Source organism: Lemur catta, chromosome 15 (assembly GCF_020740605.2).
Source record: "Lemur catta isolate mLemCat1 chromosome 15, mLemCat1.pri, whole genome shotgun sequence".
NCBI lineage: Eukaryota > Metazoa > Chordata > Mammalia > Primates > Lemuridae > Lemur > Lemur catta.
In genome coordinates this window covers 21,261,750-21,405,317 of record NC_059142.1, presented here as the reverse complement: position 1 = coordinate 21,405,317, position 143,568 = coordinate 21,261,750, and the positions used below count along the sequence as shown (strand labels likewise).

General features: G+C 43.7%; 4 protein-coding genes and 1 pseudogene across 15 annotated transcripts in view; 1 reads left to right on the top strand and 4 right to left on the bottom strand.

Annotated features, from left to right (window-relative positions):
- PSMD11 (proteasome 26S subunit, non-ATPase 11) overlaps positions 1-19,328 on the bottom strand; it is a 26,784-nt gene extending 7,456 nt beyond the window's left edge. Inside the window, exons 1-6 of one of the 2 annotated variants that reach the window (XM_045525465.1) lie at positions 18,973-19,328; positions 16,507-16,608; positions 10,863-10,987; positions 4,761-4,832; positions 4,324-4,381; positions 3,297-3,491 (exon numbers count right to left, since the gene is read on the bottom strand). In XM_045525465.1, the coding sequence (XP_045381421.1) occupies positions 3,297-3,491; positions 4,324-4,381; positions 4,761-4,832; positions 10,863-10,987; positions 16,507-16,608; positions 18,973-19,063 (643 nt within the window). In that variant the 5' untranslated portion in view covers positions 19,064-19,328. The remainder of the gene's footprint in view (positions 1-3,296; positions 3,492-4,323; positions 4,382-4,760; positions 4,833-10,862; positions 10,988-16,506; positions 16,609-18,972) is intronic. The other variant, XM_045525464.1, reaches the window with a different exon arrangement.
- A 16,794-nt stretch (positions 19,329-36,122) lies between these two features.
- On the bottom strand, positions 36,123-75,813 carry ZNF207 (zinc finger protein 207). 10 transcript variants are annotated; one of them, XR_006728805.1, is made up of 18 exons: positions 75,602-75,813; positions 74,198-74,324; positions 69,496-69,634; positions 66,933-67,103; positions 66,741-66,816; positions 66,196-66,243; positions 65,081-65,151; positions 63,975-64,132; positions 62,719-62,811; positions 61,055-61,297; positions 60,216-60,375; positions 59,881-60,064; positions 59,580-59,662; positions 56,774-56,828; positions 52,640-52,705; positions 49,745-49,771; positions 37,858-37,935; positions 36,123-36,457 (listed from the first exon to the last, which is right to left on the bottom strand). XR_006728805.1 is itself a non-coding variant. In XM_045525456.1 (13 exons), exons 1-12 carry the CDS (start codon positions 75,640-75,642, stop codon positions 59,904-59,906), a joined length of 1,488 nt encoding a protein of 495 aa, XP_045381412.1. In that variant the 5' UTR covers positions 75,643-75,813; the 3' UTR covers positions 59,203-59,662; positions 59,881-59,903. The 10 variants fall into 10 exon arrangements, 8 of the variants coding, with proteins under 8 accessions (XP_045381412.1, XP_045381411.1, XP_045381413.1 ...); XR_006728804.1 differs by lacking the exons at positions 36,123-36,457; positions 37,858-37,935; positions 49,745-49,771 and adding an exon at positions 51,184-51,473 and having other exon boundaries at positions 52,640-52,702; XM_045525456.1 differs by lacking the exons at positions 36,123-36,457; positions 37,858-37,935; positions 49,745-49,771; positions 52,640-52,705; positions 56,774-56,828 and having other exon boundaries at positions 59,203-59,662.
- Positions 75,814-79,060: 3,247 nt separating this feature from the next.
- On the top strand, positions 79,061-89,536 carry C15H17orf75 (chromosome 15 C17orf75 homolog). The gene is made up of 10 exons (XM_045525466.1): positions 79,061-79,247; positions 79,939-80,022; positions 83,267-83,392; positions 84,677-84,820; positions 85,077-85,134; positions 86,421-86,540; positions 87,048-87,112; positions 87,269-87,405; positions 88,309-88,412; positions 88,943-89,536. The coding sequence occupies exons 1-10, from the start codon at positions 79,108-79,110 to the stop codon at positions 89,156-89,158; spliced, it is 1,194 nt and encodes a 397-aa protein (XP_045381422.1). The 5' UTR covers positions 79,061-79,107; the 3' UTR covers positions 89,159-89,536.
- An 8,022-nt stretch (positions 89,537-97,558) lies between these two features.
- On the bottom strand, positions 97,559-138,120 carry RHBDL3 (rhomboid like 3). Of its 2 annotated transcripts, XM_045525453.1 has the most exons (9): positions 138,002-138,120; positions 136,401-136,424; positions 122,144-122,302; positions 119,893-120,117; positions 115,843-115,991; positions 112,948-113,060; positions 107,802-107,902; positions 100,395-100,455; positions 97,559-98,011 (listed from the first exon to the last, which is right to left on the bottom strand). In XM_045525453.1, the coding sequence occupies exons 1-9, from the start codon at positions 138,110-138,112 to the stop codon at positions 97,740-97,742; spliced, it is 1,215 nt and encodes a 404-aa protein (XP_045381409.1). In that variant the 5' UTR covers positions 138,113-138,120; the 3' UTR covers positions 97,559-97,739. The 2 variants fall into 2 exon arrangements, with proteins under 2 accessions (XP_045381409.1, XP_045381410.1); XM_045525454.1 differs by lacking the exon at positions 136,401-136,424 and having other exon boundaries at positions 97,566-98,011; positions 138,002-138,119.
- On the bottom strand, positions 116,703-116,787 carry LOC123621417 (annotated as a pseudogene).
- Positions 138,121-143,568: the final 5,448 nt, after the last annotated feature.

The following is a 143,568-nucleotide window of genomic DNA, read 5'->3' as shown; positions in this document are numbered from 1 at the left end:
AGTACAGAGCTAGTAGAGACTAGGCCAGACCCAAAATAAGTATGGGTTTAAAAAAAAGGTAAAATAAGGCTTAAGAACTGGTATACTGCTTTTCTAAACACATTTGTAATAGGGGCTATATAAGCACTATGAGTCTCGGGATTGGCATATGAGGTTTATTACTAAAAACAAAAACCAAAAATTAGACTGTCACTCATTCAACATAAACATTAATGAGGGCCAACCATGTGCCAGGCACTGATATAACTACTAAAGCAGAAAGAAATATGAACAAGATCCTCAAGGAGGTTCACAGTCTGGTGGGAAATACGGTCACCAAAACAGAAACAAGATTAGTATAATAATAGGTCACAAAGGAATATACCTTTGGTGGGGAAGTCCAAAAGAAAGAAGAAAGTACAGAAGAGGGTTTTCAGAGGAGACATCTGAGCTGTATCTAGAAGGATGCGTAGGAGTTTGCCATGGGGACAGGTGAAAGGGGAATTCCAAGAAGAGAAGACAAAATAAATATACAAAGGCAAAGAAGCAGGAAATAATATGGAGTACTCAGAGAATACGAAGTCATGTGGTGACTATGACTAAAAACCACAAATGAGGATGAAAACCAAAGAATGCCTTCCTTTTGAATGCCATATTAGAGTAAAATTTAAGCTGATGTTAATGCAGAACCACTGGAGAATTTTAAACAAAGGAGTTACACAATCAGATTTGTGTTTCAGAAAAATGACATTGGGGCCAGTAAGGAAGATGGATTGGGAAAAGTGACTAGGGACAAATTAGACGAGACCAATAAAAGATGACTACAGTAGTCTAGGCCTTAATTAGAACACTAGCTTAGAAAGATGGAAAAGACATATTTGGAGACAGACTGAACATGATCTGGTAATAACTGGATATGAGGGATGAAGGAGAGGAAGGAGTTAAAATTACTCCAAAGACCATAGTTTGAGCAGCTAAATCAATAACGATACCATTAACTAAGAGGACATGAAGAAAGGAACATTAGGAATAAATTTGATTTTTGACGTGTTGAGACTAAGATAGATACCTATGGAATATTTAGGCATATATGCCCATTAAGCAGCTAGAAATCGAGATCTAGAATTTAGGAAAGAGGGAAGCTATTGGAGATCTAGATGAGGAGACCATTAGTGTTATGTGGCAGCTAGAGCAATAGGAGAGTACGGGATTAGACAGAAAATGGAGAGAACAGGAAGGGAAAAGAACTAAGAAAGCAACACTGAGGAACACCCACACTTAAGGGGCGGTCAGAAGGAAAAGGAAACAGCAAAGCATGGCTGCTAATTATTAGTCAAGGGAGAACCAAGAAGACAATGACAAGGAAGCCTAGGGTGTCTAACAAGGTTGAACTGCCCCCAAAAATCAGAGATTTTAAGGGAGTTATTGACTTCTTTCTAGGAGTAAATAAAGACAACAGAGTAAGGATATTCTTTCAATTTTTTCCAGAAGCATGACAGAAAGGGGAAGATAGTAATTTAAAAAGTAAAAAGGGGGCTGGGCGCGGTGGCTCACGCCTATAATCTTAGCACTCTGGGAGGCCGAGGCAGGTGGATCGTTTGAGCTCAGGAGTTCAAGACCAGCCTGAGCAAGAGCGAGAACCCGTCTCTACTAAAAATAGAAAGACATTATATGGACAACTAAAAATATATATAGAAAAAAAAATTAGCTGGGCATGGTGGCGCACCCCTGTAGTCCCAGCTACTCGGGAGGCTGAGGCAGGAGGATTGCTTGAGCCCAGGAGTTTGAGGTTGCTGTGAGCAAGGCTAACACCATGGCACTGTAGCCTGGGCAACAGAGTGAGACTCTGTCTCAAAAAAAAAAAAGTAAAAAGGTTGTGAGTTTTCAGCTGAGGCAGCTCAAAGACTAAGAAGATATGAGAGGAGAAGAAACACTAAAGACCAAGAATGAAACAAAAAGGTGGAAAGATCACCCTTGATTAAGGGTAAAAACAGATAGTGATATAAATTCTGTAGAGGAAAGAGAAGTAAAGAGGGCTCAATATAAGAATGGCTTCTATTTCCTCTGAAAAATAGGATGCAAGTTCTTCTCTTGACCACAAACGAAGAGAATAGATTTAATAGAGCAGTGGCTTAAACGAAGGGCCAACAATGGGTTAAAGCTAAGTACTTTGATAAAAGCTTTACTTACATTCATCATCTCATTTAATCCTCACCACAATCCTATGAGGCAATACAATTATTACCAACATTTTATAGATGAGCTAGGAATAAGGCTAAAGATAAATTAAGTAACTTGCCCAAAGTCACACACTTAGAAATCAGCAAAACAAAACGTCAACCTAGGAAAGCCTGATCCTAGTACCCCTGAGAGGCAAGTCTGGCAGCTATTGTATTATCTTTTAAGGATGAGAGAGGTAACACAAGAGCTTAAACTAGTCTTCTGCCTCCAATCCCAATGCCTCTTCAATAATGATGCCTCTAGTAAAAAAGCTGCTGAATACAAAAAAAAAAAAAGTATTCTACCTGCCAATCTATGGCCTCCTAGCTCCAACATTCACTCACTCCATCAGAAAGCTGAACACTACACTCAGCTGAAATTAGGGTATCTTCCCTAAACCATGATCTGAGGCCCTTTGGAAAAGTCCAATCAACTGTACAAAGGTCTCCAAGAGTCAACAGAGTTGTGTTAGGCCAATACTGAAGAGAAATGCTACCATTCTAAGTAGCTAAGAGGAATGTCAAGGGAGTCTTTTAAGCCTAAGTGAGAACTTTCTAGGGTTTGGCTCTAACAGATTGCCTGATCAAGCACTGATAAGCATGTTAAGATATTTTAGGCAGTTAATAGGAGCAGGGCAGCTGGTTAGAAGGGTAGCTTTCTGGGCCAGGCATAGTGACTGATGCCTGTAATCCCAGCATTTTGGGAGGCTGAGACGGGAAGATTGCTTGATGCCAGGAGTTCAAGACCAGCCTGAGCAAGAACAAGACCTCGTCTCTACAAAAAAACAGAAAAGTTAGCCAGGCATGGTGCCACATGCCTACAGTCCCAGCTACTAGGGAGGCTGAGGCAGGGGGGAATAGCTCGAGCCCAAGAGTTTGAGGTTGCAGCGAGCTATGACAGCACCACTGCACCCTAGCCTGGGCAACAAAGCAAGACCTATCTCAAAAAAAAAAAAAGTAAGCTTTCTAATTGGTTTCTTTGAAGAAACTTGAGCCAAATCAACCAGTTTTATTCTCCAGCCCCAACCCCTATTCTTTCCACCTATAAGATAAGATGCGCTCTAAGAAACACATCCCAGGAGTAGCTACAGGTGTTACCTGACTGCATGTCCAAGGTGGCCTGCAATTTAGGGGGGCAGTAGATTGCATTTGCTGTGGTTCGAGCAGAGGTTAAGGCAGCTCGGGCTTTCGGCAAGTTGCTCAGGGCATGGTATGTTTTGCTTTCTAAAAGTTGTACTTCCACCAAAAGGGCTTTGTCATCCATCTTTTTCAACTCCCGAAGCAGCTGAGAACCTGAAAAAGGAAAAGATAAATACTCCTTTGCTAGCCATAATCTTAACACCTTGATACTGTAACATCGCATTCTCCCACCTTCATAACACTCAGGATAAAGAAACCTGTCTAAACTCAAAAAAAGGGCCGAGAGAGGTGGTTCACGCCTATAATCCTAGCACTGTGGGAGGCCGAGGTGGGAGGATTGCTTAATGTCAGGAGTTTGAGACCAGCCTGAGCAAGAGTGAGACCCCCATCTCTACTAAAAATAGAAAAATTAAAATTAGCTGGGCGTCCTGCTGTGCACCTGTAGTCTCAGCTACTCAGGAAGCTGAGGCAAGAGGATCACTTCAGCCCAGGAGTTTGAGGTTGCTGTGAGCTAGGCTGATGCCACGGCACTCTAGCCCAGGCAACAGAGTGAGACTCTTGTCTCAAAAAAAAAAAATATTTTAAGTATAATTATAAATAGACATAGTACATATGACAGTCAGTAAAACACTTGCAATTTAAAAAACTAAATCTGAAATTTAACAGCGTACTACAGGCAAAATGCAGATACACATTAAAAAAAATTTCAGTTATTAAAATGGAATGGATTTTACTACTCTAAAGTCAAGTGAACTTAAAAACTACCCTTTTGCTCTTTAAATTTGACAAACTAACTCTAGCTAGTTTCTTAGAACTGTAAACATCAGTTTCCCACGATAGATGTAGAACTGTAAGCCACCTTAAATCTTTCTTAGAAGAAAGCAGGATCTAAATTATTAATTGATAGTTAATAAGAGTAGCCAAGTTTAGAATACATTCATTTAGCTAGCTGAGATGATTTATTAATTTCTACCAGCTTACTTACCCAAATGCAATGCTTCCTGGTACCTCTTGGTATCAAAGTACAAAGACACCAGTCTTGCCTAGGAAAGAGAAAAGGCATTGATTGAAAAGAGAAAAAAAAAGCCACAGAAAGAAATCAAAGATTAACAGTCACAGAACTGTTACTGTTGAATATACAAGTCCTGAAAATAGCATTAAATTCTGCAAAAGAAATTATCGAGCCCATAGTATTACCTCCTTTTATAGCCAGTAACTGTTAACTTTATGTTGTTGCTGCTTATTTCTGAGTAGCAGATCCGTCTCAAAACTTCAACCAATGAGACTACTATCAATAATCTTTAGATACCAGAGTAATTACAAAGTTGCTGAAACTATTTTTGACCAAGATGGTATTACTTATATTCACAGTCTGTCTAAGTATGCCTAGAGACCTGAAATCAGTGCTAATGTAGAACATACCTCCAAAGCTTGGCGTAAGAAAGTTCTTTTCTCTGATTTGGCCCATTCAATGCACTCTAAACACAGCTCAACCTGCAACGGGGAGAGACAGTACACGCAACATTATGTCCTCATACTCTTTCCACAAACCATGCTTTGGAGAACAGCTTTAATTCCCTCCTTACATATTCCCTGCTCCTGTTTTTGCTCTAGTTAGTGTATGATCTATAGTATCTCAATGTTTAATGGTTATATTGTTATAGAAAATCAATTTGGCTTTTAACACATAAAATATGTTTGTGCTTAATGTTCTTTAGGAAAATAGCTTCACCTTCCAGACTCTTCTTCTACCTACCCAGGAGAGACCCAGAACTTACAGCAACAAATATAGCCCTGGAATATAGATTTCTACAATGGCTTAAGAATTTTTACAGCAGAAATTTCTCCCTGAAATAGTTAGAAATAGTAACAGTAATATGTTATTGTGAATACACAGGTAATAGAGGGGAGAAATTCTCAATCTAAGCACAAATGCCTTGTTTCTAACAGTTGCTTTAAGACTCAAAACGTCCAGTTAGTTCTTTCCTTTTCAAATTCTAGCAGTGCAACTAACCAATTCATCATTGCTCTTACAGCAAACATATATAGTAAGCTTAGCTTGTATTAGAGGGAGTAAAAGGAAATTAGAATTAGCCTAACATTTAAAAAGGATTTTAAGCTTTAATTTAAAGGCACTCTGAAGTCCCAGTTCTATCTGCCACTGAAGCAGTGATGTAACGTGCAAAGTAACTGATTTAAAGCAGTGGTCAATCCTACACAGTCTAAGCATGCCATCAGGTATCCTTGACATATTAGCTTTGACAGAGTATATATTAAATCCTGCAGACCTTATTCTATAACTGCAAGTTTTGTGTTAAGGTTACTAATCAGAGCATAAGACAAAAAGAAATGAAATGAGAAACTGAGCTTTCCAGAGAACTAACTGCTAATACAACATGTATTAAAGTTCTTGTAAGAAATGCTGTAAGGAGGGAAAACTAAAGGGACATAATTCAAATTAACAAGATCTTCTGCCTTTTGATCCTAAATTCAAGCTCACTAGATAAATTGATGGATGACAATTGTATGTTATTTGGAGCATTCACCAGTAAGAAATTCAATGAAACCTTTACAACTCCTCTTTGGAGCCCCCTGGTGGCTACCTAATCTCCAACTCTAAACTCAACTGACCTCATAATTCTACCAAAAATAAGAACCAAAAACTAAAATAAAAGCAAGCCAATTGCAATTTCAGAGTTTTGAGTTTTGTCCTGAAAAGCTAAACTCAAAATTAGATGTCTGATATATATGGAACTGAAAATATTTTGCTGAACAGTTTTAGCACAAAAAATATACGAGCCTTTAGTCCTAGATGACTCAGGGGCTAAGAGACGCCTTCTACAGTTTCACCCAGGGAGCTTTTTCAAACGATTCAAAAATGAATACTTGGGACTTCGGTTTATTTCTCTATAAGTTATACTTCAATAAATAGTTTATACCCTCCCCCTCATAAAAAAGAATGCCTGGGCTCCTAAGTCAGTAGTCTGAAATATAAGCTTGGCTGCTCTGAAGTATATCCCTAATAAAGAAACACCAAATTCTACTCTTACAATTCACCTGCCCCCATTTCCCTGATAGTCTAGATATTAAGTGACTCACCTAAGGTCACACATCAGCTGCTAGGACCAGAACTCATCCCTATCTCCAGTGCTCTCTGTACCTTAACCCAGCCTTAAGGTCAGCACAGACATTTCTCCTAGAGGAAGGATTTTTTACAATGTGAACTAGATATCTGTTATCAATTATAGAGCACATGATTTACATTATCTAGAATTGTAATTGGTGAAACCAGCACCTCAGTTCCAAGAAATTTTAAAAGGCACTGCCATTGCTACACAGCTACTTTGCTTGAAAGGCTTTGTGCTTTGTTAATGCTAACAATGACTGATAAAGGGGATAAAAACATACAAGGAGCCCACGCTTCTGGAGAAAGGCTCTTACTCAAATAAGTACAAAAACTTCATGTGGTCAAAATTAGATATTTAAGTTTTATTTAAAACAATACATTTAATCATTAAAAAAAAAAACCAAGTCTTTAATTAACTAAATTCCTATAGAAGGAAAATAACTATTATTCCAAATCTGAAATTCTCTAGCACAAACCCCATTTTTCCATTGAAACAACTGTTTTGATAACATGATTTCTGATGTAAGAATTCTTAAAATGTGTTGTTGTATTTCTGTTAGGCAAACTACACCAAAAAATGGCTTCCTAGAGGCAACTCCCTAGAGATCCCTTGAAGGTAAGGTTAATTCTAGAAGTTCAGTTCAATATTTGGCAAAGATGTGGTTCAGTCTTCGTTCTCTCCTCTTCACCCTACTTTTCTAATCCTCTCCCCTTGTTAAGCACCCCATCCTGCTACCCCTCCACACATATGCTCTCAGGCTCTAGGCCCCAAACCTTAGCACTGCAAATGACCAGATCCTAATCTGAATTCTATCAACTTTGGGAATATAGCAAGCTGAAAATTGTTCTGTAGATATAGATATATCTGACTTATGGTTAGTCCCCAAACAGAAAAAGGCAAGGAAAATACCCTCCCTCACACTCTTGGTACCAAAGTCCTTAACAGAAAACTCTAGCTTTCTTAACGATATTCTAAAACTTCCTATTTTGCCTCCGGCCTCAATACTACTATGACAGTCCTGCACCTAGGACTTGTTCCTCTATCCTTTCCCATCACCAATCAAAGAATTTTAAAATAACCAAGAATGAAAACTATATCCAATTTCCCCAAGTCAGACTCCTTGAGGCACTCAAACAAATGTAGAAACAACACCCCATGCTTACATCTCAAGTCAATAAACTTAGGTCTTAATTCAACAAAGTATTTTCTAAGCAACTACCACAGGAAAGACCTAGTACATACACTCCCTCAACAAATATTAATAGTACTCATGTACCTCCTCTGAGACAAACTACTCAAAGTGCTAGGGATCCAATAGTGAAAAAGACAGAGTAGCTATCTTATGGAACTGACATTCTAAGGAAGAAACAGACATTAAACTGGTAAAATAAATATGAGGAAAAGTAAGAGGAGATAGGGCATTTTAGATAGGGTGATCAAGGAAGGTCTCTGAGGAAGTAAGATGTGAGCAAAGACTTGAAATGATGTGAAGAAAAAAACCCATGTTAAAATCAGGTTGAGAGCAATCCAGATGTATACAAATGCCAAAGCCAGAAGAGTTTGAAGTGTAGGGCAAAAGGCCAGTATTACAGCTGTAAAGAAAGTAAAAAGGGAGACTAGTATAGTAGATGTGGTCAGAGGTGGCTATCATTAAGGAACTGGAACTGTACTGGGAATAGGGAAGGCCCTGTGAGAAAGGTATATAGTGCTTCACCTGAATAAGATTATATTACAATAAAGAAGATAAGGCAAATGTAATTGTCATACAAGGCATAATAATCAGAAATATAACATGTACAAAATATGTGAGTCACTAAAAGAGTTAAGAGCACATGAAAGTCAATAAGAAAAGATTTCAGAAGAGGTGGAACTTGAGATGGAACAGTGGAAGGGAAAGGTACAGCATGAGGAGCGCACAGGGCTTGTTCGACAAACAGCCATCCATCCAAGGTGGCTGACATGGTCAATAGGCTTAGCAGAGTACCAGCAGATCAGACTACTGTACTAGGTTGTATCATGGAAGACCCTTCATTAAGTTGTGAGAGACAGAGGAGAGGAATAAAATGATGAGAGGGTTACTTGGTAAGATATCTATGACAATGGTGGAATGAAGCTTTTACAGTAGTCCAATCAAGAAATAATTAAGAACCAAACTGGATGGTAATTGTAAAGAGAGAACAAATACAAAAGAGGTAGAGAGGCAGACATGAAGAAAGTTGAACTGACAGAATTTAACAAATGCCTGGATGTTGAGGTTGGTCACATTGAGTTTAAGGTGCAGGTTAAGACAATCTGGATGATTCAAAATTTGTTCCAAAACAAGCAAACAACCTATACTCCACAAAAATTATTAAAAGAAGTCCTAGCTTAGTGATATAAGACTCTGGTTCTTGGCTGGACACAGTGGCTCACACCTGTAATCCTAGCACTCTGAGAGGCCAAGGCAGGAGGATCGCTTGAGGTCATCAGGAGTTTGAAACCACCCTTAGCAAGAGCGAGACCCTGTCTCTACCAAAAATAGAAAAAATTAGCCAGGCATGGTGGTACACGACTGTGGTCCTAGCTGCTCAGCAGGCTGAGGCAGGAGGATCCCTTGAGCCCAGGAGTTTGAGGTTGCAGTGAGCTATGATGACACCACTGCACTCCAGCCCAGGTGACAGAGCCGAACTCTGTCTCAAAAAAAGACTCTGGCTCTTGATTAATGCTAAATCGCTAATCATCAAAACAACAGCCTTTACTTAACACTAGAATGACACTGACAATAAAATGATACAATGCCTAAGAGTGCTTCCTTTCACCCTAGCAAAAGGAAGAAAGGTCTCTAGTTGACAAAAATTTAACGTGCAATGAAAACAGCAATGTACCAACATAGTTAAGGGAGGGCCTAACCAGACAGGGAACCACGTAACAAAGGCCAGTAAATCCCACTAGGCACTTACAGGAGAGCACTAAATTATGACTTGAATAGATTTCCACAATAGATAGGAAAAATGATCATGAAACAAATGCAGTTCTACCCACTGAGTCAGGTCTATGTTATGGGGGGGGACAAATTTCAGAGACTTCAGTGTGCAAAAAAGCAACCTGCATAATTAATTTTTCTGCCTCCAAGTAACATTTATTAGTCAATTTCAAACTAACATTTATTGATCAGTCTATTTTAAGGTATCCTATTTCAAACAAAAGATGGCTTCACTTTCATGAGAACAAAGTACAATTTTAAAAAGTAAAGGTTAGATAAGACTAATACTCCTAATAAAAATCACAGGGCAGCTATCTAAATATTTTTGATCTACTATTATGAAACACAGTTTTGCCAGAAACAAATGAATTTGATGAACACTCTACAAATGAATTTTCTACAAATGAAGTTAGTTTATGGTGTTTAAACTGGGCTTCAAAGAATCATTAAGAAACCAATTTTATAAAAGACATGATTCCAGCATGGGATCCACGTGTCCTAAGTTTCTGAAATTCCTCACTATTTACTCAATATGCTACTATAGCCTTTTTATACCTTTCACCTGTACACCCACATAGGCTACAGCAATCAGACATATAGCCAACTAGCAATTCCAACCTTCACCCTTACATTATCTGACATTTTATATATTTGTTTATTGTCTGCCTTCCCAGTTAAAATATAATCCTCATGACAGCAGTGACAGTGTTTTTACAACTGCATCCCCAGTACCTGTACCAGTGCCTAACACATAGGGAAAACAACTATATTCTTCCTACAAACAAACTCAAGCAACTGTAATATACCCTGCTTGAATCTGCCACTTTTTACAGAATGATTGTTAATTTTGGCATGTGTCTCCTCCTGAATTGAGAAATACAGCTATCTTTGAAAAGGTTGGAAAAGGTTCACTGATTCCAGGGAGGCATTCTTCAGTACAGCTCAGGGTCTATTCTGAACTTGTAGAAAACATGTACAAGAACACCAGAGTCACTTCTGCACATATGAGACACAAACAAATGGATGCTCACCTCTCAATGAAGGCATATACGCAGTACAAAACATGCCAAGAAGGGATGCCACAAGACTTAATCAGTGCTCACAAGGAGCTTTCTGACACAAGATGAAAGGTACCACAGACACAGAAAACATTACAAAGGTGTGGCAATACAATACCTCAAAGACAAGAATCAGTTTGTGACCCTGATGTAATGAGGATTCCAGGGACCACTGACAATCTCCACTTACAAAGCAAAGCATGGAACAGACCCAAAGTATCAAATGCCCTGTAACAAAGAGAAACTGACATGATAAGTCCTGAGCTGTCCTCTGAGCTGTCCCTTCCACATTAGTACCACAGTGCAGGCAGGCTTTTCTTTCATTGAAATAGACTTTTTTCCACATTGTCTACTTTCTGTCATTAACACAGCTTACCTCCTGCCCTGTAGCTGCTTCCATATCAAGAAACAGATCAAGAAGAGATCGGACCAGACGAGCTGCTTTAGCCTTGCTGATGGAATTCAAGAAGGGTCGTACATACTTGAGGAGTCCTCCAAGCTCTGTGTGAAAGGTAATTCAGGAAATGTCAATAGTAGGGACAAAATACCCATTTAAAAAATTGCCCCATGATCATAAAAATCAGTACTTACATCACTGGAATCAGTCTAAATGAAACTTACTAGTTTAAAGCATTCCCAGCAGGTACTACAGTAGCAAAGATAAGTTAACATCATATGCCAAATTTGTATTCTATTCCCCACCCAGCCACTGGACCACTATGAAGGCCCGGGAAAAGCTCTTATCTCTGCTTTATTTATCCATTTTAATGAAGCAAAAACAGCAAAGTACTCATACTCTCAAAAAACAGTTTTCTAGCTAGAATATGAAACATGCTATGCCCCTGCCCACCCTGAAGAAAACTACTTCCTCACAACCAACAATATGATCACGTTATAGGAATAATTTTTTTTTTTTAAGCTTCCAAGTCTACCTTAGCAATGCCCCTTAAACAGACAGAGGTTTTCAATTCCAAGTTCCCTTTTTCCTCTCTTCTTGCAGTACTCCCCAGTTTAGCCTTTCAACATCTCACTTCCCTGGCACTCTTCTGAATAAACTTTTCACATAAGTTTGGGTGTTTTGCCCTACCGTTCTGCGATATCCTTTTAAAATTTCTCATTAATCTTCAAAACCTAAGTCTTAAACCATGACCAAAAAAAGGTAAATAACATAGAGCTTTTCCCCCCTTACAGAAGAGGACAGTACAGGAACTCTAAGGGAGCACCTTTAAAACAATAAACTAGAGATGTGCTTGTCAAACAGCAAAAATTAAAGAATGTTTCAACTAAACTAAGGAAGTATTTTTGGAATGTAGGTTAAAATTACTTTAGTGCCACTGCCTCTTTAATATTCTCCAACTGTAGACTTACCCTCCAGAGAACTCTAATTCAGGACAAGCAAACCTTACCCTCCTGAGAATGCTAATTGAGGGTTCTGAAATTCTCATCTGCCTGAATAGTCTAAATGCATGGGACTGTGTCAGGTACTTAAGGAACTTTATACAGAGTAGAAAAGTTCATTTTCCCTTTATTCCCTGGTACCGCCCTTTGATTCCCAATGTTTAAGACTTTTTCCCATTCTGCCACTGATTCACACCTGCATAGACTATACACCCCTGCTTTCAAACCATACTTATGCCACAATCCCATGTCAAATGTCTTCCCATCTTCTCAACCTATGTAAATCTAAGATATCCTTTCAGGTCCTGCTAAAGTCCTATTGAGTCTTCCATGCTAACTCCAGTATACAGAGATTTCACCCTCTCAACTTCCTTTTGCATTTATTTCAATTATATTATGTAATCATAGCTTTTTAAAAGTAGTCTAGGCTGGGCATGGTGGCTTATGCCTGTAATCCCAGCACTTTGGGAGGCCAAGGTGGGAGGATAGCTTGCGGCCAGGAGTTCAAGACCAGCCTGAGCAACATAGTGAGACCTCATCTCTATATTAAAAAAAAAAAAAAAAAAAAAGCTGAGTGAAGTGGCACGTGTCTGCAGTCCCAGCTTACTCAGGAGGCTGAGGCAAGAGGATCGCTTCAGCCTGGGAATGCAAAGTTGTAGTGAGCTGTGACTGTACCATCCCTCTCCAGCCTGGGTGATAGACGGAGACCCTGACTTTAAAAAAAAAAAAAAAAAATCCCTTCTCCCACAGCATTTCCTACTATGCTTGAACAATTCTGAACAATTTATAGTGACAGAAATATTCAGAAGGCAGCCTATTCCAATGTTGGCCAAACCTCCTTCCACACTGCTTCAAATATTTACACATCATTTATGTCTCCCTAACTTTCCCTTTCTCCAAGCTAAACATTTTTAGCTATTTCAACTGTTCCTCCAATGTCTCTGATTTCTAGATAACTTACCACATTATTTGCTCTCCTCCGAATAAACTCTACTTTGTAAAGATACCACTTGTGATATGTTGTGGTACCAAGAACCAAAAACAAAAAACCAGATAGGGCTTGAAAGTAGAGCAAGAGACTTAACTCTCTTGATCTGGCCAACACGTTTAACACAAGATAGCATGTTTTATTTTTCCAACAGCACTCTTTGTTCAGACAGAGTCTATTAAGGTCTTTTTTGCATAGACCACTGTCAAAACAGGTAATTCTCCAACCTCCTCTGTTTTGAAGAATACTTTATGTAACTTTATACTTATCACAACTGAATTTAATCTTCCTGGCTTTGGCAATAACTGTGAATCTTAACTCTGTCCTCTACTGTACTGAGTCATCTACAAAAATAAGCATGTCTTCTGAAATGGCTTTAACCATGATGCCAGATGCTGACCAGAAAAACAAGGACAAATCCCTATGACATGATGCTAGACTCCTGTCCAGATTGATAAATGATTCATTTACTAACATGTTTTAGATACAGTTATTCAGCCCAATATAAGTTCATAACCTATACCTGTCATATTAATACCATGGCAAATGTTCAAATACCCTGCTTATATCAGATGTGTAGTCTACGTCATTCCTCTAATCCAGGAGCTGGCAAACTTTTTCTGTGAAGGGCCAGACAGTAAATATTTTTGGCTTTTCCGATGATATGGTCTTAGTAGCAGGTATTCACCTCAGCCATTGTAATACAAAAGCAGTCAGAGACAAAATAGAAACAAATAGGCATGGCCATGTTCCAATAAAACTTTTACAAAAACAAGTGGCAGGCACACCAGTGTAAATCTACCAGTCCGATAAGGATAACCAAAAAGAGAGAACTAAGATGAGTTTGGAATAATCTGTTCATAATAAACTCACTGTTTTAAGTGATTTAAAGTGATGTAAATGTGATGATAATATAATCTGTCCCAGAACTTTACCGCTGATTACCATTTATAGTGCCTAGGTCTTACCTTTTCATTACCCTTTTGAAAGGCAGAATAACATTTGCCCATCCTCAGTTTCCTTATACCTCTCCACCCTCCATGATTTTTCTAAGAATAATAAATGCCTCTATAATTATATCTGCTAGAACTTTTTTTTATATTAAGAGACAAAAATTGTCAAAGCCCAGAGACTTGTACTTATTTAAATAGACTATCTGCTCTCTCTTCTCTCACCTACCTTGGCTTTAATTCTCTCTCTCTGGTGTTATTTCTTTTTCAGTTTGAAAATCGTTTTCCTTCATAGAAAAGGCAGAAGCAAAACATGAGCTAAGCAGTCTGCCTTTCTCTCTAGTACCTGCTAGCATTACAATATTTTCTCTAAGCACTGAGTGTTACTCTCATCACAACAGAGAAACAAATGATCTCTTAGTGGCCGTTTTTCAAAAGACTCAGTTCATTTTCTGTTTTAGTCTACTACTATTTTACATTCATTCTTGGTTATATTTCCTGTTACTTTCCATTTTCATACATATTGAGTTCATTTTAATTCCCATAAAATCATACTGACTTCTGCAATTGTATCACTAGAATTTCCTTGTTAGAAGTTCACAGAACTCAGCAGATTCCTTTTAAGAGTTTCAAGCTATGAAGTCTGCAAATGGTGAGCCTAGGCATCATGTCTGATGATGCTAGGAACTACTTTCAATCACTACTCCACATCAGACATTGTTTTATTCCCAAAGTGACTGTTTTTTGGTCAGGGATCCTATCTTAAACTTTTTGAGTAGAATACTTAGCACAGTGCTACACATATATTAAATGCATAATAAAACCAACTGAAGATTAATGGAACGGCCATATTTTCCCATCCTTAGGGAGCTCAAAATCAAACAATACAAACCTATCAATTATTAAAAGCAAAGGTAGGTAAATGAACATAGGCTGCAAGACATTCTTAGGGTTTCTATTGTGTATACCTACATTCATCAAACTTTCTTAGAAGACAATGATAAGTAACATGGAAAACTTTTTGAAAGTCCTTATAATTCACCTATCAAATTCCAACAGGTTTAGCAATATACTTCTAAACTTCTCATGTATTGAGTCACAAGGCAGAGAGGATAAGAAATAAAGGAAGAATAAGCATAAAATAGGACAATAGCATTTCTGGATGAAAATTACTGAAGTATTCCATGCCAGTGAAGGAAAGCAGAGATTTGGATATTTGAACAACAGAAAAATCTTAAATCACTTCACCTGGCTTTATAATTCTTTCAGAAAAATTACCTCATTAATTATATTTTGCATGAACTAATTATCAAAACCGTTTTAGAACTCCTAAGCTCAAATTAACTGACAGGCAAAAGGAATCCATACATATGTTAAATAGTAGGGAAGTCAGCCTATGATGAAAAAGCCATCACCCACCAGTGATAATCTGTAAATAGCTGACTATAGAAAAGCAATAACCATGATGCCATGAGGCTATGAGCTCTGAAGTGGGACTATGTGGGTTCAAATCTTGGTTCTACCAGTTGCTAGTTGAGTGAGCTTGGGTAAGTTTTTTAATTTCTCTGTGCTCTGTTTCCTCATGTGTAAAACGGGTAAGAGTATCTACTTTAAGTTGTTTCAAGGATTTAATAAGCTAAAACCATGTAATGCACTCAAAAGAATAACTACTTCATAGTTAACACTCAAAAACCCTTAGGTATAGTTAATCTTAAGGCTATTTAAAAATGTTACTTTAAATAAGATACAAGATGCACGTAAACAAATCCTCACAATTTTGTACATCTTTACTCAACTTTCTACTGATTGAGCCTAATAATTAATAAATTACTTATCCTTAACTGGAAAAGATCTTTAGTTCCCAAGTTCAAGAAGTTTTGCTAACTAATCCTCATCATTCTCTTGAGTAACAACATAATTTGGGGGAAAGTAATTCATGAGGTTACTTATCAGAGCTTAATGCATTCTAATCAAATAAGCTCCAAATTCACTTTAAAGTTGACAAAAATCACCCATTTTAAGTTTAAGCAGACTTCTCTCTAAATACTATTACCATTTGACTGGTGAAAAGTCCTTCCTGGTCAACAGGACTCCCTCCTAATTCCATGGACACACCCATCACCAGAATATCATCTAGAGCCCAGCCAGTCAATGGTTCAATTACAACTAGAATGTCTGGGGAATGATATGCACAAAGCCCTAGGTAGCAGTGGAGAAGTCTTGGGAAAGCTCCATTTAATGTCTTACTCATTCTGTATCAGAAAAAAAGAACAGTGAGTCACTTGAATGCAAAATCCCTAGTCATTTTCAAATTATGGCCTAAAGTCACTCACTATCTACCTTAAATACAACAAAGCTGCTTAGCAAAATCACTGAAGACTGCTGCTACCTGTACATAAGTGAATACAGTGAAAATTCAAAATCCAGAATCACAGATCACTATACCCCAACAAAAATACAATTTTCCCTCATTTGCAGAACAAAACTCTACCATGAAAGAACTGAGTTTAAAGGTCACTTAACTTCCTGCTAAAAAACTCAAGCTCAACAAGTTGCCAAGAAACTAAAACTGAATTATAACATCAATGAACTGAGTGTGTAGAGGCAGTCCCATGTTCCTTCACTCTAACAAAAAACAGTAACTTCATCCAACATTTCAGGTACAATCCATTTGTAGCACTTACCTGCAGCTTGTCCAGTCTTTGCCAGAAGAGACCCCAGTTCCAGGATGCTCTGCTCTTTGACCTGCACTGCCTCCTCATCATTTTCCTGAATGTCACGCTTCACTGGGAGAGGAAAATGCAAACCCTCTTAAAATTCTGACAAAAAAATGAAGACCGAGGGAAATTTCACTCTTACAAGACCCATTACAAACCCAAACATATGTACCAAAAGACAAAATTCTAAAGAGCTTAAAAAAAAAAATCTCTGAACAAAAATAAAATGGTATATGTAGGACATGTCCCATGTAAATCATAAAATAGATTCCTCTCTTTGATTTCAAATGTGCCTTTTCATTCTACCCATCAGAATTTTGCTTACCCACATATACTGCATTTCTGTTGCGGTCACTTTGTTAAAGCAAAATTAAAACAAAACAGGTCCTTCATACTTACTGCACTAAGACACATGCCAGTCACTATATTACATGAAGATATTAAACATGCCCATGCCTTTACCTGCCACAAACTAAAATCAAATGACCAAGCTCCTCATGACTATGTCAAAACCCTTTCAATAAACTTTAGGTCTGTGCAAAGCCTCAGCACAGAGGGATAAGCAGTTCTATAAAGCCATGCAGGAAAAACAACCCTATCAAAGCCCCAATGTGATCCTGAACAGTTACACTTAAGAGACACTGCTGCTTTAGAATGGATTCAGGTCCTGTTAAAATAACTTTGTGCTATCTGTCCTACTTTCAACTGTTAATAACTATTCTAACATTCGAACATTGAATAGCCTCTCTAAGTTGGTAGTGATAATTTTAGTGATCATCACTAGTTACTACTTCTCTTGCAAAGCATCATGACTTGACAAAAACCAAGATTCTGATACTCCATGATGGACTCCCAAAAAAGTTAAGGCTGTCAACGATCCTGACTCAAGCTTGCTCTAACAGATAAGCTTTCAGGAACTCTCTCCCAGTACAGTGGGCAAGCAAGAAATATTCTAATTGTATTAATGTTTAATGTAATTTCTACTTTATGAAAAACAAAATATTAGGCTCTAGGCACAAAAAAATAAAATTCATGCTTCTCACATTAGTTCTAAATATTAGTGTGTACTCAGAATAAAATATATGTATGTAACAGTGATTGAGATGACTCTGATTCTATAAATGTAACTGACTTAAGATCAGAACTTCAAAATGAAACACCGTTTACCAATTATCATTCATTCAACGATGCATCTTGACCCCTGCCTCCTCTCCTTCCCTAGTACTCCCAATGGTAAAGACACCAATATCTTGTCATTGTCTTTTCTCTGTGCAAACCTGAAGTACCAAAATTCAACAGACTAAGTAAGTCAACATAAATGTCAACATCCTGGAAGTGGATACAGGTGCATTCTCACACTACTTGTTGATACAGTTCAAATCTTCTCAAACTACATTAAAAAGATCACATTACTACATGTGAAGAGTTAGCCCATGGTCTAACTGAATTCTTTATGAATGAACATTAAAAGCCTTCTCTTGTCATCATACATTTATTTCTATTCAAGCCTGAATCCCAAGCAGAAAGCTGTCAGAAGAGACTGGCTGAGACTCCCATTTCTTGTTGTGTGCAGGCGTAAGGCAACCGCACTACAGTGTTAAAAAAATTTCCTTTAATTTTCTTCGGCAATGTGCAGCCAGCTGGTTCCAAAGAGTTCCCAGAACTCCGCGGACTGACAACTAACTCCGTAAACTCACATCCAACACCTCTACAGGGGAGACTGGAATGATTAGTCACCTCCTATAGCCAGGCAGTCCCACCCCAACACCTAACTCTTACACTCTACACGGGGCAGAGGAACGTCTCGGCCACCTTTTCAAACTAAATGCCAATCTGAAGTGTGTGTCACCCCTGAATCTCCCAATTTCAGAAAGCGGCCCTCCTTTAGTGGAGCCTTCCGCTGGGGGCTGGGGAGAAGTAGCAGCTCCCTGCGTCCCGTGGAAGGAAACTCCAGGAGAAGAGCGAGCGCTCGCGCGCCCACCCCAAGCAGGCTGTGCTGATAACAACGGCGGGAAATGCCTATCCTGAGCGGGTTTCGCCAAGGCCGTCCAACTAGAGACTCTCAGACCAGTTTGTATTAAGTCTGCCGGGAGGCACTGCTCTCGGGTCCCGGCCAGCTCCTGCGGGCCGGAGCGAGGAACAAGGCTGGGGAGGGGTGGTGGCCCCGGCTCGGCCCACTCGCCCACCCCACGCCGATCCCACTGTGAGTCAGCAGCCGACGAGTGGACACAGGGGTTGCCTCGGGGCTTCCCATCAGAGGGGGACCCAGGGGGCTCCAGGGAGCTCCCAGCGGCCTGTGCCCCCAGCCCGGCCCCCCTCACACAGTGAGTCAGCAGCACCAGTGCCGGCTAGCCCAGCCCCTCTCTGCTGCCGCTGACCGACATAGGCCGAACTGAGCCAGCAGGGCCAGGAAGGCGGCGCGGCGACCTTTACCGATGGAGTGGAGGATGTCGATGGAGGCCTCCCGGTCAGTGCTGAGTAGAGACTGGGCTCTCTGGAACTCCACCACCGCCGCCGCCGCCATCTTACCGCTCTCACACCGTCCCCGGCCACGGCCGTCGACGCCGGAAACACATACCCGGAAGGCCCGCCCTCGCGTCCCTCCCCTCTGTGGCCCCCGCGCCTCCGTTCCCAGAGCACTCGGGGAGTTGTAGTCTCTCGGCCGGGCGGGGGCGGAGGGGTGACGAGGGAACGGGCGCGCCTCGCGGGTGGGCTGCAGGCGCCCCAGCACCGCCTAGCGGCCCGCCCGCGAGGAAAAGAGGCGGTGCCCAAGTACTGGAGCCCAAGGTTAGTCCCCACCCACCTCAAAAGCGGCTTCTCAATTTCGACTCCCCTTGTTCACCCTTGAAAGGAGTTTTTGAGTACTCGGGCAGGTATTCAATGAAAGCTCTTTGTCAGCTGTAAAATGGGGATAAGGGGGGAAAAGAGAAAAAAAAAAGAAAGCTGTTGGGCTTTCTTTGTAGCTTCCACGTTTAACCATTCATTCAGGGCAATAAGTGAGCTTATAAAGTGCTCGCTATGTAGCTGACAAAGAATGGCACTATTCAAATGCGTTCAAGTCTCTAACAGCGCTTGCGTGACACACGCACAAACACACACTCTTTTCAGGCTTGAATTCTACAGGATGCTAGCCAGCCTGTGATAAAGCTACCAGTATCAGAGAAAACTGTCTTTCCCAAGCAGCCCATTCAATCTTGAGACAACGCGTTGAACGTTATAAAATGAAATATCTTTGTCCCATTCATTGAATAAATACCTCTTGGGAGTCACACAAAAGACTCACCCCAGCTCCCCAGCTCAAAAAAAGAAAAAACCAGATTCCAGTATCTCCAGTTCCTTCAATTAAAATCACAGATATCTGTGAGGATGCCATGTGGAAAGAAAAAAGACATTCTATGTGACCATTTAGGGTTAAACTTAAGGAAGGTGCTAAAACTGTACAGAGACAGGTCAATACAAGGAAGATCTTTCCCTAGGCGAGGACAATTCCAAAAATGAAATATACTATCCCATAAAAGGACCTGTAAAGGGAACCAACACTGCACTCCTCTGTGACTGGATTAGGCAATTTATATATCTATCTCCTTTTATCCTCCCAACAATGTTCTGTAAAGATATTTTTTACTCCTTTTTAATAGGTGAGGAAGCTGAGGGAGTTTAAGAGATTTGGTGAAGCTCAAATAGTGATTGACAGAGCTGAGATCTGAGGGTTACGGAATGCCTTCCTAATTCCTGGTGTGTTCAAATGAAAACTGGATAACATCTCATCAAGTTGTTGTGAACAGAATTCATGACTTTGATGGGGAGTTGGATTAAATGGTTTCTAAACTTCTCCCAACTCTTATTAAGAGTCCATGAATCTCAGTGTAAGACTGAACCTTTCTTTGCTCAAAAAAGGCATTTCTCCCTTCTCAATCTGGTGTGCAATTAATGATATTGTGCCAAAATGTTAATGGGCTATAAAACTCCAAAGCTGAGAACAATAATGCATAATTATCTCCACCTTCTAAAGAAGACTTACCAGTTAACTCTCCAAAGAACTTGCTAAGAAGTGACTAGACCAGTCTTTTAATGTTTCTCTACCTCCGACTTCAGTCAGGGAGACATAAAAATTCAAAAGGAATTCATTAGAAGAAATTATAGAAGATAGAGTGCTCACCTCACTACAAAGAGGGGATACTACAAAAGATTAGGAGTGCCTGCCAGATCTTTCTCCCAAGCTGGTAAGTCTTGCTTCTCTGTGCAACCACCATGGTGAGAGTTTTTTGTTGTCGTTGTTTGTTTGTGACAGGGTCTCACTCTGTCCCCTGGGCTAGAGTGCAGTGGCATCAAGAGATCCTCCTGCCTCAGCCTCCTGACCAGCTAGGACTACAGGCGAGCCACCATGCCCAGCTAATTTTTCTATATTTTTGTAGAGATGGGGTCTCACTCGTGCTCAGGCTATTCTCAAACTCCTGGCCTCAAGCAATCCTCCTGCCTCAGCCTCCCAAAGTGGTAGGATTACAGGCGTGAGCCACTGCACCTGGCCCATAATGAAAGTTTTGAGGTGAACCAGACATATCTCTCCAGGAGTTTGGGTCCTTCATGCACATTTATGAAGATGGTAACCCAATTCTAGCCTGCAGAATTCTGAATTAGGGAAGATGGCTGGCACACTGTCTCTACAATAAGACAATGGGAAAGGGCAGCAATGGGGTAGCCTCCACTACCTGTGTTTGGTATGGCAAGATTCTTATGGGACAAGCAGATCTTGAATAGATAGATTATTCAGGACATTCTTGAAGGGACCTACTCAATGGGGTCACCTGCTAGAGTGAGGAGGTCCAGTAATAAGGGTCTGGAAGTGTGGGCTTCAGGAGGCATTCACTGAAGGGGGATCTTCAGGTCCATAGGTAGAGCCTCTAAAGAACCCATAAATGCTCCCAAAAAGAAAGAACCAGTACCTAGGTCTCTGCCTCTGATGTATCAGTCATGTAAGAGATCTTTACCTCTTTTCTTATAATCCCTCCTACTTCTCTGACCTCCCCCAAACTCCCTCACGCTGAAAGAGACCCAGAAACAGCAGAGTAAAAGGAAAGGAGAACAAAAAGAGCAAAAGAACAGACTAAACACAAATTTTCAACTGCCTGACAGAGAACAGAGAAGCTTTAAATTAGATGTGAAATTGAAGTTTTGGCTTGGGCTGGATGGGACTTTTACTCATTACAAAATAACATAAAAGAGATTCAGGAGATTTACCCAAGGTATCATCCAGGGTAAGGGAAGGAAGATCCAACACATGCTTTCAAATTTCAGGCTAGCCACTTAGTAATTGGTGCCTTTAGCATGTTTCTTAATTTTTCTGATCTTTGATTTTCTCACCTGGAAAAGAGGGATAATAAAACCTAGCCCACAAGGTTATCATAAGAATATAAGATAATACGGTGACATGGTAAATAAATTTTGTTTTCTTTCTGTATAGCATCTTCGTGACATAATACTAAGAAGCTATATCACTGGGATCACAAACTACTGCTTAGTAGTCATTTGTCATTGATTGCATTGATAAGGTAAGCAATGTCCCTAAACTTAAGTAGTACTATAAGTCATTCTCAGGAATGTGACATTCTCAATGACACCCAAAGCTCCCACTCATCCTCTTGCAGTTGTCTTGCCATTCTTCCTCATTTTCAGATTCTTCATACCTTCTCTGTGTGTGCTAATGTTCTGGGCCTTGTGAGAGTCTGGTTAGCATCCCTCTTACTGTGGTCCACAAAGTGTTGCAAAATCTGGCCTACTTCTCCAACTTCAACTCATCACTTTGCCTCTTATTCATTCTGCTCAGCTGGCTCCTTTTTTTTCCCCTCCATCATGCCAAGTTCTTTCCCACCTCAAAGCCTTTATATTCCCCTCACAGGTTTCAGCTCAAAGGGCATTTCCACAGAAAGGCTTCTGTGCCATCCCATTATAAGCAATCTCTCATGCCTTCAATCCAGTAATCATCACATCACTCTATTCATTTCTTTCCTAGTACTTAACATAGTCTGTGATTTTATTATTTTACTTGTTTAAAGCTCATCTCCCTCCAAAAGTTTGCAGGGACCTTGCCAATCTTGTTAATAGTTATAGTCCCTATTCCTACAATAGTGGCTTGCACATGGCAAACACTAAATAGTTGTTGAATGATGGATGCTAGTATCTGTCCTATTACAACCTTATGCCATGATGTCTGCCCTAAATGTACATGTTCTATACTATGTGACTCTGTTCACCTTAGCCATTGCTGATTGGATTGGGGTAGGAGTGGGAGACTGTCACATATTAGCCCAGGACCTAGGTATTATAGGCCCTGGCTTGGAAAAATTAGCCAGGCCAATGCAATTGGGGGATGGAGAGACTGAGCCAGTTAGCCAAGGGAACTGAAATCAAAGTCTGTCACTTGGAACTGACTAGTACCATGTTGGTAGAGAGAAACTCAGTAGATAAGTGGGGAGAAGCAGGAATATCACGGAAGGCAATCCAAATACCTCCAGAGAAGGCCACCTCAGTTCCTAACAACTTTCCATTAACCAGTTCCACTTCCATGAGGCCCACCCATACCATAGTCCCCATTCTTGGAACACTGTGACATGTTCTCTCTCCAAGATCTTCTAACCCTTCTTTCTATGTCAAAAAGAAAGGTTAACTGTACTACATACTGTACTACTGTAATAATTTTGTAGCCACCTCCTGTTGCTGTTTCGATGAGCTCAAGTATTGTGAGTATCCACTTAAAGCACCATCTGATGCTAATCGTCTCTGTGTGAGCAGTTCGTCTCTCCAGAAATTGCATATTACAGTAAAAAGTGATCTTGCATGGTTCTTGTGTATTTTTCATAGTGTTTAGTGCAATACTGTAAATCTTGAATAATGCCAATGGGACCCATATGAAGTGCCACTAGTGATGATGGAAGTGCTCCCAAGAAGCAAAGAAATGTCATGACATTAGAAGAAAAAGTTAAACTGCTTGATAGGTACCATAGATTGAGGTCTGTAGCTGTGGTTGCCTGACATTTTAAGATAAATGAATCCAGCATAAGGACCATTATAAAAAAAAAAGAAAAGGAAATTCTTAAAGCTGTCACTGCAGCTATGCCAACAGGCGTGAAAACCTTGCACTTTTTGTGAAATACCTTTTGAAAATGCAGCTTTTATGTGAGTGCAGGATTGCTATACAAAAGACATACCTATGGACTCTAATATGATTTGAGAAAAAGCAAAGTAATTATATGTCAACTTAAAGTGAAGGGAGGCAAGGTGCGGTGGCTCACGCGTGTAATCCTAGCACTCTGGCAGGCTGAGGCGGGAGGATCGCTTGAGGTCAGTAGTTCAAGACCAGCCTGAGCAAAAGCGAAACCCCCGTCTCTAAAAAAAAAAAAAAAAAATAGAAAGAAATTAGCTGAACAACCAAAAATATATAGAAAAAATTAGCCGGGCATGGTGGCACATGCCTGTAGTCCCAGCCATTCAGGAGGCTGAGGCAGAAGGATTGCTTGAGCCCAGGAGTTTGAGATTGCTGTGAGCTAGGCTGACGCCACGGCACTCTAGCCTGGGCAACAGAGTCAGACTGTCTCAAAAAAAAATCTTTTTTCTTCACTTCCGATTTTGTCTGGTATTAAATTTCTACTCCAGATGTCTTTTGGTTACTGTTTGCTTGATGTTATGTTATTCCTTAATATTTAGGTTTTCTATGTTGTTTGACATGTGTCACTTATAGACATCATATAGCTGAATTTTGGTATATGTGTATAATTTTAATCCAAGCTGAGCCTTTTAAAAATTAGTGGATTTAACTATTTTATGGTAATTTTATACTTTTATTTATTTTGACATTTTGTTTTGGGTTTTCCATTTAATGTATTTTCTTTTTCTTTTTCTTTTTTTTTTTTGAGAGAATCTCACTCTGTTGCCCCAGCTTGAGTGCAGTGGCATCATCATAGTTCACTGCAACCTCCAACTCCTGGGCTCAAGAGATCCTCCTGCCTCAGCGCACCACCCCCCACCACCACCACCCCGACAAGTAGCTGAGACTACAGGCACATGCCATCAGGCAAGGCTTTTTTAAAAAATTTTTGTAGAGATAGGGTCTCACTACCTTGCCCAGGCTGTGTCAAACTGCTGGCCTCAAGCAATCCTCTTACCTAGGCATCCCAAAGTGCTGGGATTACAGAAGTGAGCCACCATGCCTGGCTGATGGTTACTTTTAAATTGTTACACACATAATTAAACTCTTTTCCTAATAATATCTACAATTAACCAATATTTAAATCATCCCCTTGAGGAAAACAAGATCCCACGATCCTTAAGCATGTTTTTACTTCCTTTTCCTAAGTGCTCAACTACCCCAATATAACATATACCTACCATGTTGATATGACTGGAATTTTTGTTCCTAAATACTTTAACACTGTTTAATCCAATTAACATTTAGATAAAATTTGTCCATTATTTCTTCTTGTACCACATTATTTCCTCCTGCTTTCATTCTTCTTGCAGACTGCATCTTCTAACAAAGAAAATTCCTCACAAATGACATACCCGACACTTGCATCCTTTGCACCCGTCAGTTGGAGCACTCCTAGAGTGAGATAGGGTGAGGTAGATGTTTCATTTCTGGGTAAAACTGAGGTTGGGCTCAAGTCCCCAGATATTCTAACTAAAATAATTAAAAGTCATTATTTCAGAGTGATTCTATGCGTGGCAAATTTTCTAAGCCTCTTGTGTGCCTCTAATAATTTATATTTTGTCCCCAAATTTAAGTGGTGGTTTGGCTGGAACAGAATTCTTGGTTGCAACATTTTTTGTCCTTTCAGCTCTTTGAAGATAATTGTTGGTGAACCTGAAAAGTATAATTCCATCTTGAAAAAAATGTAACATAAAAATATATATTTTATTGAAGGAAGCAATCTTGTTGATCTAAAAATATTTTGTTTATACAGGGGATGTAATGCTGTTCTCTATGCTAAGAAATGCAAAGATAAAAAATATTTACAACCCAGAGAACTAAAGAGCCTTGATCAACCAGAGGAAAAACTCTCAAGTTAAATTAGACAGGCTTTGTTTTCTATCCTAAGTTCTCCTCCTCTCTGCTCTGTGCTTCTTGGTAGAGATAACATCTCCTTGAGATGTTAAATAATCTTTTTTTTTTTTTTTTGAGACAGAGTCTCGCTCTTTTGCCCGGGCTAGAGTGCCATGGCATCAGCCTAGCTCACAGCAACCTCAAACTCCTGGGCTTAAGCAATCCTCCTGCCTCAGCCTCCCAAGTAGATGGGACTACAGGCATGTGCCACTATCCCTGGCTAATTTTTTTGTATATATATTTTTAGTCGTCCAGATAATTTCTTTCTATTTTTAGTAGAGTCAGGGTCTTGCTCTTGCTCAGGGTGGTCTCAAACTCCTGACCTCGAGCAATCCTCTCGCCTCGGCCTCCCAGTAGGATTACAGGCGTGAGCCACCGCACCCAGCCAAATAACCTTTTTTAACATATGAAATAAAATCCCTTCACTCCAAGGCTTAGGTTAACTCCAAAGCTCATAAAACATGTTTTAAAGAATTGCATAAAATCAAAACATATCAATTGTAAGAAATATTGGTCCATAACATGTGTCTTATTGTTCACTTATTATACATGGTCTTAATTATTTCATTTGTGCATTTCCTTTGATTTTCCCTCCAAGGTATATATACTTTGTAAAACTTCTAGGTACAGAGAGCAGTTCAATTTTCTTGTCACCCTGCAGCTGCTGCTATCAGGCTTGAGTTAAAGGTGCCTCATGAAGTTTTCTGAAAAAAGAACACACCACGAAGGTCTGTTTCTTCCACGTGGTCCACTGCATTGTTGTTTCTGATGTTGCTGATGAAATGTCAGATGCCAATCCAATTTTTATTCTTTTCTCAGTAATGTTTTTTTCTCTCAGATAAGTTTAAGAATGTTTTTGTTTTTGATGCTCTGAAATGTCAGTATTACATGACTTTTTGGGCTTTATCTTATTCTGCTTAATACTTGTCTTTATGTTTATAAATCCTAAAGTTCAATTTTTAAAAAATAAAACAATACTGCAAAATTTATATGAAGGAAAAAGATACTAAGTGGCTTAGATAACATTTATTTATTTTAGAGACAGGGTCTTGCTCTGTCACCCAAGCTGGAGTGCAGTGGTGTGATCATAGCTCAGTGTAACTGTGAACTCCTGAGCTCAAGCAATCCTCTTCCCTGAGTGACCCAATAGCTAGGGCTACAGGCACACGCCACTACATCTGGCTTTTTTTTTTTTTTTTTTTGAGACACAGTCTTGCTCTGGCACCCTGGGTAGAATGCAGTGGCATCATCATAGCTCACTGCAACCTCAAACTCTTAGGCTCAAGCGATCCTCCTGCCTCAGCCTCCTGAGTAGCCAGGACTACAGGCGTGTGCAGAGATGCCCAGCTAAGTTTTCTATTTTTAGTATAGAGAGGGTCTCACTCTTGCTCAGACTGGAATTGAACTTTTGAGCTCAAGCAATCTTCCTGCCTTTGCCTTCCAGAATGCTAGGATTACAGGCATGAGCCACTGCACCTGGCTGCTACTGTTTTTATTTTTTGTAGAGATAGGGGTCTCCCTATGTTGGTCAGGCTGGTCTCAAACTCCTGACCTCAAGTAATCCTCCCATAGTGCTGGGATGTTGAATAGCAAAGTGGATACACTGAAGATTGAATTAATGAGCTGGAAGAATGGACAGTCTTCCAGAATGCAGTAAGAAAGGAAAACGGAAGTGTGAAAGAAAACGAAGTGTAAATGGGGAAAGGGAGGCTTGCTCTACCCAAGATTAAAACATATTGCTGGCTGGGCGCGGTGGCTCAGGCCTGTAATCCTAGCACTCTGGGAGGCCAAGGCGGGTGGATCGCTCGAGGTCAGGAGTTCGAGACTAACCTGAGAAAGAGCGAGACCCCGTCTCTACTAAAAAAAAAAAAAATAGAAAGAAATTATCTGGCCAACTAAAATATATATAGAAAAAATTAGCTGGGCATGGTGGTGGATGCCTGTAGTCCCAGCTACTCGGGAGGCTGAGGCAGAAGGATTGCTTGAGCCCAGGAGTTTGAGGTTGCTGTGAGCTAGGCTGATGCCATGGCACTCCCTCTAACCCGGGCAACAGAGTGAGACTCTGTCTCAAAAAAAAAAAAAAAATATATTGCTTCCCCAGGTCCTCCTTGAAGGGTTAAAAAAAAAGAGAAAAAGGTATCAAGTGCAAGAGATCAATGGAACAAAGTAGAGAACACTGTGAAGGACCCATTTCTAAATGAGAACTTGATATAAAATAAACATCAAATCAATGGAGAAAAAAGAGATCATTTATTAGGTGAAGTTGGAAAAACTCGTTCACTATATCGAAGAAAATAAAACTGTATCACTACCTAACATCATCTTTAAAGGCAAACTCCAGATGAATTAAGGTGAAAGGAAAATAATAAAGTTAACCAAATAAAATGTAGGATGAACTGTGATTTAGAGACAGGAAAGAACTTTAAAAAACTTCGAAAACACAAGCCGTATAGGAAAACAAATAAGAATTTGATCACATCAAAATTATTAATATTTCTGCCCATGAAAGGCTGCACATTAACAAAGTTAAAAGACAGGTAACAGAGAATGGAAGAAGGTATATGCTATCTCTAAAACATACAGCGGAGTCATATCTAACATATACAAGGACTCAAGAACCATCTTTTGGTTCTGCCTTCTCAGAATTGCTTTTGTCTCTCTCTGGTTGCAAGAAGACCACCACAGCTCTGGACAGCAAATCCAAACACAGGAAAGCAGTTTTTCCTTGTGTATCTCTTGAGTATTGTGGAGAAACACCTTCCATAGAAGTCCCCTAGAAGAACTCTTGTCAGGTCCCATCAATCAGGACTGGGTCACACATCCATGCCCCAGCTGTAAGGGTGATGAGAAAAGCAATTTGTGGGCATTTGCAGCCTCTATAGTGTGAGACAGACTGGCCAGCATGGAAAGGGGGTTAGAGAATGGTAGTTGTAGAAGCAATAAAGAATGTTTGCCATATCTCCCCTCCATTTTCTCCAGTTCTCCTGGCACTCCTGTTAGACTGGTGTCAGCACTTCTGGATCTACCCTCCGTGTCTCCTAAATTTTTTCATGTGTCCACCTATTTTCCTCTCCTCTTCCAATCTGGATCTTCTAGCTCATTAAATCAGTCATCAGTGTACCCACTTTGCCATGCAACATCTACTGAGTGTTTTATTTAAAAAATTTTTTCATTTTTGAGATCTTCAATTTGGTTCCTTCTCACAATGCCTGTTCTTGCTTCATGGATCCAGTATGTGTGCATCTCTTCAACAGTATAATGCTTATGCTAAAGACTTGTTCCAATTCTATTTGCTGTTTCCGCAAGTGAAGTTTTCATTTGTTTGTTTGTTTGTTTACTCTATTTGAAGCAGCTACTCAAGTATCTGAAGATTCTTTACTGCAAGTCCATTTTTCTACTGAGATTCCCATTAGATTGAAACTTTCTTGACTTGGGTGGCTGGCCTTGGAGTGAAGGTGTCCTTGAAGGAAGTACATATTTGATTGTTGGAACTTACGCCACATAAGCATATTAGACTGTTGGAACTTATGCCACAAGTAGTTTCAGTGAAATTGGAAGATGGGTAGAATATGATACAAGGAAAGATGCCTCTGTAGCTAGTTTTCCAGGCTTACCCACTCCCTGCTATTGCCAGCCACTTCAGACACTGCTCCTATCTGGATACAGCAGTTGCAGACACATGACTTACAGCAGGGAGGCCAGGATGGGGTGTAGGGAGAATAGGCCTGGATGCTACCACTGTACTACCCCAGCTCCCATTACGAGGCTTCTTTCTGCTTCCGGCTTCCACCACCAGCAGTCTGTGAATAGAGCTCCCACTTCTTGTGGTAGTACTATAGTATACATTGGATTCCCACATGCACACTGGACTGCCATTACCCTGTTCAGATTCAATCTCATCTGATTTTAGCAGAGAATTTCTCAATGTCTGAAAATACATCTGATTTTTATTTTTTTGTTTTTGTTTTGAAATAGAGTCCCGCTCTGTTGCCCAAGCATCATCATAGCTCACTGCAACCTCAAACTCATAGGCTCAAGCAATTCTCCTGCCTCAGCCTCCCAAGTAGCTGGGACTACAGGTGGGTGCCACCATGGCCAGCTAATTTTTCTATTTTTGTAGAGACGGGTTCTTGCTCTAGCTCAGGCTGGTCTCAAACTCCTGGCCTCAAGCAGTCCTCCAATCTTGGCCTCCCAGAGTGCTAAGATTACAGGCATGAGCCACCGTGCCGGGCCTCATCTTGTTTTTTTAACACATCTATGAATACATTAAATTTTTTTTCCTATCATTTCTAGAGTTTGGGGAAAAAAAGGGAAACTGCAGGATGTGCTTAGTTCATCATTAATAAAATATTATTTTTGTTAAAAATCATCACATGATTTCATTTATGCATATTTTTTTCTATCTTTTCATCCATCTATCCATCTGTCCTATCTGTACAGACACATAGAGGGAGAGATGTCTGGAATTTTTTTGTTGGCATATAATTGTACATATTTTGAGAGGGTACATGTGATATTTTGATATGTATACAAAATGTATATGATCAAAGGGAATGATTAAATCAGGGTGATTGAGATATCTATCACCTCAAATATTTATCTTTTCTCTGTTTTGGGAACATTACAACTCTTCTGGTTATTTTGAATATACAATATATTATTAACTATACAACAAATATACAATAAATTATTATTAACTATAATTTCCCTGCTGTACTGTTTTAATTAATATTAAAGTAGCTATTTCTGGGTAGTAAGATTTAGTGATTTACTTTCTAATTTGTACTTTTCTGCATTTTCTAAACTTACAATAAGTATGTATCATTTTTTACAAATGAATTCATTCTTAAAAACATGTTAAAGTTAAATGTGAGTGTTGGGATTACAGTAATTTTTCATTTTGCCTATCTGTATTTCCCAATTTCAACAATGTACCTGTATTTTTGCTATAATTTTATTAAAAAGTTCAAAAAGTAAATAATTAGGAATTGGGAGCCACAAGGACCAGTAAATAGTTCAATAGTATCACTGAATGTACTAGAAGAGTTGAGAAGTATTCCTATTTTTAAATAGGAATGGTTTGATTTTTCATATTTTGGTTTAGGTAATGGTACAGATTTAACTATGTACACATAGGAAACACACATCAGGACTTCACAGTTGAATTACAAGTTCAGTTAAGTCACTCTTCTAAAAGTCCCTTCTCTGCGAAGACTGAAAGCAAAAGTGAGTTAGGAGGGAACTGCTCCAAATGACCACCAACTTAAGAATGGATACATAAAATATTGTACAGCCATAAAATGGAATATTACTCAGCAATAAAGAATGAACCTGTGATACATGCTAGAATACGGATGAACCTTGAAAACATGCTAAATGAAAGCACCAGTCACCAAAGGCCATATATTGTATGATTCCATTCATATGAAATGTCCAGAGTAAGCAAATCTCTAAAGACAGAAAGTAGATTTATTATTGCCTAGGGCTGGGGGTGTTGGAGGGAAATGGGAAGTGACTGCTAATGGGTACTGGGTTTCTTTTTGGAATGATGAAAATGTTCTAAAATTGATTGTAGTGATAGTTACACAACTACGTAAATATATAAAATATATATTGTATACTTTAAGTGGGAGAATTGTGTAATATCTGAATTATATCTCAATATAGCTGTTTAAAAAAAAACAAGAAGAAACTGGTTGTTTACACATCTGCCTCTTTGTGATGAGGATTCAGGCCTTTGAAATTATACTGTAAACTGGGAGCCTTGTTTGAGAATCTATTCTGTGCAAGAACTGGGACATTATTACTATCATAGCCATTTTTAAAGGGCTTCATGATGTCCATAATTTGCTGTTTGCTCTTCCTTCACTGGGTAGAATTCATATTATTAAAACTAAGGGTGGGGCGCGGTGGCTCACGCCTATAATCCTAGCACTCTGGGAGGCCAAGATGGGGGGGGGGGATCATTTGAGCTCAGGAGTTCAAGACCAGCCTGAGCAAGAACAAGACCCCGTCTCTACTAAAAATAGAAAGAAATGATCTGGACAACTAAAAATATATAGAAAAAATTAGCCGGGCATGGTGGCACATGCCTGTAGTCCCAGCTACTCAGGAGGCTGAGGCAGAAGGATCGCTTAAGCCCAGGAGTTTGAGGTTGCTGTGAGCTAGGCTGACACCACAGCACTTTAGCCCACACAACAGAGTGAGACTCTGTCTCAAAAAAAAAAAAAAAAAAACAACTAAGGATAACAAGTAAGAACAGTACTTGGAAGTACTAGTGTTATTGTAGCTAGAGGCTGGCTGTGAAGTGAGATTATGCTCTGCCTGTCACTTTTAGGGGCTCGTGAGCACAGGGCAGTTTACCAAGTAACTGATAGTAAAACTTTCATATTTATTACTTCACTTGATCCTTAAAACAACCTTTAGTAGCAGGTATTATAGCTCTGTGTTTTACAGAAGAGGAAACTGAGGCTTTAGTTTAGAGAAGCTAAGGAGCTGGCCAAGAATCTGCAATTAGGAAAAAGTGGATTCAGTGTAAAGCACCACGAAATTATACAATTATACAAAGATCAAGAAGAGTGAAAAAGATATAAATTTAACTCACCTGAGGATGACATAAACACTTGCGACTCCAACAAACAAAGCCACTCACTCAAATGTCACCATTCAATGCCTATATTTTGGCAGCTATCTCTCCTACACAGGCATTTGATAGCTTCATCTTCTCCAGAAGTCACCATGTCTTCTTGATTCTTTCTTATTTTTTCCACGGACAATTTTTCCTGACCTTTTTATTACCTGGATTCATCTCAAGAGCATTTCATTGTCTCTTTTTGAAGACTTTTCTCAGTCAAATAATTTACCTATCTTTATGTGATGGTTTGGTGCATGCTAGTAAATTCCAGGGACCTCTTTTCTGCCTTTGCTTCTCAGGGCCTGATGAACGTTTCCTCAAGATAGGTCCACAAAGAACTACCAGCATATTGTTAGATCTGTGAAGTCTGGGCAGGGTCTCATACATCTCAGGGGAAGTCTCTCAAACCCACATTTATTTTTAGGAATTACAGGAAGTCTGGTGTTTTTTACAGATTAGAGGTTACTGCTTCAGCCCACTTTAGCCATCTTTAATAATTCACGTTCCCCTCCTCCACCACACACACACACACACACACACATACACACACACACTAATAAACACAGAGTTGCAAGGTTTCATTGTACACAATGCTTCTGATCAGTCTATGTATTACCATTTTCTTTTCAACAGTAACAAGACCTATATAACAGAGGCCTGTTCTCAGATAATATCAGGGCTTGCATCCAGTTCTTGACACCTACCTCAGGTTCACTTGGCATTAGTCCACACTACCTCTTATGTAGATTGATTCTGACATATTATGTACAAAATCTTGATAGAGCTGCATGGTTACCAGACAGATAAGCAATCTATATCAAGTCAGGTAAATGACAAGCTACATTTTTAGAATTTTCCTCTTCTCACTAGACTAATTCTATAATACCAATATCTGCCCAAATTTTGAATGAGATTTTTGTGTTGTTGGAATAAATTTCTCAGTAGACATTGTTTCTGGTGTAAACAGTAAAGGCATTTCCATTATATAATGTATATTGTAAATCTTATTATAATCTGAATGACTGACAGCTTTTCCTAATACCTTATAGTGTCTCTTTTTTTTTTTTTTGAGACAGAGTCTCGCTCTGTTGCCCAGGCTAGAGTGCCGCGGTGTCAGCCTAGCTCACAGCAACCTCAAACTCCTAAGCTTAAGCAATCCTTCTATTTCAGCCTCTGTAGTGTCTCTTTATTCATCAGTTTAATAAATCAGATTAAAAGACAGAGATCTTGCCAGGCATGATGGCTCATACCTGTAATCCCAGCTACTCAGAAGACTGAGGCAGGAGGATCACTCGAGCCCAGAAATTGGAGGCTGCAGTGAACTATGATTGTGCCATTGAACTCCAGCCTGGGTGACAGAGCAAGACCCTGTATCCAAAAAAAAAAAAAAAAAAAAGACAGAGATCTTGCAAACGACTCCTTATACACTTGGGTTTTGGATTTTATCTGGTATCTATGAATTTCCCTTTCTAAACCACCTCCTTAGAATTCTTATCAGAGGTCAAAGAACAAAAATTCTATACCATTAGGTTGTGACCTTCAGATCAGCAGGTGATAAAAGGTACTTTACACTTATTATTTCATTTAATGCTCCCAACAACACTATGGGAAAAGATATCGTATGACAAAAACATACATTGTTAGAAAAAATCATAGCCAAATCCAGATATTTCCAACCTAAGAATTCACGTTCTTCACACTATACCATGATTTAAGAGACAGACACATTCATTTAACAATACAACACAAACTGTAACATAGCTTATTATAAGAGAAGTATAAATAAAATGCTGTCCCAAACCCACAGTTTCTTTTGTCTAGTATAAAGAGAAAAGGGTTATTACTGGGTAGTAGAAAAACTACGGAAGCCTTCAAGGGAAATGCCAACTGAAAGAGGCCTTGAAGGATAAATAAAAGGTCAACAGGTCCTGAAAATATAGCCATCAAATAAATTCCCCATGTGGACTCATTCACAGGAACTATCCCTCATATTCTTATTTCTTATACTCCTGAAAATTGCTCAGTACTTTAGAACCTTGCTCATCTTCAGAATTCTCTCTATTCCATCTGCAAGTGCTCCCTGACACCTACCCCAAACCAAACTTACCTTTGTAATTTTTTTCCCTAGCCAGTAGACCACCAGAGATTCTCTTTACAATTTTTTTCAGGACACCTAAGGTTATCCTTGCTTAAAAATAGACAATTATCTCTGAGGCATTAGGTTTTTCAATGACACTTTGTATTTTACTCGTCCTCTGTATTCTGACGCATTTATATCTACCTAATATTGCCCAATCTTAGTTTACATTTTATAATATTTTTTTCACAATCCTTATATATATGGCCTGGTCTCTATTCCTCCTGAATAACAATTTCTAGTCTAAAAACTAAAAGCATTAGAAAAAAAGATGCATTTATTTAACCGTAAAACAATATTAACTGAATAAACAACTCTTAACAAAACTAAAAAACAATGTTTATATTTCCTTTGGTGATCAAATATTAACAATACACAATTTCAACAACTTATATAGTAATGTTTTTACCAAAATTTTTCTGTGTTAATGGAAAATTGGCCTGGCACAGTGGCTCACACCTGTAATCCTAGCTCTTTGGTAAGCCAAGGTGGGAGGACTGCTTGAAGCCAGGAATTCAAGACCAGCCTGAGTAACACAGCAAGACCCTGTCTCTGCAAAAAATTTTAAAATTAGCCTGGCATGGTGGTGCACGCCTATAGTCCCAGCTACTCAGGAGGCTGAGGCAGGAGGATTGCTTTGCGCCCAGGAGTTTGAGGTCACAGTGAGCTATGATTGTGCCACTACATTCTAGCCTGGGCAACACAGCAAGACCTTATCTATAAAAAGAAAAAAAAAAGTAAATTAATATTAGAAGGGAATTCATCTTGAGTTTACATACCTTTGAGGTACAAATGAAATGTGCTAAAAATTGCCCAGATGTTTGTATTATTGATAACGGAATAATTATGTTCACTATATGGTAAGCACCATGCTAAGGCTTTATTTTATTTTCACAAGACCCTATAAAGTAATATTAGTATCTTCTTACAAATGAAGAAATTGAGATTCAGAGAGGTTAAATTACTTGCCCAGAGTTACACTGCTTATAGTCAGAGCCAGAGCCAGGATTTGAATCCAAATCACTATGCTGACAAAATTTCTGTTTTTTCAACTATAGAATGCCACTTTCACCAGGTGTGGTGGAGCACACCTATAGTTCCAGCTTACTCAGGAGGTTGAAGTGGGAGGATCACTTGAGCCCAAAAGTTTGAATCCAGCCTGGGCAACACAGCAAGACCCCATCTTGAAAAAAAAAAAAAAAGAATGCCGCTTTCATTCCCAAATCCTGCATAGAAAAGGAGGTCAAATTATCAAACCAATGTGAGATTTTCCAAAATTTAACAATTATCTTACAATGTTCCCACATGTAGGATCACAGTTAGTCACTGATAAAATCAGCATGAGAATTCCACAAAAGCAACTAGAGAAAATCACTAGGCCATTTTAACACATGCCTCCTTCTAGGTATTGTTATATAGCAAATCTCTCATCCAAAGGCCGGGCATGGTGAACAAATCTTGACTTGGCCTTGGTAAGGAGCCAGCAGAGCCTCAGCATCACCTTGGAGGCTAGCTGTCCCTGAGTAGATGGCAGCATTGTTCAAAATCATTCCATTATTACACTGGGTAGAGGCCTTCTGTTAGAATCAATTCTCATATAAAGGAATTCCATTCCAAAAGAAAATCAACCCCTAACAAAGCTTTTGTTATAGTGTTTGCAGGGTCATGTTCATATGAAGTAAGAAATTCCAAACAACTCACAAAAGAATCCACAGTAAATTTGGATACTTTTATTAGGCATACAGAATTGTATCAATGTAATTACTACAAATGGACTGTTTATTCATCACTGATGCTTAACTGAATTTCTGAGTATATAAGAGACATATCCTAAAGCACTGATTTCTCTATTTCTCAAATTTCAAAAATAGAATTCCACTTAATTATGTCATTGACACCCCGATTACTTCAACACCCCTATGAGGCTAATAACACAATAATCACAGATTTTCTGTTCTTCATCTTAAGGGCTTCCATTTTTGTTTATGTTTGATTTGTTTCACATACTTCTAGACTTGTCATGTTTTCTTTCTCTTCATCTTTTTCAGATCTAAAAATAACAGCAAAAACCTACAAAGCTTTAATTATCTAAAATATTTCTAATAAAATCAAATTTTCATATGCACAGGGCCAAATTATACACATAAATTAATCATTCCTTCCACAAACACAATACCAAGGAGGGTGGCCTAGGTTGAATATTCTAACATATCATTCAGATTTTTCTGGAGGAAATAAATTATAATAGCAGAAAATGTAATATAATTTTCAAACATATATCACATCAGTACATTAAGAAATGTAATTCCAAAATGGTCTAAAACACACCAATTCTTCCTTGAAATCAAAAAAATAACTAAGACATACTATGAATGCCATTATGACCTATCATTACCACATCCTAATCATGTGTCTCCCTCCATAATTATTGTTTTCACATCCTGGTTATATGTATATCCCCAATGTTGTCTATGTTACTTAGGGTCAAGGTCCTTGTCTTATCTTTGGTTTCCCAAGGTATAGTACAAAATTTGGCACAGAACCTGCTCGAGCCCGGATTCGGTGACTCATGCCTGTAATCTTAGCACTCTAGGAGGCCGAGGTGGGAGGATTGCTTCAGGTCAGGAGTTAGAGACCAGCCTGCGCAAGAGGGAGACCCTGTCTCTACTGAAATAGAAAAAAAAATTAGCCAGGCATGGTGGCCTGTGCCTGTAGTCCCAGCTACTTGGGAGGCTGAGGCAGAAGGATCACTTAAGCCCAGGAGTTTGAGGTTGCCGTAAGCTAGGCTGATGTCACACAGCACTCTAGCTTGGGCAACAGAGCAAGACACTGTCAAAAGAACCTGCTCAATAAATCATCAATGAACTGAAATAAACCTCGTTTACATACGTTAGAGGTGAAAATGAAATCAGGTATGCAAGAGTACTCTGGAAACTATAAAGTACTATACAAGAGTTGGTTAGTACCAGAATGCTACCAGAGAACAGCACTATTGGCTGACACTTCTGTAAGACCTATTACTGGCATATATAAATCATAGTATCATTAAGGCCCATATTACATATGGCCAAATTTGACTCTGATAATGTTACTCCTCACCTGACATTTCTAAACAACCACTGTTCCAAACAATGAGATGGTCCTAATTTAAAATACTATTTCAATCATGAGGTCAAAATAATTAAATCTAAAGCATCATAACTGTGTAACATGCGAAGAAAAATCATGGACTTCTTTCCCATTGAATAAAAAGCCTTCCTACACTTCAACCCAGTACTACACTTAATACAGAGTAAATTCTTGTTAAAGCTTTGCTAAATTTTAAGCAAATACAAATCTCCACACCTAAATTGTACAAGATAAAATTTGCTTAAGGGTATTAACGTATCTGTAGACAAATGAAACAAATTAGTGAGGTATCTGTGCTGCCCTTGGTCAGGGCCCACCTACCTTGGTCCTTGCAGTTCTGAGTCACCTTCATCTTCAGGTTCAGCCCTTTCCCTTACCCCAGCAGGTCCAAAGTTAATTCTGACCCCAGACAAAAAGTAATATAAGGTCAGTCAGGACCCAGTATTTCCCTGCACTTTGTGTGTCCCCAGGCATTAGTCCATTTGTCCACCTATCAATCCCCCCAGAAAACATTCACTGAGTACTGTCTATGTCAGGCACTATATCAGGCTTGAGAACAACTATGACTTTGTAACTAACTGTGATATCTATGAGGGAACGTCACCCATATTATTAGCATTCTTTAAAGTAGTCTGGGCTGGGTGAGGCGGCTCACACATGTAATCCTAGCATTCTGGGAGGCGGAGGCGGGTGGATCGTTTGAGCTCAGGAGTTTGAGACCAGCCTGAGCAAGAGGGAGACCCCAGCCCTACTAAAAAAAAAAAAAAAAAATAGAAATTCTATGGACAACTAAAAATATATATATAGAAAAAATTAGCCGGGCATGGTGGCGCATGCCTGTAGTCCCAGCTACTCGGGAGGCTGAGGCAGAAGGATTGCTTAAGCCCAGGAGTTTGAGGTTGCTGTGCACTAGGCTGACACCACAGCACTCTAGGCCAGGCAACAAAGCGAGACTCTGTCTCAAAAAAAAACATAATGTTAATATTTATCCATGTTGATATATATCTTAGTTCATTTTAACTATTTTTCATTTGTTTATATATATTTAAATTATCCATTTCTCTACTGACATTTAGGTTTTCAATTTTTCAGTTACAAATAATATTGCAATAAGGATTTTTGTTTATTTCCTTGTGTATATTTCTCATTTTTCTAAGATATATATCTAGAAATGGAATTGGTGAATTTAGGGTAAGTACACCTTCAACTTTACTAACTTTTGCCAATTGCTCTCTAAAGTGGTTGAACTATTAACAGTTTAGTCTTTGTAGTAACTTCTGCTAAGAGTTCCAAAATATTAATTCTACCCTTCTTCTATTGATAATAGTGCCTCCAAATTTGAGGTGGGCACCTAGCCTACTGGAATAAATATTACCATTTCCCATCATCCTTTGCAACTATCTGTGGCCATGTGCCCAAGGTCTGGTCAACGGCATATTTGTAGAGGTTAACTGGGCCACTTCTAGATCATAGCCTTAAAAAGAAGAGATGGACCTTCTCCTTGCTGGCTGGTATACGGATATGATGGTGGTTGCTAGAGTAGCTACAAGGAAACCAAAGAATGAAAATGCCTATTAAAGTTGGCAAATCAGGCCGGGCGCGGTGGCTCACACCTGTAATCCTAGCACTCTGGGAGGCCAAGGTGGGTGGATCCTTTGAGCTCAGGAGTTTGAGACCAGCCTGAGCAAGTGCGAGACCGTGTCTCTACTAAAAATAGGAAGAAATTATATGGACAACTAAAAATATATACAGAAAAAGTTAGCCGGGCATGGTAGCACATGCCTGTAGTCCCAGCTACTCGGGAGACTAAGGCAGGAGGATTGCTTGAGCCCAAGAGTTTGAGGTTGCTGTGAGCTAGGCACTCTAGCCCAGGCAACAGAGTGAGACTCTGTCTCAAAAAATAAATAAATAAATAAAGTTGGCAAATCAACAAATTAAAAGAAACCTGTGTCCCAATCACCATATTAGCCTTATGCTGTCTATTCTAGTACTGTACAAGAGAAAAATAAACTTCCACTTTATTAAACCATATTATAGTTGAATCTGTTGTAACAGCCAGAATGCATACACTAACAAAAGCATATCCCCTTGATGATGCAAAGAGTTGCTGCATATCTTTGCCAACATTTTCATCATCACAGTTTAGTTTTTGTCAAAGTGAGATTTTTGAAATGGTATTACATTGGTGTTTTAACTTGCATTTTCCTGACTAGTGAAGTTCAGTCACCTTTTTACCGTTACTGGCCACTCTAGGCTTCTCTTTTGTGAACTGAGATAAACCGGTTGACATCCGTTGCCCATTTTTCTTTTGGGTGATATATTTCTTGTCAGTTAAAAACATTACATATTATGAAAATTTCTTCCTGCCTTAACTTCACTGTTGGGGGCTAATCTCAGTTTTCTTAACTTTCGAACAAGGAGGATCATATAATTTTGTAGGACCTGTCTTTTAAGAGGTGGTAGGCATAATTTTCAGTTCTGAATGTGGAGACATCTTTCAGCAAGCATTCAGGATTTGCAAACAAACTCCAATAATACTACCTGATGAATTTTTCTTATAAAAGGCACAAAATAAATCAAAAGGAAAATGAGGGATTCCAGAGGTTTTAACACTGTCCTTGAAAAACAGAACTAAAGGGGCCGGGCACGGTGGCTCACGCCTATAACCCTAGCACTCTGGGAGGCCAAGGCGGGAGGAATGCTCGAACTCAGGAGTTCGAGACCAGCCTGAGCAAGAGTGAGACCCCCCCGTCTCTACTAAAAATAGAAAGAAAATTAGCTGGACAACTAAAAATATATACATAAAAAACTAGCCCGGCATGGTGGCACATGCCTGTAGTCCCAGCTACTCGGGAGGCTGAGGCAGAAGGATTGCTTGAGCCCAGGAGTGTGAGGTTGCTGTGAGTTAGGCTGAAGCCACGGCACTCTAGCTCAGGCAACAGAGTGAGACTCTGTATCAAAAACAAAAACACCAGAACTAAAGGATGTAATGATAGTAGACAAAGTGAGAGAGAGTCTGACTCCAGGAAAAAGCAGCTTTACTAGAAAGGAAATGTTATCACATCACTTTTCTTGTCCTTTTGAGTAATATTTACAATCAAAACTAAGAAGCTTTTCTTGATTTCCAATTTAAAAATCAATTTAAAATAAAATACATAAGGCTGAGCGCAGTGGCTCACGCCTGTAATCCTAACACTCTGGGAGGCTGAGGGAGGTGGATCGATTGAGCTGAGGAGTTCGAGACCAGCCTGAGCAAGAGTGAGACCCAATCTCTACTAAAAATAGAAAGAAATGATTTGGACAGCTAAAAAATATATATAGAGAAAAAATTAGCCAGGCATGGTGGCACACGCCTGTAATCCCAGCTACTCGGGAGGCTGAGGTACGCGGATTGCTTGAGCCCAGGAGTTTGAGGTTGCTGTGAGCTAGGCTGATGCCAGGGCACTCTAGCCCAGGCAACAGAGTGAAACTCTGTATCAAAAAATAAATAAATAAATAAATACATGTTTACAGAAAAAAATGTAAATGTCTCAGCCTTCATACTGCAAAATGTATAAATGTTCAAGTCGGAAGTCAAGGGTGAAAAAGAACAAAACAGTAAAGGATGATAGTATCTTTAATTTGTCAAGCTGAGATGTCATCTTTAAATGATGGAACAAGGAATTAAGATGTAACTTACAGGCCGGGCGAGGTGGCTCACGCCTGTAATCCTAGCACATTGGGAAGCCGAGGCGGGTAGATTGTTTGAGCTCAGGAGTTTGAGACCAGCCTGAGCAAGAGCAAGACCCCGTCTCTACTAAAAATAGAAAGGAATTATATGGACAGCTAAAATATATATAGAAAATTTAGCCGGGCATGGTGGCCTGTGCCTGTAGTCCCAGTTACTTGGGAGGCTGAGGCAGAAGGATCCCTTGAGCCCAGGAGTTGGAGGTTGCTGTGAGCTAGGCTGATGCCATGGCACTCTAGCCCGGGCAACAGAGTGAGACTCTGTCTCAAAAAAAAAAAAAAAAGATGTATCTTACAGATGTAACAGCACAACAAATACAAGGATATAATTATATAAAGAGGGATGGTGTGGTAGAGACAGAATAAGTGAGCTAAATCCTTACCTAAGGCAGTGGAAATCAACAGATGCACTCAGTAATGGAAGGACGTTATTTAAATATACTGAGGTGAAGCCAAAACAAATAAGAGTTTAAAGTACAGTCAGCTCTCTGTATGCTGGATTCTGCATCTGTGGATTCATCCAACTATGAATCAAAAATAATTGGGGAAAAAAATGCACCTACAATGAACATGTACTATTTTTCTTGTCACTATTCTCTAATACAGTATAACAACTATTTTCATAACATTGATATTTTATTTGGTATTACAGATAATCTAGAAATGATTTAAAGTATATGGGAGGATGTGTGTAGCTTATATGCAAATACTATGCCATTTTCTAGCATGGGCTTGAGCATTGGTGAATTTTGGTATCTGAGGGAAGTCCTGGAAACAATCCTCTACAGATAACAAAGGACAACTGTTCTTCCTGGGGGCTGTGGCTAGGGTTGGGGCAGAGAACTATTGTTTGATCAACATTAAATTTCTTAAATGATAGGCAATACTTTAAATATTTAAAAAATTACTTTTTAGAAAACAGTATGAAATTTGAACAAATTTCCAGGAAACAGGTTAAAAATTGCATATTCTTGGTAACTACTGGAGTTAAATACTTTGCCTTTTTGTCTCACCATTTAGTAACTGAGAAACTGAGGACTGATATATGCTTTGCCAACACCCTGACAGTTATCACAGCTTTCTTTGATTTAAAGATGACATAGAGATGAACCTACTCAATATAACATTCGTTGCCTAGTAGGTGCCAACTACTATGAATCAGAAGCAGAATAACCTTTTTCAAATTCCACAGTAATAAACTTAGTTACATATTATGCCTATTTCCAAGACATGCTGACCCATCCAAAATTGTTCACTGATTGTTTTGAAAGTTTACTTTTGTGATCTCAATCCTCCTAGGGTACTGCATTGCCCAGAAGTCCTCTAGAAATGAAATTCTGAGGCTGAACACTAATTTCTGTATTTATGCATACCTACAACCTACAGTTGGATCACAGTGGCCAATTACTGATTCAACTGCACCATTCTATTCAGTGTCTTGTTCTCCAACATCATACTCTATCATGGTTAACAGATCATCTGCCTCTTGTCCATTAACAAACCTTCCTCTCTGGGGCCGGGCGCGGTGGCTCACGCCTGTAATCCTAGCACTCTGGGAGGCCGAGGCGGGTGGATCGCTCAAGGTCAGGAGTTCGAGACCAGCCTGAGCAAGAGCGAGACCCTGTCTCTACTAAAAATAGAAACAAATTAGCTGGCCAACTAAAATATATATAGAAAAAATTAGCCAGGCATGGTGTCACATGCCTGTAGTCCCAGCTACTCAGGAGGCTGAGGCAGTAGGATCCCTTAAGCCCAGGAGTTTGAGGTTTCTGTGAGCTAGGCTGACGCCAGGGCACTCACTCTAGCCAGGGCAACAAAGCAACACACTGTCTCAAAAAAATAAAAACAAAAACAAACAAACAAAAAAACCTTCCTCTCTGGGACTATCTGGTTTTCCTCCTGTTGATATAAATTTCCACAAACATCAGCTTTCATCTAAGAAATCCCACAATGGTGACCCACAAGTATAAGTGGCCTACAGATGTGTTTCACCCATACTGCTTAGTATTAATTTTATAAAAATACAAAAATATCTAACTTCTCTAGAAAAATGAAATCTGGCAACCTTGGCCAAACACTGCACATAGCATTACCCTCATCTATTAGGGTCATGAGCTCACCATTCTCCATTTGGTTTGTTTCACTAATCTTCATTACCTGCCCAGTTCTTGTAGACACTTTAATTTGCAATCTTTGGTCTAGCCCTGTGGTCGATCTCCAACACCCACCAGTGTGTGGCCTATTAAGAACAAGGCTGCACAGCAGCAGGTAAGCAGCAGAGGGAGCTAAGAATCATCTGTATTTACAGGTACTCCCCATCACTCACATCACCACCTGAGCTCCACCTATCAGATCAACACCATTAGATGAGCGGTACAATTACATTACAATGTAACAATAAGAATAAAGTGCACAATAAATGTGATGTGTTTGAATCATCCTGGAACTACCCCTTCCTCCCTCCAGTCCGTGGAAAAACTGTCTTCCATGAAACCAATCCCTGGTGCTAAAGAAGTTGGGACCACTGGTCTAGCCTCCATCTATTTGGAACTACAGCTAATCTTTCACAATTAAGGAAATGAAAACTTCTTATTCTTGCAGACATTCCACAGGACAAGTTACTTTTCAAAACTCCTTCCATTCTTCCTGAACAAACACAGATTTCATTGTTTTGTTTTGAGAACAGCTCTGTCCAAAAAGACCTTTGCTATTGCAAAGAGTTACTCTTTAGCACTAGTTACACTAGTTACATGTTCTAGCACTTACTTATACTAAATACATGTTCTAAAGATCATGCTCAAAAGAATAGCATGACTGAGTCAGATTTAAATTGCATAATGTTCAAATAGAGAAAGGCACCTCTCTCAGAAAGCTCTAGTCTGTTTTTGATGAACTCGATTAACCCATCACTGGCAATTTAATTGAAACTAGCAATTACTAAGGCCTATTTTTAAGTGTCATACAGCATGCTAGGTTTTAGGAATGCAAAGAACAAGGCACTCCAGTATAAACAGGCAACATTTATGGTTAAGTACGCAGTGCAATGAAAGCACATAACACTTTTAACTCTGACTCGAGCATTACAAAAGCAATCCGTGTAACCAGAAACATTTGTACCCCATAATATTTTGAAATTAAAAAAAAAAAGCACATATGAAGGTCATCATAGAGGCCCAGGGGTTTATCAGAGGGAATTGTCTCTAAACTAGTATCTGGAAGATGTGGGGAAATAGAAGTTACCCAAGTCAAAGTAGTAAGGGGAGGAGATAAGGTCTTCAGGCAGAAAATTAAGAGTTTAAGCTGAGTACCAAGGGGGAATGGCAAGAAATAAAGTTGGGGTGATAAGCAGGGGTCAGATTATGAAGGGCCTTTAAGCCAAAAGAAGTAAACAAAGTTTCAAGGTAAAACTTCAGTCTCACTCTTGACTCCTATCTCTTACATGTCACTTCCAATCATCCAAATTTTATCCTAGGAAAAAGGAGTCATTAAAAGAGTAAGAAATAGGATAGGAAACTGAAGAAACACAAAAGGAAACAATTATGAGACCACTAACGCAGCAGGAGTTGATGGGATTCCAGAGCATACCAAAAAGCATTACCACATAGGATGATTACCTAGGACCAAGCACAGTAGCTCATGCCTGCAATCCTAGCACTTTAGGAGGCCAAGGCAGGAGGGATCCCTTCAGGCCAAAAGTTTCAGACCTGCCTGAGCAACAAGGCAAGACCCCGTTTCTAGAAAAAAACAAAAAAATTAGCTGGGTGTGGTGGTGTGTGCCTATAGTCCCAGCTACTTGGGAGGCTGGGGCAGGAAAGGAGGATTGCTTAAGCCCAGGGGTTTGAGGTTGCAGTGAGCTATGATGATGGCACTGCACTCCAGCCTGGGCAAGTCAGACCATGTTGAAAAGAAAAAAAAGAAAAGATCTCCAACGTGATAAAAGGGTGCAGATTACTGTAGATACGGTAGGTATCTAAAAAGGCTTGGCTCCTACTCCTTATGAATTAGAAAGTAAAGCCATCAGAAAAGTGTGTGTATGGGGGCAAGGGGTGGTGACGGAAGAGGACAAGAATCTGAAAAGCAGAGATGCAGAACAGCCAGCGAAGTGAAAAAGGTGACTATCTTTACCACAGCATTGTTTCACAGTATCATGGTCCTAGCAAAGGTCGAAATGTATGGTTATACTTTGCACATTTCCGTTATACATCTACAAAGTATGATTATAGATTGAGACATCAATTTGCAAGTTTGACTGTCTTCAGTAGCACAGCTATAAACACTCTTCTTCAGAGAAAGAGTATTAATCATTCACTCGAAGTATATTCATTGAGCACTAGTACAAACATAATGTACAAAACTTCACTGAAGAGGAACTTCCAAGAATCAGATCAAAGCACTGAATCGTAGTGAAATACTTCACGAAGCCAAATGGAAGTTTGTTTATTTACAAATAATGGTCTGAATTACCTTACCTAATGGGCTCACAGATGCTCTCAAACTCCAAGTACAAATAATCTCAAAGAATGAATAGTATTCACTTAAAACAACTGTTAGAAAGTATACTCTATGAGAATTGGGTTTTAGGAAGGTTCTACAAAGAATTCACAGGGAATAGAAATTACGTGGGCATTACAGGTTTTGGGGAGAGGTGAGCAACATCCTGCAATTGAGAGGAAATGGCAGAAAAACTGAGGCACTTAGTTTGGAAAGTGACCAAAGAAAATAATGGTCTTAAGTATAAAGCTAGCCTTGGTGAACACAATGGAAGTCAGGCCCAATCATGTTTGCTGCATCTTACTATTCCACATCACTAGGACAATGGTGATAAGGAAATAGTGGCAGCCTCAGGTGATACAGATTTTGGATGCTTCTGAAGACTTTAAGAGCCCAAAACCACCACTCTAGTCAATGTTATTTCTATAATAAAAATCAAATGCACTCCAAGCCTTAGACAAAATGTGTATCCCTAATGTGGTATAAAGGATGTTTTAACCTCAAATGACCTTGCCACATCCTTTACAACTTTCCTTTACATGCCTCCATTCTGTTGGGTTTTCCAGTTTCTCCTAACACTTTCATCAATTTGTCCAAACCCTAACAGTCCTTGAACATCTACTTCAAAAGTCACTTTCCCTCCTGACACCATGCAAGCGGAATCGCCTTTCTTCAAATTTTACTTCAAAGGGGATTTTCACTTCCTTATCACTGTTGATGTACTTTTCTTTAAGGAGAAAGACTGGTTATTTTTGCCTCTCAATGTCTTACTACATCTTCAATAAACCCCTGCTAAATATAAGTCTTACAAATCAGGTGTGCACTAAATCAGCTGTTTGAAAAACTTAATTTCCAATCTTTCCTTTTTCTTTTTTGTGCTTCTCACATTAAGGAGGGTTGGCATCATCTAATTTCTCCATTTGTCACCCAGAATAATTCATCACACGAGTTACTCTTGAATTGTTTTGGAGCAGGTTCTTACTGCTCCACAGGTCCTTATATTACCCACCAACCCACCTTGCCCCACCAATAACCAACTTTTAATCATAAACTATATATTACTCACCAGCTGCAAATCTTCCAAAGGCTTCATCAGAGTAAAATTCAAACCATGTGGTCCAGTGTGATTTCATCCACCCCTCCAACGCACTCTCATTACATAAACACACCCCTTCCATCCCCCATTCATACCTCATTTTTCATTCCTCCAAGACCTTATGCTGTCCCATTTCATGGTCTCTGCAACTACTCTATCTTCTGCATGAAATACTGTTATCCAACAAGACTTTGCAAAGGCTAGTGTTTTTTTTGGTTTGTTTTGAGACAGTTTTGCTGTTGCTAGAGTACAATGGCACCATCATAGCTCACAGCAACCTCAAACTCCTGGGCTCAAGTGATTCTCCTGCCTCAGCGTCCCAAGCAGCTGGGACTACAAGCACATTGCCACCACATCTGCCTAATTTTTGTATTTTTTGTAGAGACAGAGTCTCACTCTTGCTCAGGCTGGTCTCACACTCCTGAGCTCAAGCGATCCTCCTGCCCTGGGCTCCAAGAGTGGATTATAGGCATTGATCTGTGCCCCAGCCAAGAGAGGCTTCTTAAATCTTCAGTTTGTAAGTTACTCTTCAGAAGTATTTCCTGTCTACCTGTACAAAGGGTAATAGCCAAACACATACTAGACATTCTTCGTATGTATTTACGCAACAAATTTTTTTAGGTTTTCTCTGCCTGCCCCACCAAAGCACTGGTCTGACAATGTTAGTTCCTTCATGTACACATACAAAAAAAGTGAGCACTTATAAAGTGATGGCCCATATTATAAGTTATTTTTACATGTAACAACTTGTTTCTCACAAACCTAAGAAACTTAATGACTATCAGTTGAGAAGTAACATGCTCAAGGTCATATAACCGGTGAATGATGGAAAAGCAAAAATTTGCTCTAATTTTATGGTTACTTTAAACCACTATGCTACTTCTAACTCATCTACCTATCCAGCCTCAAATAACACTGTATCATACCACATACCTCATACTCATATTGGCTAAACCATGCTCTTTTACCCCTTACTTTCTCCCTATAGACATTCTATACTTAATAAAAAAAACTTTCTCATCGTTACCAGGGCATACCGAAAACTGCTCAGGACAGCAGATATATGTCATAATTCATTCTGAATATAAACTTTTCTGGATATAAATCAATAAACGGGCTGAGACAAGTTACATAATAAATATTTTATTTCTCTTTGTAGGTAACAGGCACTCAAAGGTTTGTTAATGAATGAAGCAGACACTCAGCCACCTACTCCTAACAAAAAGAGGCTGACTTTTTTTTTGAAGGCAGGGTCTGTTGCCCAGGCTAGAGTGCAACGGTGTCATCGTAGCCCACTGCAAACTCAAACTCCTGGGCTCAAGCGATCCTCCTGCCTCAGCCTACTGAGTAGCTGGGAATACAGGCACATGCCAACACACCTGGCTAATTTTTCTATTTTTTTTTTGTAGAAACAGGGTCTCCCCATGTTGCTCAGGCTGGTCTCCAGCGAACCTCCCACCAAAGTGCTAGGATTACAGGTGTGAGCCACTCCGCCTGGCCAAGGCTGGCTTTTCATAATGCAGACGCAAAAATCTTTGAATTTTTAGATGAAAGCAAATTAAAAATTGCTTCAGATATGAAAATAAAGCACCATTTTTCAAGTGGTAGTTTGAGCTTATTTAAAGCATAGTAAACACCCTCAGACCACCTGAAAAAGAAACAAAACACTTCAATGCCCTTTGTGATTCCTAGTTATTATATGGTTACACACCCTAAGAAACATCTCCATTTCCAAACTCTACTAGTAGACAAAAATTAAACATGTAAACATGTAATTGTGGTCCTCCATTTCACTTGTTTTGTTTTGCACAAGCTTCTAGCTACGTTTTAACCAGGTAAGAAATCATAGTGACAAGATTAACTAACACAACCCTTATAAAAAATTTGTTTAAAATAAACCCCCACAAAAATCAAAAATATTAATTATAGTTTTAATTATGATAAATAAACCAACATTAAAAGTCAGTATTCAATTACAACCTTTACATTAGTGAGTTCATTTACTTATATAAAAATTCAGCTAATAGACTTTTTTTTTTAGCTAAACCATTTTATGTATACATGGACTAGCCATTTAGCCTCCCTTGTGTGCTTTGTTCAGGCCCTCCTTGGACCTTCTTAAAATCCTATCCCTTATGTGAACTGCTCTTCACTTAACTCCTTGCCAGTACAAACGAAGCCTCAAGATTGACTCGAGACAGGCTTCCTCTTTCCCACCCTTTAGGATCTTGTACCACTTTACAAAATAATGCTAGCCTATAGTTTGGAAAGCAATGGACCTATTTCTCAGAAATAAATCATCTTTTATGGCACAGCAATTAAACACTTTACACCTTAATCTTATTGCCATCTTATTATTAATACAATATCCCACGGAGTGGGGAGACTCTAAATTAAAGGATTTTTTTCTCTTATTTTAAAAAGACTGCTTCTATGCAAACTATGTATTGGCTTAATACCATTTTACTATTATACACTGATTCCTATAATATTCCAGGAAAGCACAAAACTTTTTCCATTTTTGATCAGCTACCTATTCTCAGTTCTAACTGGAGCTGAAAAACAGAAAACTTAATTTATTGAAAAGTCATCACTGAATCTTAAAAAGGGACACTTAGATAATTCTTCTCGAAGATCTTTAACAGCCACTTATTTCTACCCTGAAAAAAGCTTAAAATAAAATTAGTATTTAAAGCACCATACAAAATTAAAAGGAAAAAATGTACATTTCAATTCAATCATTATGTGAAGAAATCTGTAAAAATGGTAGACACATATACATTGTTGCAAAGGAGATTTAAGCATTCTTAATCAGTTATAAATAGTATCTTAAACTATGGAAATTTGGCTACATACTCTCATCACTATTACATGCATTTAAAGTTACATACTTACCAAATTTTGACTGTCTGTTTATCCCTGCTAAAAAAGGACACAGTTCCTTAGAAATTTACTTCACTTTAAATCTTAAAGACACAAAGAGGGTCCATACTTTGTTTAGTGCTTATCTAGAAGAATGTATTACTACATCACATACTCAGATACCCATTTTCAGATTTTAGAAAACTATCACTGCTCACACTAAAAGCCATCAGAGTTGACCACTCATTGTTGGTTCACAAAGACCACAGCAGGAAATACAATGTGAAAACACCCTTAGTATATATTGACATCTAGAATATACCTAAAAACCTACAGGGGAAAAAAAATCCATGTGTTAACACTGAGGCTAAGCACAAAACAGAGCACAAAGTAATTACAAATACACTCAGAGGCAAACTTTAACTGGTATGTACTGTCTCAGAAATCACTATCTGACCTATGTTTTTCAAACAGTATTAGAGTTACTTAACACATTTGAAAATTTCAAGGTTCTCAAAGAAAACCCTGTAAACTGGGCTGCATGACCAATTTCAGTAAGCCCTTCCACCCCAACTCCACTTCAATTACTGCAACAACTGTAAACAAGAACAGAAAGCAGTTCTTGTATTTTAATTTTACATCTATGCAATGTCTCAAAAGCATGAGAAAAATACTTTGCCTGTCAATTAAAAAGAAAACCTAGGCCTGGCGTGGTAGCTCATGCCTATAATCCTAGCACTGCGGAAGGAGTAGGCAGGAGAATCTCTAGAGTCTTGAGCTCAGCTCAAGACCAGCCTCGAGCAAGAGCAAGACCCCCTCTCTCTACTAAAAATAGAAAAAATTAGCCAGTTGTGGTGACACATGCCTGTAGTCCCAGCTACTCAGGAGGCTGAGGCAGGAGGATTGCTTGAGCTTGGGAGTTTTGACATTGCTGTGCGCTAGACTGATGCCACAGCACTCTAGCCTGGGGACAGAAAGAGACTCTCTCTCAAAAAAATAAAAAAAAAAAAAAAGAAAACCTTAAGCGTTTAAAAAAATTTCTTAGAAGTTAGAAAAGTTCTAAGTAAAAACATTTACTCCATATCTTAGTTCAAATAATTTACATGTTAAAAGTTTTTACATTTATAGTCCAGTAAGTGAAGGTCAGAAAAAATGAACTAGCATTAATAGGGAAATGTCAGGCAGTAAAATAATCATCTCCAGCCGGGCGCGGTGGCTCACGCCTATAATCCTAGCACTCTGGGAGGCCAAGGCGGGTGGATTGTTTGAGCGCAGGAGTTCGAGACCAGCCTGAGCAAAAGCGAGACCCAGTCTCTACTAAAAAAAATAGAAAAAAATTCTATGGACAACTAAAAATATATATAGGAAAAATTAGCCGGGCATGGTGGCGCATGCCTGTAGTCCCAGCTACTCGGGAGGCTGAGGCAGGAGGATCACTTGACCCCAGGAGTTTGAGGTTGCTGTGAGCTAGGCTGATGCCATGGCACTCTAGCCCAGGCAACAGAGTGAGACTCTGTCTCAAAAAAATAAATAAATAAATAATCATCTCCTAATATTACCGATTCAAGTAGTATCTAATGAGATGTAGAAATTCAGATTGGTCACCTCTTTGATCAAAGTGTCCCATTTTAGTTAATTTTAAAAAGCAAAATTGTGATGTATAAAAGTATAAAATAGTACTCACCAGAAAGGCTGCTTTAAAAAGATGGTTTTAAGGAAAACCATTTCCACTGTATCTACGCCATTTCATATACAGATTAAACTGTGAAAGGCAATGAAACCAAGCCCCTAGGCAATTTTATATTAAGAAAACAAGTGGATATCTCATAATATATTTTATCATCAGCTGATAAATCTAGGTTTTTAATATTTAATGGAACAAACAATTTCCATATAAAGATGTTTTCATGATGGCTAATAACCATCCAGTTCAATAGGAATACAAGATGAGCTAGTTTTATGGCTAGACAGTCTCAAATTAGACATTATTACACTTAATGGGAAAAGGAGGAAACCACATATCCTAGTGTCAGTGCTACAGATTAGAAGAATGGCTCGGGCTCACAGAAATTAAGTTGTATATTTTACTCATCCCTCCTCAGTGCTTTAAGTTTACATTAACATAAAAGCATAATATTTAAAAGAAATCTCTCAGGCTGGCTCAAACAACAATGAACTCTGATAGAATGAAAAATAACAACATAATAAAAAAAACCCACCTTCCACACCCATTATGTCCCTACTGCCCCACAAAAGGATTACATGAAGAATCTGGCTAGATTGCTTGACGGGTAGTCAGCTTTCATTTGAATATTAAAAATCTTATTCTTAGTTCAAAGTAAAATGAACCCACACTAGTGCACTGACAGGTTATAGTTTACGAAAAAAGATGAACCAAAAAAATGAGTACTGTTTACAACTGTTACTAAAAACATTTAAGAACAAAAAAGTAGTATAAAAAATTTTCTATATTATGATTATATACCATTTATCATTCCTAGAGGTGAGGAAACTTGCCTTTTTTTTTTCTTAGGTTGATTCATACTGTCAAGTTAGAAGGTGAATGAGAACCACCATGGAGTGGCTTAAGTAAAAGACTCTGGACCCAAAGCCCTGGACTCCATCATATACCAACAAAGGTATAACCAATGGAAACTTTCACTATCTTTTCCTTTAATATATAATGTATTTACTTAGGTTCATCCACAACCAGATAATAAAGGAGCAGTTATTATACCTTTATTACAACTCAGGTTAGCAAACCTAGATCTACTTGCTAGGCCCAAGTACTGAGTGTTTAAAGTGTCCACTAGATTCATTATTAGTTATACTCACATTCAAGTAACTGCACAGCTTTCTTCCTTGTGTGAGTTATATGGATATGTTTGAAAAAAATAGGAACATCAGGTACTTACAGATTAAACTAACCTGTACTGGCAGGGCTGTGGGATTTTTCTTCTCTACCAGTAAGTAGCAAATGCTGAAATTCTGCTGCTAGTTAACAAAAACACAAATTGTATTAAACTGAGGAGTTCAATCCATAGTCTAAAAAGTCAATGTGCATTAAATTTCCTCAGAGCCTGATACTAATAATACATTTAAATTTTTTCCCTGAGTTTTCCAAAAGTTACCCTTGCATTGGCTATTAAATTTAAAAGTGAACATATGTTCACTCTAATTAGAATGTACTAATAACAATGAAAATCTTTGGACACGTTTCAAAAGTTAATAAATTATATATTCCAATATGTGAATTGTGAGGTAAATTTGGTTACCCCACAAAAATGGGGTGGACATACATCTTAAATGTGATAATTTCTAAATTTAAACTAATATTTAGACACGTCCCCACAGAGGCAAGCAATTTTTAATAATATTTTATTTAATTTTCACAAAACTTGATTTCATTTTCTTATATTGAGATTCTCAATTTTAAAAACATGGACTCAAAAGCAAATCCCGTTGCTTCTCCTTGAAGTACATAAATAAGCTAATTGGTAAAAGAGGGGCTTTGCTCAATAACTAGATGCCTCTTATTTTTCTAACTCAAACTTATAGTAACTGTAGTTAACTCTTCCCTTCGTCTACTTGGGTAGTTATGCAGCCTTGTTTTATTAACGGAGACTGGGAAACAATGCTGCAAATCTTGTTTATTTTGATCTCTGATTGACTGCTGAACTATTTATGAATAAAATTTAGTAATAGGCTACATTAAAATAAATCACATGGTGAAACCTCAATAACAAATGCAAACCACAAGCAGCAATGTTGTTATTTTAGATTCTTAAGTCAAACACCACTATACAATGGTCTCTCTCTCAAATAATCACTATTGGTCTATGTAATTGGGGAAACATTCTTCATTTTTATCCAATTTGGGCATCAATGAAATTCACTGCTAGTTCCTCAAATTTAACCAAAGGTGAAGGCATACAGATTCTTTAACCATAATAATAGTAAAATACAAACAAACCAACCCAGACATTTTAACGTCAGAGGGCTCAAAAAATACCAATATAGGACTTCACCTTTTTACAAACACAGCATTCCACAAATCCCTGACTAAATACACAGCATATTACTGAAGCTGTATCATATTGAATCCTTACACACCATTATAGCCTTTAGAATTAAAGAGTGAGGTCCAAGTAATCAACTATTAAGACAGTTTATGTGCATGTATCTTCTCTGTAGTTAATGTGATCAAAATTAGAATGTACAAACATATTCTAATAAATTATTTATCATATGCCTCCTAAAGAACCTATCCATCAAAGTTTCCACTAAAGAGCCAATCTTGATTTATAATATAGTGTTCAAGAATTCACTTCAAATAGAAATAGTTCAAATTAGCGTCATTGAAGACCTCCTTTGGGCTGCAAGTTTCTGCCTTAATACGACTTCTGCATTCTGCTTAGTAAAACATTTTCCCCTGAGAATACATGGCATTAATTAAGATTTAATGAGATGGTCCAAATTTTTCAAAGTAATTTAGTTTCAAATAAATTATTTTTCCAGAGTTGGGAAGAAAATGAAAAGCTTTTCCTTTTAAGACTATAATATTATTTAAGAATGTACAGAGACCAGAGCTAGGATAATGTTTATTAACAGCAATTCTCTTTTGAGCCTTACTGTATATTTTTTAAATGCTACTTGGGAAAGTTGGATATATTTAATGCTATTAGGAAGCTCAAATTGAAGTGTCAGTTTCCCCATATCCTCTATGTTACTGGCTTGAATTTGATCCATAATAGGGATGCCTGAGAGCATGCCTAAAAACAATAAAGTATAGTTTCAAAAATTAGCATTAATTACAAAATTATGAATATTCATGACACTATACACAACATCATTAAAGAAAAGTGCTTCTCACTTTGCCAAGAAACATCACACAGAAAAGTCAGATGATTTCTTTGCTATAAAAACAAAAGATTATTTAAATGATTCAGATGAAAGAAAAACAAAATACCGAGAAAGAAGGGTCAAAAAAAAGGAGTAAACTTCACTGTCATGCACCAGCAGAAATGGAATTAGGTGAATGTTTACTTATAAAAATCTGCCCTATGGTCAGTCTTATAACGGAATCCCTCCTCTTAGAGGACATTTCCATAGGAGTTACAATAAGAGAAATCGAGTTTCATTTTGGAATAACATGCAAAGGTTATTCAGTATTAGGTGGGTAAGTACCACCTTTTTTTAAAAAGACATACCTGGCTTATAAAAATTTTAGGGTACATGTTCAATATTTCTTTATCCCTTAACCAAGTGTTATACATGTCTACTTTCACCAGCTGACACAAAATTTTCTCAGTAAAGAAATGACTTCAATATTTTCTTTCATTTACCATGTTTTACCAGAGGATGTAATGGACACCTAAAAATTACATAATTTTCAAAATCTTATTTGAAAGTCACAGAACTACAAAGATATTAAAGGAACTACATCTTAGTTTTCTGTATCCCCTTCAGTGAATTATGCCACCATTAGTAAATCCTTCCCAATCCCAGTACTCAAGCTGGTACGAGCCTACTTCAATTACACTTTTCAATTATCACCATTAGAATTAGGACATGCACCTTCAAGAGATTTCACTATATTGGGGAATGATGGGTACAAAAGAAAACTGATCTCCAATTAAGGAATCTTACAATGTGTGCTGAGGTTATAAAATGTTCCAATGGAATATTCTGTCATGGAAATAACAAAAATTTTAAAAATATTTGCAGGGCACAGTGGCAACTGACCTATAATCTCAACTACTCAGAGGCTGAGACAGTAGGATTGCTTGTGCCCAGGAGTTCAAGGCTATCCATCCTGGGAGACCTAGCCTCTAAAAAATAAAATACCAATGCAAAATACAATATTTTAAATATCAAAACCCTTTTCTGCATTTCAATCATAGTAAAAAGCATTATGTTCTAACTAAGCAAATCAAAATATGGAATTCATTTAATGCATAGGTTTTCTTTATGCTTCCAAGAAGGAAAATCACACAAACAATTCTAGGTTTGCTAAATGCTATATTGTATGTTAATTGTTACTGCTCAAGAGGAAAATGCTCTCTGGATGGAAGGGTGGCTCAAATACACAAAACAAAAGCAACTGAGGTTTACATTTTTGGCCTCTTTTCAAATTCCCTCTTTTATCCTCTACAACACACACACATACATACGACTTTTCTCACCAAATAAGGGTAAGTTTTAGTTGGAAACAAATGTGGATACTTTTCACGTGTGCATCAAACACCGTTAAGTAAGGCTGAAAATGAACCTCAAAATAATTATTCTAAAACCATAGTTTAACATACTAATAACTTTACCACATGATCCAATTTCAGTATGGCTACCTAAAAAGTAGCCATCTATCCATGCCGGACAGGTCTGTAATACTCGAACTCTTATCATATCAACTGTGTGGTGTATATATATACATATATATATATCCACACATACACACAAGCACACACATACACACCACCTTCCCATTCTTCACAGGGCTCTACATTAACATTTGCTCTAATGTGGTGAGGTTTTTTTCACATTAAAAATCACAAGCATTTCCAGATAACCTTTCAACCTTAACATTCAATGCTTAAGTTTGGGAATAAGAATGCAGATTTTAGGTATCCAGTGGCACTTCCAATGATTATACGTACCCTTAAGGTTAAATTGAATAGTGTGAGGAGAAAATAACCAGTAAGATTTTCCTAGAAGTGAAAGCGGAAAACTTGAATAAAACAATTCGTGCCTCCAAATCAAGAAGGGCAAATTTTATAAATTTACTTTAGTTCAATATAGTAATACAAGCTTTAGCTGATGATTATATAACACAAAACAAATTATATAAAACTACATATGAGGTACTTTTTATTTATGTTTGTTAACACCACAGTCAAACGTGAATATTAATATAGAGCCTTCTCTGCCAAAAGAGTATAAAAATCCTAAGTTTAATTAAATTTAGGGGCCTTCACCAAACTTGCTGCAAGTTTGGGGACATAAATATCCAACAGCTACAAAGCTGTGAAAGCCCCTATAAGGAATAAAATAAATCCCACTTGCCTCAGACTGAACAGGGCAACACTGAGACTCAGCCTCAGCCTGTCCTATGGCAGGGCTATAGGAAGAAGAAAATTTTAATTTTAGAAAAACATTACCCAATTAATTTAAAAGACATGCATTAAATTTTTTTAAAAAAAATCCCAATGATCAAGCAAGTAACAGAAAAAGAGTAGCTCTTTTTTGTTTAACTATTGTCCACTACAATTCCATTCCGAGCCCATACTTATTTTGGTTGGGGGTGCCCCCCCCCCAGAATAACTAAGTTTAATTAAGCTGACTTTACGTGGAACATATAACTTGATCAGTGGAATCAGAGTACACTAAGAGTATTTTCCCCATACCTAATGGCAAATGTGTGAGAGATTAAGTATTCAAATAAAATAATTCCACCAACCACTCAAATGTTGGTCCTCATCTGCTGCTCTTGTTACTGTCATATAGTAAAACTTACACAATAGAAACTAGTGCCAGACAAAATGTTTTTGTTTTTCTAAAAAAGGCAGATACAAGCTAGACCCAAAGCTGCCACCCCTATTTATCTTACCACTTCCTTAATTATATATCAATCATAATGCCTGCCTGAATATATCAAGTCCCAAATGTTTTCTGTGAGGGCAATTGAGTTCACTTTGACTCAACTCCATCTATTACTTAAGGAAGCTTAAGTCAAAATAAGAGTTAATTATTTCAACATATTTTCTTCCATCATGATCCAACCACACTATGGACCCCAGAAGCATTTAGGTAAAAGGTATTTTCTAGAAGCTTAATTATTCTTGGATACATGCAAAAATTACACATTAAGTATATTAAATGGGCACCACCTCCAAGCCACATAGCTATAAAGGAACTCATGCACTTAATTTAGTAAGTGCCAATGCATAAATAACCCTTGCAATTACTTTTAAATCAGAGCTCTACCACTTATTTCTAAGTTATAGTTTCTCCCTTCACATCTGAGAGCAAAAAACCTTGCTATAAAATATCAGTCCTCTTTGCATAAAATGCAAACGGAGTTTTGCATAACTTTTGAAACAGGTCTACTAATCCCCTGGCAGTTTATTGGTAAGCCTGGGCATGAAATTCTTAAGAGACATTTGGTTTGTGAAAGCATCTTCTATTTAATCATTCCAAATTTAATCGTGCCATTTTTATCTTAAAGATTTTCAACACAGGTTTTTCTTTGGCAGGATAATGAATGTGCTGCCAAATCTAAGCATATATTAATTCCAAAACCATTTAGGTAGGCAGGCATTCAGTTGGGGAAGTGGTGTGGGACTCAGCTGCTGACAGAAGAAATCCATTCTTGATGATATATGGATGTTTTCTTTTCAAACTATGGAATTTTTTTGCACCTTTATGGTACCACAGCACAGGAACTAAAAAATCATTGGAGCAAAATATCAGATTTAAAATAGCATTCAGCTTTATAATACTTGCAATGTTTTGTTTCAAGGAATGACTTTTACTTGTCACTTCAATACAGACTCTTTTGTGATGGTTAAAACATTTTTCAATACATCTTCCTTCAAATTTAAAGCCCTTTTTCCCTTACAACTTCAGATTTCACATCTTTTATCTATACCTTCACGTAAGTTATAAAATGTTACCACTTTGTTAGAAGTCTTAACTTTATACTGAGAAACTTCAAATTGAGTGCATTATATCAACAATTATTTTGTAAAGGTTATTTGGTATTTAATCATAAAACTAACTTGCAAAAGTAAAGATCAGAAAAACTCGCCAAAAGGTCAAGAGCTACTATTGTAAGAGACTTGTAACACAATATACTGAATAGCAGTCATCTCTCCAGGTAAGTTCTCTGTAAGAACACAGTAACATTCAAAATTTCCAAGGATGAAAAGCTGAACAGTAAAGCCAGAGGCTTAATAACAGAAGGTACTCAATATATAATCAAATGAAAAATGTAATCTTCCAGGAACATAAAGTTAAATTAGCAATCCTTCTGTTAACCATCCTAACAGAGGCACATTTAGATTCTCAGCATTACACTTAGCATAATAATATACCAACTCATTAACAGCACAAGAAGCTATTACTGCATGCACCTAAGCTTCTAGAAGTTTGCACCTGAAAAGCTTCTGAGGTCCATGCAGTACTGAAGTCACAAAAATAATCAAAAGGAAATGAATGGGTCTGGCACTAGGCTCTAAACATCTAAGCAGGAAAGAAAAGGTATTAAGGTTTACATATTAAGTATCTATGACATCTGACACGTACTGACACCAAAGAGGTGTGAAACGTGAAATAATGAAAAGATTCCATACCTATATGATGTAAGACTCATACGGAGCTAAGCTTTTTTGTTAACTGAAGCATTAACATACAATTCTATATATACTGTTAAGTTTAAAATATGCAGGTAAGAAAGGAATAACCTACAACTCAAAGACAAGAATCCAATGATATATCAAAACTGCATTGGTAACTATGAATTTTATTATGTGGACATCTACTATGGCATGCATCTGTACAAACCTTTTGGGCAGTGGTCCACAGCTGGGTTATGAATAAAAAGGCATAAATTTTTCTCTCATTTTATTACAATGAAGTTTAACAGTACAGAAAAGTCACATGACCTTGGTGGGTCAGATTTCTTAAACCCTGCAACATGAGGAACTCTAAATACATTAAATATTGTTACACATTCAGACTTCCAATGTACAGGTACTTGGAAACAGTTACAGCCCTCACCAAGCTATGTTGGGGACATGAAGTCCAACAGCATCTGAAATGCTGTGAAGGCATAACTTTACAAATAGCAATGTAAGCTTACAGAACTTGCCTTTATTAAGGTGGTATGTTCATGTAATTCCAGCGCCTTCACAATTTAACGAACCAAATTTACTATACTTCACTTCTAAAAACCTAGATGAAACATGAAAAAGAAGCCATACAGTATAAATTGCAACTTCAGGAAAAGTTCCTGCTTTTATTATTCCAAATAATTTTTCCCATGTAAAATAAATGTCCAATAGTTCCTGGTATGTGGGAAGATAATGTTTGTTAAAGTCACAATGAAGCCTTATTGACGGAAGCTTGGCTATATAAACAGCACAAGTTGAGAAAAGGTTTAATCTCCAAACCTATTAGACTGGATGAAGTAAGATCAGTAGCGGCCACCTTGCGACATTACAGGAGGTCTCATTCCCATCGGAGGTCGAGGAGGCCCACCTTGGTAAGGGGGCACCATTGGCGGTCCCTGCCCATATGGCGGCATAGCACCAGGAAGATAACCTGGCATGCCTTGATGATGACCACCATACTGACCTAAAAAAACACATTTAAAACACAAAAAGAGATTGAGTTGGTCTATGTATTGTACTTTTAAATGCAAAAATGCATTTTGCAGATAAATTTAACATTCTATGTGTATACTCAGAAAATCCACTAAATATAATAAACATTAAAAGAAGAATACCATGAGGTGGCATTGGGGGTCTCATTCCTTGTTGCTGTGGGATGCCTGGCTGTGGTGGCATCATACCTCCAATTGGTCCAACTGGTGGATTACCAATGGGGGCCTGTCCTGGTCGAGGAAGATTACGTTGATATTTAGGTAACTGTGCCCTTCTCTCTTCCTGGGAATAAAAATAAGCACAATGGTAAAAATGACTAAATGCAATAAGGTTCATGAAGCATAAAGGCATGCATCTAAAATCTTTATTTTTAGAGTCACAAGCAATTTTTAAATATTTACCCTTACTCCCCAAGTAATTACTTTTATCCCACAAACCAGTACCACTATTTAAAATCTCAATGCCTTAAAAAAAAAATTTCACCTATTTTTATACTCCAAGCATGGCTAACAAACTTTCCAGGAATTATAAGTTGCTTAGGCAAGCAACTAGTAAAGTATTATTACCAAAATCCTAAATATTAACTTTATATCAAAATTAATTCCTTTATATGGGCTTTAAGGGATCTGCAGGATTCTACCTCACGATGTTTCTTCAATTAAAATATGCAAATTTATGTCTAATTAAAATGATTTTTAAGAGAGTAAGAACCCAACTTACTGTCTTCTTTTAGAAAGAGTCTGGAGGAAGGAGAGGGAAAGCATCTAAGACCAAAACATGCAATATCCATCCACTTTTAAGTATTTTGTGGTTTCTTAAAATTAAATCAAAATGGTAAAAACCACTTAGCATTAAATCATATCATAGACCACCTGAGTACAAATTAACACTTTCAAACGGACAAATCTGCTTCAACAGTTTCAACTCAAATGCTGCTAGTAAAAAACTGAAAACAACTTACCAGTGATATATCCTCATCTGGATGGATCAACTTACTGGTTGCACTGGTTGTCGTAAGTGTAGCAGGCTTACTTGTTATTGAAGCTGCTGGTTTAGCTGCAGTACTATTCGTTGTACTAGTGGTTGAAGCTGTAGACTGCGTGTAAGCAGGGAATGTAGGCTTTGGGGGTTCTGTAGTTGTTGCAGGGGTACTATTTAAAGGCTTGAAATCTGTACCAACAGGTCCTTGGACAGCTGCCTGAGCCTGAAAAATACAATCCTTCATCAATGAAACTTCAAAACCCCAAATTATGCGTGTATCTATGAACAGTTTAACTTAAAAACAAGACACGAACATTAAATAAAGGATCAAACTTTGAATGAAATTAAAACAAAGTTAATATAAAACACTCCACAAAATTCAAGATAACCCATAAAAATATCAAAAGATGCTAGCTTAAAGTCATGTCCAGTCCAAAACACCATAGTGGAAATAAGAAATAAGACTGCATATGTAACTTCTCAGATGTCTTCTACCTCCTTACCAAAAGTTAAATTTACAATGCTTTGTATTTATTCCAAATTGCTAAAATACAGTGTAATAACAGTATAGCATGTGTTCTATTTTTATTGTTCTAAATTAGTTGTTTAAAGTAATTAATCTGGCCGGGCACAGTGGCTCATGCCTGTAATCCTAGCACTCTGGGAGGCAGAGGTGGGTGGATCGCCCAAGGTCAGGAGTTTGAGACCAGCCTGAGCAAGAGCAAGAAGAAAACAGAAATTATTTGGACAGCTAAAAATATAGAGAAAAATTAGCCAGGCATGGTGGCGCATGCCTGTAGTCCCAGCTACTTGGGAGGCTGAGGCAGAAGGATTGCTTGAGCCCAGGAGTTTGAGGTTGCTGTGAGCTAGGCTGACGCCACGGCACTCTAGCCCGGGCAACAGAGCGAGACTGTCTCAAAAAATAAATAAATAAATAAATAAATAAATAAATAAATAAATAAATAAATAAATAAATAAAATAAATAAATAAAGTAATTAACCTATCAAGTATCCCAAACAACAAAAAACCCTACAGGATATGAGTTTAGATAAGCCCCAGTTACTAAATATAGCATGAACAATTATTATATAAAAATGGTGACACGATATAGACATGTCCTTTAAAAGTATTTCTATATTAATACAATCCCCTTTGAATTAATTAATAATGGCTGGATAATTATCATGGAGAAAAGCATTGATTTAGGAGGATCTTTAAAGTAACAAGTTACCACTAACAAATGTGTTACTTTTTATAACATCAAACACATCTAAAACAAGTAGACTAGGCCAACTTTAGAACCAAATGCAAAACACTACATTTTCTTACATTAGATGTGATGCATTAAACAGCATAAATCAAAATAGCTTAATCATGCATCAGGCTAACCATTGGCCACTATAATGCATTTACTGCTTACATGCTTTTAACCCTTTAGAACCACAAGAGTTAAGGGTACTTTTTGTTGTTAGTATGAATTCAAATTTTCAAATACCGTTTGACTTATATGCCATTAATTTTACTTTTAAAAAATTAAACGTAGCATAGTATATTTTTGGACAAAAATTTAGTTTTTAAGTACGGTCCAAAGGGTTAAGTTATAAAGCCATTTTAACAATTTTAAACTGCAACTTCCTGCGTACTTGTGCTGTGCTAGGAAACAGAGCTTTAGAAGATGCAGACAGACTTTCTGAATTGGATGAAGCTGTACTTGAGCTTGTTACAGGTGTCCCCATCTGTAGCATAAAAGAAAGGAAACAATGAAAAGTCTCCAAACAAATGGGTGAATATGAGCCATGTGGTAGACTTTTTAGTATAGATTGCATTTTTGCAAATGCAAAATTTAATGCAATCGAATATCATTTATTTAGAGGCAGGCAGTTAATGCATTTACAATAAACAAAATGAAAGAATGAGCCTCAAAAAAATTTTTTTCACTTCTACACCAATAAGCCTAGTTAATAGTTAACCACACTTTCTTTTCTAAAACTAATGTTTTGCATCGTGATATGACAAGAATGATATCTTAAACTGACAATAAAGGATGCATGAACACTGACACTCCAATCCAATTCTGTATCAATGATTCTCTACAAAATATTTTTGACCAAAGTTTTACATCTCTCAAACGAAATCCCCATCTACTATAAAACCATAACTTAATGTGCATAAAGGGTATATAAAGGTATGCTTTTAATTTGGCACCCACAAATAAAAAAACTTAAAAAAAAGAAAACATCTAAGGGATAATCGAAAAAAGAAAAATAATGAACATACATCCTGATCTTAATACTGAATGAATTAAATCTGAATCTGTTTAATTCTGAATGAAACTGGAAAAAAAAGCAAAGGTTTTAACCATTATGTGCATACTATATATAACAGAAGCATCATTCACTCAGGTTTTAGAAAAAATTTTGAAAAAAGACAAGACCAGTAGGAAATAAAAGTGTGACGTGGTCAAAAGCTATTAAATCATTCCCTTCTAGCAACAGTGCAGCACTGCAGTTCACTGTTCTAAACTAGTGGAGGAGCCCAACGAATGATTTGCTAAGGTCCTAAGGACCTTCAACTTTAGCCTTGGTCTCATTCCACTCACTCATAGTTTAATAGGTAAAGGAGGACCTCTAAATGCTTCCAAAACTAGATTTCTATTTCTAGCTAAATCTATGAAAAAAAGTCCACAGCTATGAGAAAATAATATTCTATCTCTGGCTCCATTAAACCTTTCATTAGTAGAGAAAATCAATGTGTAAACATGGAAGAGAATAAGCCACCATTTAAAAGTATCATGAACAAAATAATTGACCTATGACAATTTCAAAGACTTCTGTAAACAACTACACTACTACACTTTACCTTTACATATAATTATTCCTTTTTAGGAATTTCACCTTACCTGTCCAGCACTGGGGAAAAGAGGCTTAGTAACTGGAGGCTGTGGCGCAGGTACTGTTGCTGTTGGTGCAGGTGGTCTATTAAGAATACCTGGTGCTGAAACAGCCTGTGCTTGGGTCATTGGAGGGATTCCAGGACGTGGAACGGGGGGAGGCATACCTGCAAGGAAAAAATGTTTGGGGGACTCAGTCACTGAAACATTTAGTTCATAAAAAAATGCTTCTATACTACAAAATTATTAACAACTGACTGCCAAACAACTCAATGAAGTCCAAGAAACTTAGTCATTTTCCCCTGCAACAATCTTGTCTCAAAAATTTCCCCTTCCTTTGTACTGCTTGAGAATTTTACTAAGTAGAAGATACCACTAGACCCTGAATAGAGCAAAACAGTAATTAAGCTTACTGATATTATTGATTTACCAAATTCTTGAAATAAGAGAATTTCAATCATCTATCAAAGTTTAACTGTTCCCTGAACACTAACGCGAATTATAGTCAAAACTTTGATGAATCAAATGATCCATAAAAATTTTGAAGTTATTCCTATAAACACTTTAAACAAATTTTCCTGAAATCCATCACTAGTGAGTGCTTTCTTTAAACTTCCTCAACATAAAATTGTACTCCACATTATCAAATGATCATCAATTATTATTCTATATATAATCTTAGCTTAGAAAAGCTAAGGTTAGCAAAGTAAAAAGTCAAAATAGCAGGGTTCTTTGTATCATTGAGCCATTGAATCTACTGCTTTTGTTTCCATTGAGATAATAAAATGCATAGCTTATTAGGTTTCTCTATTTGCTAAAATATTCTATATTACTTGTTTAAAATATTCCTAACAAATACAAGCACTATTAAGTATATGGGCTTCTGTGTATAGGCTCTGTTACTCATTTTGGCTGCTTTGAAGCCTATTTTTTTACTATTTCAAACCTCAAAAAAAGGTCCCCCATAACACTTCTCACATTAATTTTAGAAGAAACTTACAATCTATAGAAATTTAAAAATTATATTGCACCAATGTCCACAAATCTATTAACTAAAACTCTTAGGAATGAAGCCTACCAGTCATATTAAAAAGGAAACTCTTAACATGCCATACCTGGTGGCATACCAGGCATCAGAGGTGGTATTCCTGGTCCAGGTGGCATCATTCCACCCATTGGCATCATTCTATTAGAAAGCAAAGTTCAAGAAACTGAAGTTAATTAACAGTATAAACCATTAGAAAATATTTTGGCTAAAACCTGAAGCAACACTAGATAAAAGACTTGAATTTGACCTCTAACATTGAAACCAATCAAGCTGAAAGAACACATAACACACTAGAATAATCCTATCAAAATAAATCCTCTAAACCCCAGCAAACTCTTGGGGTTCACCAGTAAAGGCAAAGAAAAAATTAAAAAGTAAAAATTTTTTTAAAAATTTGTCTTTGTTGACAAAACATTTAAAGTCATTGAGAAAAAATATACTCTCCTTAACATGTACAAGAAAGCAAAGTCACCTTTTGTTCAACTTGGAAAATATCCACACAGAATGTAAAAAAGAAATCTCGATTTAGAGTTGTCAGATTTTTCAAAAGGAAAATATTGAACGTACTCACTCTGTGGAATAAGATTTTTTTGAAGAACAAGGAAAAACTACTACCAAAATTAAAGACAGTCAAGTAAACTCAAAATTGAATAATTTGTATTTACAATAGCTACCTAATACTAATCCATGACTTAAAACCCTAACCCATAATTATTTTCCTTCCCCTAAGAGCTCACCTTCAAATATCAGTGTCCAAATCACTTAAAAATAAGTTTGTCAACTCTTGACTTAGACCTTCTATCTGATTAATTTCCCTACATAGATTTCATTAGAAAATTCGATTACACCCTATAATGACAAAGCATGTAATCTGGCAGAAGAATATACACTCTTTCTTAAATACTAACATTTATTACCAGATCCCATTACTTTTAATAGTTTGGGGAAAATAGCTATACACTTAGAATATACCTTATTTATATGGGTCTATTACTATTTCCTCACAGATGTTTTATTTCCCTCCTTTAAGAGATCTGTGTCATTCAGCTTGCAAGTTTTAGACGTTTTAGTGAGGAAGGTTAGAAAATTTCTGAAGTCAACTGACTAGATACCATTAAACACACACAAAAAAATGACATTATGATTATACCTCCTGAATTACATTATGAATGAGATGCTTACATGTTTTCACCGCAAAATGACTGGGTGTATTTTCTCTGATGATGCAATCTGTGAAAATGTATGACAAAATCAAAATCTAACTGTGATTTTCAAAATACAGTGGGAAAGTGTATTGTATACCTCTCACATCCAACAATATTTAAGTAAAAGTGATGGGCACGAGCACCTCATATTCATTTAGTTTTGATGCTTTGACAAACAAATCATTTACAGAGTTTGCTTCTTGTCACAACTACAAAGTGTCACGGATAGTTCGGAATCTCAGAAATTCAAATCTACAACCAACTACTTTAATCACAGCAAATGCAATTGAAGCAGATGGCTGTCTACATATACCCTAAAACCCAAAAATCTACTCTCTTCAGAGGCAAATTTATATTCCTTAAATTTATTGACTGACCCCTTTATTAGACAAGTTTACGATTTATAGAGCCCATACCTTCTAGAAGCAAAAAATACAAAGTAACATTTAACTCACATAACACCCAAAGCGAAAAGAATCATTACTAGGCACAAGCCCACAAGGCAATTAGGAGTTTTCTTACCCAGGTGGCATGCCTGGCATAACTGGTGGCATTCCTGGCATCAGAGGAGGAACACCTGGCATTAATGGAGGTATGCCTACAAGTAAGAATTTCAACATAAAAAAAACCCACAATATTAAAGAGAGAAAGAAAGTACTATTTCAATATAGTATCAATAAAGTCCTAAGAATTTTAAGAAACCTTATGTGCTACCTGGAGGCATTCCTGGGGCTCCTGGAACTGGTGGCAGTCCTGGCTGAGCCATTGGAGGGATATAACCTTGTTGAGGTTGCACAGGCTGTGGTTGAAATGAAGTTGAGGCTGCAGAGTCATCATCATCATATTCATCAGAATCATCTTGCTGCTTCTTTTTTTGACTTTCTGCTAAACAAAGTCTTAATTAATTTTTTCCATAAAGTAAAAAAAGAAAAACTAAAAAATTTCAGGACATGAGCATTAAAAATATATGTATTTCAGGGCCAGGAGTGGTGGCTCACATCTGTAATCCTAGCACTTTGTGAAGCCAAGACAAGAGGATCACTCCAGACCACCCTGAGCAACAGTGACAGTGAGACCCCCATCTCTACAAGAAGTAGAAAAATCAGCCAGGCATGATGGTACATGCTTGTGGTCCCAGCTACTTGGGAGAGGCTGAGGCAGGAGAATTGCTCAAGCCCAGGAGTTGGAGGTTACAGTGAGCTATGATGATGCCACTGTGCTCTAGCCCAGAAGACAGAGTAAGACTGTCTCAAAAACAAAACAAAAAAAACACACCTATTTCAGTACAGTTAGTTCACTGATTTTTCTTCGGAAAAAAATCAATGTTCCCTACTCTTCAAATGTTTTCACTCTATATTAAGCAAGAGTTAATATCCTTTCCGTATCCCTTAAAAGGTAAAATGATTATCCTAAATCAGTTTTTTTTTTTTTTTTTTTTTTGAGACAGAGTCTCACTTTGTTGCCCAGGCTAGAGTGAGTGCCGTGGCGTCAGCCTAGCTCACAGCAACCTCACACTCCTGGGCTTAAGCGATCCTACTGCCTCAGCCTCCCGAGTAGCTGGGACTACAGGCATGTGCCACCATGCCCGGCTAATTTTTTTTTGCTATATATATATTTTTAGTTGGTCAGATAATTTCTTTCTATTTTTAGTAGAGACGGGGTCTCACTCAGGCTGGTCTCGAACTCCTGACCTCGAGCGATCCACCCGCCTCAGCCTCCCAGAATGTTAGGATTACAGGCGTGAGCCACCGCGCCCGGCCTTTTTTTTTTTTTTTTTTTTTTTTAATTTTAAAAGCAGCTTTCTATTACACCCCAAAAGGTAAACTATGACAAAGAAGTCTGACCTCCATAAAGCTTTTCAACACAAAAAAAAATTTGTAGGTAATTAATGACAGCTTCTACCATCTGGATATTACATAGCATTAAATTCCAAGCCAAACAACAGGACTAAAAAACAAAACAAACTATAGTGATTACAGAAATCAAAAGAAGCAATATATAGTTTCACTTTCATAGGCCTCAACACTTGCTGATTCCACTTGGATTCAATTACGAATAAAAATATAAAATGTTTGGAAAGATCCAAATGGTATTGCATATATGCAAATTTCAAATATAAAACAAAGAAAAAAAACAGAACTCAAAATTGAGAATTCTGGGCCAGGCACAGTGGCTCACACCTGCAAAGCCAGCACTTTTCGATGCTGAGGCAGGAGGATCACTCTGAGGCAAGGTGTTCAAGATCAGCATGGGCAACACAGTGAGACCCCATCTCTACAAAAAAATTTTTTTCATAACAAAAATTAGGCAAGTGTGGTGGTCTTAGCTACTCAGGATCCTGAGGATGAGGTTCACTCAAGCCCAGGAATTCAAGGTTACAGTAACCTATGATCTGGCCACTGCACTCCAACTTGAGCGAGACCCTGTCTCTGAAAAAATAAAAATAAAAAATTGAAGGCCAGGCGCGGTGGCTCACGCCTGTAATCCTAGCACTCTGGGAGGCCGAGGCGGGTGGATCGCTCAAGGTCAGGAGTTCGAGACCAGCCTGAGCAAGAGTGAGACCCCCGTCTCTACTAAAAATAGAAACAAATTAGCTGGTCAACTAAAATATACATAGAAAAAATTAGCCGGGCATGGTGGCGCATGCCTGTAGTCCCAGCTACTCGGGAGGCTGAGGCAGTAGGATTGTTTAAGCCCAGGAGTTTGAGGTTGCTGTGAGCTAGGCTGATGCCACGGCACGGCACTCACTCTAGCCAGGGCAACAAAGCGACACTCTGTCTCAAAAAATAAATAAATAAATAAATAAATAAATAAATAAATAAATAATTGAGACGTATGAAAAACTCTATCATCGGCCAGGCGCGGTGGCTCACGCCTGTAATCCTAGCTCTGGGAGGCCGAGGCGGGTGGATCGCTCGAGGTCAGGAGTTCGAGACCAGCCTGAGCAAGAGTGAGACCCCGTCTCTACTAAAAATAGAAAGAAATTATCTGGCCAACTAAAAATGTATATACAAAAAAATTAGCCGGGCATGGTGGCTCATGCCTGTAGTCCCAGCTACTCGGGAGGCTGAGGCAGTAGGATCGCTTAAGCCCAGGAGTCTGAGGTTGCTGTGAGCTAGGCTGATGCCACGGCACTCACTCTAGCCCGGGCCACAAAGTGAGACTCTGTCTAAAAAAAAAAAAAAAAAAAACTCTATCATCCACCATTAAATTTATACTTGAAAATAGCAACGCTCATTAAAGTGAGTCTGAAAAAAAAATACATCTTAATACTTACCTTGTGTTTTCTGTTCAAGAAGTCGCCGTCTTTCATCCATGTCTTTTTCTGGAATACCTTCCATACCATATATTTCCAACTCTATGTCTGTTCTCCCAGGTATTGCATTTGGTACAGCATCTATTGTCTCTTTATGCACCTAACCCACCCCCCCAAAAAACCCCCAAGTTCCATTAGATAAGATAGACAAAAATGCCTCATAAAAGTCTTTGTAACAATAATTTCAGATTACTCAAAAACGACTTAGTGTAATGGTAAAGAATAAATGGTTCTATAGTAGGACTGTCTGGATTCACTTCCCAGTTTTGCCATTTACTAGATTTGTGACACTGAGCAAGTGTCCTCTCTACACCTCACTCTCTCTTCACTTCACCTACATACTAGAGAACATCTACAGAATTAAATAAAATGGTGACTACAAAAGCACATGGCAGGATGTCCAACACACAGTAAGGGCTCAATAAGTATTCTTTCAAGTTTACCATATAATCTCCAGTGCTTGAATTACTAGCAATAACTAGTAGTTCTATCCAAACCAGAGATGTTTCAAGTCTGAATTAAGATTATAAAAGTCTTACATTAAGCATCAGAATATAGTAAATTTTCCAAGAACAGACCTTGACACATACCTGCTGTTACAAACTAGAAAAGTTACATTCACGATTAGCATCACCCATACCTAATGAGATATTTGAGGCACTTTAAGATGTTTATTGTAATACACTGGGAATTTAGGACTTTTCTTTCAGTATGGTTTTGCTAGATGAAACCTTTTAATCCTCAAACCTGGATACCTTTGGCCAATATAGTAGTATCTTTGCCAGTAATGGTTTCTTCAGCAAAAGCCACTAAACTTAGGCCAGTGGATGTCAAATATTTTGCCTAGACTATCACCATCATCTGTAAGCTTATTAGAAATGCAGGCCAGGCGCAGTGGCTCATGCCTATAATCCTAGCATTCTGGGAGCCCGAGGCCTGTGGATCCTTTGAGCTCAGGAGTTCGAAGCCAGCCTGAACAAGAGCGAGACCCCGTCTCTACTAAAAAAATAGAAAGAAATTATAAGGACAACTAAAAATATATACAGAAAAAATTAGCTGGGCATGGTGGCACATGCCTGTAGTCCCAGCTACTCGGGAGGCTGAGGCAGGAGGATCACTTGAGCCCACGGGTTCAAGGCTGCACTGCACCCCAGCTTAGAATACAGAGCAAGACCCTGCCTCTTTAAAAAAAAAAAAAAAAAATCCATAGATAAAATACTCAACAAGTGACTTCAGCATCCTGTTTCCTAAGCATTTTTTGGGGAAACATGTTGCTATTCCTTCATAAATGCAGAAAAAACAACTCATATGTTCTTCAAGGTCATATGGTCTTGGTTGAAAAGACAGGAGCATTGGTGAAAAACTGCTGTGAACAATCTAACTTACTAATGTCCTAGGGTTTATTATCTATAAAACTGGTATAATTTAACTCCCAAGCCTATCTTACAGGTTGCTATGAGAATAAGCACTTAATCAATTAAAAAATGTTACTAACGGTATCTCAACTAAACTCTTTCAGTACCTGCTCAATTTCTCTGCTCTTCTCTATAGTACAACTCAAGAGTGCCTCCTCTTCCTCTCCCATTTTCTCTTCAAAGCACTCTAATCAAGCTTCCCCCTCATTGCCCTTGGAATCCAATCTTGTCTAGTGACCAATGACCTCCACTTCAATTAATCCAATCTCACACTTCTTACTTAACCACCAGCAACTGACTAAGTTAAATAACTCACTCCTTAAAACACTTCATTGGCTTCCAGGACACTACTCTCTTGGTTTTCCATTCAATCTCCTTGGATGGTTCCTATTAATCTCCTGACCTCTAAATATGGGGAGTGGCTCAGAGCAGGAGAGCCCTTGCACCTCTTCTCTATTCACACTATACTCCCTAGGAAAAGACATCTAGTATCACAGTTTAAACTAGCTACCTTTATACTATATCCTCCCAGATTTCTTTTTTAAATTTTTTTGTAGATATGGGGTCTCGCTGTTACCCAGGCTGGTTTCGATCTCCTGGCCTCAAGCAATCTTCCTGCCTCAGCCTCCCAAAGTGCTGGGATTATAAGCAGCTCGGCCCTCCCAACTTTCTATTTCTAGCTCCAACTTCTCTGAATTCCAGACATGAACATCAACCTGCTTATGTAACATCTCCATCTGGATATTAAATAAACCTCACAATTAACAAACCTATACTACAAAACTACCTTGTTGTCCTCATCCCTAAGTCTATTCTTCCTGCAGCTTTCTGCATCTCAGTATATAGTAAGTCTTTTTTTACATTGCTCAGACCAAACATCTTGAGATCATCCTTAATGCCTTTTTCTCATACCCCACATCTAGTATATTAGCAAATTCTGGTCTCTGTCACCACCTCTTGCCCGGAATATTCCAAGTTTCCTAACTGGTCTCACTGCACTCTGCAGTCTTTCCATCCCTGCAGCCAGAATGATCCTTTGAAAGTGTATCAGAGCATACAAGATCTCTATTCAAGCCCCTCATTTTGTTTAAAGAAAATGGCCTATAGGCTGGGCATGGTGGCTCACACCTGTAATCCTAGCACTCTGGGATGCCGAGATGGGTGCATCTTTTGAGCTCAGGAGTTCGAGACCAGCCTGAGCAAGAGCGAGACCCCCACCTCTACTAAAAAAATAGAAAGAAATTATATGGACAACTAAAAATATATACAGAAAAAATTAGCCAGGCATGGTGGTGCATGCCTGTAGGTAGTCCCAGCTACTTGGGAGGCTGAGGCAAGAGGATTGCTTGAGCCGAGGAGTCTGAGGTTGCTGTGAGCTAGGCTGCCATGGCACTAACTCTAGCCTGGGCAACAAAGCAAGACTGTCTCAAAAAAATAAAAAAATAAAAAATAAGGCCTATAATAGCTTGCAAGCCCTTCTACATAAAGGAGCACAGTGCTGCCCCTTTCCTTTCCTTCAGTATTAGAGAATCCTCCTTGTGTAAGGGCCTTTCATTTGCTGTTCCATGGACATTCTCCCTCACTTCCTCTCAGATCTCTGCTCTGATGTCAGCTTCTCATTCAGGCCTTTCCTAACTATCCTGTGGCCCTCCCTATTCCTCCTATATAGTATTAGTTTTCTCTATCACTTACTGCCATATGAAAAACTAAATATATTCAAAGGAAATTTTCCCCTACAACATAATTCTAAACAGCACAATGGAAGAGATTATTTTATTCAATGCTGTATAGTACCTAAAACTGCCTAAAAATCTCTAACAGTTGTTCACAGAAATTTTTTGTAATAAACATAAATGTGCTATAATTGCATTATCCAATATCATAGTCACCCACTATCCATTGAGTAGCCAGACTGAGTGCTGCAAATGTGGCTATGTGACTGAGAAATTAAATTTTTAAATTTCTACATAATTTTATTTTATTATTATTTTTAGAGATCAGACCTCACTGTCACCCAGGCTAAGGTGCAGTGGCACAATCATAGCTCACTGCAGTTTCCAACTCCTGGCCTCAAGCCTTCGGAGTCACTGGTATTCCAGGCCTGAAACCCTCACTAGCTTAACTTTAATTAATTTTAAATAGCCACAGTCAACCAGTGGCCACCACAGTGCACAGCTGTGGGTCTACCACGTAGCAGGCTCTCAGGTATTTTTTAATGGACATTAAAATGTTGTTACTGTAAAGTAACTAGAGTGAACTTAAATTTGGAGAAGCTATGTTTCCCTGTCTCCCACCAACAGTGGTTTCAATGAATAAGGATTTGCTCATCTCACATTTCTCTAAGGTCTAATGTAGCAAAAATTCAGGCAACTCTAGGCAAAAACAGAATAATGTTGAGTGAGACATAAAAACATAAGCTACAAAGTTCTCACTACCTACTAGTGAAAGGACTCAAGAAATCTAGAAATTACAGAATGAAATACAACACTTCCATTTCTGGGCCACGCACAGTGGCTCACACCTGTTACCCTAGCACTCTGGGAGCCCGAGGCAGGAGGATTGTTTGAACTCAGAAGCACGAGACCAGCCTGAGCAATATCGAGACCTTGTCCCTACTAAAAATAGAAAAAATTAGCTGGACATGGTGGTGCATGCCTGTAGTGCCAGCTACTTGGGAGGCTGAGGCAGGAGGATCGCTTGAGCCCGGGAGTTTGAGGTTGCTCTGAACTAGGCTGATGCCTGGGCAACAGAGTGAGACTGTGTCTCAAAAAAAAAAAAAAAACTTACTGCCATTCCAAAAGAAGCCCATGGAATGAACTGTGGAAATAAGCCTATCCCAAAGCTACAGATTAAGACAAATAAATCCTTCAGTGGCATGAGTAAGGGCAGCAATTAAGTATTAATTCTTATGTGCAGACCACCCGCAAAATTTATATTCACTGATCCTTTTTCTCTGCCAAGTACTGAGGAGATATTTTGTGATTTCAACCTAATAGTCACCAATGTAACCTAAAAAGATATTATCAATAATTTAAAGATAAATACAAATATAAACTCTCTTTAAAAATAAAAAGTCATTTGTTTATCTTCTTGATGGCTATAGAACAGATATGGTTTTCAAAATGCTGGCTATTTTATCTCCTGCACCAAACAAAATACAGCTGTCAAAGAGAAAGTGAAGATTACGTTTTCATGTTGTTTCCAAATTACAAACAGGCAAAACCTAAATACCAAAGAAAAATCCTTACCTGCATGCAATGAATAGCTAAGCCAGGTCCTGTATACAATTTCTTATGACATATATGGCATTTAAAATGCTTTGCTTTTTGGTGCTGTATAAGGATCTTCTCATCATCAAAATCTCTATTACAATACCTGATCAATGTTGTTAAGGCATAAAAACAGCACAATGACACTATCCTAAAACACAGATAACATTAAAATATGCAAACACCTAAAATCAAAATGGTACTTTGTATCTCAGTGATAGGCAATAAACTTTTGTCCAATTCCTATGTTTAAAAGAGATGTTATGTGAAATTAACTTTTTTCTTGTTAAATGTCAACACGTACAATTGCACAGAGAACGGGAAAGGGTTCAATGTGAAGAAATCTCCAAGTTCGTGTCAAGACAGTTATTTCACTGGATATGTAGGAAATAAAAACAATCGAAATATTAGGAATTTGCCAACATTTAGAATCTAGGGTTAACTACATGGTGAACAATGACACATAATTTCTAATTAACAGTCCATAAAGTTGTTTCCAGCTCCCTCTGAATTTATGTTGCCAAGGAATGTATTTGAATTCACAGGAGTTAAATCAATAAAGCTGAGAATTCTCACATCAATATTCAGATTGTACTAAAAGCACATTACCAAACTCATAATTGCTTTTAAGCTATTTTTTAACCGTTATAAATATATTTCTGTAAAAAACTGTTTTACGTACAAGACAGTAAATAAAATTAATTTTAGCACAGAATATTAACACTTTCGGAAAAAGCATTAAAGGATTCCACATTTTAACAAGAGTTTTCCTTTCTAGTAAGATAGGCCATTTTCAGTCCTACAAAGTTGGGTAATAGATGCAAGAAACTCCACCCCGTGAAAACGCTTCCTGAAGATTCAGGCGCCTCTGGGTGTGAGACACGGAAGCTAGTTCTCCCCGACCCCTCAAAAGGAAAAAAAAGGGGGGGGGGGTCCGAATCTAGAATTGACTAAAAAGGCAGAAAAAGTGTGACAGATTCTGGAAGCTCTTCCTCAAACCTCCACGGAGTCAATCAGCCCGTTACAGTCGAAAAAAGTCCCTTTGTTGAATCGTCACCAAAACAACGGAGTGTGGCTGCATAGTCCTTACGGGACACTGTCCCCGGTGGAGGGGTCCAGGCTGCCTCCCAGTGGGTCAAAATTCGTACCAAACAACATCCTCCTAAGTCACAGAGTCAGTCACACAACCCACAAATGCCGTAGCCTCTCGCCCTAGGAACCCCATTTAACGAGAAGCCTTCCCAAATCCTACCCCAGCCACCAAGCCCCGCATCCCGAGGCCTGTATCAGACGCTCCCCGCCACAGGCCAAACCCAGGCCTGAGTCCCGAGCCCAACTACCGGCACCGCAGCTCAGCCTCGACTTCAAACCGACAAAGGATATCAGCACCACGGCTTCAGCTGCTTCTTCTTCTTGCGACCCATAACTGCGCTCTACGGACGAAGAAAAAGGAGGAGAAAAGAAGCAGGAAAAACGAGGAAAAAAAATCGCTCACTTTGCCCAACCAACGGCTACCACCGCGTCTCACAGGGAACAGACACAAAATGGCCGACGGCCTCGTTTGCTGCTCCGCCTCCCGTCAGCCACTGCGTCGGAAGGCGGAGCCAAGAAGGGGGGGGTCATATGACGAAGACCTCCGCCCTGAGTGGGTGGAGACTCCCGGCTGCGGAGAGGTAGCCGCCATCTTGTTCGCTTAAGCTGTCTGCTTTCCCTGGCTGGGTTTGCTGATCCCTCCGGGTTTCTTTTGTAAACTAGCTGGCGACCTAGATACGCAGAGGCTGATGCGAACTGAAAAACAAACAAGGCTGGGCATGGTGGCTCACGCCTGTAATCCTAGCACTTTGGGAGGCCGAGGCGGGAGGATTGCTTGAGCTCAGGGGTTCGAGATTAGCCTGAGCAATAGCGAGACCCCCGTCTCTACTAAAAATAAAAAGAAATTAGCCAGACAACTAAAAATAGAAAAAATTAGCTGGGCGTGGTGGTTCACGCCTGTAGTCCTAGCTGCTCAGGAGACTAAGGCAGGAGAATCGCTTGAGCCCAGGAGTTTAAGGTTGCAGGGAGCCATAATGACGCTACTGCACTCTAATCCTGGCAATAGAGTGAGTCTCTCTCAACAATAATAAAAGGAATATGTACCTTTGATATGATGTAATGATGAAACATGGAAACATCTGTGGTCTTCCTCCCCAGAACCCATAACCTCAATCTACTCATGACAAAAACATAAGACAAATACCAATAAAGGGGCACCCTGTAAAAGACTTAACCGGTACTCTTCAAAACTGGCAAGGTCATCAAAAAGAAAGTCTGAAAAACGGCCACAGCGAACAGGAGCTTAAGGAAACGTAACAAGTAGATGTAACATGGTATCCTTGATGGGATCCTGAGACAGAAAACATACTAGGTAAAACTAAAGAAATATGAATAAACAGTGGCCTCTGGTTAATAATGATGTACCATTAGTGGTTCATTAATTGTAGCAAATGTATCATACCAATGTAAGATGCTAATAACAGGGGAACTGGATAAGAATATATGGGAACTCTCTTTACTACTCAATTTTTCTATAAATCTAGAACTGTTCTAAAAATTGAAGTCTATCTTTTAAAAATGAGCATTGTTGGCTGCTCGTGGTGGCTCACACCCATAATCCCAGCACTTGGGGAGGCTGAGGAGAATCCAGGAGTTCTAGACCAGCCTGGGCAATATTGCAATACCCCATCTCTACAAAAAATGATAAAAATTAGCCAAGTATGGTGGTACACACTTGTAGTCCTAGCTACTCTGGAGGCTGAGCCAGGAAGTTTGCTTGAGCCCAGAAGTTCAAGGATACAGTGAGCTGTGATTGCACCACTGCACTCCAGCCTGCAGGCAACAGAGCAAGACTCTGGAAAAAAAAGACATGATGTATCTTCAGACATCCAAGGGCTCCAAAAAACATTTCCCTTTCTTGGATGATATTGGATGCAGAATGTAACATAATCCAGAAAACAAAATGGGATCTAACAGGGAAGAATGTAAAAATGAAATCCAGATTGGAACAGGAAAATGAACTGGGAGGGGCACTTTGTATTACTTTCTTAGGGCTGCTATAACAAATATCAAATACTAGGTCGCTGAAAACAATAGAAATTTATTCTCACAGTCTGGAGGCTGGAAGTTGAGATCAAGGTGACAGTGGGGACATACTCTCTTGAAGCCTCCAGGGGAGAATCTGTTTCATGTCCTCTCTTAGCTTCTAGTGATAGCCAGCAATCCTAGGCATTCCTTGGTTTGTAGCATGCTGGGGTAGCTTAGAAATGTTAGGGTGACCTAGGGATATTGCTGGTCCAATCATTAGTAAATAAGGCAGCCGCATGCAGGCTTGTACAAAATGAGTAGAATTTACAGTAAAGGACAAGGTTAAAGTATTAGAACTGTTTGTAAGTGCGTTTCCATGCATATAAGGGATATGAAGATACAGACAATTTCCAGAGTTGATCATGAACAGGTCCTTGCATCAAATGTGGGGAAGGAGGAGAAAAACCTCCGCCATGCCATGCAATGGAATTCCCAGTGTTAACAGTGTAAATAGTTTCATTATCCTGGTGCCATTAGAGGTTTGATAAGGAATGTTTGGAATGAGCAGAATTATGAGGGCTCCAATCAATGATGCTCCCATAGGAAGTATTAATTAAAACTCATCCCTTTTCACCTCTACAATTCTCCCATGACACCCATTGGACCATATTAGCAATTTTTCTTTACTGACAGTTGAGTAGATTAGGGGGTGTAACATTAACTGTAGAACTATGATTGAAAGTCCAAGCAGATAACAAAAACAGCTGTAAAGAACTAGTACTCCCATTTTTTATAGTAGCCAACCAGGCTTATGGTAGAGGCTGCAAGCAATGGCTCCCCGCACCTATACAAATCGGGGGGCCTTCAGTACCAACTGTTTAATTCTTGATTTTAGTACCCTCTTCACTAGGAACCAAAGGGCCTTGATTATCGTAGGGCCCCAGCCACCCAGTTAGAGCCCAGGAGTTTGAGGTTGCTCTGAGCTAGGCTGACGCCAAGGCACTCCAGCCCAGGCAACAAAATGAGACTCTGTCTCAAGAAAAAGAAAAAAAACTTTGAAAGATAATCACCAGCCAAACCGTGCATTTGAAAGACTGAGGATGTACCTTCACAATAAAAATAAAACAAGAAGTGTCAAGGTGAAGTGTCAGAGATATCACCTGTCAAACTTAGTACTTAAGGGACTCAGACATTTCATACTTAACAACCTAAGTATGTTTTTTTTTCCTGTTTTCCAGTTTGTCATTTGCCTTCTGACTTTGGTTTTCATTCGTGTTCTAAACTTTTGTTTAGTTTTCAAGTACTCAAGACTTGTTAATTTTTTTCTGTACGGCTTCTGTGATTTGTTACATTTAAAAAGACCTTCTTAACTCCAAAAATGTTAAAAACTCTCTCATACTTTCACCTTTTTTTCCTTTCCATTATGAAGTCTTAACTCTTTGGTCAAACCGGTCTATGTTTATGTGTGTGGGTGGGTGCATGTTTGCACGTGGGCAAGGAGGCAGGAGAGCAGCTTTATTCTTTTCCATGTGGCTAGCTAGTTGTACCACCTTTATCACATACTAAGCCTCTTTGACGTCTCAAAGGATAGGGGAGAGAAATGAGTTAAAAGAAATGGTGAAAGCTTTTCAGCCAAGGCCAACTCTTTTCGGCCGCTACCCCCTGCGGAGAGAAAAGCCTTCCTTTCCAAGCCAGCTCCCGAGAACGCGGGAAACCAGCGGAACGCAGGTGTGCTAGGGCCGGGAGTCCCACGAGCCCGGCCACCTAGGACTGTACGGCAGAGGGGGAGCGCTTTGGCGGGAACACAGGGCCGCTCAGAGGCTACCGCGATGCTCCCGTCCTTGCAGGAATCGCTGGATGGGGATGAAAAGGAACTAGAAAGCAGCGAGGAGGGTGGCACCGCCGAGGAGCGGAGACTCGAGCCGCCACCCAGCAGCCACTACTGTCTCTACAGCTACTGCGGAAGCAGGTGCCGGCACCCGGCCCAGCCTGCCCGCCCGCCCCTGCGTCCCCGCCCCGCGTCCGCTGCCTGGCTTTGCACCCCACCCCCGGCCCTGGGCCGCTCCCAAACGCCATCTTCTCCTCTCCCAGTCAAGGTCTCTGTCCCGAAGAGCCCTCCAAGCCGTTCTTCCCGGCCCTTATCCTGAGCTTTTGTGCCTGGCCCTCTCAAGCCTCTGCTCTCCGTCTGTCCCTGTATCATCTCCGCCCCTTCCTCTGGCGGCTGCCCTTTATTTAGCGCAGTGCTCTGCATGCTCAATAATGTCATTTCCCATCCCCTGTCCTTTCTGTCGTCTCTCCCGTTCCCCCATTTCTGCCACACTCCCCACCCCCACCCCCTGGTTTTCCTCTGCCCTTGCTGCCTCATTTCCCTCTTCCTGTCTGACTTTCCTGGGGCTTTCTTGGCCCTGTAAAGTCTGCGGTTTTTTAGAGGCGTTTCCTTGTACCTGCTGGGTATTTAGCCTTTCCTCCACCCCTTAGGTGGCCTGGAGAGAGAAGGGGCTCTTGTCACTTGCCATAAGGACAGGCAATGGAGGACCCTTGCACTTTGACTTTGCAGCATTTTTAGTTGACTCCTCATCCTTACCCTGCTTGCGAGGGCCCCAGTACTCTGCTTCATTTAAAGCCCATAATTGATAACACTTTTGCATTTGTGCTTGCAGATTGGCACAACAACGAGGAGGGGACAGTGATGATGGAAGCCCAAGTGGCACAAATGCAGAAACTCCCTCTGGTGATGATTTCAGGTAAAAACGGCTTAACCATAACCCGTGCATGTGCTTTTTATCCTTCCTGCATCTCTGGCCTGTAGATGTCAGTGGGTACCCTATTTCCACTGAGTTGAAGAGCTTTCCTGAGTCAAACCATCAATTCTTTCTATGCCCTAGGAACCTCGTCCTGATTTCCTCATTGGCTCATTCATTCAAGACTGGGGCAAACAAATACTGATACTGTCCCTGGTGATTAGCCAGAGAGAATTATTCTGAGTTTCTTGATTGGAACTCCAATAAGATATTTGATATCATACTACAAGAAATTTAATGTACACCTTGGTGACTACAGTTAATGACAATACATTGTATTCTTGAAAAATGCTAAGAGAGTGGATAGTAAGTGTTCTCACCACAAAAATGAAAACTGTGAAATGATGCATGTTAGTTAGCTAGGTTTAACCATTCTACAATGTATATAGGCTTTAAAACATCATATTGTACATGGTGTTGTATGTGATAAATACATACAATTTTATCTTACCAATTTAAAAATAAATAAATTTGGGAAAAAATTTATTTACTTATTTATTTTTTAGAGACAGAGTCTTGCTCTGTCACCCAGGCTGGAGTGCAGTGGCACAACCATAGCTCACTGCAGCCTCAAACTCCTGGCTTCATTCGATCCTCCCACCTTGGCCTCCCAGAGTGCTAAGATTACAGGTGTGAGCCCCCATGCCTAGCTGAAAAGAAATAAATTTAATATCCTCTTTTTTCCCCTTTAAATATTGTTTGGTAGGTCCTCTACCACACACTAGAATGTAAACTCTAGGACAGAAAGAGTTGTCTCTTTTGTTAATTGATGTCTCCCTACCTTGTACTTTAGTGTTTGTTACAGGGTAGACATTTAATACATATTTGTTAAATGAATGAATAAATACACCTTGACACTTGATGCAAAATGAGTTGTAATACAAGAATACTGCGTTCACTTGGCCAGGCGAGGTGGCTCACATCTGTAATCCTAGCACTCTGGGAGGCCGAAGCGGGCGGATCGTTTGAGCTCAGGAGTTTGAGACCAGCCTGAGCAAGAGTGAGACCCCATCTCTACTAAAAAAATAGAAAGAAATGATCTGGACAACTAAAAATATGTAGAAAAAATTAGCCGGGCATGGCAGCGCATGCCTGTAGTCCCAGCTACTCGGGAGGCTGAGGCAGAAGGATTGCTTGAGCCCAGGAGTTTGAGGTTGCTGTGAGCTAGGCTGATGCCACGGCACTCTAGCCTGGGCAGCAGAACAAGACTCTGTCTCAAAAAAAAAAAAAAATGACTAGCCTGAGCAAAAGTGAGACCCTGTCTCTACCAAAAAGAAAGGAGAGAAAAAAAAAACCAGCCAGGCATTGCGGTGCTGTAGTCCCAGCTACCCAGGAGGCTGAGGCAGAAGGATCACTTGAGCCCAGGACTTGAAAGTTGCAGTGAGCTATGATGACACCACTGCACTCTACGCAGGGCGACAGAGTGAGAGTCTGTCTCAACAAAAACAAACAAGACAACTGAACACCCCTCCTCACAACCCCCCACCCCTTATTTTTTTTAAATTAAAAAAAAAGAATAAGAAGAATACTGTGTTCATTGAGTGGATAATAGATGATTTAAGCATTTTTTGGGGTGTCATAATAGTATTATAGTCATATATGTGTGTATATTTTAAAAGTCTTCATCTTTTAGAGATAAATAGTGAGAAACTTATGGATGAACTGATAATGATGTCTGGAACTTGCTTCAAAATAATCTGGCCAGACACAAGAGCTCACACCTATAATCCCAGTGCTTTGGGAGGCTGAGGCAGGAGGATTGCTCAAGGCCAGGAGTTTGAAACCAGCCTGGGCAACATAGTGAGACCTTGTCTCTGTTATTAAAAAAAAAAAAATCTGGGAGGTAGGTGGGGGGAACAGTATGGGTGTACAGATGAAACAAGATTGGCCATGAGCTGGTAACTGTTGAAACTGGATGGTGGGCTCATTATACTGCTCTCTCTACTTTTAATTTATTTTATTTTACTTTTTATTTATTTATTTTTTTGAGACAGGGTCTCGCTCTGTTGCCCAGGCTAGAATGCCGTGACATCAGCCTAGCTCAAAGCAGACTCCTGGGCTCAAGCAATCCTCCTGCCTCGGCCTCCCGAGTAATTGGGAGTACAGCCCTGCACCACCATGCCCAGCTAATTTTTTGTTTCTATTTTAAGTTGGCCAGTTAATTTTTCTATTTTTAGTAGAGACAGGGTCTCACTCTTGCTCAGGCAGGTCCTGAACTCCTGAGCTCCAACAGTCCTCCCACTTCGGCCTCCCAGAGTGCTAGGATTACAGGCGTGAGTCACCATGCCCAGCCTCTCCTTTTTATATTTTAGAAATTTTCCATAATATAAATTAAAACAAGAGACCTTAAGAAGTATTGGGTTTATAGTCTCTGTTGTGAAGTTTGGTTATAGAAGACCTTTTCTTTCTGCATATTCAAGTTATAGTCTCTGTTTATATTCTAAGAAACTGAAATTTTTATTTTTAGCTCATAAAGGAATACTGAACTGGTGTGTTTATTCATGAATAGTAGGTGGTTGGAGGATTGAAGAAAGAGGAAGAGGCCCAAAATAGTAATGTAGGAGAGTAGAAGAGTGAGTGAAGCAGGAAAGGCAGTGATAGCTGGGCAGCAGTTAGGGCCCACTTGCAACTAGTAATCATTCATTTAAAATGAGACTAAAAAATAAAAATAAAATAAAATAAAATGAGACTAGACCCTGTGGATATGAGTTTGTATCCAACCACATTCAGCTGTGCAGGTGCAGGTATAGAGTGAGTGGAGAGCTGGACTGAACCTGGGCTGAAGCCTTTGAATTGTGGGTTATATCTCAATAAAGTTGAAAGAAAGAAAAAAGAGAATGTGTGCAGGAGTGTGATTATAAGGACTGACCATGGAATTTAAGGTGAGGAGGGAAGTGAAATGAGAAACTTGAGGGACTGTGAGAAAAGAGGTAGGGTCAGTGGATTGGTGATCCCAGCAGAGTCACAGCACTGGAAAGAATGAGCTGGAAAGATAGGAATATTTTAAACTGTTTGATGGGGTATATCATACTTGCTGACATACATTCCTAGAAGCCTCACCAATCGGGTCATGTGGAAAGCTTTCTCAAGTCCTTAAGAAACCCTGGCTTTGATACCATTCTTTCTGACTTAGAAGTGTGAATGTACTAGTCCACTAGTACCGAATGTATGTCTTTTGTTTGTCAAGCCTCTCCTTGGCTGATACTAATCTACCGTCTGAACTGGAGCCAGAGCTGCGCAGTTTCATTGCTAAGCGTCTTTCAAAGGGAGCGGTCTTTGAAGGGCTGGGTAATGTTGCATCTGTGGAGCTAAGGTAAGTGTAAAATATGCTGTGTCCTGAGTTTTTATGTCTAAGCTAAATATGAGAAACTCCAAACGATCAGCTTCTGCTAGGCCTGCAGAGTTCATCTTTATTCTGTGACAGCCTGAGCACTGGGCCACACACATAAACATTTGTGTAATGGAATTAATTGAATGTTAGAGACTCTGGTGCCTAAGTGTACTTTATTTAGTTTTGTACTTAGAAGAAAAGAATTCATTACTAAAACTAAAATTGTAAACTTTACAAGTTTTAAAGTGTTTTCACAAACATTGATGCAGTTTTCCTTGCAAAGGGAAGATAGAACAGATACTCTTATTTCCATTTTCAGATGAGGAAATAAATTCAGAGAAGTTAGGTGGGATGCCCAAGCTAATGAGGCTAGTTGAATTGATGGAGTTCAGACTTAAACGTGGGTGTCTTCAGTCCAATTCAAGCCATCTTTCCGTTAAACCTCTTAATAGTAGTTCAACTCAGACCATGAAGTCTGCATTACAGGTCACCTCATACGGGTCACCTCAGGAGGAGTGTGAGGCCACAACCCAAGGATAAGGCTGCAGGATAAACCTGGCACATCTGCCTGAAGCATCAATGATTGTGAAGGTTTGGGAGAGGGAAGAACATGATTTTATTTATTTATTTTTTTTTTGAGACAGAGTCTTGCTCTGTTGCCCGGGCTAGAGTGAGTGCTGTGGCATCAGCCTAGCTCACAGCAACCTCAAACTCCTGGGCTTAAACGATCCTACTGCCTCAGCCTCCCGAGTAGCTGGGACTACAGGCATGCGCCACCATGCCCGGCTAATTTTTTGTATATATATTTTTAGCTGTCCATATAATTTCTTTCTATTTTTAGTAGAGACGGGGTCTCGCTCTTGCTCAGGCTGGTCTTGAACTCCTGACCTCGAGCGATCCACCCGCCTCGGCCTCCCAGAGTGCTAGGATTACAGGCATGAGCCACCTCGCCCGGCCAGAACATGCTTTTATTAATGTGAACATGGCTCTACCGTGACCAAGAGTGAAATTTGCATGAATTTTTCACATAAGACAGGAGAATTCAAAGAAATTTGATGTACGTTAGCGGCTGCTTTAACTAAAGCCCACCAGGGTACACATTCATTTTCCTCTGCTGCAATGAGTAAAACAAGAAGTCTGGGAAGCTCTGGGCAGTTTAACAGCATTGTCAGATCAAGATGACCAGGGTTCAGAGCAGTCCACAGAATTATATGTATGAGTTACCAAAATAATAATTTCACCTTTTTTTTTTCCTTTCTTTTCTAGAATTCCAGGTTACCGAGTTGGTTGTTATTACTGCCTTTTCCAACAAGAAAAATTGCTTCCTGAAACGGCAACAGTGGACTCAGAACATAACCCATCAGAGTATGTGGTCTGTTTTTTAGGAGGGTCTGAAAAAGGACTTGAACTATATCCTTTCTTTGGTCTTTGAGGGTATCAGGAAGGAAAGCATGGGAAGGCAAGTGGAGGCGTATCACTACCAACCTCTGAAAAGCTTTTCTACCCCTTTACGTATTTACTTGAATTTCATATCTTGATATGGCCATTTTGCATTGGCTTGTTTTAATTTACAGTTTGCATTATTTGAGAGATTTATTTTATTTTTCCTGTTGAGAGATAAAACACTCTTGATTATTCATCTTTTGTTGCTTCCTTAAGAATATACTTTCAGGCTTGAATTGGACAAGTATATTCAAGGGCTGAAAAATAACATGAACTGTGAGGTAAGATGATTGATTTAATGGTTTTTAAGACTAAAATGATTAACATAACATACTTTTCAAATCATATAAGTAAACAAAAAGATACCTAAATTATAGAAACTTGTTACCTTGTGGGCTAGTAGATGATTTTTCAGGGAAGCTGAGAACATAGTCCTATAAGTGCTGAAAGTTTCACAAGACTACTTATGATGTTTCATATATATGAAAAATTCAATCTATTAAATTAATTGGCATGCAGTAACATGTCTGGCAAGGAAGAGGACGCTCTTTTCCTGATTTCTAGGCACACAAGATTTATGTTCTGGTTGGAATTAAGGGTCCACGCAGCCTCTGTCTGATACTAAAGGTATACTATGCAATGGTATAGCTGTCCTTGATCTCAACAATACAAATTCTTAGAAACTTTCCATTTTTATTAATTGATCTTTTACTAATTAGATATATGCATATTGACTAATTTATCCACACCTTTTAAAGACTATGCTTTCAGCTTGTAGCATTTGTTAATGTCATGACTCTGATAAATTTATTGTCCATTAGGTATAGTAATAGTTCCTTTTATTTGTCACATACCTACAAGATACCACAGGAGAGAGGACAGGATAGCATAGGAGTGAGCCAGAGATGCAAGTCTGGGGGATCCGTGCTCCGAGACTAGAGCTCTTCCTTTGTGACACTAGTCTCCAGAAAGCAGCACAGCCTAAGAAGCCAGATGTGTTCATGGCAGCACATCTGACAGCTAGAGTGGGCTGGAGTGCTTTGATCAGCTCCTTGTATCCTTCCCGTTCACATGTTGAGTTCGAATGAGTTCTCTGTGTACATTCCTTCAGTCATTCCGTGGGCATGTAATAAGCTTATATTATGCATGTTTCAGACTCTGTACCAGGTGCTGGGGAAATGATTATTAAAGAGTATCTCCAGTGAGTGCACAATATACTAGGGGGAGATGGACATGTAAATACCTCTCCTAGTAAAGAAACAGCATGGAACCCTATCAATTCAGTCTCTTCGTCTTACAGAATGCCTTTCTTAGTGTGTTTTTTAAGAAATTCAGTACAGAATTAATCCCCACTTTGTCCAACAAACCCAGGAAAGCTGTATCACAATTCCTTTTTTTAAGTTGGTAGTGTTACTTTAAAAAAGGTGTCTATCCCAGTTCTCACTGTCAAGAATATGGTGAAGAAAATATTAAGTCCACTAAGGTGAAGGCTTGTATTAGTATTAGTTATATTAATATAAATTATATTTATATTAATTAAAGCAAATGACATTGTCTCTTGATCTAGGAAAGGGGCCTGGAGAACCACATAAAGTCCTATCTGAGCAGCTGGTTTGAGGATGTTGTATGCCCAATCCAAAGGGTTGTTCTTCTCTTTCAAGAGAAGCTTACCTTTCTGCTACATGCCGTAAGTATTACCCAAACAAGAGCATTTCCTTCATCGAGAATCCTTTTGGCAGAGTTAGATTATTTAGAGACATACTCATTTTATCTGAACATTACTTCCGCCTGCCAAATATTCATTCAAACTATGCTTGCTATCAAGATAGACCCCACTTTATTTTCTCAGATCTAGCAAGTTTTATTACCAAGGTTGAATTGAATTGCAAATGATGGCTGAGTCTTCCTAATAGGATAAAATATTTTTAAATAATTACTTTTCAAAGTGATCTGAGAGAGGTATAATTTCCAAAACAATTTGAAAAGGAAAACAAAAATCCAAAGCGATTTTAACTATATCAAAATTTTAGTGAGCAGCACCTGAACAAAGTTGTGGAGAGCTGATGGGCAGTGCCCATCAATTGTCGTCTGTTGTGGTTATTGGGGAAGGCAACATTTAGTCACGAGTAGCTGCTCAATAAGGAAAACTGCAATACATGTATCTTATCTATCAGTCTTTATTTTTCTCTCATAGGCCTTGAGTTATACTCCTGTTGAGGTTAAAGAATCAGATGAAAAAACAAAGAGAGACATTAACAGGTAAAGAACATTTTGCAAACAGAGAACCTTTTCCACAGCGAGCCTCGCTTTTACATTTTTAACCACCCCTCTATCCCCCGAGTGCAAAATCCATTTGTTTTCTCCCTCCTATCCTGCAATATTGTTTGTGGAAAAGGACTTGTGTATGTGTGGCAGGTTTCTGAGTGTGGCCAGTCTTCAAGGACTTATTCACGAAGGCACCATGACATCTTTGTGCATGGCCATGACGGAAGAGCAGCATAAATCTGTGGTCATTGATTGCAGTAGCTCCCAGCCTCAGTTCTACAATGCAGGTGAGCCACAACCTCCGATGCAGCCTTCCTGGGTCTCTGGTGAGCCTCCATCTTGGCACTGAGAAAAAATGATACAAACTTATTCTTCCTACCTTGTGCAGTTTTACATGATTATCCCAAACTTGCCGAAAATAATAGTAATTCTAGAAATATGGAAATCACATCACGGCTAGCAATTCTGCTCTACTAAAGAAATGTGTACACAAGGAAACAATTTATTTTAAAAAGTTCATAAAAGCATTATTTAAAAAAACAAAGAATTGGAAGCAACTTAAATGTTTATCAACAGGAAAATTAATAAGCTGCTATATTCATGCAACAGAATATTACAAAGCAGTGAAAATGAATGAACTAGAGCCACATGTGTCAGTATAGCTCCCAAACATACTATTTAGTGAAATAGCCATTAGAGAAAAATACATAAAAGTATTAACATATATCAAATAGTATATATAAGCTTAGAGATACAAAGGTATGTGTCAAAAGTTTAAAGAATTGGGAATGGTAATCCGTTCTGAGGGGAAAGGACAGGGGTGTGCTTGGTGAGGGGCACACAAAGGCTTCAACTATTTTGGCATTTCTTAGCCATTTGGTGAGCACACAGTTTTTTTTAGACCATTATAGAAGTCTTAAATAACTCATTATACATGTTTTTATAAAGAAATAAATGTCTTGGTGCATATCTGTAGTCCGAGCTACTGGGGAAGCTGAAACAGGAGGATTGGTTGAGCCCAGGAGTTTGAAGTTGCTGTGAGTTATGATCACACCTGAGAATAGCCCCTGCACTTCAGCCTGGGCAACACAGTGAGGCTCTGTCTCTAAAAATAAAAAAGTTTTAAAAAGAAATGTCTTATGCTTTGTAGGATTTCATTTTATTGATAATTTCTCTAAAATATTTTCTAGGAAGCAATCGGTTTTGTGAGGATTGGATGCAGGCTTTTTTGAACGGTGCTGAAGGGGGTAACCCTTTTCTTTTCCGACAAGTACTAGAGAACTTTAAACTAAAGGTAATTAGTTGTCTGTGTGCCAAGTGCCACATACACTTTTTGTCTGAATTTTAATTAGTACCAGTAACAGAGTAACAAATCTGCTTTATAGCTATGATGTTTATTAATTGGGACATTCTCAAAACTGAAATCATCAAAAGACACTTTATTTTAATTTTTTCAGTAGCTTCTGCATACATATCATTTCCAATAAATTGGGTTGAATGCTTGCTTAAATGTAAGGGACATCAGTCTTATAATTTGTGACATATCTTAGTTGCAAAGCACAAAAAAGTGGTTCAGTGGCTAAAGATTTCAAAATTCTGATGGTGTGAGTATTGTCACCTTATTTAGGAGATTTTAAAAGTATTTTTACTATATATAAGAGATTTTTTCTACCAAGAACAAAGCATATTGGCAATAAAAATGATGGAAATATTTAAGCAAATATCACAGTAGCATATGTTAAGTTCTTAGCTAGATAGGAGATAATTTTTAAGCTTCATTATTTTCTGACTAAACACATATTTAACTGGTTAATCTTTTTCTAGGCCATACAAGACACAAACAATTTGAAGAGATTTATCCGGCAGGCAGAAATGAACCATTATGCTTTGTTTAAATGTTACATGTTCCTTAAGAACTGTGGTAGTGGAGATATACTTTTGAAGATTGTTAAAGTGGAACATGAAGAAATGCCCGAAGCCAAAAATGTGGTAGCTGTCCTTGAAGAATTCATGAAAGAAGCTCTTACCCAAAGTTTTTGAACATATGTTTTGAGATAAGTGTATCATGAGGTTGTATAGTCAAGCCTTAGTGTTTGAAATTGCAGTCGTTATAATTGTTCATAGGATTGCTATTTGAGATTATTTGAAACTCATTCCAGATTCTTTTCTTCCTTTTGGTACTTTTAAAATTTAAAAGTCTGAGGAATGTCTTCACTGAGTCCTAGATTATGTATGTGTTAGAGGTGTGGAAGTTTAGTATATCACTGGTCGTATAAATTCTAGAGTTCAGGAAGTTGTTACTTAAAACACTTCAGAGGTAATTTTGTTTATGGCTTCTCTCAGGAGTTTTCTGCAGTATTTAGCAACTTTTACTCTCAGCAAACTCATAATACTTCTTTCTCAATAGATTGTAGCTTCCTTTAAAAAATGTAATCCTAGTCTTAGGACAGATTAGCTCCACTACACGATTTCAAAGATCTATGCATCCTGTGGGTGCTTGATACATTTTTTTGTCTGATTGATAATGGTATGGATGATAAAGCAAGCTTTAAAGTCAATATGCAAATAAATCATGAGTAAGAAACTAAATGAGCTTTAAAAATAGGATGCACTAGCTTCAGCATAAAATATTATCTCTGATGGAAAGCTACTGCAGAAGTGGCCCCATCACCACTTTTAGTTCATTTGTTCACAGGTATTTGCCAAGAACCTGTATTTTCTTTTAGATGACAGTGCTGGAGTTTTTAAACAGTGTTGAGAAAAAACAAAGTAAAGTACGTAAATTTTACAAGCAAACTAATATAAGGAATGCAAACAGATTCTTCATATCAGTTACTCATTGATTTTAGTTTTTTCTACATTTGTTACAAGCCTCAGATTGTTTTACTCGCAATCAATTGAAAGCGCCCTCAGCTAGCCATTTATAATTCCCGTGGAAGTCAATTGTAGCTACACACATATGATTCCAATTTGTTCTGCATAGCTCTTTAATAAATTCATTTGATAATGATTTTTGTTTAGAATATCAGAAGTCTTGTGTTCTCACTGCCCTCAAGATGCTTAGAGGAACACAAACCCATAAAATTAAGGAATCCTCTCTTAAATGGATCTGAATTCACATTAAGTGCTGAGTTTTAACTTTCAAAATGACTGACAATGCTCTTCTGCTTTCTCCTCTACAAATTTAGGGACATGACTCACCAAGCCATTTCTTTTCCTTTAATGAGAAATACAATTCAAGATCTTCATAAATGTTTTCATATGGTTTACTTTAATAACTTGGACTATAGGCACTGTAGGAAAAAATCTGAGAAGCTTTGTTTGTTTGTTTTTTGAAACAGGTTCTTGCTCTGTTGCCTGGGCTAGAGTGCAGTGGGATCATCATAGCTCACCACAACCTCAAAACTCCTGGGCTCAAGCAATCTTCCTGCATCATGCTCCCGAGCAGCTGGGACTACAGGTGCATGCCACCATGCCTGGCGAATTTTTTTATTTTTTGTTGAGACAAAGGTCTAGCTTGTTTCAAACTCCTGGCCTCAAGCAGTCCTCCTGCCTCAGCCTCACAAAGTGCTAGGATTATAGGCATAAGCCACCGTGCCCAGCTGCATTGTTTTATAGTATTAAATTCAGAATGGGCCAGGCACGATGGCTAACACCTGTAATCCTAGTACTCTGGGAGGCCGAGGCAGGTGGATTGTTTGAGCTCCAGAGTTCGAGACCAGCCTGAGCCAACAGCAAGACCCCCGTCTCTAATAAAAAAAAAATAGCAATTAGCTGGACATCTAAAAATATATATAGAAAAAATTAGCCGGGCATGATAGCGTGTGCCTGTAGTCCCAGCTACTTGGGAGGGTGAGGCAGAAGGATTGCTTGAGCCCAGGAGTTTGAGGTGGTTGTGAGCTACGCTGACGCCACGGCACTCTAGCCTGGGCAACAGAGTGAGACTCTGTCTCAAAAAAAAAAAAAAATTTCAGAATGACTGGAAAATCAGCAATTTTATGACACTATCCTTGAGTCTGGAAAATAAATTTTTCATTTTCAAATTCATACATCATTCAAGAATCCATGTTGTAAATGGCATTTAAAAGCAAGCATATTACCTGCTTCAAATCATTTATGGACATAGGCAAGACATAATTCTCTGTGTGTTTGTATATATTTTCTGTAATGTAGGCTCACTATATTACACAGTTCTATACAATAGTCTTATTTTAAAAAATAAGTCTGTGACAAACTATATCATTACTATAGACAAGGAAAATGGTGTCATGGAATTGAATATCTTGGTCATGAGAAGAAACTCACAGAGCTCATGACCAGAAACATGTACTGTATTCAAATTTTAATAAGCTAATGTATAATATTAACTTTTAAAGTTTTAAAAAGGTTTTGTTCAGACATGGAATAAATTTATTTATCATTTGTGTGCTACACATATGGAGGCAATGTATGTTTGTCATGTATCAAAATGGTCTTAGTTTATCTGTAATTATATTTCTGATAATAATAATAAAACTTACCTTCTCATAAAGGCAGTCATTTTTATTTAATGAGCTCAATTCTCAAGCCTGACACCTGTATTAATTCCCAACAAGTTTGTGTGGGAAATTATGCTTGTTATGCTAAGGAATTTGTTGAAGAAAATCAAGTCACTGGCTGGGATATAAGATATAACTTTCTGCCTTCTCTGCCTCTTGCGGGAAGCATAAGGCAGGGCCTAAGAGCAATTTCCATCACAATGTTTTATTCATTGTCCAGTAAAGTTACACCAGAGAACTCAATAACCCAAGTCACTTCCTTTCACTCTCATTCATTATTAACCATGACAGAATGCCTGTCCTCTACTAGAGGATCACTTAAACCAGATGCCAGGAAGGCCTGCAGGCTTCTCGGAAATAAGATTCAGTTACTAGGACCACATTTTCCTAACTCTGTGTCCTCTCAGTTATTGGCAATCCCACCAGCTTCAGTGAAGTCTTTCCACTTGGAGGAGAGGGCAGCTCAGTTCTCTCTCTAATTGCCAAAGTTCCTAAATGTGCCTTGCAGACTTTAAATCACATGGGTGGATCACTAAGGTGGCATAAATGCCTGGATTCTGGATATCAGGGTTGAGAGGGAGTAGTAAGTTGACAGCTGTGGTTTTTCTTGTAAACTTCTAGGGGGGCTAAGAAAGTGGAGGTCCTGTCACATGAACTCTGAATGTTCCATTGCTGTTACTGGATGGTCCAAGGCCTAATGCAATGAGACTGAATCTTTAAACAAACACCCTGACACATCTACATGTTTAGTGCCTTTGAAGTCCCATACAAATAGTTGAGGGCTGAGAGCATGAACTTTGAAACCGGCAGTCTTGGGTGTGGATCCAGCTGTGTCATACGTTGCCAGCAAGTAGCTCAACTTCTGTAAGCTTTCCCCCTGTGTGTAACTATGGGGATATTGATACCCATTTCACATAAAGTAGCTGTGAAAATGCCTACCTCAGGGCCTGGCACATAGTAGGTGCTCAGTAAATCGTCTTCATTTCTTAATTACCTTGGTATTGGTAAGTACCTTATTAAGTTATTGGAAGAATGAGAATCTGGTAGACGGGAAGAACCAGAAAGGTCAAAAGAAGGATAAGAGGCCAAAGGAAAAGCTAACTGACAGCCTTCGGCTCTCCAAGGAGCTTGCCTTTAAATGCCTCGGGTATTTGAGCTTGGAACTGGCCCACAGCATACCAGTGCTCAGAGAGGGTCCCAGTTTCTCCTGGGGAAGTCAGTTCTCCACACTCCAACTAGAAGTGGGTTTTTTGACCTTTAGTCTGAACTATACTCAAGTTTATTCTGGAATGGTTTCTGCAGCATTTAGAAATATTTTTTAAATGATACACAGGAAATTGAAGTACAAGAACATTCTGGCAAACAACCCCTGTGCTGAATTTAACTGAGTAGTTTAATCCTCAGACAGAAATTTCACAGTTATGAATGGCAAAGCTGCATAAACTGACAATGGTTTAGAAAAACTGGTGGAAACACTCACTTGCCCAGGCTTCATTCATTCAAAGCCAACTTGATTGTTAAACCTCCCAAGCACCAGGCCTCACCTATAATATCTATATTCCTGATGTTAACCCTTTTAAGCCCTTTTAACCCTGAGAACTTTCCTATTCCTCAATGTCAGGATGTGTGACAGTCCCTAGAAGACCTAAAGACCAGGCTATTAGGTTGAAGAAGGAAGTCCCTACAATATTTCAAAGAGCATTTCTCCAATAATAATCATAATGTTAATCTCTCACAAGAGTGAAGAGGAAGATGGGCACCCACCAGGACACTGGCACAGAGGTTCTTTTTTCTTTGAGACACAGTCTCACTCTATTGCCTGGGCTAGAGTGCCATGGCGTCAGCCTAGCTCACAGCAACCTCAAACTCCTGGGCTCAAGCGATCCTCCTGTCTCAGCCTCCCGAGTAGCTGGGCCTACAGGCATGCGCCAAGACACACTGCTAGTTTTTCTATTTTTAGTCGAGATGGGTCTCGCTCTTGCTCAGGTTGGTCTCCAACTCCTGAGCTCAAGGGATCCTCCCGCCTCAGCCTCCCAGAGTGCTAGGATTACAGGCGTGAGCCACTGCGCCCGGCCAATATATGTATTTTTATGTGAAGAGAAATCATAGCTTTCATCAACCACTCAAAAGACTTCAGTGGGCCGGACACGGTGGCTCACGCCTGTAATCCTAGCACTCTGGGAGGCCGGGGAGGGAGGATTGCTTGAGCTCAGGAGTTCAAGACCAGCCTGAGCAGGAGTGAGACCCCGTCTCTACTAAAAATAGAAAGAAATTATATGGACAGCTTAAAATATATATATAGAAAAAATTAGCCAGGCATGGTGGTGCATGCCTCTAGTCTCAGCTACTCGGGAGGCTGAGGCAGAAGGATTGGTTGAGCCCAGGAGTTTGAGGTTGCTGTGATCTAGGCTGACGCCACAGCACTCTAGCCCGGGCAACAGAGTGAGACTGTCTCAAAAAAAAAAAAAAAGACTTCAGTGATTCAAGAAAGGTTAAGAACCACGGAGCTAGGAAGACCGGTGCCAAGCACCGATGCCCCGATCCGTATTTTATAAATCAAAGCTCCACCCCCACTGCCACTCACCCTCTCCCAACCACCCTGACCCAGACCCAGATGACACAGGTCCCGCTACCGGCCCTTCAGGTCACTTCCTGAATAACCAATGGCTTGAAAAAGAAATTTTTAATGGAATCTGTGCTCAAATAATATGTTACAACAAAAATATACAGAATGTACACAATACAAAAATATTTAGAAACAAACATTGCAGTTTGTGTTTTGTTCTTTTTCCCATGTACTCAAGTCCTCGGAGGGGCAGTTCACTGTTGGGCACTGTTTTTAAGGCAGAGAACTGGTGCTTTCCAGCCAGCACTGGGAGCAACGTGAATGATGCCAGGAGAGAGCTTCCGCTGCACCCAGGAATCTGCATTGTGCATTTGCAAATTAAATCGGACACTGGGGGAGGATCCTGGCTTGGTGAGTGATGGTTCCCCTAATCCTCTGGGCAAGAATGGTTCTCATGGAAATTGAGAGTCCTATTAGCTGGCAAAAGAGCCTCATTAGGGAGCTTTTCCTAATTAAAAAACGAATGATGAATGGCATCATTAAAGCGAAATTTCTCCTTTGAAGGTTTGTTTTCCCTTCCCTGGTTTCTCTGATTCCTCTCCCATCCACAGCGAGGGAGTCTGTCCATGGCTGCTGTTCGGGGAGTCCCCAGCGCTCATTTTCCAGTCCTGTGGATGAAAGGCAGACCTGTCCCACCAGCCTGGAGGGTCACACCAGCCTCCTTGCTAGCAGCACCGGGGACAAGGAGGGAAAGAGGGAGGACGAGGCCAGCCTTGGGGGTGGTAGGACCCGCTGAAGAGCAAGCCAGATGCCACAAAGTAAACCCTGCTGACAAGAGGGCTGCCTCCTGGCCCTGGCTAGAGGCCTGGGTCATGTGACGTGACTGTTGTCCCCACTCCATGGCCCTGGTTGGAGGGGAGGGGTGGGAGAGGGCAGTGGAGGTGGGTGTGAAGCTGGGGCTGGTGGCCTGAGGAGCAGCTGAGGCTCCTCCTCCTGTCCCAGATGGGGAAGGACAGACTTAACAGGGTGGAGCATGCGATTCTGCAACAGGTCACCCTTCTCAGTAACAACCTTCCATCAGAAGCCCTGAGGGAACTGGGTGCTTCTCTGAGGGCTTTCTGGAGTCTTCTAGTTCATGGCCTTCTCACCCCTGAGAGAGGAAGACCCCTCTCTAGGCCACACCAGACAAAGAAAGGAGTGGCACTCTGCTCACTTCCCCCACATCCCAGAGACCCTGGGTGCTGGGACAGGAATCTGGAGGGGACTCCCTGCCCCTCCGGGAAGGGACGGCTCCGCTCAGGCTTAGCAGGGGCTGCAGCTCCCCGGCAGAGGCAGCAAAGCCCTGGCCCTTCCCCATCCCTACCCAAGTCTTCTCAGCCCCCGGCTCCATAGCCTCAGAGCTTTTCTCCTAAGAAGCTGACTCTTTCATCAACACCTTTCTCTTATTTCGGCAGAGAATGGCAGGCAGGGCAGACAAGATGTCCCGGGCTGACCCATCTCCGCCAAAGATCTGGGCCCAGGCTGCCTCGGGCTGGCAGTCCTCGGCATACCTTTGGCACAAAGGTAGCACGACCCTAGGAACCATATATGGAGACCAGGACAATCTATTTAGCATTAGGCAAAGATGGGGAAGGGCTTGGCACAGGCTGCAGGTGAGTGGGTGTGTCCCTGGGTAGGAAGACCCTGCCCATTTACACGTAATCACTGGGACAGGAAGCCATAGTGGCCCAAGACCCCCAAATGCCGGGCCTGGCTGACCCTGGACCTCAGCATACTCAGGGGCCTGGAAAGGCATAAAGCTGGTGGTGGATAGTTCCCACATTCCTGCTCTTGTTCCTGCACAGCCCTTCTCCTCCCAGGCCTGGGGTGCTTTGTCCTTCTGGACTGCCGGTGGCTGGGAGTCCCAAAAGCAGCATAAAGGGGCAACATATTTTGTCAAAGGTCATTCTCCTCCCACCCTCCATGCGGAGCCTGCACCACCTCCTGCTAGGGGGTCATTCCTGCAACCTCACTTTCCCACCTGTGAAATGGGTGGAGGTGGACTTAATAATCTCCGAGTTCCCTCCCACATCTAAGCCTCCAAGTCTACTGGCTGCTGTCACCTCTGACAATCATCCACGTACCCAGCAATTCATCTCCAGAAGCAAAGTTTCTGATCTAAATTGGAATTCCTCTTACTGCAGACTCCTGTGCCCCCAACTCAAACGGACACAAGGCCTCAATATTCCTGCCCCAGCCTCTCTTGCATCCCCAAGGCTCCTCGTCTCCTAAGGAAGACAGGATAGAACCTTTTCAGACACGGAGGCCATCCCAGAGGGAAGCAAGAGCAGAACCTGGCAAAGGCGAGAAAAAGGTCACCATCCCAAGGGTCCCTGGAAGGGCCCGAGATCTCCCTCCAGCTTGGACAAGTCTCCTGCTAGTCAGTGATGCTCAGGGAGGTGCCTGGTGAGGACAGGAGACAGGAAAGGGGGCAAGCTTTGCAAAAAGCAAGGACACTCAGCACCACAGAACACCACACCCTACCATCGCTCAGCACCTTCTTTCTCTCCTCTCATGGACACCCCCCGTGCCCCCTCTGCAGGCTCCCATTGGCCTCACAATGTCTCTCCCATCTCACTCACACACACACACACACACACACACACACACACACACACAGTCTCCATAACCAAAGGAGAGGCATAAAGTAGGGCCAGGGCAGTGGAAGGAAAGAAGACCCTAAAACCAAGGCGGAGCACGGAGGCTGGGCACTGGTTTGAGATGTCAACATTCTGGAAGAGAGGGAGGGGGAAGTCTAAGGTTGGTCCTGTGTCTTCCCCAGGGTGGGACTTGGGGTGAACTTTATTCCCCGTTTGGGTCCCTCTCACTGGGTACCCCCAGGGCAAGAGTGGGGTGTAGCGCCTATAGCCGCTCTCTGCTCTTCCCAGCCCAGGCACTAGAGGCCATGCCCCAGGGCCCACCGACAGGCCCAGGAGGGCAGCACGGGGTCTCAGCCAGCTCAAAGCCAACACATCCACCACAGGCCCCCTTCTCACCCAAGGTCCAGACTCAGCAGCTGCACAGGGGACACTGCCTGGCCTGCAATTATCTCTGGCCTGGAGAAAGGCCTGCCTGGCTACAACAACTCTCGGGCCTTCCTACGTTGCTTAGGGTCTCTCAGGGTCGAGAGTGAGGGAGGAGGAGGCCACTGCTCAATCTGTGGCAGCAGGAGGGGCCCCTGGCCACATGGAACGAGCCCGGCCCAGGCGGAGGGCCACTCTCACTCTATCTCAAGCCTTCACTCTGGCCCGATGTCATCGGAACAGCCTAGAAAAATGATGGCAGCCACATCCAATTCCTCCACCATATGCCTTTCAGGAAAGAGTTCGCTGTCTGTCCAAAGCACAAATATTACAGCAGCCCAGCTGTTCTGCCCCCGCCTGCCTGTCCTCGCAGAGCTGGTGATGATAAAAAGCACACAGGTACGCCCGGTGGATGCTGCTTCTCCCTCCCCTCCCCCACCTCGGGCCACCAGCCCTCACGGGGGTGGTGGCAGCTTCAGGTCCAGCAGGGTGTAGGCAAAGATGTTCCAGAAGATGGCGAACAGCACGAAGACGGTGTACATGGCCACGAAGATCCACCACAGCGACTGGTCCTGCAGCCTCTGCTCGTAGTTCCTCAGGACCACCACGCCCAGGGTGATGCCCACCGCCACGCCACCCAGGTGCGCCACGAAGCTCGGGTGAGGGCACGGGGGATACGCCGACGGGTGGAAGCGGAGCCACACGGCGCGCCCGAACTCCATGCTCACTGCACGGGGAGGAAGCGGACGGAAGTCACAGGAGGGCCCTGGGGGGGCCGAGGGAGAGTCCTGCACTCCCCGCCCCCACCGCCCCACTCCACCCCCACCCGCACTGGGGACACAGCCGAGGGCGGAGACAGACAAACCTCTGCTCTCCCAGAGCTTACGGGTCTGGCAATAAACCAGTAAGCAAGTACACACGTGAAAAAATTTCAGGGAGAGGCACATCTGCCGGACAGAAATAGGTGACGTAGCATCAATGCCAGCCAGCACAAGGAGGGGGATTCTTTAGTAGGGGGAGTCAGGCAAGACCTCCCTAAACAGGTGACATCTGAGCTGAGTCTGAATATTGAGAGAGACGTCGCTAAAAGAAGGACCCCGAGAAAAGCGTCCTGGGCAGAGGGGACAGCTCGTGCAGAAGCCCAGAGGCCCTCGCACACCCGTCTGTGGTCACACTGTGAGCCCTGGAGACTCAGTTTCCCCATCTGCCCATCTGTATAAAGTCTCAGCCTCTATGTACCAGGTTGCACTGGCAAAACATCCATGGCAACTTATGCCCCTTTTACAGATTACGAAACCAAGGCAAATTTGACAGGCGGAAGGAAAGCCCATTGGGAGGAATTGTGTACCTGTTCAGCTACTACGGCTGCAGGGGTGCCGGAGCCCCCAGGGATCTTCATTCCCCTAGGGATTGCCCAGCCTCCGGGACCGGACCCTGCAACTCCAAGCATGGCCGATAGATGGCAGAAAAGCAGCAGCCAGGGACGGACGCTGCCCTCCCCACCCACCCTGCCTGTGCTCAGCCGGCCCTGGGTCGGATGAGGGAGGCTTGAAAGACAGTGGTCTCCATCCAACTCTAAAACAGCACTTTTCATTTTTTAGGATGCTTAGAGTTGGATTTTTTAAAACAGCAGGATTCATGCTTCTCTGTCCTTCTTCAAAAGCAGACAAACTCAGAGTCCCAGCAGACACAGAAGCTGTGCTCGCCCCCACCCCCACCCCACGGTGCCCTACTGCCCTGACTCAAGGGGTCCTCGGGTTTAAGGCAGGAAGGTCCTTTCTGGGATTAGAGAGCCTCCATCCCCATACAGGAGACTGTGATCCAGAGAGCCCCACAGTGGGTCGGGGGCAAACCCGATTTCCTGAGAACCACAGGGTGAGAGGCCAGCGACAGGGAAGCGAGTGAGAGCAGAGCCCTCACAGGCCTGCCCCTCCATTCCGTGTCCATCCCACGTGTCCATCCCACTTGTGTTCTGCTGTCTCCCGCGCACCCACACAGCAGGTGGCAAGTCCAGGCAGAGAAAGCCAAGGTGCTCATGGCCCAGCTGGCCGAGGGGTGGGGTATTAGAAATGGCATGGGCTGGCTCTGAGTCCTGGCTCTACCACCTCTTAGCTGGGTGACCTTGGGCACCGGAATTTAACTGTCTGAGCCTTGAGTTTCTACCTGCAAATTAAGCCTAATGATACCTTTTGTCGTGTGTTTGGAGGGCTGAACAAGAGACTGCAAGCTCCCCGTTTCTCTCTTCCCACCTCCATTGCTTCTGTTCACACTCATCTCTTTCCATCTCAGAACGAGCCCTCTGGCTTCTGGTCCCTTCCCTCTGACCCCCTGTCCATTCTCCACACTGTAGCCCGGCTGGTTTTCTAAAACTCTGGTTACCTGTCAATAACTCTCTTGTTGAAAGCTCTCCAGTGGCCTTTCAGAGCATTCAGGGTGAAGTACATATTTTTTTTTAGCATTTAAAGCCCTTAATGATCTGACTCCTTTATCTCTGTTCACAAATCACAATCACACACAGTCCCAAACCTCACTCCTAAGTTTTGTGAACCAACTTGCTGGCCATGACCCTTCACCCATCTATGTCTTTGTTTATGCCGCACTTTTGTCCCAAATGCCCTCTTGCACCTTGTCTACCTGGTGAACATCTGCTTGTCTCTAGCACTCAACATGACCTCTGGAGGTAGAGCTGACCTCCCACAACTGGGGCTCTCAACATATCCTAATCATAGGGTTTCCTGGATTAGTTACTGTTTATGAACCTGCTAAAATTGCAAGTGTTGATATGTGTGCATGCATGCGTGCATATATGTGTTTTTCTGGGGATAAGGTCTCTGACTTTCAACAGGAGATCTCAAAGGATCAGCTCCCTGATCTAATAGGTTAAGAAGTTATTTTTCTCGATCTCGGTGCTGGTCATCATGCACTTTGAGGAAGCAGCACGGTGGGACAGACTTCTCGCACAGCAGCCACACTTTCTTGCACGTTATCAACATGTCCCACTTTTTTTTTTCCTTGACCATAGCCCCTGAAGGGCAGGGACTGTGCCATCTTTGTACCCCAGGGCCTGCTGTCAGGCCTTCGTTCCCCCAGGCTGCCCCTTCCATACTTACTGCAGATCAAGGCCACAGCCATCCGCAGCAGTTTGAACTGGCACTTCATGCCCGACCAGTTCTAGGGGAAAGGAGAGAGTTCTGTTAGTTCCAGATGAAATCGCTCCTCTGCAGGCGTATCTTGCTTAAGAAAACCTGACATTTAAAAAAATAATCTCCATGAGGTCCTGAATGGGGAGGGGATTGTGGCTTAGTGGCAGAACACACCAACGTAACTTTGAGATTTTAGGCAATGGTTAGTTTATTCCTGTCATGAGAGCTCTTGAGCTGCACTAACAGAGGAAGAGAATCCAGACCTAGGGAGACGTCTGTCCTTGGCACGGGCAGAAAACATCTAAGAGTTGCATTCATTGCTGGGTCCCATGGTTGCAAAGGGATACAGGATAGCAAACCAAGCAAAGTCAAAGCAGAACCATCAGGATGATAGGAGAACTCCACATCCTCCAGATGAGGAACAAATGAAGAAACCAGCATCTTTTAGCCTAAAGAAGAGAAGACTCGGGGATCAAACTCATTGTTGTCAAATATTAAGTGAGTCAACGCAAGAAAAGGGCATTCAATTCAGTGAACCTGCAAACAGAGACTCAATGGATAAAAACTTCAGAAAGAGACTTTTTTTTTTTGGTAGCTCAGGGTAAGTTTCCATTTCTAATAAGCAGAGCTGTCCAGAGATGGACTGATCCATTCTGGGGGGTCATGAGTTTCCCACCACTGAGGGTTTCACACGGGGACTTCACACCACTTGGAGAGGATGCTCCAGAGGAGAATCAGGCACGGGCAGGGGGTGGGCCAGATGGCCTTGAAACGACTCCCTCTCTCCCCTGAGAAGCTCGGAACCTCCAAAGCAGATAAACAGTACAATTATTCACCTTACAAAAGGATTTTTCACTTTACAAAAGACTTCGCTACAGGGTTCTTTTGAGAGGCACTCCTGCAGTGCATTCAAAGCTCTATTCCATTTATACAGACAGACAGAGAGAGAGAGAAATGAGGCTGGAATCTTCCTGCAACACATCAGCCCCAGGGAAGGAGTGTGCAGGGCACAGCCAGGGGACTTCTGTTCCCTCCCAACCACCCAATCTGCCTTTGCTGCCTGGCCCGGGCCCAGCTCCTGGGCACCGTCTCGCACTTCTTTGAGGTTGTGGGAACATACATTAAACTCTGCAGAGGCCCTGAACACTGGCACATACAATAACGTCTATGGAAGCTTCCCCTGAGCAAGCTGGACACAGGGAAGCTGCCAAAAAGAAGCAGAAGCCCTTGTGGCATTCAGTGTCTGGCTCCCCCCACCCTCCTTCTCCATTATTCCTCACTGACCGGCAACCCCTTCTTCGCAGACGGTGCGGTGGGCAACCCGCGGCCCCTCTTTAGGCGGAGAGCTTGCTGACGCGTTCCGTGCTAAGAAGCAGATGGCAGGATAACGCTGTCATCTGCTGGTGTCCGTCCACAGAGGAGCCTTGCCAGGGGACGAGGAACAAACAGGAGTTGGTACCCTCCACTGCGTCCAGCAGCCCAGTCGGAGCCAGCTCAGTTAGCTGGTGGTGGGCGGCCCCTCAGCTCCTCTCCAGGCCGAAACCCTCGCATGGGAGGAACCCCGAGAATCACCTGATAGGATATTTCTTCCCAAAGGGGCACACTCACTGCCAAGTAGCCAACAAGATGTCCCTGCAGCCCCTGAGATGGGGTGCTCACTACCCACTGGGGCAGCCCTGGGAAGGAGTCTCACCACTGAAAAGTTCTTCCTCCTGGGTGCCCCCTGTAACGTCCACCCGTGGGGCGTCATTCTCCCTTAAAAGTGACACTCATGTTCACAGCAGCAGTGCTCACAATAGCCGAAAGGTCGACGCACCCCAAGTGTCATCAGTGGATGAATAACAATAAACAACACGTGATAGGTACAAACACCGGAATGCTATTCTGCCTTAGAAAGGAAGGAAATTCGGACACATGCTACGACATGGATGAACCTTGAGGACAATGCTAAATGAAATGTCAGTCACAGAAAGATAATAAATACTGTGTGATTCCACTTATACGAGGTACCTAAAGTAGTTATTAATAAATGCAAGGAGACAGAAAGTAGAAGGGTGGTTACCAGGGGCTGGGGGGAGGAGGGAATGGGGAGTGATTGTTTAATGGGCTCAGAGTTCCAGTTTTACAAGATGGAAAAGAGTTCTGGAGGTGGACGGTGGTTAACGGCTGCACGACAGTGTTGTTTTTTTTTTTTTGAGACAGAGTCTCACTCTGTTGCCCGGGCTAGAGTGCCGTGGCGTCAGCCTAGCTCACAGCAACCTCAAACTCCTGGGCTTAAGCGATCCTCCTGCCTCAGCCTCTCGAGTAGCTGGGACTACAGGCATGTGCCACCATGCCCGGCTAATTTTTTTTCTATATATATTTTTAGCTGTCCAGATAATTTCTTTTCTATTTTTTTAGTAGAGACGGGGGTCTCGCTCTTGCTCAGGCTGGTCTCGAACTCCTGACCTCGAGTGATCCTCCTGCCTCAGCCTCCCAGAGTGCTAAGATTACAGGCATGAGCTACCACGCCTGGCCCGAATGTTCCTGATACCACCGAACAATACACTTAAATGGTTAAGGCGGCAAATTTTATGTTGTGTGCATTTAGCACAATACAGACAAAAGTGATACAGAACACTTCTTTTTTTTTTTTTTGAGACAGAGTCTCACTCTGTTGCCCGGGCTGGAGTGCCGTGGCATCAGTCTAGCTCACAGCAACCTCAAACTCCTGGGCTGAAGTGATCCTACTGCCTCAGCCTCCCGAGTAGCTGGGACTATAGGCATGCGCCACCATGCCCAGCTAATTTTTTCTATATAGATTTTTAGCTGTCCAAATCATTTGTTTATATTTTTGGTAAAGACAGGGTCTCACTCTTGCTCAGGCTGGTCTTGAACTCCTGACCTCAAGCGATCCACCCGCCTCGGCCTCCCAGAGTGCTAGGATTACAGGCGTGAGCCACCGCGCCCGGCCTGAGAACACTTCTAATATCCCTTTTCCTCATAAAAACCCTCTGGCTATCTTATCTGAGGATGCGTCTCTTTCACTGTGTTCTAGTGATAACATCAGGCAGAGTGGGTTCGAACGTATGGACCACTCTCTCCTTTAGCTGAGCTCCCTGCGGCCCCTCGGGGCCCCATCTTAGAAAGTACCACCCGTATGTTTGGTCTGGGCCGGCCATTGGTGGAGTGGCACAGAATTCCTTTTTCTCTAGTGTCCTCATTTGTGAATTTGAGACAACAGTACCTGTCTCAATCGTCCATGGCTCAGGTGGTGTGAGGATGAAATGAATCAGTATGCGTAAGGCACTAAGAACACCTCCCCGTACACACCAAGCATCATATAAGTGTCTGATATTAGTATCTAGACCTGAGGCAAAGGTGGTGAGTGTGCCCTGCAGAGTGGCTTTAAAAATTCTGAATCTGAATGACCTCGGGCCAGAGCCCGGACGCTCCAATGTTGCCACAGCACTTCCCAGGCCAACTTCATCAGTTTATGACACCTGCCTGGCCCCCGAAAGTGCTGGAGTTTGCCAAGCTGATCCAGTCTAACCCTCTGCGCCGCACTTTAGGGAAGAAGACACCGAGGACCCAGGAGGTCTAGTTCAAGGTCACAGTGAGTGAATGGCAAACGGACGGGGTTCCTAGTCCAGGGCTCTGTCCACGCACACCTCAGAGGCCGGTCACATTCTGTCTGCCTGTGCCGTCTGCCCCGGAGGCCCACAAAGCTCAGCAAACGTCAGTAAATAACCCGCCTCCCAACAGCTGCGGGGTCAATCTAAAAAGTCACCCCTTCCCACCGGCCGCCTTATTTTCCAGACCCATTATTCCCTGCGATAACACGGGTGCACTGAAACAACAGGAGAGAAGAAAAACCGCACACACAGCCAGCACGGCTGTGTCTATAAATGTTGAAAAAGCCCTTGGGCCCCTGGGGAATAAAAACCTTTTTGTGGGCCCTTTGATTTCATTCTGTCCCAGAGCCTTGCAGGGTGAGATAGTAACTCACCCATGGCAAACAAGTCGGTGACCAGTCCCCTCCGCATCGTCCTCACCCCCCCAGGTAAGAGCTGCGAGGCTGAAACCCAGGCACGCAGCTTCCATTCCAATACGGCTTTATATGTCCCTGGTACAAACAGTTTCCTGTCAAATGGCTTCAAGAAAACTCAACACAGGAAGCGTGAAAGCCTGACACAGATAAATTAGGGAGTGATTATTTGTTCTCCAAAAGGACTTTTACTTCATAAAAGTCAGCCTTATAACAGAAATCTTTTGCATCTTTTAGACAACAGTCTTTCCGTGTGCTTTGATGATATGGTTCAATTGGTGAAAATGCAGATCTCAAACCTTGGGGAAACATCTATCATGCAAAGCAAAAATGTAAGTAAATATCTCGTGTATTTAAAAATGGAACTCTGGCCTATGATGCCCTCAGGAGGCAATTAATAGATTATTCAATTAGGTATATCCTTTATACTGCTAGTGTTTAAAATAAGAAGTCTTGATGGTAGGTCTTTTTTTTTGCATTCCAGATCTTTTGTTGAAATATTTTCTGAATTTAATTCCTTGATGTAAATAAACTGCAAGCTTTTTGAAATTCAATGTGTTTCTATAAAAAATAAGACATATTTGCATTGAAGGCAGAATCTCTCATTTAAACAGTCCTGAGAGCAGAGTGTTAAACACTTTTCTATGATGTATGCAAAAGGAGCACATTTTCTGATTGTTCTCTGCATAGATACCAGGCAGAATTTATAAAGAGAAAAAATTACATATACAAATATTTATAAACCCACCCACATACATATGTACACATAGTATCTCACAGCTGTATGGTGATTTGCCATATGGAAATGGAAATCATGTCTTTCTAACAGCTACCTTGTGAAAGGGGATTACAGAGGAGACAACTGAGGCCCTAAGCAGTTAAGGGTATTAGATCTACGCTATTAAGATGGTGACACTGGTACTCAAATGCAGATTTTCTGACTGTCAAGTCCATGCCTTTTCTGCCTTTTGTTCTGGTGAGGTGCTTTATTGTACAAACACACACACACACACACACACACACACACACACACACAGACCAAATCTTCATTTTGTAATTGAAAACAATACAGGTTGAACCATATGAAATTGCCATATATTTAAATGTTCATGGCCCACAGAAATGGTGATTTCATATGGGTTGACCCAATGCATCTCTGAATTACTTGGCACTGAGCTAATTTGGGTAAAAGTGGCCTCTTGACAAGGGGAAACCGACTTTTCTAGTGAGAAAATGAGTTTTCTTTTACTCTCAGTAAGCACCACACAACTTTCTAGAGAAGGACTACCTGCATGTCATGCTCTGGGGACTGCAAAGTTCCCAGTTGGGCAGGGAAAGCCATCTGCATCTGGGAAGGCACCAGGCAATCAGATGGGGCTGCTCCCTGCTGCTGCCACAGGCCACAGGCTACTGGTCAGAAGAAGCCAAAACTGCACTCACACGTCCCTGCGCTCACACGGCCTAGCCTGCAGTCCTGGTTCCGGAGTGGGCGGCCCTCACTGGGGCCTGCTGGCATCAGGGCTGTCTCCCGAGAAGTGGGGAGGGCAGTGGGAACAGGACATCATATGAACTCCCGTTGTTTCTTCTTCCCCACGTCCCCTTTCAGTTGCGCTTGTTCATCACCCCTACACACACACACACACACACACATCTTGGGCAGATCCACTGGAGGGAGGAGGTTAGCGTTTCCTTCCCCTACAGAAAGGAATTGGGGCAGGGGGAGGGGGGAGTGGAGCAGGCAGAATTCGGAGGAAAAGCTGTGTCTGGGGAAAGATGTGGCACTGATACAGAATGACCCATTTAAAAGGGCCACGGGAGGCAGCCCACGCGCTTGGGTCTCCAGCAGACCGAGTGGTGCATGTGAGTAAACACACACATCTGCACACGCAGGCTCAGACTCTCACGCTGCCACGTGCTTCCCAATACTGCAGCCTCTCTCTGAGCACTCACCTGAAGTTGCCAAAATTCAGGCCAGGAGCAAGTGCGGACAGGCATTCAGCGTCTGCCTCTCTCCCTCTCTTTCCCTCTCTGCCTCTGCGCTTGCTCCCTCTTCTCTCTCTCAGGGTACACGTGGGGATTTGGTGAAAGGAAAAGGGATGGGGTTGGGAGTAGGGCAGGTGAGAGTGGGGCCGATGAAGAAGAAAAACACGGGAGAGTTTAAGAGCTGCAAATGCTGTGATCACTGAGCGTCCTCGCATCTGCAGCGTGGGCAGACACAGTGATGGAGGAGGGGGCAGAACGAGAGGACCCCAGCAAGAAGCAATGCCTGCTCCGGACATTGTTCATTCCTTCCTTCCTGCCCGCCTTCCTTCCTTAACCAAAATTCAGTGGGCATCATGTGCCCTGTGCCCAGCCCTACACCAGGTACTGGGGAAACAGATGAGTACCTGGGAGATGGCTCCAGGCCAGCAGGGACATCAGGCAGGGTTAGCCAGTGACTCCTCCTTCAGCCTCCCAACTTCAGACTTGCTCCAAAACAAGGACTTTGACATCCTCTAAGACTATCAGATCCATCCCAATTTCGTGCCTTCAAGGCTTTTGGGTCTGAGCCCACCCTGGCCTCTTCTGTGCAGAATAGGGAATTAAGTTAACATTTACATTAAGTGGTTATTTTCACTTCGTCTCATTTATTGCCTATCATTCCATTTCACAGATGTAGAAACTGAGGCACAGGCAGTTAAGTAATTTGCCCAGGGTCAATGTTTAGGAAGCGGGAAGCTGGGATTCAAACTAGGCTGCTGGCTCCTGGCCAAGAAGAGTGAGCAGTGGAGTGGGGTCCTCCCACTGCGAGGGGCTGGTGCAGGGGAACAACACTTGAATGACTGCCAGGAGATGTGGGTTCAAGTACTGATTTTGCCACAAACTTGAGTGTGACATTGGACAAATCACTGAGCCTCTCAGCGCTCCCTTCCTATTTGAGAATTTTGGTGAGATCACCTCTAAGGCCCTTTTACTTTTGTTTTTTCTTCACAACAGCCCTTTTTAAAGCATGATAAGGTCCTTTTACTTTTAACAATCTATGACAAACAAGGAATTCCAATGACCATGCAACGCCAGTGGTCAAATTTTATCACTCTTTAAAGTCATCGAACGGGAAAGAGGTTGAAGAGGGAGATGGGCACGTTCATAGGCCAAGCCTGACGGGAGAAAACACGAATGGCACGTGGAAGGGGCCTTTTTGGAACGGGCCTGCAGAGGGTGAGGAGGGTGTGTGAACTCTGCTCCCAGCCGGGTCTGCCTGGCGCTTGACTGGCCTGGGCTGGGCCAGTTCCCGTGGATTGATACCCAGGCCCAGTGACAGCTGAGGAGAGGGCAAGACAGACACGCTGGGAAGAGGAGGTGCTCACCATGACGATGTTGGCCAGATGGGCAGAGACGAGAGCGTACACCCCTCCAGAAGAGCCCACGACCGGCGCGGTCATGTCAGCCACAGACACTGCCAAGGACCCTGGTACAGAAAGACAGCGAGATTTCTCAGGAATGCTGGACTCGGCTCCCCCAGCCCAGCCCCGGGCCTTGGGTTCCGCAGCCTCCGTGCTAAGACCCCAGAGCAAGGAGCTCCTTCTCTTCCTCCTTTGAGTCCGTGTTGCCTTGGAGCTTCCCATGCAATTTCTGAGCGGATTGATGTATGGCTGAGAGAACCATTTCATTCAACCTTCTTATTTTACAGATGGGAAACAAAGACTCAAAGAAGGGAAGGGATTTGCCCAAAGTAGAACTTGGACTACGACCCAGAGCGTCTGCCTCTGTTGACACTGTGCTCTCAGGATCCTAGAGCAGTAACACAAACAGGAGCGGTGGGTATCGCATAAACAGCTGCCACTTAGGGGGCACCATGTGTCAGGCAAGCCTTTTCCATTCATTCTTCCCTCCAACCCTCGACACAGCCCTTCCAGGCAGATGCTTGTAGCCTCATCGCAGAGATGAGGAAGCTGAGCCCAGAGCCCCCTGGTAGGAAGTGCTGGAGCCGAGATTTGAGTCCAGGTCTAAGTGACACAAACCCTGTGTTCTTGACCACAGCCTGTGCCCTTGGCCTCTCTGGCAGCCGCTCCCTTCCTCCCACCCTGCCTCCAGCTGAGCTAAATCACAAAAGGCCAACAGGATCTCCTGGAGTAGGGCTCCTGTGGAGCAAAAATGTCCTTGAAAAGTCACTGGGAAGAGAGAGATGATGTCATACCCTCTCGGGGGAAAGGAAGGGTGTAGGATGCTTGGTCTGGGGGATGACAAACTTGTGTCCTGGGAGGGAAGCTGGGCAGAGAGAAGATGGGAAATTTATTGTTCTGGTCTCATTTAAGTGTGATCAATGCTTTGGCTTCCAGGGAAGGACACAGGAGACTAAAAATAACTGGGAGGTAGAGCCCAGGGCTCTGAGGATGAGAGGTGGCTGGCCCCGGTGAGTGTGCAGAAATCACCACTGGAAAATGCCCGCAGGCTCATGAGCCAATTAGCAGCTGGAGAGAGGAGGGACAGGCAGAAAGTCGAATTCTGCAGGTTCTATGGGGGTGGGGGATCCATGACTGAGGGGGAGGCTGGGCTGGGCCCAGGACCCAGAGCACCTGACAACCTGGGCGGGGAGAGCCCTGTAACACCACCCACCTCCCCGCCCCCACCTCTATCAGGGCTCCTCCATTCACTGGGATCCTTCAAAAAAGAGATCCCCACAACCAATTCTTGGTCTCAAGGGGGGATGTAATCTCTGAGAAAAAGAAAAACAAACTGTCATGAACTGAGGACTCCCAACTCCTCCTCCCCTCCCAAGGCAACTATAAATCTTTCATGCCTTCCCTCTGGATTTAATTAGGTATTGATCTATTGTCAGATAACTTTCTTTCTTTTTTTTTTTTACTGCCTAGCCACAGGGTCAGCCATATATAACAAGAAAAAAAATCCCAGGGTGGCAAACAGGCAGCGGGATCTGCATGACAAAGGATTCCCACGCTCTCCTGGCGGGGCTGTCTCCGAAGGCTGCATTGCAGGGCTGCGCGGAGGGCTAGCTGCCGGGCTGCCCCTCATTAATCACCCTTTGGACAGAGGAAGTCCCGGCCTCCCTGGGCCAGCCCCTCTGCTCAGAGCAGGTCCGTACAAACCGGGCCAGTGTCTGCTGCCTCGTCCCCATCCCAGCGTGGTCCACCAGGGCCAGGGAGGCGCCAGGGCGGCCCTTGGCAGGGAAGGGCCCCACCAGGGTCAAGCCTGCACACATTGACCTTTCCCTCACCCTATCCACGACTCAGGGCCCTGACCCCAGAGTCAGGGCTCAGTTAGGGATTGTGGAAGGAGTATGGAAGGGGGCGTGGCTGGCTGGCCGTGTGACCTTGGGCACAGCCCCTGAATTCTTTGGCTTCAGTTTTCACATCTGTGAAACAAGGTCTAAGGCTTTCCAACTTTTGAGCAGCAAAACCCTCTATTCAAAGGAAACCTTTCCTGTAATGCCCTAACCCACCGAGCAGAGCACAGACAGCAGCTCTGGCTGAGCGGGAATGGGGTCTGGGGAGCAGTTTGACACCTACTGCAGGGGACCTCCAGGGTTCCTTCCAGATCAGAAATTCAATGACCTGAGTCTTGGCCTGAGATCCAGGGGCTGAGGCTCAGATCCTGGTTCTAGAATCTAGAAGGTACCTTGCCCTCCATTTATTGTATAAAGACTTTCCTCAAGTTCCTGCAGAGGAGCCCTGGACTAGAGCGACTGGGAGAGACCAAATACAAACGTGGGGATGTGACATGTAAATGCCCTCCCAGGGCAGCAAGTACAGGCCAGGCAGGACTCCCTCAGGAGCTATTATCAACTTAACCTGACAGATGACAGTTAGATTCGGCCAGTATGAATTCCACAGAGGTCGTGGGGGCAGAGGCCCAGGAAAGAATGGCTAACTGGAGTGACACACCGCACCACTGCACAGTGGCAGGCCCAGGGACTAGTTCTAGTCAGGGCCATGAATTTTCCAAAAAAAGTTCTCAGCCCATCCCAGCACGTGGATAAACTGGTGACTTTGCCATCATGCACAGCTGCAATAGTTTTGGCCTGGAAAATTTAAAAGCAGGTGTTCTCCAACATCTCCCTTGGCCTTTAAAAAAAAAATCCCAATAAAAACTGGCAAAATTATCTATCTTTCAGCAATGCAACTTTATTTGTTTATGTATTCTTTCATTTATTCTACAAATATTTATTGCCTAACATACGCCAAACCCTGTGCTAGGCTCTACAATGCACACAGTTTATAATCTATATTATCTATAATAAAAGCTTGGTGAGATATTTAAGATACTGGGCTGTTATCGTTGTTGTTGCTTTTAGAGACAGGGTCTTGCTCTATTGCCCAGGCTGGAGTGCAGTGGCATGATTATAGCTCACTGCAACCTTGAACACCTGGGCTCAAGTGATCTTCCTGCCTCAGCTTCTAGAGTAGCTGGGACTACAGGTGCATGCCGCCATGCCCAGTTAGCTTTTTTATTAATATTTTTTGTAGAGATGGAGGGCTCTTGCTATGTTGCCTAGGCTGGTCTTGAACTCCTGGGCTCAAGTGATCCTCCTGCCTCAGCCTCCCAAAGTGCTGGGATTACAGGCATGAGCCACTGTGCCTGGCCAGATGGTAGTGGATTACAGCACAGCCATCCGGGTCAGACACCTGGGTGTGGGCCCAGCTCTACCACTTACAAGCTGTGTTTTCTTGGGCAAGTCTCTTAACCCTCCAAGCCTTGATTTCTGGATCTGTGCCAGGGGGAGAGTCACCGTGCCCAAGGATTAAACATGGCCTGCCCACAGTGGGAACTGAGAATTGCTGGCTGTCCAGTAGAGGGCTGTCTGTCTGTAACAGGGTCCCCTCTGGAGGAGGAACGCGGAGGGGGAGGAAAGGGTGTGCAGCAGAGGCAGATCAATCAACTCAATCCCAGAGATCAATGACATGATCTATGGTGACCAGAGTGCCCTCTGGCCTGAAGCGATGACTCAGACAGAACAGAGCACGTCATTTGCTTTATGACACAGCCCTGCACACTCACACTGGGTTGATGAGCTTCTGTCTGGCATCTTCCCATTCTGCAGGGGCATCACGGGAGGTGATGCCTGCGCTGTCTCCCCACTGCGTGTCACCTGGTTTGGGTGAGGTCTGAGTCATTTCAAATCTTATTTCGGTCTTCTAGGTTATTGGTACTCCTGTCTAGCTGAATACTAACAGCAAGTGTCTTCCCTGTTCCTTGCCATTTAACATCTGGGTCTCTGGGTATTTAGGTATGGAAAATGGGCTACAAATCCCCAGATGGCAGGACTAGGGGCTGTGTGGGCGGCTGAGCAAGTCTGGCACACAGAGATGCTTATTAGATCTTTGTTCAAGGACGCAGTCGGTGCTGGCTTCTGGGAGTGGCTTGCAGGGGTGCTGTCCAAGGTGGCATGGAGTGGGGCGAAGGAGAGGGTGCTGGGTGTATCTCCCAGGCCAGGGCTTCACCAACTACCAGACCAGCCTCGTGTGCGCCCTGGGCGGGGGGCACCCTTCCCTCTTTGGTTTCTGGAACCACACTTCAGCTCCTCCCAGGATCCCTGCCTGCCCATTGTTTACAAGGCTGCTGCTGCCCTGCTCTCCCGATGACAACTTTAATGCCACTCAGAAAGGATTAAGATCTTACTTAAACACACACACAAAGCTCCCTTGGGCTCAGCTGTCAAGCTGAAGAGCTGAGGCGGCAAACCTTGTTAAAAAAAAAAAAAAAAAAAAAGCCAGCAACAAAGTTGGAAGCATCAGGAGGGAGATCCCATGCTTGGTAGCCTGGCTGGGGAGACGTTTCCTGCAGAAACCCAGCCCGCTCTCCCTAGTCTGCCCTGTCACTTCACCTCCCGACTGGGGAGGGGCAGAGGTGGAAGGCTCTGCGGAAGTCACCCTGGCCACTTGCCATGTGGCAATGGTTACCTGCAGCCACAGGTGTGGTGAGTCAGCTGGAGGCCCCGGACTCCTTCGGATGCAGAGACAGCTCGCTACCCCTTAGGCCAGGCTCTCCTGTCAGCAGTGGGTCATGCAAGGGGACCATGGCTGGTCTGGGTAGAGGCAGGATCTCCCTTTGGGTGCAGGTGCTGCCCTGGCCAGGTTCCCCTACAGGGATCTCACTGTGCCTTTGCACAGTTTACCTGGCACAGTTGTTCCCACTGCTGCCTCGCTCCACCCTCCTAGAAACCCCACGGGCAGATCCCATCAGTTCCTTCCTAAGGCTTAATGGGGCCAAGAGAGGTTGAGGACCTTCCCAAGCTCACACAGCTGCAACAAGGCGGGGTGAAGACTGAGCCTTGGTCAGTCGGCCTGTTCTAAATCCAGCACTCCCCTCGCCTGCCCCATCACACACCCCACCTCTGGTCACAACACAGTGCCCTGGAGGACAGCCCTAGTAGTCAGCCTCGGAGATGAGGCTCCTCTGTGTGCCCCGGAAGCCTGGGGCTTGCCCCACCCCATGGGGTCTCCCAGCCCACCCTGGGGAGGTGTACCCCTGTGGACACGGGGCCTACCTGCCTACCTGCCACAACGCCGGCCACATAGACAAGCCCGATTCGGGTGGCTCCATGCACCATTTCCAGGGGCACCCCCACCAGCAGCTGCAGCACCACGTTGAGCCCGAGGTGTTCTATCCTGCGACAGAGAGACCACCCTCACTCGTCCATTCATTCACACAGCAGACACCTGGACCCCCGGAGATGCCAGGCATCCAGCAGTGAACAAAACCATCTCTGCCTTTGAGGAGCTCGTGGTCTGGGGGAGGACCGACAATGCAGGGAGACCATCTGGGAAAGAGTGTTCCTTCCAGCTGGGACAGCAACACATGTGCAGGACCTGGGTGGTGACTGGCAGTGTCTGCACTTGCCGCAGTGAGAGACGGACTAACCACAGTCAAGACCCAGCAACTCCATTGGTTAACACATAAGAAACCAAGGCTCAGAGATGGGCAGTGACTGGCTTAAAGTCACCCAGCTGGTGGGTGGCCAGGCTGGGACCACAGCCCAGGTCTCCAAGCTGCCCAGCCTGCTCCATTCACCAGGCCATGCGGTGGCTCTGGCTCTCCGTTTGTAAGACTACGGATATTTAAAGAGAAAGATGTTCTCAAAACAAGGGCAAACATTAAAGATATCTCTTGTAACTTAATAATTCAAAGTTTTCCTTTAAAGTCTCATAGGAGAGGCTCCTTTCTGGTGTGAGAAGGGACCTCCCAAGCTCTCAGGATTGGGAGATGGGAGCCCAGGATTTCGCACCCCTCTGTACACGATTAAACACCTGTGAGCAGATCTTGCTGCTGAATGTGTGGGGTGTCTGGCCGAGTGCGTATGTTATCAGAACAAACCGTACTATTATGATTACAAAATCAATGTGGTGCTTTCAAGTTTACAAAGCACTTTAACACCCATTATCTCACTTAAAGTGACCCTACAGCTCCTGGACAGCTGGACAGCTCCCAGGGGATGGTTAAAGTTAGGGAACAACGGAGTCCCTAACAAGGGGTCTGGGCCCTGGCCTACCTGGTCACAGCCTTGCTCCTGGTCTGCGGGGCCCTGCCTGGGGGCCCAGCCGTGCTATGCAGAGAACACGTGGGCAACACGTGGGCCCCCGCTTACTTGGGAGGGCACCTGAGAGGCAGCTCAGACAGGTTGGTCTGTGTCCTGAATGCCCGCCGTGCTGGAATCATCTACCCTCCACTGACTGTGCCAGCTAATGGAGTCTGTGGGGATTAGAAATGGCAGAAAACTTCACCATAAAGGAGCTGGGTGATAGCGTCAGACTCACAGTCAGAAAGGCCGTAGAGGTTTCCTGGTCCCATGCCCTGGTTAACAACAGCCTTGGAACCTGAGACTAGAACCCAGGGCTCCTGACTCCTCATCTGAGCTCTTTTCTACTGCACTGACTTCTGGGTCCCCCGGCCCACAGTGTGTCTCTGAGTATGGGTCACCTTGCTGGGACCTCCCTTGATGCTGGCCAGCTGTCCCTATCTCCTGTCCACTGCTGTGCTTAGCTTTGTTGCACTAGCCAAGAGCCCCCTCCCTCAAAATCCACAGAGTTGGAGAATACTCCCAGGGCTCTTCCTGGTGGGCACTGTTCCACCAGAAGCAACTGCCGGAGAAGGGCCCAAGGCCACAGCTGAGGGCATCTGTCCTGGCCACTGCGGGCACACTGCTTCAGCTCTAGGAGGCAGGGAATGGAGCAAAGAGGCTCTGGAGGCTTTGGCTATCCTCCTTCCTCACCCTGAGGGACCAGGGGAGGCCAGAGAGCAGGCCTGGATAGAAGGTGGGTAGTCCCGACCCACGGGCAGCCTGCACAGGGAAGCCCCCAGTGTCTGTTGTCTCCAGACCTCGGCTCGTGAGAGGACAGAACTTGACACCCCCCCTTCCCTCTGCTCCTTAGCCCTGTGAGATCAAAGCCTGGGACAAGCAGGCAAGGTCAACAGCCTGTATGGCCCCCTTTGGCCCAGAGTGGAGATATTCATTAGCCACCACCAAGATGTCTCCTTACCCCAAAGCCCCCTCCCCAGCAGGTGCGGCCAATTAGAGATTGGCTCCTGTGCCCACTATAGAGGCTCAGCATGAAGGGAGGTCACAGTTCAACTCCTTCTTGGGGAGTCTTTCTGCTGAGGAACAGATATGATGGAGCCATGGGGGCCAGAGTGATCCCCTTCCCATTTCCTGCCAAAGGGTCAGGCATCCCCAGGGTTTTCCCAGACTAACAGTGAGCCCCCCCCTTCACTTCTGTGGGGAGACTGGACAAGGACTTTCAACTCAGTGCTTCTGCTATATCAAAACAGTCTCCAGCCAAGATTGCTGCTCTTCAAGGAATTTGGACTTGGGTGGTCACCTGGCCAGCTGGTAAGTCCTTATCATGAGGTGGGAGGCACCAGTGAGAAGTGATTGTGCTCCAGCCCCAAAAGATGCTACAGGGCTCTGTAAACAGAAACTATAATCATTGCCAGAGTTCCTCAAGAAGCCCCTCACCACATATGGAGAACACCTTGGGAGAAGGTGGTTTCACTAAATTAGGCTTTTATTTCACTTATAGGGACACTCACATTCATAGTTACGAACAATAAATCTGGTGGCTGATCACATGTCCCTTTTGGCTTTGGCCACTAGGAAGCTCAGAGCAAATTCTCAACCTATCTCTATCAAGTACACAGAATCAGATGCTGTGTATGCGTATATTGTTCTCATTGTTGGCTTTTAGCATTTTCCTCCCTATATTTTCCCTTTCCCACATACTCTCAATAATTTACACATACATTTTGGTGTTAAATGAGTTTCAAGCAGCCATCTCAAATCTGGTGCTCAAGTAGATAAAAATAAACTAAAAAATATATTTCAATCCAGGCCTATCTGGACCACTTAGTTTTCTATAGGGACTCTTGAGAGAGCAAAAGAAGACAGGTACTCACCCCGCATGCATGAAGATGTATGTCAGGTAGCGCCAAGCCTGCGCTCGGAGCTGTGGGTGGTAAACCAGCGAGTTCTTCAGGTAACGTGGGTGAGTTACCTGCAGTACAAATTGACCCAGTGACACCCCATTGTAGAGGAAAAAGGCAACCTGGATGAAAGCACAGGATGGCGAGGGCCTGTTACTAGGTGCAGAACTGCCCAGGAACCTCCCTCTTGTGCTAACGCTGGGAGGCCCCGCAGGAAGTTTTCATTTTTCCTTCGCAGAGAGGGAGGGACACCCCCACAGCCAGCACCCAGCTTAGCTTCAACCATCCCTTTCCCACTTCTGTTTGATTACTTTGTGATAAATGGTCAAACATGCCACATGGTCTCTCTGCCCACACTTCCTCGGTGCTAAGCAGGAAGGGTTTGGATGATTTTACATTTTAATTCCAGTAATAACTCACCCACCCTCTTGGGGGATGATGCATTCCATATAGGTTAATTTAAAAAAAAAAAAACAACTAGTGAAATACACATAAAATTTAACATCTTAATCAGTTTTAAGTGTATGATTCAGTGGCATTAAGTGACACGCTGTTGTACTGCCATCACTGCCATTCATCCACAGAACTTCTCATTTTGCAAAACTGAAATTCTGTGCCCATTACACACCCCCCTAATCCCTGCCCCCTCCGGCCCCTGGAAGCCACCACCCTACTTTCTGTCTCCATGCATTTGACTACCCTAGGTACCTCACATAAGTGGAATCACACAGTATTTGTCTTTTTGTGACTGGCTTATTTCACTTAGCATGTTTTCAAGGTTCATCCATGTTGTATCATGGGTCAGAGTTCCCTTCTTTTTTGTTTTTTTTTTTTTAATCTTATTTTGTTGTGCAGGCCCGAGATCCTCTTTCATCCTTGTCAAGGGGAGTGCTAACCTTCTTTCCTTTCATAGAACACAAGAATTCTCTTCTTTTTCAAGGCTGAAAGACATTCCATTGTAGGTATATGCCACATTTTGTTTATCCATTCATCCACCAATGGGCACTTAGGTTGCTTCTACCCACTTGTTTGGTTTTTTTTTCTGGAGATGGGGTCTCACTCTGTTGCCCAGGCTAGAGTGCCGTGGCGTCAGCCTAGCTCACAGCAACCTCAAACTCCTGGGCTCAAGTGATTCTCCTGCCTCAGCCTCCCAAGTAGCTGGGACTATAGGCATGTGCCACTACATCCAGCTAATTTTTCTATTTTTTTGTAGAGATGGGGTCTTGCTCTTGCCCAGGCTGGTCTCCAACTCCTAAGCTGAAACGATCCTCCCACCTTGGCTCCCAAAGTGTTAGAATTACAGGCGTGAGCCACCACGCCCGGCTGCTTGTACCTTTTGGTTATTGTGAAAAATGCTGCTCAGAACACGGATACGCAGATATCTCTTTTGGTCCCTGCTGTCAATTCTTTTCATATATACTCAGAAGTGGGATTGCTAGATCATATGGTAATTCTATGTTTAATTTTTTGAGGAAACGCCAGACTGTTTTCCATAGCAGCTGCACCACTTTACGTTCCCACCTACAGTGCACAAGGGCTCCAATTTCTCCACATCCTCACCGAAGCTCTGCATAAGTTGATTCTGCACATGATTTTGCATACTTGTTTAAGTCCAAAAAGAGTATTTATTTTAACTCTTTCTAAAATGTACCATTTACATCCCTGTGTTCTTAATCAAGGCATGTGCACAGCTGTTTAAGGATGTCTCAGGTAACAGTCTGGGTGATAAGAGTGATGTCTTCTCCAGCAACTCCAGGACGATGTGGTTTTTGCTCGTACACTTAAGGCCCCAGATTCTTGTAGTCTTTCTTTAAGATTTGGGTCTACTCAAAAATTTTTTTCTTGTTTTTTTTTTTAATTTTTTGGTTTTAAATTTTCTTTTGTCTTTTCCCTCACTACTGGGTTGTCAGCTGCTACTTCTTATTGCCAGTATTGAGCCCCTTCTTGTGGCTTCCTACTATGTCCCTACATATATATATATTTTTTTTTGAGACAGAGTCTCCCTCTGTCATCCTGGGTAGAGTGCCGTGGTGGTGTAATCATAGCTCACTGCAGCCTCAAAGTCCTGGGCTGAAATGATCCTCTGGAGCACTAGGATTACAGGTGTGAGCCACCACACCCGGCAGCCTTCTATTTTCTATCTGTTACAGAATTGAAAAGCCAGGTTACTAGAACTGCTTGTAAGACAAAAGCCTTGGGCTTTAGCACAAGGGCTTTGGGATAGTTATTTCAACTATTTGAGCATTTTCCAGTTTCTTCTAGATGGGTGGTGTGAGTTTACACAGCTGAGATTTCTAGAAATCTGAAATAACCTAAACACAAAATCTGGTTCCTCTGGACCATCTTAGGCAAAATTTGAATTCTCTGGTTCTCAGTTTCCTGGAAATGGGTACAAATGCCTATACTTCCAGGGTGGTCATAAGGTTTAAAGGTGAGAAAGTCCACAAAGAGCCAGCCCCGTGTCCAGCACACACTCGGAGAACAAAGCTATAATTAGTGTGGGGCTAATTCTGGGCTAAGCCTGGGAATGTCTTAGGCTCCTGGCAGCTGTCCCTCCTGGGCTCCGAGGAGCTGCTCTGTCCACCTCTCGCCATGCGGGTGGCCTGGCAGCAAATCCAGCTTCCAAGGCATCTCATTATCATTGGTCCTCAAATGGAAGTTAATAAATAGACCAACACAGTAAGCGCTTGAAGAACGAGTCCAAGAATATCTCAGAAAAAAATCCCAAGTACAACATGAACTTGGATGAAGCCATAACAACAACCAGAGAAGCTCTGGCCTGCAGACCAGATATTCTGATTTAGAAAAATAGAAGGAAAAGAAGGATGCCACGAAGCCTCAGCAATCCTGCCGTTTGATTAGGCAGGAACTTTACGAGAACATATGCAGAGGCAGTAATTAGGCCCGTGGCTTTGGAAGAGAAACAGCCGAGATCATAAAACACCAAAGGGAAGCCAAGCGTCTATTTAGAAGCTGGAGTCGGGTGGAATGCGCAGGTCCTCGGATTGAACAGCCAGAAGAATTCCGAGTTTCATCACAAATGGGCACTGACACAGCAAGTGGTACCTTTGCATTCTGTTTCATAAGCTGGAGAATCTCAGCATAACAATAGGTCTGGATGATTCCCCAAGGGGAGAATGTGCTTTAGGAATGTTAAGCCCATACTTCCCTGGTCATAAACTCCCTCCCAGATGTATCTGCCTGACGCTTTTGTGCTCAGAGAGCACCAATAGCCATTCTCTCTCTCATTTTAAATAGAGTGTCCTGGGAGAGGAGGGCGGGTCTGGTGACTCCTGATTTTTCAGGTGTGAAAATAGAGTCCCAGGGGAGCAAATGACTGGTCCCCTTTTCCCACTCAGGGAGGAAATAAAATAAATTGGCTTTCATGAGTTGGCCCCAAATCAGTGGCCCTATGACACTGTTTCTGTTGCTGTTGTTCTGGGGGGTGTGGTCACGTGGGGATACTACTGTAGCGTGTGTTGCTTGAAGTAATAATCTTTGGAATATCTTTTTTTTTTTTTGAGACAGAGTCTTGCTCTGTCACCCTGGCTAGAGTGCCATAGCATCAGCCCAGCTCACAGCAACCTCAAACTCCTGGGCTCAAGCGATCCTCCTGCCTCAGCCTCCCGAGTAGCTGGGACTACAGGCATGTGCCACCATGCCTGGCTAATTTTTTTCTCTCTCTATATATATATTTAGCTGTCCATATAATTTCTTTCTATTTTTAGTCGAGACAGGGTCTCAAACTCCTGAGCTCAAACAATCCGCCCTCCTCAGCCTCCCGGAGTGCTAGGATTACAGGCGTGAGCCAACGCGCCCGGCCTGGAACATTTCTTTGCAGGCCAGGGTTATACCCACACTTGTACTCACTGTCACAGGGGCTGACTTACACAGACAACTGCTATCTGATCCTCAACTATCACCCTGTGGTGGAGAAGGGTGTCCCCTCCCTCACGATCTCTGACACCCCCACCCACCCACCTCCTCCAGGCTGAGCAGCCCCTTAACCCCCCCAGTCCTTGCCTCCAGCAGTGTGACCGTGAGCATGAACCAGGGCGGAGGGCAGCAGGTGTAGCTGTCGTAGTACCACTTGCGGTCAATCTCCCGGGGCAGGGTCTCATAGGCCACGTGGCGGATCAGTCGCTGCGAGAGACTCAGCCCCTTCTCCTCCAGCAGGGCCTTGCTGCTTAGCCTGCGGTTGCCCTGCAGGATGGCCTGGCGGAAGCTGTTGGAACGCTTGTTGCTCATCTGTGCAAGAAACGGGGTGGGGAGAGGGTTAGAGGTGGGGCCTGGGGGAGCCCCCCACCCTGTTCCCAGCCAGCATGTTCCTTAGACCAGGCCTAAGCCCGTATCTCCCTTCCTGCTGTGGGAGTTAATAAGAAGCAACATTCACTGAGCTCTTGCTGTGTGTCAGGGATTCTTCTAAGCACGTCACATGTTTTGGCTCATTTGATACTCGTGATTCTACCTGTTAGGTAAGGACCATAAATATCCCATTCTACTGGATTAGGAAGCTGAGGCACAGAGAGTTTTAGGAACCCACCAAGTTCAAACTCAGTATGGCTCCAGAGCCTGTATTTGTATTCACTGTATCTTCCTTCCATCCACACACTCATCATCCATCCATCACAGTTTACAGAGCAACTACTAAGTGTCAGGCACATTACCAGACAGGGGACACAGTGGTGCTTAAGACAGACAGGTAATCAGCAATCGTAGCTCAGAGTAATGGCTGTTGCAGGAGTACACATGAGGGAGTCCAATCTGGTCCCAAGGTGGTCAGGGAGGGCTTCCTGGAGGAGGTGGTATCTGAGTGAGAACCAGAGTCTGCCTGACCCCAGGCCCTGAGCTCTCTGCCTTCCTCAGAGCTTCCTCCCTGGTGAGCCCCTTCTCCATCTGGTCTCCAGCACAGCCCTGCTCATATGAACAGACAACGGCTGGCTGCTCCAGCTCAGATCTTCAACAGAGAAATCCCAACAGTAACAAGTAACTTGCTGTCCTGAGCCCGCACAGAGGCTCCACTGAACCCTGGCTGGAGAGAAGCCGCTCCCAGGCCCAGAGTGGCCCACTCTGCCCTGAGACTGAGCAGGGCATCTTCTTGCAGCAAACACACTGGCGCTGGGGCTGCCTGTGCAGTCTCAAACCCGTGGCCTGGCCTTTGGTGGCACTGCTGGGCTCCATGTCACAGGGCTCACCTCCTCAGCCCATCCCATGAATCCTGACTGTCTCTACCTCCCCAAATCAGCTCAGCTCTGTCCCCTGCCCTCCAAGAGGTCTGCTCCCCGGGTCTACTCTGAACAGCAGTAGATTCCTCCACCCCCCAAAGCCCCATGGCAGCTCCGTGCAATCGTGCCCAGTGACAGGCTCAAGTGGTGCCGGCTCCCCCATCACTAGTGCCTTTGAATTCTAGGAGCCTGGGGCACTTCACACAAGTCATCTCACTCTCGCTCCCTGCATGGGTGACACGAAGAGAGGTGACCAGCTCCATTTCACCAAGAGGGAAACTTCTGGTCTTGTATTAGTCCTGCTTGTTCACGCAGCTTCCACTGAAGTCACATGCATCCCGCTGTGGGTGAAGTGCTGCCTGCTCCCCCCCACTGAATCCCTCGCCACAGTAGCCCCCAGATGGCATAGCATTAACTCTCAGTGACAGGGAAGTCCCACCCTGAGATACCAGGCCACTGGGCAGGACTCATGGGCCTCCCTTCTCCAGGCCCATGGGCGTCGTCCAGCAGTCTGATGAGTGCTGGCCTGAGCCTCCCAGCACCCACTCCCCAGCCCCTCTCCTGCCAGCAGTACCCCCTCCTCCCAGCCCTCCATCTGGGTGGAACTGACCCCACTCTCAGCTCCAGGGCTGGGGCACTGATTGGTCTGAGTCAATCCACCCATCCACTGACCCAACCTAGGCCAATGGGAGGGAGAAAAATCTCAGGCCTTGTACAGGAACTACCACCAAAAAAAGGCCTCTGTCTCTCTTTCTGTTTCTCCACGGTGAGGCCTGAGGGCACGAGGGCTGGAACAGCTGCAGCCACTTGGCTGCCACAATGGGAGGGTCTGGGATTGCCAGGGGCTGCCTGGAGGACCGGCTGACACTGCAAAGGCAGAGCCTGAGAGACAAAGAGGAGATGGGTCCTGGGTAGCATCCGCTCATCCGCGGAGGCCCGATTGTTTCGATGCTGCAGTCCAGCAGACCCCTTTGTCTCAATCCCTTTAATGCGTCTAAGCCACAACCCCAAAGAGGCCCTCCCGGCGGCAAGGGCCCCAGAGCGCTCACCAGGTTGACAAAGTCCTGGTAGCAGATCTGCCCGTCTGCGTGGCTGTCGGCGAGGGCCAGGAGCACCTCCCTTTTGTGCGGGTCCAGCTTGGCACTGTGGCTGTCCAGGAGGCTGCGGAACGTGCCTGTGCTGATGTAGCCCGTGTTCCCGGGGTCGAACTGCGGGAGAAGCACAGGCAGCAGCGGGGTGAGTGGGCCACCGCCCTCCTGGCACGGAGGTGGCTGCCCCGTCTCCTCCACCACAGGCTCTGTCCCCAGCCCTCTGCCAGCAGAGACCCAGGCGGAGTCTGAGAGGTTTGCAAGGCCCCCCTGCGAAATACCCAAACAGGGCACACCCACACCCACACCGCCGGCAGGGCTGGCAGGGCCCCCCAAAGACACTCTGCTTGGCTGGTTTTGTTTTGTTTTTGTGCATGTGCATGCATGTGCATGTGTGTGCACATGTGCGTGTGTGCGTGTCCATTTTACACCATGCTCTCTTGTCCTCTGAGGCTTTGCACACGTGGGTCCCCGGCCTAGGATTCCCTGTCCTCCCTCAGTTCCCTGGGAGACTCCGACTCACCCTTCCTGACCACTCAGCCGTCCCCTTCCCGGGAGGCTCCCCTCAGACGTGGCCTGTTCTCGCTGCGGCGCCCCCGTACTTTGGACAGACCTCCAGCTCCAGCCCACGCCGGCCCTTCCCTGGCTCCTCGCAGGTTGGTATCACAACTTTACCCCTGGTGCTGAGCACAGAGCCTGGCCTTCTGGGCACTCAGATGAATGAATAGTGGACATTCAGAGGAACAGACGGGCACTGATCTTCCGTGAAAAGCTTCATCGGCTCAGGAAAGGCCGGACCACATTCACCTCTCTCTGAACCTGCTGTCCATCTTTCCCCACGGAGCCCACCCAATCCCCCAACACACACACCCTGCTAGGAAATAACGCTGACCGCCCCTCGGGCGTGCCGGGAGCTCTCCTGTCCCCAGAGTAGCTTCCCCATGCAAGACTCTGCCGCAGACCAGACATGCTGCTGTGAGGTGCTTAGATTTTAAAGGGCAAACAGACATTGGGGATGTGTGTGTGCAGGACGAGGAGGTCTGGAAGACCAAACCCATGTTTTCCCTTTTTCTAGATAAGGTCAATGAAGAATATTTTAGGAAAGTGGATTCTGTGTGCAGCCTTTCTAAGACAACCCAAGAGCAATAGTCAGGAGTCCCACTCACAGAATATTCCAATTCTCCCCAGAATCCAACAAGAGAGGACATTTATTGATTTTTTAAAAAATGTTTTTAGAGACGAGGTCTCCCTCTGGCACCCACGCTGGGGTGCAATGACACGATCATCGCTCAATGCAGCCCCGAACTCCTGGGCTCAAGTGATCCTCCCACCTCAGCCTCCTAAGCAGCTGGAACTACAAGCAAGTGCCACCAACACTCGGCTTGAGGCTTATTTTAAAATCTGTATATCCCCCCCACCTTCAAGCCAAAATACCAGGTTTCAGGGATGACACCTAATTGATTCACACCACCAAGTATTTCAGGAAACTCACCTACCTGCTCGCTACTCCATAAAGATCTTTAAGAATAAAAACACCTAATGTTTGGTGAGAGTTTTCATGGGGCCAAATACTGTTCTAAGCATTTTATGTATATAGTTCCTTTGACCCTGACGACAACCTTATGTAGCGGGTCCTATTAACATCTCCATAGCACAGAGGAGGAAATAGGGGCACAGAAAAGTTAGCACAGAGCGGGTAGACGACCTGCCCAGCAAGTGGCAGCGCCAGGACCCCACATCCAGGCAGCTTAGCGTTGCCTCTAAACCACGCCTGGCGGCCACCAACTTTTAACCTCCAAGGGCTGCTCTTTTGCTCAGAAGCAAAATTTATGGACAAAAGCAGCTAAGTGCAGACCCAGGAGAGGCAGGGGCTCCAGGAGTCTAACAGTACTATCGTAAACAGAGATTTTTAAAGTAGGAAAGAACCTCAAACAGCACCAGTTCCGACCTCCTTATTGCTCGATAAGGGAACTGAAGCCTAGACAGGGAAAGGAGCAATGGCAGCCAGGCAGGGTCTCCTTCCTTGGTCCCTGGGACGCCGCCCCTATCCCTGCAGGCCACGTGTACCAACTCCCACTCCATCGCAGTAGGGGCCCTCCGGTGCTGGGTGGGCAAATAGGGGTAGGGTGGGGGTGGGGTTGAGTCCTGGGAAGCTCTACAGCGGGCACTGCAGGGGGGCAGGTGTCTCTCCTGCCTCAGCTGGGGGAGAGAGCACAGTGGCTTTGCAGGGACCAATCCCCTCCCAGGGGCTGCCTCACAGGCTTGGGAAGGCTGGAACGGGGAGGGTGGGGGGAGGCTGGGTCAGGCTCCAGACAAAGAACCACCTGCTCTCCTCCCCTCCCTCCCCCTCCTGGGCTCCCTGCTGTAGCCCTGGTGACTCCTCCAGCCCCCACCCCCACCAGGGCCTGCCCGCCCTGCCCCAGCACAGGACAGGCTCCAGACTGCAGAGAACAAGCTGGAATCAGGCCGAGTTTCGTTCTCTGCCAAAACTCTACCTTTCATGGCAGGGCCAGACAGGCCAGACAATGGGGGGTCATGGCTACCCTAATAACAAGGCCCCAGGGATGCCGAGGATGCCTGGGGGGGAGGGAGAGGCAGGGAGGGCAGCTGCCTGGGCTCCGTGAGTGCACACAGGACACCTTTCCACCCCTGCCCCAGCACCTGGGAAGAGGAGGGCAAGAGCAGGCACTGATTGTGGCCATGGGGCATGGGGGTGGGAGACAGAGAGAGGGAGACAAAGGGAGAAGGAGACTCAGAGACAGCGCGTGTCCTGAAGGCAGGAGAGAGGTGGGCCCACGGCCCCAGAAGGAAGCTGAGAGCTTCCAACGGCGGCTGCACCCCCCACTCAGGGGGAGCTAAGACAAGGCTAAGCCAGTCTTGCCTCGGCCACTCACCAGGGTTGGTGCGATCTCACCTACACACAGGCTGAGTGGTGGCCCGGGGCAAAGGCAGCCTGGCAGCTCACCAGGCCCGGGGGCTCCACAACCTGCTCCACTTGCCTGTGCAATTCAAGTGGGCAAAGCCCCCGCAAAGCTGGGGAAGCGTGGCTGACCCTCTCCGGGCAACCTCTACCCTTTGGCCTCCTGCACAGCCCGCTAAGGAGGGTGAGATCATACCAGCCCCGTGGTTTGGAGCCTGGGAAAACAAGCCCTATAAATGCAGTCTCCTCATTAATAACATGCTGAAGGTCCTGCAGCTCCCCTGCCCCTGCCCCCAGATACTCTATGATTCGCCCACTTTGGCGGAGGGCACTCAGGATGAGGTCTGGGGCTGTGAACAGGTTCTGGGGGAACCCCACAGGGAGCCAGGCACCAGGGAGCTGCCTCCTGAATGGGGCCCAGCGTGGAGGGAGGGCTGGCCATGTCCACATTCAGCCGAGAAGAGAATGCTGAGTCGAGGGAGGAAATGGGCACGGTGTGGAGCCAGCCTTGAAAAGAGCTCCAGAGGCTCCGAAGGGACTTTGATTTAATCCCACCAGTACCCAGCACCCAGCCTAATCCCCCAGGTGGCCACTTCTCCCCAGCCTGGGGCCTCGCACACACCCCCCTCCCCACCTGCACCCCTTCCTGGGACACTTAGTCCTTGTAGGCTGGGGAAACAACCCACCCAATTCTCTCCGTATTACTGCCATCTGGGGCTCCTTCCCCCTCTCTGGGGCAAGGGGGAGGCGGAGAGTTCAGAAAGGAGCCCCCAGCTCCAGCTGCTGTGCCATCTTGGACAGTTCATTCAACCACCCTGCCTCAGTTTCCCCATCAATCAAGTAGGAAAAATCCCTTCTCAGGGAGTTGTAAGGGGGGGGGCCATGCCTACCCACATGCATGTAAGCGTGCCATATGTGAATGGCGGACAGGGAAAGAGAAATCCACAGCCCACACAGCCCACGGGGGCAGCCGGCCTTCTATTGTGGAATTCTTGCGCAGTCAAGGGGCTGATGGGAAATTCAGGGTCAGGATGGGGGATCCACGTGGCAGGGGTGAGGTGGGGCTGGGACCATTTGGATCTGTGCTGTCAGCAGTTCCTGGCAACACTGGGGAGAGGGCAGCAGGTCGGGAAATCACAAATCACAGTCCAGGAGATGGGAAGGAACACTGCGTGCTACAGGGTTCTAGGGGCTGTGGGGCCTCCACGGCCCAGAAGTGGTGGGAGGGGATTGCTGAGCAGCCCCCCAGCCCTGCTCGGGCAGAGCAGCTCCACTCTGAGCTACTTTCTATATTGGCCTTCTGCATACACCGGCTGCGCACCGCCACAATCAGAGCTGATGTGTGGAATGTTTGCTATGTATCGGGCACGACCTCACCGAAACCTCAGGCCACCACACATCCTGGTTTGCCTGGGACAGTCCTGGCTTGTACCTGTTGTCCAAGCCTGATTATTAGCAATGCCGCCTTCATTCTCAAAATGTCCCAGTTTGGCTGACAACTTGTGTGGTCCCACTCTATTTATTAATCTTTTTTTTTTTTTTTTAAGTAGAGATAGGGTCTTGCTCTTGCTCAGGCTGGTTTCGAACTCCTGAGCTCAAGTGATCCTCCCACCTTGACCTTCCAGAGTGCTAGGATTGCAGGCATGAGCCACTGCGCCCAGCCCCACCCTATTTAAACCTTACAGTAACAATACTATTGCTAGCTCCATTTTACAGGGGCAGAAACCGAGGCACCGAGAACTGAGTCACCCACGTTTGAACAGCTGGTCCTTGGAGCAGATGGATTCACACCCAGGCAGAGGGGCCCAGAGCCTGCACTCTCTCTCCTCATTAGGATGCTGTGGCTAAAAAGAGTTTGAGAGACCCCAGAACAATCCTCTTATCTGTTCTTCTAACACATATTTACTAAGGGTCAACTGAGGCCCAGACATCACACCCATTTTATGAGGAAACAGGTCCAGAGAGCAAAATGAGCAAAAGAAACTAGCCCAAGGTCAGAGAGCAAGTCAGTGGTGAAGATGGAAATAGTTCAGGGTTCCTCACTGGGGTGGCCACCCCCAGCCTTGCTCTCCCTTGTTGTTCTGTCCTGTTCAGTCGTACGAAATGTAGCCCCTGGAGAAGGGTTTCCAGTGCGTAGAATACCAGGCCTAAGACGGTACGTGAAATGAGGATTCTGCGGTCCCACAGTTTGGGGACCCTCTTTGAGGGGGGCAATGCACAGAACCACGTTGAAGGCTCTGCAAGGTCTTACAGTGGAGAAACCTGTCTGATTTTGTTCAGCCCAGCGTTTTTCAAACTTATTTGGCCTTAGATCATAGTATTTTTCACAGTAATGCTGTGGAACACTCTTTGGGACAAAAGCATGCGTCCACAGGCGAGTCATGCTTCCCTTTTGTGAAACCTGCCCCTTTGTCGGCGGTTCAGAGCCAGCCTTTCGCTTCCATCTCCCGAGTGGCACCGGCTCTCAAGGCAGCTGACTCTTTGCTGGAGTCCTCAGCAAAGCTAGAAGTCAGTGGGATCCAGGCCCAGCCGGAGGGTTGACTGGGGACACCGGGCCCCAGGAGAGGCGGAGGACTCAGAGACTGGCCCAGCAGGCCGCTGAGCTGAGCTCTCAGGGAACACACCCCGCTGGAGCTGGGATTTGCCGGCTCAGCACCCAGGACAGCAGCACTGCTTCTCCTGCAGCCTGTGAGCTGGCCAAGGCTCCAGAAGTTACCCAGCAGCAGGAAAGAAGGGAACACATCTATTTTATATCTCGTATGTACGTGTGATTTGCACACATTGCATTTCCAGGACAAACACATGTCTGGTCCCTGTTCCCAGGGCTTGAGTTCTCTCCCCCAGGGGACCCGCTCCCCCTATCCGTGATCTGGGAACGCCCAGGACCTCGGTGACAGGTGTGAGCACTCTTAAGGACCCAAAGGCAGCACCCAAGGCCAACGAACCAGCTGCCATCCCAGTGAAGACCTCTTGGGTCTGGAAGGTGGGGACCTAGGATCTAGAGCAGGTTCCCATCGGGTCCCCATGTCTCCTTTCTGTCCACCAAGGCAGAATGAGCCCTGGGAAATGACACAGGGCATGTGTGCTGGAGGCAGCTGTCCCTCCCCACTGTGGCGGGGGCCAGGGGGTGACCATGGCTCATCTGCTGGCTCCCTGCATCATTACCCGGCTTCTGAGCACAGCGGAATTAAAGAGGCTGCCCAGGACTCTATGGCTCAGCAGAGCTGTCCCCACCCAACAGCCAGAGCCCACCAGGGAACTCTGGCCCATTCACGGATATTTACAGCCCCATAAATTAGGTCCAGGCTGCAGCTGCCAGGGTCAGGAGGGGAGGTTATGGGAGCAGGAGCTTTCTCTGCCAGTTCTCCTTTCTTGCAAATGAGGATGCTAATTCGCCCCATGGAGAAAAGCACCTTACACTCTTCCCCTGACCTTTTGATACTGACTTTCGCAGATATTTTATGGTTTCTATTCTCACACCAACCTAGAGTAAGTTAGTCCCATTTGACAGATATGGACACTGAGGTACTCAGAGACATGTCACCTGCCCAGAGGCTCTCCCAGGGAGTAGAACAGGGCACCATCTGGCCTTCTGCAAGCTGGGGCTGGAGTGGATTTTCAAAGACCTCAAGCCTCCACGGAAAGGAGAGAGACCAGCTCCCAAAGACCAGGTTCTGACCCCTCTTGTCCTCCAGCCTCCCCAGATGGAGACATGAGGGGCCCTTGTGCTCTCTGCTCTCCTGGGATCTGGCCGGGCCAGGCCCCTGACAGCTGGAGAAGCGTCATTGATGCCGGGATTCCCAGTTGTACTGTTTCTGCTCTTTCAGCTGCCACCACAGGGGGCTGAGGGAGGGCAGCTCAGCCCTCTCAAGGGGCTTCCCCCAAAGCCCAAGCCAGACTCCTGATCACCTCTCTCCATAAGTCAAACAGGAATCCCAGGCTGCGTAGGGAGCCGCAGCACTGCCCCGAGCAGAGAAGGGGGCATGCTGGCCTGAGTCCAGGCTGAGCTGCTGGACAATCGGCATGTTTCCAGAGAACCACCTAGCTCTCCCGACTCTGGGCAGTGAGGGGGAGAAAAGACCTCACGCCTTCTCTGGAAGGCAGGAAGCTGGGGTTGGGTGGGCAGTGAGGGGTGGGGGACTGCCTTTTTCCACCCTGACAGCCACCCCTGGGAAACCCTGCTTCTCCTCCTTCAGCCCCCCAAGTCCCCCAGCCCACAGATGACTCCCCTCCCCATTCCAGGACTGGCCCCTGCCTTTGCCACACCACAGACTCCGAGGAGGTCTTGGAGGCTGTGACTCAGAGGCGGGCCCCAGTGTACCCAGGAGGAGAAGACCTAATGCCCATGCTGACTCATCCGGCCCAGCCCGACAGCTGCCTGGGGACAGAAGCCATGTCCCAGCCATAAAGCCCAGGAGTCTCAAGGGAGCAGCAGGCAGGGGGAGGGGGAGTGGATGGGAGCAGGGAGGGAGGGCTGCCATCTGCCCCCCTCTCCCCCGCAGCCTAAATCCTGGCCCCTGCTGCTTTTCCTGGAAGCCATCAAAGGGTCCCTCTGGTCCCCTAGAAAGAGAGCTGAGAGACCCAGGGAGGAGAGGAGAGGGGTACAGCACAGGGTGGGTGGGATAAACGGGCATTCAACGGCTCCTTCACCTCCGTGGCCCTTCCGTCTAGCTTCAGAAGCCACCCAGAAGCCTCACGGGCAAACACACGCAACTGCTGTAGAGGGTCCTCCTTTGCTCTGTGTCTTTGGGCAAGCCCCACCCCCTCAGGCCTCAGTTTTCTCCTTTGTAAAGAAGAGGCAGCACCACCGCCCTCACAGCCCTGTGGATAACAAACAGATATGCACGCGGCCAGACAGTCAACCTGTGCTCCCTCAAAGGAATACTTACTGACTCGAACCTGTATCTTGCTTCAAAAAAGCCAGGGCAATGGGGATGGGGCTACCCCTAGTTGCTCACAGCTCAAGACACACTTGGACTCATTTCCATAGCACAAGATGGTGCCCTGGACCCAAATCTCATGATCGACCACCACCTAACGGTCCAGCAGGAACTGTCCAATCGGAACACCAGACAGAGAGCAAGGCTGGCCCAGTCCACCTGGTGGCCAGATGCCTCATCTTCACTCTTCACCCTCCGCCATGCCCACGCTCCCCAGGCAGCCATTTGTCCAAAAACTTCTCTCCTTTCTCTCTGGAAAGCTGAGGAGCAAAGCAGCTTGATATGGTAGAAGGAACCCAGACTGGTGATCTAGACACTTTGATTGAAGATCTAGGTCTACTATATGGCAGTGCCCTTTGTGAACACAGTTTTTATTTCCTTAAATTCCAGTAACATTCAACAATATGTATTAGGTGCTCACCATACACTGTGCCAAGGACTATACATACATGATCCCATCTTCGCAACAACGCTGAGGGGAAGGTATTATTCTAGCTACTTCACAGATGTGAAAACTGAGGCCTGAAGAGGTTACCTGGCTCACCCATTGTCATGCAGCAAGTAGGAGCAGAACTGGGACTTAACCCAGATGTGTGTCCTCTCCACCTGCCTTTGTTACTCCAGGTACCAACTAAGCAAATGGGAGTCTGCAGGGCCTGGGGGCAGAAGCAGTTCAGACAGAGAGCAAAGTTGGGCTCTGGTCCCAGCTCTGACACTACTGGACCAAGTGACCTTAGCAAGCCACTGACTTCTGTTTCCTAATTTGCAAAATGAGCAGATTGGGCAAAATGCTTCTATCAACCTTCTAATAACCCATGGTCCTTGAGGTGGCAGCACCCACACGGTGGCAGAGGGGCCACCATGAATGTGGTAGCACCACAGTCAGAGCCTGCTTCTGGAGAGGTTATTTTAACCCAAGACAATGCATGCAGGGCTGTAGCGCGACCTGTCATTCACTCACACGTGTGTGTACCTATCATGTCAGGCAGGCAGCCAGGCAGCGTCCCATCTTGAATCCCTTGGCCCTACCACCCAACGCTATCAAATGCATTCTGGGGAGCGGTCAGGGATAAAGGGTTAACTCCAGCATGACTGATGGGGTCAGCGGGGCAGGAGCAGGGGGGGCAAGCTGGCTTTGTGGTGGAGCGAAGTGCACAGCCTCGAGTCCTGGAGGCCACTTGATAAGGGGATGGGGCTGCAGAGCCTGAGCGAGGCCTCCAGTTAAGCCCATGGCTTTGTCCCTCTCTGGGAACTTCGCTCTGCTAGTTAATCGTGTGTTCTGGGGGCCTCGGTCAATGCCGCTGTCTCTGGGGCAGGTGTTTTCTCTGCGGCTCCTTGCTAATCCCTTCAGCGGTCTCATCCGAACCTCTTTTCAGCTCCTAGAACTCCAGTAAGCCAGCTTGCAGGAGGACTACAAATGAGGTGGGTGTCAGGGTCAGCCAAGAGAAGACCTCCAGGATGGGGGGAAGGGGGCTGGGCAGGGGAGTCTCTGGGGGAAAGGAAGCAGAAAAATCCTCTGGGCTCAGAAGCGGCTCTTTCTCGAGGAGCTTCCTTCCCCATAGGAGTCTGGATCTCAGAAGTGGTCTTTGTGCTTCTCCCAGCAAATTCTGATTCCTAGTCAAGAGATATTTGTTGAATGTCCCCTGGGAATTGGCTATTGCACAGGGAATTTCCATTTCCATTTAATTCTCACAGTCACCCTGGAGTTAAAGATTATCACCCTGGGATGAGTCGAAGTGGCTCATGCCTATAGTCCTAGCACCCTGGGAGGCTGAGGTGGGAGGATCGCTTGAGCTCAGGAGTTCAAGACCAATCCGAGCAAAAGCGAGACCCCATCTCTATAAAAAATAGAAAAATTAGCGGGCTGTGGTAGCGCACACCTGTAGTCCCAGCTACTCAGGAGGCTGAGGCAGGAGGATCGCTTGAGCCTAGGAGCTGGAGGTTGCTGTGAGCTATGATGATACCATTGCACTCTAGCCCAGGTAACAAAGCAAGACTCTGTCTCAAAACAAAAAATAAACAATACATAAATAAAAATAAAGATTATCATCCCCATTTTACAGAGGAAGAAACTGAGGCTCAGAGAACCTAATGTAATTGCTCCCAATCACAAAGTCGGTAAGACTTGAACCCAGATCTACCTGACTCCAAATCCAAGGTTCTGCCCCCAGCGGCCCACCTAACCTGCCCCATGTTCTGTTCATAGCACATGTTTATAATTGCAGTGGGATAGTCAACACCTGTCTGCTTTCTTTCTGAGAAATTAGCAAGACTGGGGCCTCTTTTTAGGGTCTAGGAAATGCACACTCCCCGTGGGAAGGGGAAAAGGAAGATATAATCAGGTTACTTTCAAGTCTTCCTTTTCCCTCTTGTTCTTTTGAGCTTAAAAGCAATTGTGCTTTGTGGATTTAACAAAACTGTGCTCCAAACCCTTTTTGCTTATTAAACATTCGGAGATCTTGGAGGCATTTTAAGGGTGAACCTGGAAATGGCTTTTCCAACCTATGAAGCCCAGTCCCATATTTGCCAGTGACCCACTATTTGGCCTTTGATAAAAAAAAAAAAAATTTTTTTTTGAGACAGGGTCTTGCTCTGTCACCTGGTCCTTGATCAAATATTTGACCTTGGATCAAAGCTCCCTGGGATTCAGGAAGAGACTGAGATTGAGACCATCAAAGCATAATCTGAAAAAGAGGAGCTTGTCAGAAACCTCTGGAACAAATATAAAGCAATAACTAAAGGGTACATTACCTGTGCAAAATATCAGTGGCATAGATCAGAAAGAAAAAATAAAACCAACACAAATAAAAATTCATCAATTGACAACATTTCACAAACATTGTATAAAGAAAGAGTTTCTTCGTAAAACATGGACAGGAATAATTGTCATAGCAAAAGTAGTAGGAAATAGAGGGGCATATTTAACGAGATCTAGAGAGGGATGGAAACTCTCTCGGGCCTGAAGCAATAGGAAGAATCAAGAAGGAAAACCCAACAGATTTGATAGAAAAATAAGTTATTTTTACCATAATATTACACTATGACAACAGATTGATATTTACGTTAACTTCAAAATACATTTAAATATTAAGGAATAAAAAAATTAAGTAAATATTTAGGAAAACCATCAAGATCCCAAATATATGAAATGATAATTCCATCAAGGAGAAGTTCAAATAGGAAACGAACACATGGAACATCGGGGGTTAAACTGATGACCTGCAGGTTTCCTGCCTTCGGTAACTTCTGGGCCCCGTGGGGAGGAGCTGGGAGAGTGAGGAGGGATGGCAAGGCTTGGCCCTCCTACATCCCTGCTTGAGCAAACCAAAGGCCAGAACACCTGGTGGGCCAGGGAAGCTGCCAAGGGACTGGGTCACCTGCTTTTTTCACCTCCAATTCCCACAAAAGGCATCTCGGCCATTTAGTTGAAGCATGACCACATAGGATGAACAAGACCAATGTCATGGCTTCAAGCCCATGGGGTCCACTTAGCTTCATGCTGGGTCAAGGTTACTCCACATGCTGAAGAACCAGACGGCAGAGAGGGATTAGTCCTATTCCATCTCTAACACCTGGAAAACAGATCCCAGCAGATCCCAGTTTGAAACTGGGTGACCACTGGTGTCTGCTTGACCCAGGAAGGGAGGAAAGACATGCCTCCCATTCCACTGACCTCAAGAAGGTGAACTCCGGAGCCACATTTGCTTGCACGGACTCTGACAGGTGTCATGTCCCATTACCACGGTTTGACCTGGTAGGGCTGTCTACTTCTGTATGAAATACAGGAGAGGCTGCCTCCCCTTCAACCAAACTTTTCTTTGCTATATGTACCAAGTTCAACAATCACCAAATCCTATGTTTAGGCAGGCCCAGAGGATGAAGCAAAAAGGATAAAACACTTCAGCTTTCGGAACAACCTGGCATCCTTCCAAGGTTGTGTGTCCCTTTGTGAAGCTTCATGCCTACTCTTCCTTCAGCCCTACAGAGGGAATGGTCGAGGGACAGCTCAGCAAAGTAGGAGGCATGAAGGCAGAGGGACGAGACATCTGCCAGACGTCAAACCCACGCTCAGGAGCAGCTCTCCTCAAACACCCAGCACCAAAGAAAGGAAGATGATGGAAAAGGATTCTAATGCCGCCTCAGGGATGGGGAGAAGACATCAGACAGAACTTATTGTAAAAAAAATTGTCCAGAGTAAGTTTTGGTAGTTTCTTTCCTAGAATTAATTTTTTTGTCTGTCCAGAAAGGTTGGGCCTCCCAGAATCAGGGAGATACTCTTTGTGACACCCAAGACCACCTGCCAGTTGGAAAAACTGGATTTCATAGACCACTGGCTAATATTAGGTGCTATGCACTCTCTCTGCTCCCTCGAGTTCCAAATTCTTCCTACTAAAGTTCACCTCCATTCACCCAAATGGTTTATTTCAAAATGTAAACACACACCACAGAAGGACTGGCAAAGGAAATTAATCAAATGAGAAAGACACAGACAGAGAAAAAAAGAATGATACACTGTGTTCTAGGTTTTCATTCTAAATCTGGCAGGAGGTGTGAAGGGCTGGCAGCTTGGTGGTAGTGGCAGCAGTGGCGGCAGCGGGTCCCCTCCTGCCTCGGGGCGGCAGGCCAGCAGCTGCTGTGCTCTCAGGAGTGGAGGGGGAGTGGGTGGCACTCAGGAGCCAAGGGAGAGATGCTCTATCCTGTCAGGATGGGAGCGGGTGGAAGTTCCTCAACCACAGCCAGGCCTCGTGGTCAGTGTGGGTGGTAGCCCCAAGTGCTCACCCCAGGCCCCTCACACTGCAGTGCCACATCTTCAGTCCCCCTCGGGCATCTGCACTTGGCTGACTCCTCAAATGGAACCTGTCTGAAACCGAAGTTGTCATTTTTGCCAACCCCTACCCTCACAGCCTGATGTTCCCTTTCCCTCCTAGGTTCAGAATCTCAAAGATAGACAGGTAGTTCTTCTCTTCTATTTAGGTCTATTAAGATCTTCCATTCTCATTGTCATCTTCCAAGTCAAGGTCCCTGTCATTCACTGCTGCAGGCTCCTGGCTAGTTTCTCGTATCCTGCAATCCATCTCACCCCTTCCCACTGGCACACAGGAGTTTTCTGAAACATGGCTCGGATCTCCTAAAAACCCTGCTAAAGAACTTCCACAGGCTTCCCCTGCCTGCAACCTGGTTCAAGCTACTTTTTCAACTTTGTCTCCTTCTCCAACCCAACACATTCTCTCTGGCCCAACCAGACCAAGCTCTTAAAGTGGCACAAACTTCATGGCACAGCCATTCTCACTCGAGGACTGCAGCACTCACTATCCTCCCATGGGAAGAAGAGGGAGAAGGAAATACACAACAGCACCCAACGTGAGTCCCAAACAAGGAAGAGAACCATTTCCTCGCTGAAGGTCAAATGTCCATCTCCAGATTCAAAAGCCAACACTTGGCACTGCTGACTCCATTTCTTACACCTATGCTCCAGGCATTGCAAATAATCACATGCTAGTTCCCCTCTGTGACCTCCCAGCACTCTCCCACCTGTACCTCAGAATTAAAGAAACAAAATCAGCCTTCACAAGAGCCCATATTGTGAGTCATCTGCCCCATCCCTCACCCAGGATGGTAGAGATTTTTTTTTTTTTTGAGACAGAATCTTGCTCTGTTGCCCAGGCTAGCGTGCTGTGGCATCAGCCTAGCTCACAGCAACCTCAAACTCCTGGGCTAAAGCGATCCTCTTGCCGCAGCCTCCCAAGTAGCTGGGACTACAGGCATGCGCCACCATGCCCGGCTAATTTTTTCTATATATTTTTAGTTGTCCAGCTAATTTCTTTCTATTTTTTAGTAGAGACAGGGTCTCGCTCTTGCTCAGGCTGGTCTTGAACTCCTGACCTCGAGCGATCCACCCGCCTCGGCCTCCCAGAGCTAGGATTACAGGCGAGAGCCATGGCACCCGGCAAGGATGGTAGAGATTGGACTTCAGTGATGGCCATGGTGGCGGTAGAAAGGGAGAGGGATTATCAACCCAAGCCCTTCCCCCTGCTCCCCAGCCCCCCAACCCCCTACTGCAATCACCTGGCAGACAGAGAATTTCCCAGGCATTCCATGCACATTGTCCAATTTCTACAAGGCATAAACCCAGCTCTGCTGGAGTTAGAAGGAGGTGGGAGGGAGGGATCCTCTCAGGGGCGCCCACCGCTTTCTCCTGATACCTGGAGAGCAGCGCCCCGGAGACGCACTAAGCCACACCCCCAGCCCACGTCACCGTCTCCAGAGCGTAGAGCTAGGGAAGCCCACGCAAGCAGGGAGACTGAGACTGATTTCAGGGGGAGCTGGAAGGCAGGGGGGGATTTAACTGCTCACATACCTGATCAAACAGGACTTTCCAGTGCTGGCAGAGAGGGAGGCCATGCAGGAGAGGAGGAAGAGGAGAGAAGAAAGAAAGACACACTTATCACCGAAGTCTCTGTAGCTCCCTGATGTTTCTGACATAGCCTCCCAGCTGCTGCCCAGGAGTCACCACCAGGCTCAGGGACTGGCCACAAGGGACCCCGGAAAACCCGGGAAGAGCTCCCCAAATGACTGAGCAAAGGGCAGAGGCTCACAGTAGGGGATGGGATGGGGGTGCTCCTGGGGGCTGCAACGTGGGTGTTCCTGGTTCTGGGACAGGCAGGCAAGGGATGAGAACATGGGTGATTCTCAATAATTACCAAATAAAGATGTCCAACTATGTCCAAGCATCTTTAATAATTCCTGCTGCCTATAGCCTATGTCCACAGCTACTCCCAGGCAATTCCAGCAGACCCTGCTGCAGCGGGTCTCAGCTTGCTGGGGGCCAGAGACCTCTATTCAGCAGAACTAACCCCTGTATGAACACTAACATTTTCCTGCAGGGTTTTTTGGGGGGAGGAGGGAGGGCTTCCGAATGCGCTGAAACCTACCCCTTCTCTTCCAAGGCTGAGTCTAAGTGGTGAGTACATGAGATTCTACAAGGGGTTTAGGACCAGAAGGAAGTGATTAGGTTCAGCCACGGAAGCCAAAGACAGATCTTAGACTCCCCCCAGCCCCATTCAGACTTTCCAGCTTTGGTTTTGTAGGTTGGGGGGCCTGGTTTCACTTCCATCTCTTCAGCCCGAGGGAGGGATGGGGCAGGGCAGGGTGTCTGCCCAGTTTTTCTCCTCTATTTGTAGGTTAACCCCGGGAGGGAGAGGCTTAAGAAACTCCAGTTCCCAGGGCTTCCCAGTGCCGGCTCCGCCAATGGCTCCCGAGGCCGGAGGGATGGAGACCCGGGCAGCAGACGGCGGGGAAGCTCTCGGGCAGCCCCCACCCCATCCTCGCCCAGGGGACCGTCCCTGGCCCCAGCGCGGTCTTGGACTCCTGAGCCCCCTCTGGGAGCAAAACCGCTCCCAGCGCTCCTCCTCTCCCTGCTCGGGCCGGGTTCAGGGACAAGGACCAGCGTGAATTTCAATCAGTGTCGCGACAGGGCAGGTGTCGGGCGGGAGCTAATCCGGGAGCGGAGGAGGGGGTCGCCAGACTGGTATGCGCTGCCAGGGACCGGGGACCCTGCGGCGCCCGCTCCCTCCCCGCGCTCGGAGAGCCCGCAGGTTGCGAGTGGGAGGGGAGGGGGAGTCACTGCTGTGACGCCGCCGCCTCTGCGGGAAAACGCCGTGTCCCGGGCACTGCACCAGCTGCGGGAAGGGGGCTCCCGCGGCCGACGGGTCCCCGGCGCAGCAGCGGAGGCTGTGTCCCTCAGGGAAGCCGCGGGAACCCAAGCGGGGAGGGGGTGGAGCGCGTGCGTTTCGGGGAGACCGGTCCCTCCGCCTCCCTCCCTCCCGCGGGGACCCGGCCAATCCGGGGCGCTCCCGCGTCACCTTGAAACCTCCAAGTTGCCCCGGGGGGCGAGACGGGGGCAGCTCTCCCCCCGGTACCCCCCAGAAAGTTTGCCCGGGCTGGGGAGGGAGCACTCACGTCCTCCGGCGCCGCGGGCAGCCGCTCCTCGGCCTCGGGTTCCAGCTCCTCGATGCGCTCCGCCTCGGCGCAGGCGGCCACTGCGGGGCCCGGGCTGGGGTGCTCGCCCATGGCCGAGGCGGGGTTCAGGGGCGGCCGGCGGCTGCGGGGCCCGTCCCGGGGCGCTGGGCTAACTTTGCGCCCGGGCTGCCGCGCCGCTCGGGGGGCTCGGTGCGTGCCGCGCCGCCTCCGCGCCAGCCCTGCCGCCCGCTCCCGGCCCCATGGCCCCGGCCCCCGCGCCGCCGCCGCCGCCGCCGCCCGCCGCCGCCGCCTCGCAACCCCGGGACACCCGGCCTCTCCGCCGCCAAACTTCTCGGCGCTCGCGGCCCCGCCGGCCTCCGCCTGCGCCCCGGCCCCCGCGCCCGGCTCCGAGGCGAGGGCGCCCTTGGGCCGGCCCGGGCCCCGCCGCTGCCCGCGCTCCCTTCCCGCTTCCCGCGGCCCCCGCTCTGCGCCCGAGTCTCCTCCTCCCCGCGGACTCCTCGGGGGCGGCGCGCGGGCGGGGGCGGGGCTGCTCGCGGGGACCGCCGTCCTCCGCCCCACCGCCCCGGGCGCCACCACCCGGGCCGAATCGGTCAGAGCGGCGCGGCCCAGGGAGGAGGGAGGGCTGCGGCGGTGTCGGCGGGGAAGTGGCTGCACTGCCCGGGGCGGGCACGGGGACTGCGCTGTCCCTGGCCCCATCGCCGGCAGCCTCCACTCCGGGCCCTAGGTTATCTCTCCCGCCGGGGTAACGATCTCTTGGAGGCGGCAGATGAGTGAAGGAGACAGAGCGAGGTTTTCACTGAGTTGGCAACGTCAGGGTTAACTAGGAGTGACTCGGCGGGGGTGCTGTGAGGACGGGATCCCCCCAACCACCCTCACGTCTCTTCACTGCAGTCTCAGATTCCGGGAGGTCCCGGGAGGCCTAGGGATGGGAGAAGACAGATCTTCTTGGAGATGGGGGGGGACCCTGGGCCCCAAACCCTAAGCCTTGCCGTCCCTACACCCAGAGTTATGTGACCATCCCTGGGCTTCATTTGACCACATTGGCAAAGGTAAGTCCAGGGAAGTGCCCCACCTGTGAGAGGGCAGGTAAAGAAACTAATGCAATCAGGAATGAAGTTAATGAAAAGGCGTAGGGGGTCTTTTAAAGGGAAAACAAAAACAAAAACTGATGTTTTTCCCTGCAGGAAAGCCCCCAGGAGGAACTATCTCCTGCAGTAGAGGCTCTGCCTGTAAACGGTGCCAGTGGCCAGCTGGGACAGGTGTCCAGCTATTCCCAGGGAGGCTCATTCTCAGCGAAATCTCTCCAGCCCCACCCCCACCCCGTCAGTCCCCGGCCTAGCCCACACCAAGGCTGTCCTTCCACTCCCCTTCCCTTCCTCTCCCCACCGCCCACTCACTTGCCTTTGCCCCTCTCCCTGCCTCGCAGAAACAGGCTCTTTTCCATTAGTGAAAGTTGCAATTAATGCCCGCATCTTCATAAAGCAAGCACATCACCCTAGCCCCAGGATCTGACCTGTGACCATCTCACTCAGCAATGACTGCTCCCTTAAACACAGAGAAGGAAATTAACTCGATTCTAATTAGGTGAGTTTGCTACAGACACCAATTTTCATCTCGGTTTCAGAAAGTGTGATCATTTCAACTATTTTTGTTTCTCACCATCCTCCTCCCCATCCCTACTCTACTAACAAGTCAAGATCCTGCCAAGATTTCCTTGTAAATAAAACTGTCTGCATGGGGTGCGATTTTGAAAACAGCCTTCAGGGGACAGAACAGAGGGTAACTCCTTGGTGGAATGAAGCCCAGAAGGCTTAGCCGATGCTGGGGGTCCTGGGGTCAGTGTCGCTGCCTCCCCCAGCCCCTGCAATCATGTGCATGACCTGTATGGGTGCATGACCTGCATGGGCGCTGGCTCTGTTAAAGGTAGATCTCAGGGACCGCAGAATTGGCCAGGAAGCCTGGTTCCAGGGAAACTGGAAGGAGAAGGGCACGGAGAAGGGCTGGCCACTCTGCTGGATGTCCAGCAGCTCTGGGCATTGATCTGACTGCAGCTGCCCCTTGGATCCTGCCTCTTCTCCAGCCCAGGGACAGCTCTGATCAACATACCCAACTCCATCGTCTCTTTAGGTGGAAGGGACGGTTCAGTCCCTTAGTTTAGTCCCTGAACATTTACGGAGCTTCTACTAAGTACCAGTGACAGAGCTTTGGGAATACAGAGGTGGATAGGACCCAGATCCTGCCCTCCAGAAACTGATAATTGGGGGTGACAGCCATGTTCAACACAAAGATTAGTCCTGGATTCAAGGGAAGCTCATGGGGTTTGAAGTCCAAAGGAGGGGGTCCCTGTGGGCCCAGGAAGGCCTGCCAGAAGATATGTGCCCAGAACCAGACACCGTGGGAAAGGCATAGGAGAGGGGTTCCAGGCAGAGGGAACAGCCCCAGCATGGGAAGCAGCATTATTTGGGAGGCAAGCCACAAGCAATTTGGCATGGCTCGAAATTAGAGCAAGGTGCCCAAGGTAAAGAGCCCAGACTGGAGGGGAGGTTTGTGAAGGGCTGTGAGTTTCATAAGAAAAGAACTTGGACCTTACCTTAAGGGAAATGGGGAGCCATTGAAGGATTGTGAGCAGGAGAGTAATATTTTAAAAGATCCCTCTGGCTGCAGTGTGGAGCCTAGATAGGAGGGAAGTTGGCCTGAACATGGGGACATGGAAGGTGCTGTCCAAGGAAGAAAGAGGTCATGAGAGCAGCAGCAGCTAGAATAAAGGGGAGAAGGAGGATCTGAGAAGTGTCCAGAAGGGGATGCTGTTCTTCCTTTGCTATGGTTGTTCCCTCTACCTAGAAACTCTTCCATGGTCTCTACCTGAAAGTTGCCCCATCTTTCAAGATTTAGCTCAGTAGCATGCTCCTGCCCCTCTGAACTGAGTTTGACCCCTTGGGGCTTGAGCTGTTCTTCCCCAGGCTCTGGTCCTGTTCTGCATTGACTCCTGGCACCCGTCCCAGCTGGCCACTGGCACCATTTACCCCACCTTGGCAGACAGTGTTCCCAAAAGTCTCCTAAGAAAGAATTCCCGAACTTTCACCAAAATCCTCCCTTTAGGAAACAGCTTCCTTCTCTCCGGCCCCTGCTGGAAGGAGAATGGCCATCTGGACTTGGAGACTATTAGGGCAAGTTGTGACATCCACCATCCTCTGTGAACCTGAGGCCACCCTCTCACCCGTTGTCTTCGGTGTTGCCCAAGCCTAGCTAGCCAGCTCACTCTGCCCCTTACCCTCCAGGTGAATCTGCAACTAGGTACGACCCACTCCCCAGCAGGCAGTGGGACATGAGGCCTGGGGCCCATGGCCTAGAAACCTCCAGGGCTGGGAATGGTGGGGCTACCAGATCACTTTCATTCCGATCTATCCACTCTAACCTAAGACAGCCTAAGGACTGGCACGTTCTGTACCATATCAGGGACAGAGGAGGGAATGGACATGACAGCTCCTCACGTTCACTGAATGGCTGCCATGGGCCAGGCACTCATAAACACCTCGGGGTGTGCTGTGCACGGGCCCCACCCTGGGAGAAGCCTTGGGGTCTAGTGAGAGATGACAGCAAACTCATTGGCATTTATACCCTGCTCTTCCTTTCATAAGTGCTCCACACCTGTGACCTCTTTTAAAGTTCCCCAAAAGACACCCTGAGTCAATACAGAACAGCTCAAAAGCCTGGGAAGAACAGTTCAAACCCCAACGGGGCAAACCTAGTTCAGAGGGGCAGGAGCATGCTACTGAGCTAAGCCCTGCAAGGTGGGGCAGCTTTTGGGTAGAGAGTGTGGAAGGGTTTCTGGGTGGCGCAGAGATAGGAAAGCCATTGACCATATTGAGAACCGCTCAGTGGTTGAGCACAAAGTAAGGACGGCAAAGGCAGGTGAAGACGACCGCGTCTCAAAAGTCCTTGCGTGCCAGTCTGAGGAGGCTGGACCTCACCCAGTGGGCAGCAGAGAAGCATTTTGGGAAGATGAAGCCGGCGGCAGCTCAATAGCGCCATTCAACTAACAGGTCGTGAGTGCCCGTTATTGGCCGGACCCTGGCAGAGGTGCTGAGAACACAAAGGGGATAAGACCCAGGCCCTGGCCTCCTGGGAGAAAATTGGATAATCCTCTAATTACAGCCAGGGGGATAATGGGGAGGAGAAAGGGCAGAGCCTTTGGGAGCTCTCTCCAATGTGCCCTCCAAGAGAGGGAGGAGGTGTTTTAAGGACCTGATGTTCTGGACCTGGGAGCGGGGACAATGGGCTGCCACTGAAAAGCCAGGAGCAGCTGCTGGGAGAGGTGGGGGGTGAGGGGGGCTGAGCACTTTATTTGTGGATACCTGGAGCTAATGAGAAGCCAGGGGAGAAACATTAAGGGCTGTAATTACTGCTCAAAGCAAATGGCAGTGCCCAGAAGTGGGGGGGCACGGGGGCGGACAGGGGGTGACTTTTCTCCCCTTTCGCTCAGGCCTCTTCAGCAACAGTCTCCCATTCTGACATGGCCCCAGCCAGGCCCACCCCTCCGTGCCCTTTCTCTCTCTAAAGCCAAACTGAACCCACGCTGACCCCAGCAGTGCCCTCGCCCCACCTGTAGCTGCTCTCTTCTGAGAAGCCGGCAGACCAGCCCTGGGCTGCCGCCGTTTGCCTGCCTGAGATGAAGACGTAAGTTATTTTTGACTGAGATCCAAGCCTGGGCCCTGAATTCTTTTGTCTTCCAGGAATCCCCCAGTCACGTTTGAAGTCTGCAAGTCCAAACAGCAGACGTAGCTCAGGGAGGTGGAATCCAGCGGCCTCCATCTCCTTCTCCAGCGTTCTTCCATTATTGCCTGCCGTCTGCCAGATCAAACAGAGCGAGACTGCTAAACGGATTTTTTTCCCCTTTCGTCTCTTCCTTTCACTCCAGGGCCCCCAATTTTCTGAGTCACTTAAATCATTATAGAAAGATGTCTAGGTTCACAGACCAAACCCTTTCAAAGAGAGGCGTGGGCATCCAAAAGTTGAGCTCAGAAAAGCCCAGAAGAAACTTTCCTGGTCCTAAGATTTAGCTGATCATACATTCAGGGAAACAGCTGCTTTGCCAGGTCTCACTTTCCTTCCTTGCCATCTCCTTGGGGCTTGGCTGGTCCCCCGGGTCCCCTTTGTGAATTTACTTTGGGCCCCAACACGTCTGTATGACCCTCGCTTATGCTGGAGGTAGGTCCCCGTCTATCTCGTTAGTAAACATCTTGTTCAATCTTGTGCGCCTCTCTAATGAATGCTCTCCCCCACAGAGCTCTCCCCAGCTCTCCAGCCCAAACAAACACCTCCTTCCTCTGAATCACTTTTTTCTTTTGCCTTTGCATTATATTATCTAAGTTTTATTTTCCTGATATCAGAGTGTACCTGCCTTGAAGGGGAGGATTATGGCTTATTCAATTTTGCATCCATCACAATACACCACGTTGCATATTGTAGGAACTGAGCAAATGTCTGTTTAATGAAAAACAGAGCATGCCTCTCTTGATATGACATGAAGTCTAATTACATAGTTA

What these genes read in the sequence shown, in the direction of transcription:
- C15H17orf75 (XM_045525466.1), top strand. Translation starts at nt 79,108, where the DNA reads ATGCTCCCGTCCTTGCAGGAATCGCTGGATGGGGATGAAAAGGAACTA. An exon ending in AAAATAACATGAACTGTGAG is followed by an intron (nt 85,135 to 86,420) that starts GTAAGATGATTG and finishes CTCTTGATCTAG; the next exon opens with GAAAGGGGCCTGGAGAACCA. An exon ending in ACAAAGAGAGACATTAACAG is followed by an intron (nt 87,113 to 87,268) that starts GTAAAGAACATT and finishes TATGTGTGGCAG; the next exon opens with GTTTCTGAGTGTGGCCAGTC.
- RHBDL3 (XM_045525453.1), bottom strand. Translation starts at nt 138,112, where the DNA reads ATGGGCGAGCACCCCAGCCCGGGCCCCGCAGTGGCCGCCTGCGCCGAG. An exon ending in TGCCCGCGGCGCCGGAGGAC is followed by an intron (nt 136,425 to 138,001) that starts GTGAGTGCTCCC and finishes CCTCTCTGCCAG; the next exon opens with CACTGGAAAGTCCTGTTTGA. An exon ending in ACCAGGACTTTGTCAACCTG is followed by an intron (nt 120,118 to 122,143) that starts GTGAGCGCTCTG and finishes TTTCTTGCACAG; the next exon opens with ATGAGCAACAAGCGTTCCAA.
- ZNF207 (XM_045525455.1), bottom strand. Translation starts at nt 75,642, where the DNA reads ATGGGTCGCAAGAAGAAGAAGCAGCTGAAGCCGTGGTGCTG. An exon ending in CAGCTGAAGCCGTGGTGCTG is followed by an intron (nt 74,325 to 75,601) that starts ATATCCTTTGTC and finishes AACATTGATCAG; the next exon opens with GTATTGTAATAGAGATTTTG. An exon ending in TTTTCCCCAGTGCTGGACAG is followed by an intron (nt 62,812 to 63,974) that starts GTAAGGTGAAAT and finishes TTTATGCTACAG; the next exon opens with ATGGGGACACCTGTAACAAG.